Source organism: Cynocephalus volans, chromosome 1 (assembly GCF_027409185.1).
Source record: "Cynocephalus volans isolate mCynVol1 chromosome 1, mCynVol1.pri, whole genome shotgun sequence".
NCBI classification, from domain to species: domain Eukaryota; kingdom Metazoa; phylum Chordata; class Mammalia; order Dermoptera; family Cynocephalidae; genus Cynocephalus; species Cynocephalus volans.
In genome coordinates this window covers 262,556,300-262,671,174 of record NC_084460.1, presented here as the reverse complement: position 1 = coordinate 262,671,174, position 114,875 = coordinate 262,556,300, and the positions used below count along the sequence as shown (strand labels likewise).

The following is a 114,875-nucleotide window of genomic DNA, read 5'->3' as shown; positions in this document are numbered from 1 at the left end:
GCTTGAGGATTGACCTGGAAACACAAACCAACAGAGTTGGAAAGTTCTCTGAAATCTGCTACAAGCCAAGGAACTATCAAAAAGGAGGGGAAAAGCTCCAGCTATAGTTTTACTTTTCTCGCATAACACAGAAATCACAATCATTGGTTAATGATTACAACATGGGAACCAAAAGTATCTATGTGCAACCTGAAGCAGAAGCTTCATGCTTCACTATTCTTAACAACGTTTACATGGCTTATTCAAAACCAGCAGGTTATACATTAATAAATCGGCAGTTCTAACTACATATATTGTTTATCTTAGGAACAAGATGTCAACATCGAATTCATGAAACTTATCCCACGACAGTGAATTTTGAAAAATCTTCCTCATATTAATTATTTCCTTCATCAAAGACCTTTATCATCATGTCTTTCTGAAGAGAGACATATTCCCTAATTTAACTAGTCAATGCCTTGATACAAATTGTGGGGAGCATATAGGGAAACAAGCACTTTTAGTCATCATTGGTGGGATTGTAACTTGGTGCAAACATTTTGGAGGTAATTTGGGGGATATTTGTCAAAATTCTAAATTCACATAACATCTGGCCAAGCGATTCAATTTCCAGAATGCTTGCATAATGCATAGATATGCATGTATAAGGATGTTCATTGTAGCACTATCTCTAATAATCAAAAGTTGGAAGTAATCCAACTGTCCATCAATAGGGGAAAGGAAAAATGAATGATGTTATACCAACACAGTGGAATATGATACAGGACTTGAAAAAAAGGATATAGTTCTTTATTTTCTGACATGCGAAGATATCCAATTTAAATTATTTAGTGGTGAAAGCCAAATTGTGGAACAGTTTATGTCATATGAATCCATATTCTAGAAAGAAGCTGTATATGCATAGGAGAAAGACAAGAAGTATATTGCAAATTTAACAGTGGTTTCCTCTGGGGAGTGGGGATGTGGTAGGAGTAAAAGAGACCTTTACTGTATTTACTTATGTATTTTTTAAAAATTATTTATACCAAATATGTTGTACCATTTAAATAAACATTTTAAAGGTAAAAACAATAATTAATTGCTACTTTTTCAAGTTCTAGGCTGAGAATTTACCTATTCTTGGGTCCTAAAATCTTTAATGATTGTAAATATTTCCTTTAAGGTAATTTAAATGATGGGAGGAACAAAGCTGAACAAAATACTAGATATTTCAAAATTTGAGCCACTTGATGCACATTCTAGTCATAAATACTAGGTCAGGTATTAGAGACAACATAGCCCTATGTTGGATTTTTTTTTACAGTAGAGTAGAAACTTCTGAATGAGACCATTCTTAAAATCTGCAAGATTACAATGGATTCTCATCTGGGCAGCAGGTCAGACTTGATCTTGTTTGGATTTATTTTAATTTATCCTTAGCCTTTTGCTCAGTAACAGCTTCTGATAGGCCTGGTGTCTACTTTTATTAGTTTGTTTTTGTTTTGTTTTATTTGCATTTGGAAGTTGCCACATGTTCCATCTGACAACATGATTTCTGCAATATTCTAGGGTTGAGTCCTTTTCCTGACCACATTTTACACTTTGCTTGGGATCTTCTAGAGATAACCATTTCAATTTCAATAAGAATGAGTTGCCACTTTAACCCAGCTCTCTACAACTTCGAGCCCCTATTACCCATTTCTACCTCCAAATTATTAAAGAAATCTACACTAATATCTGGCCATGTCAAACTATCCTTTTGGCTGGCTGAAGAATGTACAAAGTTCACTGAAGTGCTGCTATGTGCATTATTGTCATAGCTCTCAGCAAAATCTTCAAGTGGTTGCATTTTATATGCCAGACTGCCAGGCAAGCTTTTGAAGTAAGCCACATAATGCCACAGACCATTTCAGCTGGAGTCCAGATACTACTAGTATATACACAACCACCAATACTCAGTAAGTTTTTGCTTTCAATGACATGCCCAGGTGCTTTAGTTTGGTAATTGGAGTTGGGGTAGGAAAAAGGGGTGATGAGGATGGTGAAGATGACAGCATCTTCACTGAGCCCCTTGGATGGATTTTGAGCCCCTAGAACTAGAGAAATTTTTTTTCATGAGGAAGCCTTGCTTTGGGGCCCAGATGTCAATGAGTGGCACAGAGTTGAAGAGGGTGATTTTCCCCACCTCCAAATGGAATCTACCATTGTTCTGGCATGTAAAATTGGAGGCTTTGGGGACATTGAGAGACACTATTCTTGGCACATTCTTGGTCAAGTATTTCACAGTGAACCTCCTCAGCAGAGGCAGTGATAAAAATTTCTTCCAGCAGCTTGCCAACTATGAATGTTGACAAATGAGAACTGGAACAGGCAAGGGAAAATACCATGTATGCCTCCAGAGGGCCAGGACACGGATGTCTGTAGGGCTCAGCTGTGTCCCTTCATGAGGTAGGCAAGCTCAGTACATAGTAATTGAATGGGTGAATGATTCCATATGGTGATGAAAGCTGAGAGATTGGTTTGTGAATATGGGGAAAGCATGTGTTCAGGAACTCCCAGAAATAGCCAGGATTGTTCTGGAGAAACATAGCTGTTTAAGGTTGATAGAATTTGGATCCATTGTCCTTTATGCATACCTATAGTGTGACCATATTTGCTTCTACAGGTAAAGACAGGTGACAATTGGGTTAGAAATATTTTCTAAAGCACAACTGGTAAAATGATTTTATTAGGTAGGTGATCTGTAGACCTGCTTTTTTTTGTTTTTGGCAGGAATAACATCATTTATAAAATTGAGCATATCCATGGTTGTGGTCTTGACTAGATTTTTCTATAGGCAATAGGATCTGTAACTCCAGACTGAAATTATCCTGTTTTTAAAAATGTAGTGAATATGCTTAAGGGACAATGGTTCTGTGGATACAATGTAAATTACTGAACACTTTTTGTCCTCTTCCTGGATTACTTTAAACTGAAATCAAATGTGGGACTACTTATGACTGTGAGTGCTTAGATATATAAACTGAATAGTCATCAGAGTCTGTTCAACTGTAATACGCTCCTGTCTAGTTCTCAGACCCAACTTATCACAGAACTTCATGTTTGCATTTTAAAATTTATTTCTAGACAAGGTCTTGGCTAAGGAGAAGGAAGGAAAGAAAGGTAGATTCTGTTTGGCTTTTAAGGTCAGGCAGTCAATTTGGCAGCTGGGCTTATATAATCTTTAACTTCTCCTAATTAGAAATTTTCAAAGTACCTGGCTCTCTCCAGGATGCCAATTTGCTAGACAATCTCCTTACAGCCTCCATGTGAGAAGTCAATTTGAAGCCTTAACCAACAAAAATAACAAAAGCTTCAGCTCCATGGAAACAAGTTATCCTCCACTGTTTGACTCATTTTGAGATTGGGGCTGTAACCTGACCTTATTGTAATCTCATTCATCTTAGTTTATGTACACTCTATTCAATCACCCTCATTGTCCTGCAAATAGGTCCAACTTTCCTAAGCCTTCAGAGGGAAGCCAGTCTTAGAGGAGATGTTTTTTTCTTTCACTGGTGTCAGAAGATAACTCTGACACCAGAAGATAATTCCATTTCCAGACAAAGGTTTTAAAAATAGTTTAACTTTGTTATCCTTTTAGTATCTGATGACAATTGTATTAAGTTAAAAGTAACATTCCACTGAATAGTGGCTGTGATGAACGAATCAATCTGACAAGAAAATGGAGAACAAAGGGAAAATTCAGTTTGTATAAAACACTTAGAAGTTCAATTTATTTCAATATAGAATTTTAGGATAATACGCTGAAAAGGGAATGTGCTTGTGATTCTATAACTTTATGTGCTTGTCTTCATCTTATGTAATTTTATCTCTTTCCATAGTTTCAATTACTAGTTATAACCTCTCTAAAGCTGAGTTCAGTAGTTCTCCTTCCAAACTTATTTGTCTTTTTTGACTCCCAGTATTGGTAACTGGAAACACCATTCATTCAGTTGCCTAAATGAGATACCTAGGAATCATGCTACAGTAATCTCTTTTTTAAAAAAAGCTTTAATGAAATATACTTCACATACCATACAATTCACCTTTGTTTTTAAGTGTACAATTCTGTGGTTTTTAGCATAATCATAGAATTGTGCAACCATCACCACAATCTAATTTTAGAACATTTTCATTACCCCAGAGGAAACCGCATACCCATCAGCGGTCACTTCCCGTTTTCCCCTCCCTCATGTCAGTCCTGGGCAACCACTAATCTACTTTCTGTCTATAGATTTGCCTATTCCAAACATTTCATATGAATGGAATCATACAATATGTGATCTTTTATGACTGGCTTCTTTCACTTTGGCATAATGTGTTCAAGGTTTAACCATGTTGTAGCATGTATCAGTAGTATTTCATTCCTTTTTATTTCTGAACAATATTCTATTGTATACATATATCACATTTTGTCTATTTAATAGTTGACAGACATTTGGGTTGTTTTTCCTCTTTGTGCGTATATTCTAGAGTCATCTTTGTCTTTTGTCTTCCCTTATTCTTCAACACGTAATTGGTAACCATTCCCACAGCTTCTACCATCGTAACCTCTTTCTCATGTGCACCTCCTCTCCATCATTACTGCTGTAATTAGGTTTCGGGATATCATCATTTCTCACCTGTATTATTGCAAATAGCTTTCTGCATTTTCTCTCCTCTTCCAATTTTGTCTCCTTTCCTAATTCATCCTAAACACTACAGTTACAGTATACTTTGTAGTTACTTAAGACAACCAAATGGATCTCTGTATTCTATAGTTGTTCCAAAATGCAAAGTCCTTGGATTAGGGATGGCGTGTGGTGAGGGTGGGATGTAGGACTTTAAAAAATTTTTTTCTAGGCTTCATACTCTGTAGAACTGTGGTAGAACTGAGAATCTGCATTTTTTGAAAGGTAGATTTACAGGGGAATTCTATCAAGCCATAAAAGAGGAGATAATCACAATGCTATTTAGTCCAGTTGGTAGTATTGGAAAAGTAAGAAAACTTCCAAAATCTGAGGCTGGCTGGTTAGGTCAGTTGGTGAGAGCATGGTGTTATAACATCAAAGCCAAGGGTCAAGATCCCCATACTGTCCAGCTGCCAAAAAAGAAAACTTCCAAAATCTTTTAAGAGGTGAGTATAACATTAATACCAAATCTGACAAAGATCATATAAAAACAAAACAAAACAAAACCACAGACCAATCTCACTTATGAGATATGAAAAATCATAAATATTCACAGAGAAACAATAGTACATTTAAACAGAATATATTATTACAAAGTGTGTTTCAAGAACAGAAGAGTGGTTCCATGATAGGACAACAATTAATATGACTCATTGTATTAGTAAAGCTAAGGAGAAAAATCAGATTATTGCCTCCATAAATGCCAAAAAGGCATTTGGCAAAATTCAACAACCAATCATGTTAAAAATACTCAATTAAATAGAAATTGAGGCATACTTCAGCCCAAAAGCCAGTAATGGGAAAACATTACTAAAAGTAGGAAGAAGACAAAGATGACCACCGTGTTCATTACTATTTCACATAGGGAACAGGGGTATTAGCTAGTGCAATTAGACAAGAAAAAAGATTTAACCAAACAAGAATTGGAAGGAAGACAAAAAATTATCTTTGCAGATAACATTATTATATATCTGGAAACAAAAAATAGTCATAAATGAGAAAAAAATATATAAATAATAAGTTGGATATAAAATTAATATAAATAAGTTAATAGCCTCATATAAACAAATAATAAGCAGATAGAAGAAATAATAGTTGATACCTCTATGAATCTCTGAGATAGTTTTGTGCTGTATTCTATCAATAGAAAAAAAATTCTACAGCTGACTAGGACTAGGTGGTTAGATATGGAGGTGGGGAAAGCAACTTTGCCTTTTCCTCTTCTAACCTCTTGCTTGAATCTTTTCATTTTTGGTGGCTGGCCAGCATAGGGAACCAAACCATCAACCTAGGTTTTAAAAGGCTGTGCTCTACCCAGCTGAGCTAACCAGCCAGCCCTCATTTGAATTATTAACAATAAGTTTATAAAGCTTAAAACAAAACTACTTATGTTACTGAAACCCTAAAGGTCTGTTTGCTCGCTGCTCAGTAGCCAATAATTGAGAGACAAGTGTTGGTGTAAGGAAAGGTAGCCTTTAATTAGGAAGCCGGCAGCCTGGGAAAATGGTGGACTTATATCCCAAAGACCATCTCCACTTTTCCCAGAGTTGCCAAAGGGTTTTATAGGGACAGGTGGTAGGGGGCTGATTGATGGTGATCTAAGAGGGACATGCAGGCATAATTAAAATTGCAGATAAACATCAAAGAACTTCTTGAGTGGGAGCTGATTCATGGTGACCATCCTCCATGAAGTCAAGTCACAGATTCAGTTCCTGTTAACCTCAAAAAGGTCTAGTTTGTAAGCTAGTAAAGAATGGCCACCTGGGTTAATAATTTCTTCTATTATTATTCTGTGTGCAATGTGAGCAAAACTCATTATGTTTAGCAATCATGTGAACAAGAATCATTGTATTCTAACGTACAGCTGCAAGCTACGTGGTTTGGATTACAAGAGTAAGAAAAAAAACTTGTAAATTTAGAAGTTTAACAAAATGGATTCACTTCTGTTTAGGCTGTTACACTTAGTAATAAGAGTAAGAATAACTAATAACATTTTTTGAAAAATGTTTCTAGAGGATGGGCCAAGATGCAAGGTATTAAAATATAAATCCTGGTCCAGACCCTCCAGACTCAGTTCTTGCCACATCCTACCCCACATTCCTTATGCCAACCAAGCCCCATCTAGTTTCAGTTCCCTGGCATGAAAGGTTATTTCATTGCTCTGTGCTCGACATGTTCTTTGTGGGGGTGAACACAGGAAGTAGTTTTTGCTTCTTTTTTATAATTTTTAAAAAAATTTTAACTTACACATCATAATTGTACATACTTATAGGATACAATCTGATATTTTGACACATATATATGTTGTATAATAATTGGGTTAGGATAGTTAATGTATCCATCACCTTATGTATTTATCATTTCTTTGTGGCAAAAACTTCCAAAAGCCTCTTCTCTAGCTATTAGGTAATATACAAAACTTAGCTATTAACTATAGCCACCCCTACTGTGCAATAAAACACCAAAACTTATTCCTTTTATCTAATTGTGATTTTGTACCTGTAGGTTAGCCTCTCTCTGTTTTCCCTCCCCCACCTTTACATCCCCAGTATCTGGTAACCACTGTTCAATTCTCTGCCTCTATAATACCAACTTTTTTTTTTTTTCTTCAATTCCACGTATAAGTGAGGGCACATGGTATTTGTCTTTCCATGCCTGGCTTACTTCACTTAACATGATGTCCTCCAAATCCATCCATGTTGCTGCAAATGACAGGATTTCATTCTTTTTTATGGCTAAATAGTATTTCATTGTCCTTTCAAGTATTGCACTCACTGCAGCCTTTTGTGAGTGTCCTCCTCTCTCCAAACCCCCTCCCCAGCTTCAGATAGAACTTACTACTTCCTTCTTTGTATCAGTCTGTGAACTTGCTAATTTCCATTTCAGCTGCAGTTGTAGTGGATAGTTCCATGCTTGCTGACAAGATCTACTTCTTGTGTCTCTGTATATACAACATGTTTTCTGCCTCTGGGCGCCCAAGTGCAGGTGTAGCTCAGAAGTGTTGGTGAGTTAACACCCCCAGGAGCAACTCTCAACCAGTGGGGGCAAAAGTCAGTAAGTACACAGCCTCCTGTTCTTCAACATGAATTCAGGAGGTATTCTATGTGCTTCTCAGAGGTTCTGGTGGAGTTGAGCCCCAACTGCTTGCAGCAAAGACCTCAATAACACACAGTTTATTAGCTTTTCCTCCTTCCCTGTATCAGTGTCTCTACTTCCGTATCTCACAATCCTTCTTCCTGTGATCAGCATCATATATTATCATTCCATTTTCATTTAGATTTTCTTTAAGAACTTTCAATAAAATTTCTTAATTTTCCCATAAAGAACTTGCACATCCATGGTCAAGATTTATTGCTAATTACTTTGTCTAATCGCTGTTGTAAATAATACTTTTAAAATTATTTTTTCTAACATGTTGTTATTTAGAAAAGCACTTCACTTTTTATATATTGATTTTTGAATCCAGCAACCTTATACAATTCATTAAGTCCAGTATTTTATCTGGAGATCTTTTGAATTTTTCCATATAGGAAATTGTATTGTCTGTAAATGACTATTTTTTTTCCTTTTTGATTCTTATGCCTTTGTTTTTTCTTTTTCTTATCTTACCACACTGGCTAGGATCTCCAGTTCAATGCTGAATAGCCTTGATAGTAAACATCCTTGTCATAAAATAGAGAATATAATAAAATTCAAGATACTGAATAACCTTGTCTTATTTCTAATCTTAAAGGGAATGCTTTCAACATTTTGCCATTATATATACAATCTGCCATAGATTTTTTGTAGAAGCTTTTTATCAGATTAAGCAAGTTTCTTATAGCCACAGTTTGCTAAGAGATTTTGAGTAGGATGCTGAATTTTATAAATAAATTTTCTGCATCTACTGAGATAATCATATAGTTTTCCCCTCTAATCAATTAATGTTGTATTAGTTATTAAATTTTTTTTAACATTTAAATTTTAAACCAGTCTTATATTTCTGAGGGAAAAAACCTAACTAATCATAATGTATCGTTTTATACATTGACAGACTTGTTATTGTTGTTTAGGATTTTTGATCCATATTCATGGATGAGATTAACCTGTAAGTTTTCCTTTTTTGTACTGGATTTTGTAACAAGGTATTTTAACCTCATAAAATGAGCTGAGGAGTCTTTCTATTTTCCAGAAATATTTGTGTAAGGACTGAAATTATGCTATTTAAGCCATCTTTATCCTTATTGATATTTTATCTGCTTTAGCTATCAATTATTGAGATAATTGTGATATTCTTCCACTATGGCTGGATTTTTTTCTCTTAATTGTTGAGTTTGGTGTTTTACATTAATAGTGAGTATGGAACATGTGGCTTTACTCCTAGCTTGTTATATTGTGGGTTTTTAAAATTTATTTCACCTGGATATTAGCAAAAATTTGCCTGAAAAGTTTTCTGGAATAGTGCTTTTCTTTTTGGAATGGTTTTTAAATTCTGCTTTAATTTTTAAAATAGATATAGGACGATTCAGCCTTCTTCTTTCTTCCTGAATGAATTTTGTAAGTTCAATTTTTATAGGAAATCATCTATTTCATATGTTTTAAATTTTATTTTACGAAGTTGTTTATATAAGAAACTAATAAATATTTGAGGATATATTATGCACTGTACATTTGTGTTCTAAATCCTATTTTTTTAAAAGTTTTTTAACAGCTTTATTCTGATATAGCTGACAGACAATAACACTCCACATATTTAGAGTGTACAATTTGGTAAGTTTTGACATATGTATATACCCATGAAACCATCACCAAATCAAGATAGTGAATGCATCTATTACTCCAAAAGTTTTCTCACATTTCTTTGTAATCCTTTCAGAGAACTCCAGCTAATGAGTTATGAGAGTTTTCTAGACTGGCTGGTGGGAACAGGCATTATTCCTGACCCTTTGTGAACTCTGGCACTGTTTCCCTTAACACCTTCAGATGTTTCCAAAAGACCCAATCAAAAGAGGAGCCAATTAGAAAACAAAAACAAATACAAAAACCTCCAGCCCTGAAATCACATAGCTCATTGTATGTCCCTGGATCCTTGGGAGTGCACTTATGTCATGGAACTGTATCAGAGTTTGTCTTCTTAAGAGATTAAGTAACAGGTGTAGTGGGTACAGAGGGCAAAGGTTCATATATCACTAAGAAGTTACAGCATACAGACTAGCCTGGAAGACATGGTCCATAGTGTTCCCTTGCAACATATTAAACAGAAATGAGTAACACAATCATTTCTCAACTGTTATGAGTACATCCTCTAACAGAAGAGAACTGAAATTATCCTTTATATCAGTTTTATTGAAATTAATATTATTCTCCTCCCAAATTAATAATCTTTATCGAGTCTTCAGATAATAAAAAATTGCATTCCATCCTATCAGTTAGTTTCAGCTTTTCATCACAAATTAAAGGACAGAAACCTTTGCTTCCCCTCGCCACACATCTGGTGCAGTGCTATGAATACAAGATACTGAATAATATTGCAATTGCAAACTAATTAATTCACTCAGAACACCATGGGAGCTATCTTTCTCCCTCTCTAGTAATCAGTGGGGGAAATACGCCAAGATTAAACATTTCTATAAAAGCAATGTATATATCCTTATACTTTTGCCTATAAATCACCTGCCACATGATCAAGTGGTTTCCATGGTAAGTTGGGAGGATCAGAGTGGCAGGTTATTATCTTGGCCTTGTTCCTAAGATTCAGATTTCAAAAGACTGTATACAATAGTGGACAGGTAATTGGGGCTGGTACAAAAATAGCAGCGATGGATGATGGAAAAAGAAATGGCTGCTACTCAGTGTCATAGTACTGTGCTAAATCCTTATATAGGTGACAATCATTTGATCTTTCCAGCAACCCCATTGGGTTAGTACTATATTATCCAAATTTTATAGATAAAGAAAATAGGGTATGGAAAAGTTAAGAAACTCACCCAAAGGCATACTGCTAGAAAGTGACATTGTCCTGTTCTGTCTGACTCTAGAGTTCACACCCTTAACCACTGCATTAGGAGAGCAAATACTGAAGAAGGTCTACCTGGATTTAAGTATCTTCAGTACAGTCCCTTACTATGGATCTTGATTTGAGCTTTCCTTTTTAAGCATCTGGAAAAAAAAAACAAAAAACAAAAACCATCACTAAAATCCTATACTTCTTTAATTCTAGAGCCATGGTTCTCATAGTGTCATGCCTAGATGGTAGCATCGGCATTACCAGGAAACTTACTAGAAATGCAAATGTTCAGTCTCCACCCAACACCTCCTGAAGAATCTCTGGGTGTCAGCATAACAATCTCTATTTTAACAGTCCTCCAGGTGATTCTGTTGCATGCAAAAGTTTAAGGAACAGTATTCTAGAGAGAGTATACGGTTGTTGTTTAGGCCTTCTTTCTTCTAGAAAGAGCTATAGCATGTCAGAGGTAGGTGAGGTCCATCCTCAGTTTCTCTTTCTAGTCCTGTTTTGTTCCACAATGTTTTCTCTGTTGAGCTCTTCTGCTCACAGACTATTGGACCTCAAAGTTCCACAGTACTTGGTATGCTCGCTGCTGGGGGCTCACAGACATCTGCAACAGAGAGCTATTACTACATTTCCTTCTTTTGCCTCCAATTTTCCATTGCTTTCTGCTTTTAACTCCTTGTTCTCTCCATTTCCTCCTTTTTTCTCTTTCTGGATTTTTCCTGAGCACACTGTGCTCTGCATGATACACTGTCTTAATCTACTCTCTTCCTCCCCTGCTTTCTCTCATAGAAGATAGATGGTCTATTAATTACACCTCAGGAAATTGTCATTTTGGCAAAAATGTACTGGCTTCTTGGAAGTGCCAAAAGGAAGATACTTACATTTGAAAGCAATTCCTAAAAATTCGTAAAAAGATCTTTTTATATGTTCTCTGCCCTGAGAACAAAAATCATTGGATTTCTTACTAGACTGAAAATGCTTTGAGGAAAGGATTCATGTATAAATCACATCGGTTACCCACTGCTGTAAATAGTGATACTCTTTCAAGGCCATCACCTACTTTAAAAAAAAATTGTTGTAAAATACACATAACATAAAATTTAACAACTGAGCCATGTTTTATTGTACAAGTTCAGTGGCATTAAGCACATTCATACTGTTGTGCAACTGTCACCACCGTCCATCTACATAGTTCTTTCCATCTAGCAAAGCTGACACCGTGACACCCATTGAACAATAGCTACCATTTCCCCCTGCCCCCACCCCTGGCAACCACTATTCTACTTTCTTTCTTAGTAGATATGACTACTCCAGGTACCTCACGTAAGTGAAATCATGCAGTATTTTTCCTTTTGTGACTGGCTTGTTTCACGTAGCGTAATATCTTCAAGGTTCATCCATGTTGTAGCATGTGTCAAAATTTCCTTCCTTTGTAAGGCTGAATAATACTCCATTTTGTGTGTGTGTGTGTGTGTGTGTGTGTGTGTGTGTGTATGTGCTTCCTTTGGAAGGATTCCCTAGCCCGTAAGAAAAAACACACACACGTTTTGTTTATTTATTTATCTGTTAATGGATACTTGGGTTGCTTCTGCCTTTTGGTAGAATAATGGTAGAATTGTGAATAATGGTGCTATGAGCATGGATGTGCAAATATCTGTTTGAGGGACATCACCCACTTTTATATGTCATATTGGCACTAAATAATGAGAGCTCCCTATACTTAAGAGGGGAAGGTAGATATGGATGACAAAGGGTAACAGGCAGGCTCACAGGAGCATCCTATGTTTTTGGATTCTGTTCACTAACTGCTTGAAGGGACCCATCTCAGCATTAGTGTAAGAAGGAAGGAGGATTTGTCACCCTCCATCCAGCTAGGCATCAGGGAAAATCAGAAGCACCAGGGTAGGAACTGATGGGCTAGACTGAGCAGATATTTGTGCCTGCATATACCTGTCTGCCTACAGCTCATGCTATGTGACTCACCCACAAGACAGGGAAAATAAAATAACACATCAAAAATCAGGCTAATTCTTCCCTCATAGACTTTCTGCTGGCTCTATGTCTTCTCAAAGAATCAAATGGTTATCAGTCAGGCAAAACCTTCCAGTGGGGAGTTCTTGGAGCCTATATAATGTGACTCATTGAGGTGAGGGTCTTGAGAACAGCAGAACCAGGGACCATTCTGTGTGCCTACCTCAGCATTGGTCTCTGCAATACCCAGCATTGTGAGCCTGGAATCTTCCCATGTATTTCATTTCTCAGGGGCTTTAAAACAGAGCTTTAGCAGCAGGCAACTGCCCAGCAGAGATGTACAATGGCAGCTTTGAGACATCTCAAAGCTGCCATTGTACATTGATTAATAATGTAAAATAGGTACATTATTAATAAAAATTAGTCATAACATTATATTGAACTGTGTCACAATATTTTACATATGCACAGTGATACTGAGGAGATGGAACTCTGGTTAAATTGACACACAGTTAGCTTAAGTTTGAATTACATTTACATTTAAAGCTTAAGTTTGTCCTGAGGTGTCTGTATGTTCTGCAGCAGGCCTTGCAGTAGCAGGGAGGAAAAAGACTCACAGCTTTAGGATGAGCCACGAAACTGCAATGTGCTGAGCAGCTCTCTTCAGCTGTAGGTGTGACAGGGGTTCAAAATCAACTGCCCACAGAAACTTGGTTCCTTCACTGAAATGTGTTTCCCTTGGATGGGTCCCCTAGCCCCTAAGAAAAAACTTTCATTATCTTTCTGCTGCCTGCAAGTAAAGTGTATTCATCTCTCCTTTTAGACTTCCCCCCTTCTTTCCATAAGTCAATTTCCAAACGTCAATTTTGTGCAATACACCACGCTAGCCTCTTTGACGGATAGAAAAGGTGATGGTCCTTGCGTTCAATAAACTGTTAGTTTTTACTTTTTCTTTCCTTTTTGGTACAAAGAAAGTTTTGTTTTGTTTTGTTTTTTTCACTATACTGGGGTAAGTACTAGCTTTTCTAAATAGGCAAGTGCTGTGAAGCTTATAGTAATAACTACTTTTTTTTGAGTGCCTTTTACATATTAGGCACTTTACGCAGATAAACGTAATCTTTTCAACAATCCCCAGGGTAGAATTATTCTTCCTGTTTTGCAGATAAGGAAACTGAGTCTCAAGAAATTAAATAACTTCCCAAATTATAAAAATAGTTAAGTCAAAGGTAAAAACTGAACAACACTTCCTTACATTATGCTATCAGCTGGGAAAAGTTTATTTTGGAGTTTGAATTCCTTGGAAACACCTTCTACTTCTTACCAGGTTATAAATAATTCAGCATTGAAAAGCCAACTAATCAATGAAAACAAAATACCCACAATAATCCTTTGTAGAAATGTCAATTTGCTTCCATCATTATCCCCTTTTTACCGAGATTGTGCCTTAAGCAGGCATTTGTCCCTCGAGTATGATAGAAACCTTCAGCTAACCCTGTTTTTAGCATAAAACTTTTTAAAAACCATTTTGTTTTTTTTCCTCAGTGGCCTAGCATCAGGACAGGGGAAGGAAAACATTAAGAATTTTGTAGCTGAGACATTCAAATGGCAATAATGTAGAATGGCAAATGTTGAATTTTTGCAGATTTATCTTTCTGATACCATTCTATAAATGTCCTAACATTGGAGTGACTATTGCTTTGGTCCCTAGCCCTCTAAGAGGAAACTTAAGAGTCTTAAAAATTAATAGCATTTATATTACCTGAAAGTTCCGTAGAGGGATTTGCTATATCCATATGAGTACATGTTTGAGTATACTTTATAAAATGTTATTAAGTAGCTATTTAGAATGGATCTATTAACAAAATTAGTCATAATACTATATCAAGAAATGTCACGATATTTTATATATGCACAGTGATACTAGAGAGATGGAACTCTGGTTAAATTGACAAACTTTTAGCTGAAGTTTGAATTACATTTACATTTAAAGCTTGAGTTTGTCTTTTAGTCTCAGCATTACTCACATTTCTTGACCAATAGCTAATGAGTTTGGAAAATCAGAAGATCCTTGTTGGCTAATGTTATACAACATTGAATCTGGAATATTGAATTAGATATATTCTAGTTGAGGGGTCAGCAAAAGATGGCCAACAGACCAAATCTGGCCTGCTGCACGTTTTTGCAAGCAAAATTTTATTAGAGCATGGCCATATTCATTCATTTACCGATTGTTTACAGCTCCTTTCATGCTATAATGGCAGACTTGATTAGCTGCACCAGAAACTTTATGGCCTACGAGTCCAAAAATACCTACAGTGTGGCCCTTTACAGAAAGTTTGGTGACCGCTGACTGAGTCCAACCTCCTCCTACATAGATGAGGACACATTTTCAGATCCTTTGCTAATATTTCCATAGGTCTCATCAAGTTCCATGCTTTGCTTAAAAATATGAACTTTAAAGAGTGTTTTAGCCAAAACCCAATCTTTTCCTATGTGCCTTAACATTCTCAAAACAAGAACATATTTGTTCCACATGTTGTTGATATCATCTTTTAACCACATGTAATTGGTATTCTCTTTTAACATAAAGTCTTTCATGTTAGTGAAGCCAATTTTCCAAATTAATGTTTTGTTCTCCAAGTCTTTTTCAAAAACTTTAAGTATTAAGAGTTGTTTTACAGTAATCTACCATGGCTATTAGTGTTTACAATTAAAATGTATTTGAATATCACAAATTTTGCATTTCATACTAAGAGGCTCAAATGTAGCTAAAACCTTTAATTAAAGTATAGGGTGTTACTTAAACAAATAAAAAACTTAATTCAAAAATAATTATGAAGTACCACCAACTACAAGGTCCTGTACTAGGCTTAGGTATAAAAAGTGACCAAGACCCTCATAAAGCCCACACCTTTGAAAAGCTTGAATTCTCTGAGGGAAATATACATATGAGCAGAAAATAGATAAAAGGAAAACCCCAAATAATGATTACATTAATCTTTCTTTCCCATTAGAGCTATTACCTGAATTTCAGTATTCATTATGTGAGATTATTAATATATCATTTAAAGCTTCTTAAATTGTACTTCCATTAAAGCAAATTTCTGCTGTACACTTCACCCCAAAGAGAATCCTCTGGCTATAATGAAAATTTTCAATAGAGGAAGACTGCCTTTATAAAACACATAGCACTACTAGGTAACATAATAATGCTAAACCAAGTTTTTGTTATCTACAGCTGCTATTTTTCAGGGTCATAATGTCATCCACAGTAGATACAATCCATAGAATGAAGAACAATGTTATAGTGGTATTTTGCTTTTTTGAATGAAAATCCAATATTTCTCCTTGACTCCTATCATTTTTGCATCCTGTCCCCTCTTCTTCTTATTTCTTTAAATAAAACATTTCATTCTAGAAATCTTTACTCTTTTCTTATAAATTCTCATTACTTATATTTTTCCCAAGAAATATAAAATCTGAGATTCAGTAATGCAAACATTTGACAGTTTAGAGGTTAGAACATATTAGGTTATTCAGCGAATGTACATAGTGCTTTATATTCACAAGGTATTCTCCATCCTTGTGAAGGCGTTTAGCTCTCTTTAGAAGCAAAGCAAATTACAACCCAAGAGTTTAATTTTTTGCCTGGTTTTAATAGTGAGAGACAACATAAACAGAATTAAAAACCAGGATTGCAAGGCTGAAGTTATGTTACCTCTCATTTTGTAGGAATGGAGACTGAACTGGTGAGAAAAGGGTAATTGGGTTGAAAATCCTATTTTGTTTTTGATGATCTACTCTCTGTTTCCTTGGAAACAGAGCTGGCAGCCATAGAGTTGCTGGAATTATGTTCTCTTATTTTCTTTTTAAGCTTTGAAGCATCAAAGAAAAGGTAGGATTTTATGATTGTACTCTGCAGAACTCACTTATTTTCAAATAAACTAAAAACAAATATTTATTGAATGCCTGTTACATATAAGGCACTAGGAGGTATAACTAACAAATTCGAGAAAGAACTTTAAACCAATTGAGTGGAATAAATGTTAGTTTTTAAGAGCCAATCTATTACATATTTTGGATTTTTTAAAAAAAAGTAATAAAGCTTATTTAACAAACCTATAGTGTCCAGATAAGGCATTGAGCCCAGTATAGTTTAGTGAGATTAATTTTAGAAAACAACTATATTTCCATACCAGATGGCATGATTCCATCCTTCTGTGTATAAAATCTAGGTAATATGTGGGTAGTTACCATGTGTTCAGAAGACAGCTTTTGCCTCCAGTAAATAAAATAAACAAATAAAAAATAAAGAGACAAACAAACCTAAAAGGTTTTCTGAGAAACTGATATATTAGTGAAGCTATTAAATATTTCAGTTGAGGAGTGATTGTCAAATGATTATAATATGGTCTTTTCCTTTATGAAAATTTACATTAAGTTTAAAAAGCTTCAATTCACTTAAAATAGGAGTCATACAAATGTTTGAGGTGATGGATATACTAAGCACCCTGATGTAATCATTGCACACAGTTCGAATAAACCCAAATATTATATTGCATTCCATAAATATATACAATTATCGTGGGTCAATTAAGAAAAATATATTAAAAAGAGGGGAAAAATGAGAGAAATAGAGAGTAGAATAATGGTTACCAGAGGCAGGGAAAGGGAGGGGGGAGGGAGGCTGGGGAGAGGCTCGTAGACTGGTACAAAGTTACAAAGTTACAGTTAGATAGGAAGAATAAGTTCTGGTGCCCTATGGTAACAAAAGCTAATAATATTGTATCATTTATTTCAAGATAGCCAGAAAAGAGGATCTTGAATGTTATAAACACAAAGAATGGTAAATGTTTACGTGAAAGATACGCTAACTATTCTGATTAAATCATTATATAATATACACATGTGTTAAAATAAGAAACTGTACCCCATAAACATGTACAAATAAAAATTAAAATAAAGAAATGAATAAAATAAGTCGTAAACTTTTAGAAATCATTTGTCAAATACATTCATTTTACATGTGAAAAAGCTGTAGGCCTAGAGAGATTGAGACATTTGCCCCAAATCACGCCTGGGTGGCAGATGTGGAAGTTCTAGAGCTCAGATCTCCTGATACAGTGCTCATTATACCATCATTAAAGTTTCAATTTATAAAAATTTTAATTTCATACAACTCTTAGGAACTCACCTATGGTTTAAAAATTGTAATAATGTGTAAGAAATAAAAACACCATATGAACATATATCTGAATGAAAGAATTTACAAATGTTGCCTTAACAGCCATATTTAAGTTTTAAGTGAACAATGAAGCTGCCTGCTTTTCAGAAAGTGTCAGAAGCAAATATCATCTGAAGAATGACCAAAAAGCCTCTTAGTACCTTGAATTGTGGGAAGTTCATCCTCTCAATTCTTCTAACACAGCCATTTATCTATCCATTCAATCATTCACTCAATACAATAAGCACTACCTGAGTCTCAATTATAACATTGTGTACATGAGTTTTTCTTCTCTGGGATCTCTTTTCCCCTAAACAGTTAAATATTTTCTTTTGTGCGTCAATGCTCCTTGTTAATATCTCTATGCTAACACTTACCATATTGTAGTACAGGTATGTTCTGTACTCACCATCAGACTGTTTGCTCCAGATGTCAATGACTGTGTCTTATCTCTTATCCCAGTCCCTATGGCACAGCTTGGTACATACATAATATTTCAATTCATAAAATTCATAATTCATAACATTTCAATTAAATGTTTTGTGACTACATAATCTCTATTTTTGTTTTTGCCTTGATGAGAGAGATGCAGAAAAGCAAGAGATCTATATTAGCTGAGAAGACCAGGAAAATTGGGGAGGAAGAATGCAGAACACTGCTGACTGGGTCCTCACTATTGATCACCTCTTATTGACTGCAATTACATTTCTTAAGACAGTAATTCCCAAATATTTATATTCTCTTTGAGTATTGATTCTCACTCTAGGCCGTTATTCCACTTGTTGGACTTTACTCTTACACAGAAATCAGGATTCCCCAGTGAGAGTTTCCTTACCTTAATCTCCATCTCAGTATTTCTTCTTTTTCACGCTTCTGAAAACGATATGTTTCTCTTCCTCATCCTCTTTATCTAAGATGATTTCTCACTACCTCCTAACCATCCACTCAAATTACTTTGGTTCCCTTCTAGCTCCCGAAAGGTTTGGTGAACATACTACTTACTTACTTTCATACATATACGAAAATATTTACATGTATATGGAGAGAGAGAGAGAGAAGCGCATATTTACAGCTTTTGTTTTCTATGTATTTCTTAAAACATTTTAATCTGCCTTCTCTCCTCTCATTACTTAATTGAAATAACACTTTCAAAGTGACCTTTCTCTCTCATGATTTAAAAATTGTATGGAGAGTGCTAGTTAATATTGCCAAAGAACTAACTTAAAGGAAACTTGTCCTCCACCCTACCCCTTTACTTACCCTCATTCCAAACCCAGAGAAATTTTAGATTAATTTTTTTCTTTTACTACATTGCGGAACTCTACAGAAAGAGTAAAATCTTTAAGTGCCACAGAACGAAATCCACAACATTGTTAAACCTCTGTAGCCCACAGTGATCATTGAACAAGATCAAACATCAGCATCCCAGACTGCATAATATGTGGGTGTGATTCCAAGCTATACAGAAACTCAGAGTCAAGAAATTAATGTAAATGGGCCCAGCCACAGGGATACCTTAGACACAAATTTACCTCCACACATAAAAGGAGCCTGCTTCTGCCCTTCCTCTTTTCTTTCTTTCTCTGTCAATATTCCACATCCAGTAGCTAGCTGTATTTGTTTAGACTTGCAACTGTTTCTGTGTAGGGTAAAGAATATCTTGACTTTCAGATCACCTGGACTTTCAGGACTCCACCTCTCCTTTGTTGTTTCTTAATCTGAATACCAGGGTGTTGTACGAGATAAACTATAAGCTTCCTATTAGTTTTAAAATTCTTTATGTATCATAGCCAAACTTCCTCTACACAGAAAATACAAGAAAATGAGCCCAAGTGAAATGAAACTCAGTCAGTGCCAAAAACCATTCTAAGGAGAACTGTGCAGCTCAGCTACACACACACATGCTCCACCTGCTATTGGGTCAGCTTTAGAGTGATGCCCGTGTGTTCCTCCTCATAACATTCCAGTGTTGTGAAGCTGCCACACGTGGTTACGAATGGGCTTGAGCTGCTTTTTACCTTCTCCTTTGTGCAAAACCAAACCGAAATTCTTCAAAACGAATTAAGTCACTTGAGAGTCTGAGTGGAAGCTTGAGCGAAATTGCCTCCTCTCGTTAATATGGAACCAGTTCCCAAAGAGGTTCTGGGGAGCAAGGACCGTCAGCGTCAAACTGATCACGCAGATACCTGTTGGAGACGACAGTGCCAAGGGACATTCTGGTAACTTTTTAAAGGACTACCGATGCTGATGCTTTTTGTGATTCAGGCTTTCAACTTATACCGACAGCACGATCTCGTTGGCTTGCTGGTATTTTTTTTTTTTTTTTTTTTTCGTGAGCCGGGTGCTTCTAAGCGCGGTTACCACCTGGGCCAAAGTCAGCGGTCAAAGAGCGGGGGAAAAGCCATTCGTTCCGTCCTCCAACCTGACTGGTCCAGGGAGCTGTAAATGTGCTCTATTACCTTTGGGAGAACCAAAATTATAGAGGCCTGAGACGTTCCAAAATTGACCGGGGCAGGGGGTGGGGGTGGGGTGTGTAACTGCTGCAGGGAGAGGTGTTTGCGATGTGACAGCTGATGCCCACCGGGCTTTGATGTCCTTCCTCCGCTCGCCCGGTCCACCTCTCGGCTCTGGGCTCTCTATCTTGCTCCCCAGGTTAACCCATGGGGCACCCCCGAGCTCTTCCCTCCCCCCCCGCCTCCGGGCTCCCGCGACCCGCTCATCCCCCTCTCGATTCCTCCTCTTCCCTCCCTCCCGCCTGCCTCTCCTCGCCCTCCCCTCCCGGCTTTCCCTCTCCTCATTCTCTCTTCCCTCAGATTCGCGCTCCCACTGCAAACGCCTCCTCTCCGCCCCCCGCCCCCCTCCCCGCCGCTCCGGGAGACAGCAGGACCGAGGCGCCGCGGGCCCCTACGCGCAGGCGCACTGCGCGGCGGGCGAGCGGGCAGGCTCGGCTTTCGCGCAGGCGCGCGCTGCCCGGGCTCTGCTCTGGCGCCGGCTGCAGGGCGTTCTTCAGCTCTCTCTGTCTGGGCTTGGAGCCCCGAGGCAGTGGCGGCGGTGTCGGCGGCGGCACCATGTTTCTTCACTCAGTCAACCTCTGCAACCTGGCGTTTTATGTCTTTATGGTCTTCATAGCGACCCTGGGGTTGTGGGATGTCTTCTTCGGCTTCGAGGAGAACAAGTGCAGCATGAGCTACATGTTTGAGTACCCGGAGTATCAGGTAGGGTTCCGCCCTCTTCTCACCTGGGCGCTCCCCTCGTGCCTGGACCTTCTGTGGGTTCTTCCTGCCATGGCTCTCCGCGCTCTTGGGCCCCCTTATTCCAGCCTCGCCTCTGTTTTCTCCGCCCCGGGAGACCCTGCAGTCCCCCACTGCCCCCTCGCTTGCTCTTTGTGTCCTCTCCTCACGGTGGAGTGTTTGATATTTGATTTCCCAAGCATCCTCTCCGTCCCTTCCCAGTTCCTCCGCTGTCCTTCCGTCCCCTCCCCGGCTCCAAATCCTGGGCACAGGCCTAGCCTCCCTCATCCCCAGAGAGGCAGCCTCAGCCCTTCTTCCTAAACCCAACCCCATTCGCCTCGCGTTCCGGCCTTAACAGGTGCCCCTGGACCCTCCTTTGCTTCCCACGCGCCCGAATTCTTCCACTCACACCCAGTGATTTTCACGTCAGATTCGCTTTTCTGGAAAGGGAACGAGCGTCTGCAGAGTGTGTTTTGGCTGGATAGTTCCCAAGACTGCTTTAGAGCCTCCGAGTGAAAGGGTAACCTGATGAGTAATTAAGCGAAACCTGTTTAGGTTCCTTCCTGTAAAGATTTTGCGGGTCGTCCTGTTTTGTAGGTTATGGGTCCGTGAGTGTGTGTACATGCCCGTGTCTGTGCGTGTCGCCAAGCAGCGGGCCTCTTACCAGGCGCATACAAAATTTATTTCAGGGTCTTATTGTGGTTTTCTCACGGTGTTGGCGATTTAAGAGAGAACTGGCCCTTCTCTCTCCCCGCTCCCACCTCTTCCATTCCATTTTGAATGTTTTCAACCAGTTTCTTCATTAGTTCAGCATAGTAGAATCTAGAATTTCATTCATGACCATCTGTAAAAAGAGATGGTGACAAATTAAACAACTGTCCAAAGAAATTTCTCCTGAATGATTTTTTTTTTTTTGTATTTCTAAATGCGTCTCTTAATTGTGGAATAGCTATTATAATGGTAACTCCCTACCATAAAATGCATGTGTACTGTAATATATATTGGTAAAATTCAATTTTAACATACTTTTAAAACCATAGCAGATTTTTTTCTTTAGGATGAAGGATGTATGTCAGGATTGCTTCTGTATACCGGTCATTATGGAGGGAGCATATTATTTGATTACGTTGCTATTATTTAGATCGTAAAACTACTTAAGGTTTAAATTGCTGAAGAGCATCCTTTCCCATGGGCAAAATTCTAGTAAATTTAGATTTCATTTGTTTTCAGATCCTTATTTTGGCTTTTTATCAATGGTTGTAAGGGAGTGGAAGCATTTGATTTCAGATGCTATTGAAGGAGAAGATTTTAACGTGATGTTGTCTTTGTTAATTTCTATGCAGATATGCTGGAGTATGCTGCTTTATGTTTATCAGAGGCTATATAGTTAAATACACGGGCTTTTAATTTAGTTCTTTTTTTTAACTGAAAATGGAGTTATTATAATCCCCTTTATTTTCTATGATTTAATAATTAGGAAATTCCCAATAGATTGAAGTAGGTCACTTTAGTTTTGTACTGCATTGAAGAGTTTGGTTAAAATAAAGTCATTTTGGAACAATACAATACTAATTCCCATTTATTTTTAGATTGCCCACAGTTATTGAAGCTATTTTAATATTTGCAGTAGTAGAAAATGCTTTCCTTAGTGTTTAGGTACAAAGCACACGGACCTCACAGATGCATTTCCTGCCTCATAAAATCGACTGGAAAGACAGAGAATTAGTGTAGCTAAATGCAGAAGAGCTATTTGGCTTTTTGTTGTTGTTCTTGAGTAGTCAGTATTTAGTTATTTTGGTTCAAGTTGCCTTTTTGGGGTTTACACTTCTATTAATAATTTGTTAGTACAGTAATAATTACAGTGGCAGAAGTTTTTGATCCACACTTTTAGCAGATTTTATTTTTATAATGTAAGAAACTGTGTTAATTCACTACAATATTTATATTTCACTCTTAGCCCCTTTATTTTACACACTAGGTTGTATTCCACAAATTCAGTTAAAACCTGCCTATAGAAATGAGTCAGTTTGAATATAGTTAGAGAGATTTCTGGATAAATGAGATCATTTTGTTAAGGACCAAATGGTTTTCATGAATAAAAATGTTCTAAAGATATTTTATATATTGTATACTCTAAATTACATATTATAGTAGCTCTCAAAGTGTTCACCAGTTGATTTTGAGCATGTGGGATGTCCTAGTCATTGGATTTTCTTCTCTTTCTTGGTGCTTTTCTTTTACTGCTCGTTTGCATCCTTTTTAGCCAGCCAGCCAGCCAGAAGAGAAAATGGAAGGGTAGAGGAAAAACCTTTATCCAACTTTAGTCTCCATTTTTAAGAAAAAGGTAGGGCAGGAATTTGGAACTCTTTGCAAAAATAATGTTTTGAATTTAAAATTGATTATCTCTGTTTTCTCTACCTCTGATTTTCCTAGATTCACTTATTCAGAGTTAACTGAACATCTCATGAACATATTCAAGCCTGCTAGGCAGAATACACACGATTCTTTAAAGCTTCCCTTATTATGACATCAAGGCAAAACTTAGTTGGAAGCAAATGATTTTAGGCAAATTGTAGAATTTGAGAAGAGACGTCTGACTTGTTTTCTCTCATATAGTAATTTGACTATCTTCACCTGTGTTACCTAATGGTTGTTATCTGAAAGGAAAGATTGATGTTGCAAATATGAATCATACATTTTGTTATTAAGTGTGGTATTCATTTAGCAAGTCATTTATTGAATGACAAGTCTATGCCAGGTGTGTGTAGATAGATACTCGGTGTGGGTGAGAGGGAATTAGAAAGATAAGCGTTAGCATTTGGAAGTGTGCTAGAATTTTGGTCTTTTGAAAGGAGTTTAGGTTAGAGATGAGAAGGACCTGTACTAATGCAGAATCAAAGAAGGATGGACAGCAGGGGCAGGATTGTAAAGATAATATTTAAGGGTAAAGGTTATTGATCAATTGATCTTAATTGAAATTCTTTTTTGGGGTGGAAGATTTGCTCACTGAAAATAATCTATGTAAAATAATCAATTTATGTTAGAGTCCTGCTGCTAAAAATGTTTTCTTTTTAAATCCCTTGACCCTCTTCTCTTTCTCATCAGAATCCTTTTTGTATGCCGACACCCTTCCTGTATTCCTTTCACTCACTTCTAACTTAAACTCAGTCTGGAAATGCAGTTTTGCCATTTGCCTACAACTCCCATCATTCTTGCCTCCTCTCTCTCTCTTTTTTGGTTCTTCCTCTTTTTTCCATTTTTATACTTTTTTCTACTGTATACACTCATATTTTAAAAAATGTTCTTTCTCACTACAAAATTGCTTTTGCATGTTATGAAATATATCAAATATATTCTTTTGCTTTTCTCTGTATCCAGAGAATTAAATATTTATTTTTAGATATATTTGATAGTTTACCGTTCTTCTGAGTTAATTTTCAATGAGTTCAAACTTTGTTTAGCTACTATAGTAAAAAGAATAATGATCTAATATGCGTGTACTGTTTGTTACATCAAATGGTGTACTAAATTGGGAGGAGTTAAACTGTCTTTGTTCTTTTATGTTTTCTTTTTGCTTAATTTGTACCTAAAGAAATGAAATATTGTGTCATTTTCATTTTTGATTGTACACTTTGCATATGATCAACATTGGGACTAACTTGAGTTGACATCCATATACACATATAAAGTAAATAGTGAGGTTAATGCTAGTATTTCTGTATTTTGAGTATTTGAGGAGATAATTGAAATTGGTAGTATCTTAAACAATAAGCTCACAGTCTCTACAGATGATTCCATGGTGTTTTTGGCATACACTATTTATGGTAATATCCTGAAAGGGATATTCAGGAATGTGCATGAATGATTAGAATTCTGTTTTTTTAGAACAGTGAGGTTTTCTGTAGTCATTAACAACATTTACAGTTTTTTAATTCATTCAGTGAAGTTTTTTATCAAGCACATACTACATGTACAGTACTACTAGATCATTAATTTATTGATGTCTACTTAAAATCTACTGCCCAATATAATTGCTTTCATTTTTAATAGATTCTGTCCTTTAAAAAAAAAAAAGGAACAAAAGAGCTTATGCTTTGCTACTGCTTTTATAGATGCCTACCTTTTGGGGAAATGTTAAGACCTAATATATATTACTTGGAGAGAAATTTATGCCAACTACTGGCTCATTTGGTATACAATAATAAGAATTGCAGAGTAGTTTAAGGCTTGCTGACAGACCATGCACCTGGTCCATGAAAACTGAAACAGATGCTAATTCACTAGAATGTTTATGGTAAGAAGACTGTACATGCCTTGACCAAGACATGGCTGTAAGGTTCAGATTAATTTGTTAAGCACATTGTAGGTCAAAGCATGTTAAGTTGAGAGGTCAGAAAGCTGCATTATAAAATGAACCTACTATCCTCTGAGGCTGTAACAGCTGAGATATATAGTTGGGCCCGAGTAAAAGGAAAGACATTACAAAACAGTTTAAAATGGCAAAAAGGATTGATTTGAGAATGGAAAGCTTTTATCATTTCTAAGTATAATTGATACTGATACTAAATTAAATGCATTTCCAATTATGTTAACATGTAACTTGCTGACATATACCAATGTTTTTCTGCTTTTGTCAGTGGCTATTTTGAGTAATTTGTATTTGTTAGAATTTCAGGTAGTCCTATTTTATGCTTTCCTGAAGACTACATGGTTCAAAATTCACATAATTCAAGACTAATTCTCTATATGAATAAGTTATGAGTCAAACTTGTTTTGTGAATTAAGTGTGGTTTTATCATTAGTAATATTTTTATATTGCACTATTTCAAATTTATATGATTCAGAGTTGCATACAGTGAGGCTGAATTGTATTAATAAAACTGATTAAAGTGAAATCTCTTTTTTTTCCTGTAGAAAATAGAACTTCCAAAGAAGCTGGCAAAACGCTATCCAGCCTATGAGTTATATCTTTACGGAGAAGGATCCTATGCTGAAGAACACAAAATTCTCCCTTTGACGGGTATTCCAGTTCTCTTTCTTCCTGGTAATGCTGGAAGTTATAAGCAAGGTAAGTCTTAGAAGTAAATTTTGAAAGCTATGAAATTCACTTCAAAAATTTGAATCGTATGCATACTCAGCGAATTAAATGAAGTGAATGAAATGCATACTCTGTGGTCAGTACTGTGTTAGGCTTACTGGGAGACCCGAACGTATGACATTTTCTCTGAGAGAAAGTATATGTGAGAAGTACGTGGAAAAGAAGAGATGATTGCTTTGCAAAGAGTGAGAAGGAGAAAAAGAATAAGATGGAGTGTGCTAAGTAAATGATACAGGAATCAGCAGAGGAAAGAGGTTTATGCTGGAAATAGAGGGTAAAGAGAAAAGAACCTGAAGCATTGATTAGGGTAGTAAATCAGTGGCTTATGTCATGCTGAAGAGAGGAGATTGGTTTCTTTCCTTTGAAGCTATGTAAGTTCGAGATATTTAGAAATACTGAGGGAAACCCAGAAAGGTAAGGGTACAGAAGTTATATATACAGATTCCAAATTGAATGTTGGCTTGGAGATATAGCAGTTATTTCTGGCATAACAGCCAAGTTATCTGGAAGTGATTTAGTTTTCAACTAAAATGTGCTTTTTTGGTTATTAAACGGACTAGAATTGTTATGTAATGAGACTAGAATTGTTTCAATGTGTAGTATAATTACTTACATGTTTGTTTATTCATCTAGTAAATATTTATGAGATAACTACCATGACCCAGGCGATATTCTAGGTGTTAGGGATCCAAAGCAGACCAAGACAAATATAGTGCCTCTCTCATCAAACTCATATTCTTGTTGGAAAGACAGCTGTCAAACAAATATGTCAGTAATGTTAAAAGCTGGAAAGAAAAATAAAACAGAGTAAGAGGATAGAGGATATGCAGGGTCAGAAGGTGGCTAGTGTAGGTGAGATGGTCAGAAAAGACCACGGAGAAGAAGTAACGTTTGAGCAGAGGGGTGATTGTAGCAAGGGATTGCATGTGACACTTTGGGGGAAGGCCCTGGGGCAAGAACATATTTCGTGCCATTCAAGGCCACTGTGACTAGAGAAAGTGAAATGAGATGAGAATAGAAAAATAGCTACAGGATATATCATATAAGCTGTGGAAAAGACTGAATTTTGATCTAAGTGTGATGGGAAACTGTTGGAGGGGTTTGGGTAATAAATGATATAATTTGATTGTTAATTTATATAAAATTATATAGTTTAATTATTGTTGTATTTGAAATATTACACATGTACAGAGAAATACATAGAATATAGATGTTCAGTTAAAAGTTATTATAAAGTGAACACCTATGGAACCAAAAGCCAGGTCAAGAAGAGGAAGATTGCCAGTATTCTGGAAACCTTTTGTATGCCCCTTCATGATTAAAACACCCTTCTCAATCCTGACTTCAAAGTAGTAATTTCCTTAATTTTCGTTATAGTTTTGGTATTGAAGTATGCATCCCCAATACAATCTATTTATTTGGGGCTCTTTTTAAACTTTGTAATGTAAAAAATAATCATTCAGTCTGTATTCTTTTGTATCTGGCTTTTTCTACTCAGTATTGTCTTTGAAATTCATCCAAGTCATGTGAGCTGTTATTTGTTCATTTTCCTTATTCTATCTTATTCTGTTGTATGACTATACCATAGTCTATCCATTCTGTCTTTGGTCATTTGGGTTGTATACATTTATTGACAGTTACAAATAATGAATATTATTCTATATATATCTTGCAGCACCTAAGCCCATTTTTCTTTAAGAAGTATAGCTAAGAGTGTAATTCCATGTTACAAGTTATGGTATTCTTTTATCCTTACTGATTGTGCTGACTTATATTACCACAAGCAGTACATTATACTTCCCTTTGTCATTGTCCTTGACAACATTGAAATTGTCGGATTTAAAAATTTTATCCATTCTGGTAGGTGTGATTTACTCTTAAAAAATGATCAACGTGGCTTTACTGTGAAGAGAATATGCTATAAAAAGGCAAGAGTGGATTCAGTAAAGACACTAAACATCACTTGTCATCAGAGAAATACAAGACAAAATGAGATACCACTTCATACCTACTAGCATAGCTGTAATCAAAAAGACAGATATCACGTTTTGGTGAAGATGTGGAGAAATCGGAACCCTCATACACTGCTGGTGGGAATGTAAAATGGTGCAACTGCTTTGGAATGTAGTTTGGTAGTTCTTCAGAATGTTAGCTCAGAGCTGTCATATGACCCAACAATTTCGTTCCTAGGTATCTACCCAAGAAAAATAAACATACATCCACCCCAAAACTTGTGTACAAATGTTCATTGTAGCACTATTCATAATAGTCAAAAGATGGAAAAAACCCAGTGTCCATCAACTGATGAATGGATGAATAAAATGTGGCATATCCATACAGTGGAATAATATTAAGTGATAAATATTAAGTTGACTGATACATGCTACAACATGGATGAACCTTGGAAACATTATAAGTGAAAAAAGCCAGTCACAAGGGACCACAGATTGTATGATCCCATTTATACAAAATGTCCAGAGTACACAAATCCATAGAGACAGAAAGTAGATTAGTGCTTTCCAGGGGCTGGGAGAAGTATGAGAATGGGGGTGACTCCTGATGGGCACAGGGTTTGTTTTTGAAGTGATTTAAAAATGTCTAATGTTAGATTTCAGAGACGATTGTACAATACATACCAGAGATGGTGCATAAACTATAATTGAATTGTATACTTACCATGGTGAGTTGTATAATATGTGAATTATTGTGTGTGTATAGTATATGTTTAAAAAAATGGAATGGCAAACAGATATTTTGTTTGCTAAACCATATGCTGCAATTTTTATGCCACATAATGTAACCAATCATAATAAGTTTTGTTAAAGGGTTTGCAAAACTACAACAAGAACAAAAAAAGTGGAAGCTGGGAGACCAGTTAGGAATGTGTAAGAGTAGTTCAGGCAAGAGATGATTCTGCTTGGATTAGGAAGGTAGTGCTGGAAATGGTGAGAAGTCTCAACTGGAGATATACTTGGAAAGTAGAGCATGGTAGAACTTACTGATTGATTGGATGTCATATGTAAGAAAAATAGACAAATGAAGCATGAGTATCTAAATCTGCTAAAGTGATAAGCAGACATTTCTTGTAGGAACCTTCTCTTTCTTAAAATCCTTAATAGGTGTGACAAAATTCCTATTTGTTATTCTTCAAAGTATCACTCTCTTCCCTTTTAGCTATTGTTGCCCCTGCTGAAGGGGAAGCAGGTAGAGAATGAGTGGCCTGTTAACTTTTTATTTATTTAATTTAAAAAATATTTAGGGCACAGTGTTCAAGGCATGCATCTGCTAGGTTAGTTTGTTCTTCTAAATTGGTATCACCCTGAAATAGGTTGTTTATATTCATGATGTGGCATGAAGTTATTAAGATACTTCGAAGCAAGAATAGATGAAACTTTAAAAATTTTTATTAAGTGTGCACTTCATTCTTTTCCTCTGTAGTTCGTTCTATTGGCTCTATTGCACTTAGAAAAGCAGAAGACATTGACTTCAAGTACCACTTTGACTTCTTTAGTGTGAACTTTAATGAAGAACTGGTGGCACTGTATGGTGGTAGTCTTCAGAAACAGACCAAGTTTGTACATGAATGCATTAAAACAATTCTCAAACTTTATAAGGTAAGAGAAAAGCATCTAAATCGATAATGATGCAGCCTATCAGCATCTTTTTTTTTTTTAAGGGACTCAATATATTTTAAGTTGTATATTTGTTTACATGGAAGTTAAAGCAAAGATGGTATAAAGTTTTTTCTTGTAAGAGTCTTGTCTGGAACTCAGTGGTAGTTTTGAAGTTTAAATTGAATTTATAAGAAACCTAGCTAGTGGTGAATTCAGGAAAAAATAATTGGCTTTATATATAAATTAGGAGAGCAGTGCATTTTCCAAAAATCACTGGAATAGATTTCTGCTTCTAGCCATGACTAGGTAACTCGTAATAGAGTAGACCTCCTGTGTATGTAAACAACTGTAAAACTGGTAGAGATATTTGAAGCACTTATTTTGAGATGTTGGATAACCAGGCAGCAAAGGATTATGATCACTGAAAGAAGCTAGCTCTATGATTGCCTTAGCTTTCTGACTGGAAGCATTTTCCTGACCGTGAGGCAAGTAGATGGAAATCAAGCAATGCACACACATTGATATCACTGAGCTGAAGGAGGAAGAGAATTGGAATTTGGGGCTGCTCATATGGCTAGTATGGGCAGGGTGTGAGAAAGAAGAGAATAAGGCAGAGAAAGAGCTCTAAAAATTTGCTTTTTTCGATCTTTGAATGCCATGCTGCATATACTCAGGATAGGAAGCTACATAGCAGTGGCATACCAAGGAGGAAATGGTGGGCTGTGTCCATCTCAGCTGTAAGAAATAAGAGAGAATATGTGTCTTTAGAGACCTTTACAAGAGCAGCAAAACAGGCTAAAAATCATTCTGTGCAAGCAAGCAATTTTAAACAATGTCAGGGATAAAATACAATTAGCTACTTGGGTAAACCACTTCCTCCCTTGCATGCCACTCTACAAATCCTGGATAAAACAGCTACTGGGGAACTGCAAACTAAGTTGATATGTCAGAGGTCACATGGTACTGGGAAATAGGGGTTCTGACTAGTAGGACCTATCTGAACACACAGTAACCATTCAATTGAGACCCCAGAAAGGACATAATTTAGGAATAAGACTACTCTAACCCTAAAGTAAGAGCTACTCTTGTATCTACCTTAACAGTACTTAAATATAAAATAAGCCTCAAAAATATCAAAGTTAAGGATTTAAAGTGAAAGATGCACATAGCAAAGAAACAAATGGGATATCTCAGCAGAGACATAGAAACTATAAACAAAGCAAAAAGGAAAATTTAGAATTAAAACAATACATATCAGAAATGAGAAGTTTACTAGATAGGCTTAAACGAGATTAAACACTATAGAAGGAGAGATCACTGGATTTGAAGACAGGACAATAAAAACTATACAAACTGAAGCACACATGATAAAAGGATGAAAAGGACAGAGCCTCGGGGAATCTGTGGGACAGTAATGAAGAGTCTAACAAACAATCAGAACCCCAGAAGAAGAGGAGAGAGAAATAGGGGAGGAAAACATATTCAAAGAATTAATTTCCCCAAATATTCCAATTTTGATTAAAAGATTTCAACCCATGATTCAAGAAGTTCAGTGAATTTGCCCCAAATTTGCACCCAAATTTCAAGTTTGCCCCAATTTTCCAGTTTTCAATTTGCCCAAATTTCAGTTTGCCCCAAATTTTCCAATTTTGATTAAAAAATTTCAATCCATGATTCAAGAAGGTCAGTGAATGTCAAACAGGATAAACACAAGAAAATTACAGTTAAGTATATCATAGTCAGATTGCTGAATACCAAAGTAAAGAGAAAAATCTTAAAAGCAGCTAGAGAAACACCCTTTAGTTATAAGGAAAAGCAAAAATTACCACCATTTGCTCATCTGAAATAATGAAAGCCAAAAACAATAGAATAAAGCTCTGTGAGTGGGGAACTCTCCACCTAAATTTGCATATCCAGCAAAAATGTCTTTCAAAAATGAGGGCAAAATAAAGACATTGTCAGAGTAACATAAACTGGTATTTTTTGCCACCAGTAGAAAGAAGGAAATTGAAAATTACTATTAGAGGTACAGCACAGTAATTGTTGCAGACAATAGATGCTAAAATTAGTGGGTGAAAGTTTGAGGAGATAAAGGATCTTCACATAGTCGCAAAGTATCATTTCCAAAATATTTATTAACTACAATGAGAAAGAATAACTTTACAGTGGAGAAACCTGGCAGATACCATCCTAACCAAGGTTAACATTACCAATAGTATGATATATTGATATCATGAACCACCTTGATATGATACAATGAGAAGGACAAAACATCATTTCAGTGGTATTATTGCCAAAAATGCACAACCTCAGTCTAATCACGCAGAAACTTTAGACACACCCAAATTGAGAGAAATAATACAAAATGACTGACCTGTACTCTCCAAAAGTAACAATGTCATAAAAAATGAGGAAAGTCTTAAAACTGTCACAGATCAGAGGAGACTAAGGAGAAATAACAATAAATGCAAGGTGGGATGCTGGATGGAATACTGAAATAAAAAAGTACTTTAGTGGAAAAATGGGTGAAGTTTAAATTAGTTCTGTTGTTTAGTTAATACAATTATACAATGTTAATTTTCTGATTTTGGTAATTGAGTGTGGTTAGGTAAAATGTTAACATCAGGAGAAGTTAGGTAAGGAATATTTGAGAACTCTTGGCTATTTTTGCAATTTTTCTTAATTGGTTCACAATAAAAAAAGTTAAAAAAATAGTAATTCTTTGCAGCAAATAAATGCATTATGATGCTTATAACTTACTTAGAAGAAAAATATTTGATGATAATGTTGAAAAGGAGAGGAGTAGGAGTAAATAGAATTACTTCACTGCAAGATTCTTCTATGAACTGGTGTAGTACTAATTCATGGTAAACTAATAAGTTAAGGTTACATATTATAATTTCTACAGTAACAAAAAAAAGAGATATAGCTAATGAGAAAATGGAAGAAATGTAATGAAACATAAAAATACTCAATCCAACATCATACTCAGTGGTAAAAAATTGAAAGCTTTTCTGTAAGGTCAGAAACAAGGCAAAAATGGCCACTCTCTTCACTTGTAATCAACATAGTACTAGAAGTCCTAGCCAGAGCAATTAGACAAGAAAAAGAAATGAGAGACAACCAAATTGGAAAAGAACAAGTAAAATTGTCCTTGTTTATAGATTACTTGATCTTATATTTAGAAAACTCTTGTATTAGCCCATTTCTTATTGCTTATAACAAAATGCTTGGAATTGAGTGATTTATAAAGAAAAAATTTACTGCTTACAATTTCAGAGGCTAGGAAGTCCAAAGTCTAGGGAACACATCTGGTGAGTCTTTTTTGGTGGTGGCTTTACAGTGATGCAGGGGTCTCACATGGTAGAAAACAGCAAGAGGAAGAGACCGACCTCCTCATTCACTCTCCTTTTAAAGCCTTCAGAATCATGCCCCTCATCACCATTATTCATCTATTCACTACAGCATGGTCCTACAATCTAATCACCTCTTCAAGGCCCCACCTTTCAATTACTGTAATAGTATTCCCCACCCTGAATAGTTACAGTGGGGATTAAGCCTCACTGAGGTTGGGGAGGCATCCAATCTACAGCAATTCCAAAGGCGCCACAAAAAATACTGTTAGAACTAATAAGCAAAGTCAGTGAATTGCAAGATACAAAATCAACATGCAAAAATCAGTTAAGTTTTTATACACTAACAAAGAACTATCTGGAAAAGAAATTAGGAAAATATTCCCATTTACAATAGATCAAAAAGATTAAAATACTTTGGAATAAACCTAAGAAGGTGGAAGACTCATACACTGAAAACTATAAAACGTTGATGAAAGAAATTAAAGATATGGGGCCGAGCCCGTGGCGCACTCGGGAGAGTGCAGCGCTAGGAGCGCAGTGATGCTCCCGCCACAGGTTCAGATCCTATATAGGAATGGCCGGTGCACTCACTGGCTGAGTACTGGTCACGAAAAAGACAAAAAAAAAAAAAAAAAAAGAAAGAAATTAAAGATATGAACAAAAAGACACCCTGTGTTCACAGATTGGAAGACTTTATCTTGTGAAAATATCCATAATACCCAAAGTGATCTACAGGTTCAATGCAATTCCTATTAAAATTCCAATGGCATTTTTTACAGAAGTTAAAAAAAAAAATTCTAAAATTCACATGGAACTCCAAAGGAGCTCGAATAGCCAAAACAATCTTGCAAAAGAACAAGTCTGGAGGAATCACATTTCCTGATTTCAAAATGTATTATAAAGCTACTATAATTAAGACAGTATGACTGTTTGACATAAAGGCAGACATAGACCCAAGGAACAGATTAGAGAGCCCAGAAATAAATTCACGCATATATGGTCAACTGATCTTCGACAAGGTTGCCAGGAGTAAATGGTAGGGAAAGGATAGTCTCTTCAATAAACAGTGTTGGGAAAACTGGATATTCACATACAAAAGAGTGAAACTGACCCTTATCTCACATAAAAATAAACTCAAAGGGATTAAAAACTTAAACATAAGACCTGAAACTGTACAACTTTTAGAAGAAAACACAGGAGAAAAGCTTCAGGACATTGGTCCTGGCAGTGATTTCATGGATATGACACCAAAAGCACAGGCAACAAAAGCAAAATTAAAGAAGTAAGACTACGTCAAACTAAAAAGCTTCTCTACAGTAAAGGAAACAGTCAACAGAGTGAAAAGGCAGTCTGTGGAATGGGAGATAATATTTGCAAACTGTAAATCTGATAAGGGGTTAATATCCAAAAGATATTTAAGGGACCAAAACAATTCAATAGCAAAAAAAACCCTGTTTACCTGATTTAAAAAATGGGCTAAGGGCGTGAAAAGACATTTCTTCAAAGAAGACATCTAAATAAATGGTCAACAGGTATATGAAAAAAGTCTCAATATCACTAATTATCAGGGAAATGCAAATCAAAAGCACAATGAGGTATCACCTCACACCTGCTAGGATGGCTATTATAAAAAAAAAAAAAGACAAGTGTTGGTGAGGATGTGGAGAAATTGGAACCCTTGTACACTGTTGGAATGCAGAATGGTGCAGCAGCTATGAAAAACAGTATGGAAGTTCCTTAAAAAATTGAAAATAAAACTACCGTATGATCCACCAAGCCCACTTCTGGGTATTTATACAAAAGAATTGACATCAGGATCTTGAAGAGACATTAGCACTCCTATATTTGTTACAGCACTCTTCACAATAGCCAAGATGTAGAAGTTCCCTGAATGTCCATTGATGGATGAATGGATAAAGAAAATGTGATGTATACATATAATGGAGTATTATTCGGCCTTCAAAAAGGAGGAAATTCTGCAATATGTGCTGACATAGATGAACTTTGAGGACATTATGCTGAGTGACATAAGCCAGTCATAGAAAGACAAATGATGCATGATTCTACTTACATGAGATATTTAAAATAGTCTACCTTATAGAAGCAGAGATTGTAATAGTGGTTGCCAGGGGTGGGGGAAATGGGGAGTTGCTAATCAATGGATATAAAGTTTCAGTTATATAATATGAATAAGTTCTAGAGATAGGCTGTAGAACATTATGCCTATAGTTTATAATACTATATCGTGTACTTAAAAATCTGTTAAAAGGGTAGATCTTAAGTGTTCTTACCACAATTTTAAAAAAGCTCAATCCAAAAGGAGGAAAGAACAAAAAAGAGATGAGACAAGTAGAAAACAAATGGTAAGACAGTAGAATTAAACCCAGCTATATCAATAATTACATTAATTGTATTGGATTAAACACTTCAGTTAGAAGGCAGATCTTGTCAGACTGCATAAAAAAAGCAAGACCCGTTCAACTAAATGTTAATCTGTTTTAGAATGAGAAGGTCACTATTTAAACATGGAAGATCCTGACAGATTAAAAGTAAAAGAATGGGGGCTGAGCCCGTGGCGCACTCGGTAGCGTGCTGTGCTAGCAGCGCGGCGACGCTCCCGCCGCGGGTTCGGATCCTATATAGGAATGACCGGTGCACTCCCTGGCTGAGCGCCGGTCACGAAAAAAAAAAAAAAAAAAAAGTAAAAGAATGGGAAAAAATATGCAACTACAGATCATACTAAAGCTGGCATGGTTATATTAATATTGGTTAAATAGATTCCGGGGCAAAGTATATTACCAGTGATAAAGGGGGTCATTTTATAACGATAAAAGGGTCAATTCATAAGAATGCAAAATAATCCTGAATGAATATGCATCTAATGCATGAAGCAAAAATTAACAGAACTAAAGAAAGAAGTAGGTAGATCCACAGTTAGATATGGAGATTTCAACACTCCTCTCTCAGTAATTGATTAAATGAATAAACAGAAAATCAGTGAGGATATAGAAGATTTGAACACTGTTAACCAGCTTAATCTTATTGGTGTTTACAGAACACTATACCCAACAACTGTAGAAACATGTTCTCTTTACATGCACATGGAACATTTACTAAGGTATGCTGTATGTTGGACCACAAAGCAAGTCTCAATAAATTTCAAAGGACTGAAATCATAGGGTATATTTTCTGAACATAGCAGAATTAAATTAGAAATCAACAAAAAGGTATCTGGAAAATCCTCAAATATTTAGAAATTACTTCTAGATAGCCCGGAAATTGAAAACAAAATCACAGGTGAAATTTGAAAATATTTTGAACTGAATTAAAGTGAAAATACAGTGTTAGAATTTGTAAGATTAAAGTAGTGATTAGAAGAAATATAGTCTACATGCTTATTTTAGAAAAGAACTAGGTTTAAAATCAATGATATAAGCTTCCAACTTAAGAAGCTAGAGAAAGAACACAGTAAACTAAGTGGAAGTAAAGAAACAATAAAGATGACAATGGAAATCAGTGAAATAGGAAACACAAACAGCAGAGAAAATAACTTATATCAGTGGCTGATTCTTTGAAAAGATCTATAAAAGTTGATAAGTTTTAGCTAGACTGATTAAGAAAAAAAGGAGGGAAAACACAAATCAGCAATATCAGGAATGAAGGAGGGGACATCACTAGAGAGCCTATGGATATGAAGAAGATGATAAAAGAATATTATGAACAACTTAATGCCAATCAATTTGACAACTCAGATGAAATGCACAAATTCCTGAAACACAAATTATAAAACAGACACAAGAAGAAACAGAAAATCTGAATTGCCCTGTATCTGTTTAAAAATATTTTTTTATTTTTAAAATTTTTATTTATTTATTTTAAATTTTTAAAATTTATTATTAGTATATTCATTCTTGCAAATTGTGATATTTCTTTGTGCCCTTTCCCGACCTATCAATTCCCTAACCTTCTCCCTCCCGCCTCCCCCGTTTAAAAGTTTTTGAACTTATATTTAAAAATCTTATCATCAAGAAAAATCTAGGACTAAGTGACTTCAGTGGTAAAATGTACTAAAGATTTAAGGAAGAATTGATACCCATCTTACACAAACTCTTTCAGAAAATAGAGGAACAGAAAATACAGCTTCATTTTATAAGGCCAGCATAACTCTGATCAAAATCAGAAAAGGACATAAGAAAATAAAACAGAAATGAGGGAAAAATAATACCATCTTACATAAACTCAGAAAAAAAGAGGAAGAGAGAGCACTTAACAGTTCATTTTAAGAAGCCATCAAACCATAATACCAAAATCAAACAATGTCATTGTTTGAAAAGAAAATAGAGATCCAGTATCCCTCATGAACATAAATATAAAATCCTCAACAAAAAATTAGGCTATCAAATCCAGCAATATTTTAAAAGTGTAATAATGTATCATGACCAAATAGGATTTATCCCAAGAATGCAAAATTGGTTTAATATTCAAGTATCAATCAGTGTAATTCATCGTAGGATCATCTTATTAGATGAAAAATCATTTGACTATGTTCAACACCCATTCATGATTTAATGAAATAAAAAGCAAATGCAAAACTCAGTACAGTATGAATAAAAGCAAACTTCCTCAGCCTGAGTAATGATGAGTATTATGCTGAGTTATTATGGGAGAAAACAAGCCGTATTAGGTATAGGACCGTTTACGTATTTGATATTTATAGGGTAAGATAAATAAGATGTGATCACCAAGTGAGATTTATTTCCATAAATGTCACAATTAACAATCAAATGTCTTTGATGTTATATTCTAGGTAGTTTTTTCTTTCTCTGTTTTTTATTTCAGATTTTCTGTTATGCCTATATATTAAATTTAAAATAGAACTAATACATTTTTTTTTAAGTTGAGTCTTTTAGAAAGTAAGATTTCTGTTACAACCAAGTGCAATAGGAGTTAGAGGACAACTGAATTTTGTTGAATTCAAAGGACATTCTGGGTGGAGAAAACCTCATTCATCTCTAAGTCTGTAAGTAAATATAGCAGTGAATACAACAGAAATCCCAGCCCTCATGGAACTTATGTTCTAGTGGGGAGAGGCAGATAATAAACATGATAAATAAGAGAAATATGTACAATCTTACATGGTTATAAGTGCCAGGAAGCACAATAAAATAGGAAAGGGAGATAGGCAGTCAAGGGCAGAAGATTACAATTATAAATAAGGGTACCCAGGGAAGAACTTTTAGGAAGCAGACAATTTAATACACATCAAGTACATGAGAGATTGGCCCATTTTGTTATCTGGGAAAAGAATACTCTAGGCAGAAGAAACAAATGTATGAAGCAGGCACACACATGATGTATTTGAGGAAAAACAAGGAAACTGGTATGGCTGGAGCAGATAGAATGAGTTGGTAAAAGGAGGAGTTGAGGGTGGGAGAGGGCAAGCAGATTGTAGAGCCTTTTAAAGAATTTTTAAGAATTTTGCCTTTTATTTGGAATGATTTGGAAAGCCACTACAGAGTTTTTTGAGTAGAGGAGTGACATGTTCTTATTTAAGTTTTATCATTTTGGCTGCTTTTAAGGATAAACTGAAGGGATGTATGTGTAGAAGCAGAGAGACAAGTTAGGAGGCTATTAGAGCAATTCAGATAAGAAATAATGGTAGTTTATTTTATTTTATTTTATTTTATTTTTGTCTTTTTCATGACCGGCACTCAGCCAGTGAGTGCACCGGCCAGTCCTATATAGGATCCGAACCCGCGGCGGGAGCGTCGCTGCGCTCCCAGCGCCGCACTCTCCCGAGAGCGTCACGGGCTTGGCCCGAAATAATGGTAGTTTAAATCACATTGGTAGCAGTTGAAGTGATGAGAAATGGTCAGATCCGTGTAAATTAATGGTTGAGGCGATGAGATTTGCTGGTAGATCAGGTGTGGAGGGGCAATAAGAGAGGAAAAGAAGAGTTAAGGATAACCCCCAGTTTTTTGGCTGAACACCTGGAAAGATTGAATTGTCATTAAATGTGGTGGGGAAGAATGTGGGAGGAGCAGATTTGGAGGAGATAAGAGTTTAGTTTTAGACAGGTTCAGTTTAAGATGCACATTAGACATCCCAAGTATGGCTATTATGCAATTGGAGCTCAAGGCTAGAGTTCAAGAGAAGAGGTCCAGTCTGGAGATAAGTGCTTGGGGTTGACAATATGTAGATTTATTTAAAGCCTCAAGACTGTTATGAGATCACTGATGGTGTCAACATAGGTATAAAAGGGAAGAGATCTAAGAACTGAGGCTTGGATTACTCCAGTTTTAAGAGATGAGGGAAGATGAGAAGGAACCAGCAACAAAGACTAAAAAGGAGCAGCCAGTGAGGTAAAAAGAGAACTGAGAGAGTAGGTTGTCAAGGAAACCAAGTAAAGTATTTTAAAGAGAAGTGATCAACTATGTCAGATGCTGTTGATAGGTCAAATAAAGTGTGAGGATTAAGAATTGACCATTAGATACGTTGGTGACTTGGCAGGAGGAGTTTTGGTGGCATGTTGGAATGAAAACCTGATTGGAATGGATTTAAGGGTGTATGGAAGTTGAGAAATTAGACAGCAGATAATATATATACAACTCTTTTTGAAGAGTTTTTCTGTGAAGAGTTGTAGAGAAAAGTGTAATCACTAAGGGGAAAGTGAGAGTTAGGAGTGTTTTTATTTTTTAAGGGGAGAATAACAGTGTATTTATATAGTAATGAGGATGGTCTAGTAGAGAGGAGAAAACAATGATGCATGAAGAAAATGAGAAGAATTGCTGGTGTGATGGACTTGAGAAGGCCAAAGGATGTAGGTTTCGGAGCACAGATGTAGATATTGGCTTTTGCTAAGATCAAGTCTGTGTCAGGATCCCCATGACCAGCCCAGGTTTGATGATTCATCGTGAGGATTCACAGGATTCAGCATATCATTGTACTCCTCGTTATGATTTATTACAGTGAAAGGCTGCAAAGCAAAATCAGCAAAGGAAAAAGGTGCATGGGGCAAAATCTGGAGGAAACCAGGTGCATGCTTCAAAAAGTCCTCTCACGGGGGGTCACATAGGGTGCACTTAATTCCTACACCAACAAATCGTGACATGTGTAAGATATTGTCTGCAAGGGAAGCTCATTAGAGACTCAGTATCCATGGTTTTTATTGGTGGCTTATCACGTAGACACCCTCTTCCTAGCACATACCAAACTTGCAGCCTGAGGGACAGCAGGTGTTTATCGTAAACTTTATTGCTTGCACAAGCAGTTTAGGCACAGTGAGCCTTTTTTATCAGTTAGGAAATGGTGGGAACCCCCCAAAATATGAATTCCCAGACTTGAACTAGGAGCCAATGTTGCATGCAGTTCATTCAAAGGATAGTAGTCTGAGGTCTACTGTGTTAACTCTTTTTTGGACAAGGTCCAGTTTATTCATAATAACAAGAGAAAAGGCACATATTAAGGACTGAGGTGGAGGGTGATGAGCAAGAGTTTGGTAGTGGGACTAAGGTTAGTGGTGAAGACAGAAAAGATTATTTAAAAAGCAATGCTTATTTACAAAATAAAATATATAATTGTCAGATAATAATGTTTGAACTACTGGTTTATTTTTAGACCCAAGTGCAATGTAGATAAATAATTTGATGAGACAAGCAATATGATGAGATAGCATATTGCTATAGCAGCTATAATTGTCTTAGCTTTTTTTTGTGGTATTTTCAGTTCCAAACAAATCATCTGATTTCTTATATTTTGTAAAATCTAATATTCTGCTATACAGCAAATGTGATTACACTTCACATTACATGCAATGTAACAAATGGTACAAATATGATTTGCTAGACCGAGTATTTTGATTTTAGTTCAGAAAACCAAGATATAGCTGTTAGAAATGTTTGGTAGAGCATAAAATAGTATGTATACATTCATTAAAATTATATGAAAGTGTATTCCTGTACCTTATGATGGGAGGTTATATAAAGAGTTTAATTTTCCTTTTGTCTTTAAAATTGCTCATATGCAGAGAGAAATATTTAGCATTTTTATTATAATGCTAAGACTTAGTTGTGCCATGGTGATTTTTTTTAATAGGGTCAAGAATTTGCTCCCAAAAGTGTGGCAATAATTGGTCATTCTATGGGTGGCCTTGTTGCAAGAGCATTGCTTACACTGAAAAATTTTAAACAAGATCTGATAAATCTTCTTATTACGCAAGCCACACCTCATGTTGCTCCTGTGATGCCATTAGATCGTTTCATTACAGGTGAGTACTGTTACATAAACACTAACTGACCTCCCCATTGTTGTTCAGGATTAAATAAATAAATCCCTGCAGCTGTTATTCCCTTTAAAATATGTTACAGATTTATCTATGTGTAAAACAGCTTGATTGCAATCAGCACCACCAATTATGAGCATCTCTGTTTATGTCTTTCATCTCAGGCTCATAATTGAAACTACTTTTAGTTTTCTCTGTCTATAGCACCTTAACATTGTTGACATGTATTTTATAATATTTAGGCATTAGGGCTTTAGCTTTAGTTATTCTTGACGAGGATTCCTGTCTCTTAAGATGTGTTTAAACTTTCTGTGTTTTGTTAACTGGTTCAGTACTGTACCCCAAATAAGCTTATATTTAAGTAAAATAGTAGAAATGTCTAGTTTTAAATAAATAGTGAGGTAGAATAGCTCATACTTATTGAGCTCTTATTATATTTCGGGTATTGTATTAAGGACTTCACATGATGTATTACCATACTTAATCCTCATTGCAGTCCTTTGAGATAGGAACCATTATTATCCCCATGCTGATAGATAGTAGAAAGAGGCCAAGGTAAGCTCCTACCCAAAGTAGTGAAGCCAATATTTGACCCTGGCAAACTTGCTTCTGAGCCTGTACTCTTAACCTTTGCATGCTATACTGCCTATTAGTTGAAGTACATTACTATAATGTCTGTAAAAAAGGAGTGGATAATACTATAATCTTGCAGTTCATGATTGATGTCATTTAATAAAATATGATAATGTTACAGGATAAGAATTAAATGCATACTATTTCAACTTTTTGTTAAAGAAAGTTAAGTATTATCTTTGCTGCTTATAGGAATATTGTATGAGGAGAAGAAAATCTTTAGAAATAATTTTTTTTTCCTGGTCACTGAATTTACACAACTTCTTACCTATCAATATTCACATTATCTTAATTTTGATGAAAATTTTGTTTGTACTTAAGTGAAAAATATCTCCCAGTGACTCCAAACCAAAGTAGTTTTCTAAAGTGCCTATCTTAACATAACAACATTGCCAAGGAATAATTTATTTGCTGGAAGTATCTGGTGCGATAGTATTTATTGTGAAGTTTGATTTTTCTGTTATAACATTTAAAACTTTACCTGTAGAAATCTTTTAATAATTTTATTCTTGAATTTGTTTAAATCTCTTGTACTACTAATAATCATAAATTTTAAAAATTTTATTTATTAATATTATTACTTTTTTACATTCTAACATGTTGCAGAGTAGTTGAGGAGGAGGGGGAGATGGGAAGGGAGAAGGAAATAGGATGGGAGGAGTAGGAAGGAGGGAGGGCTTGGTTGAGGCCCATGGCATGCCCCTCATTCCAGCAGAGGAGACCAGGGTGATTCTGGCAGCGGCTGGTTGGTCATCGCTGGACTGGTTGCAGATGTTGGGGGAACATGGCCAAGGCCCTTGGCCACCTGCCACCCTGGCTTGGGAGCCCAGGGTGCTGCTTCCTGTGGTGGCTCAGTGGTCGTTGCTGGGCTGGTTGTGGTTGTTGGTGGGGTGTGGCTGAAGCCCACTGCCCCCCATTGCCCTGGTTTGGGAGCCTGGGGCATTTCCTGCGGTGGCTGAGTGGTTGTCGCTGGGCTGGGTGTGGTCATTGTGGGGGCATGGCTAAGGCCCACAGCCCTCTCCCTTCCCTGGCTTGGGAGCCCAGGGGCCTCTGGTCCTTCTCAGTTTTACTGATGTTTTTGGTGGTGTTAGACCTTTGCTAGTTAATAACAGACTTCATCTCTGGTCTATGGGAATTTTGTTTTTTCTTTCAGTTCTGTGTTGGATTATTTGCTGTTCCCACCACTTAAACTCTGCAGTGGAACTAATACGTTGTCCTTTGCTTACTGCTAAAATGGGGGGAACTTCCTGTGGGGACCAGCATTTGAGCCCTGTAGTTGAGCTAAATTGCTGCTTTGCTGCTGATTCTCTGGGGGAGGCTTTTTGTGCAGCTCAGGTTTTAATTGTTAATTTTGTGTGTACTTCCAGGTCTGGTGAGGTCCAGTATACCTGGGTTGTGTGGAAACTCTGGTCTGGGCCTGAGTCTTTTCAGCAAACTGCACCCTCTGCTGTTCTGTATTCCTGACCAGTGTCCACTGAGTGGTGCTGCGCTGATTGGAGAGCAGATCAGCTGTCCATGCTGTGCCCCAGTGTTCCCCTGGTGGCCTGTCTCCCCCACCACCCACACTCTAAGCACTTCCCATGGGATGGGCTGTGCGCCGGTACCTTGTGATGACTCACCATCTCTGAGGGGCTCCTTTTTTTAGTTATCTGTGGCTCCTCGCTCCTATGTGGGTTCACGGGAACCCTGTTAGTGGTCTTGCTGGTCTGGAGGCCACCAAGGCCCTCTTCTTCCCTGCAGCCTCCAAGCAACTTCATACAAACGGCACAGATGCGGCATTTGCCAGTTCTTGCTCTGTGGAGCCTTGAAGCTTCCAGGGCTTGAAATGGTGGGAGCAATTCTTTCTTTCTCTCATCATGGCTTCTCCTGCTTTCATGTACTCTGTAGGTTTCTCCTTCTCTTCCCCTGAGATCTAGCAGCTCCAGCTTGGCTGTAGTTGCTTTTTAATACTTGTAAATTGGTTGATTTGTGGAAGAGAGTGATGCTAGGGACTGTCTATTCTGCCATCTTGACCAGAAGCCAATGACCATAGGTTTAGAAAAAAAAAAAATCAAAGGCCAAAAGTTATGGTACTTGTCACCACAATTGAGAACTCTTTCTGTCATTGCATTTTGTATGGTATATGTAGATGAACCATGTAAGTTAAATTATAATGACCCAAAATACATTAAAAAAATATTTTTGAGTAATGTACTTTCAATAGAGTCAGGCTTTATTGTTTTGAAGGATGGTGTTGGTCTATCTCTAAAAGTCTCAAACTGAAAGTGATTCTTAGGGTCAAGATGCCCTTCCTATAATGAGTAAGCCTCTTTCTTTTCATTCTGTATTTATTTTTTATTGCATTGTCAGAATTAGAATGAAAAAGAAAAGAACTAGTTCAAGGGGCCATGAATTTTAAGTTTTGAGAGACAGATCCATATGACCTCCAGAAGAACATTCCCTGAGTACTTGGTGATATATTTCCCTTGAATAAGGGGAGGGAGGCCATGCACTGGGCTGTATACTCTAGATGGGCCTGCTCTAGCCCTGCCCTTTCCCACAGGGTGAAAAATGCGCAGGCTAAGCAGTCTCCCTACTTGAAGCCCACATCTTTACTTCTAGATCATAATCCACTTAACCAGGTCTCCAGACTTTTTTTTTTGCTCAGTTCCAGGGCCTGTGTGGGCCTCTTATCTGGCTTTGTTTTCCTGAGGGCAGGTATGTATAATCCTAAATTTGAGTTGTGGCCAAGGGGTAGCTCGGCAGGAAGTATAGACAGAGCTTGGTTGTGTACATGAGGTCCTCGTGATGCAGGGTGGAATTGGGATGGGAAGAAAAGGAGGACAGCATAGCAGTGGGCCAGAGATCCACTTTCCCTGTGTTGCCATAATCCTGTATCCAACTCTGAGGTGTCTGAGAATTTTTAATTTGAATCTGACCTTCCAGGTTATTTCAATGATATATTTGTCAATGTCAGAAAATATATTTGATTTAATAGTTAGTTAACTGGAATTTTGACTTTTAAAAGATTTAGACATATGGCATATGTATCCCCTTGGTACTCTTATCCCAGGCCCTCCAGATGTTAGGATTGGGTTGGCTAGCTAAGTAAATACTGCTGAGATTTTCAAAGGCGGGACTTGCTCTACCAAATGTTTAAAGCCCTGAGTAGGATCAAATGCGAGGATAAAAATGCATTAAGTTTTGATAATCAGAAAAAGAAGTTGAACTCCCTTGCCCTGGCCTCAATTTAATAATCTCTGACACAAATTTTCTCACCTTCCATAGACAAAGTGAAAAGTTGTCTGCAGTTTTTTCCCGTTGAACTGCTTATTACACTAAATGGGTACAACCCTAACCCTGGATTTTTCACAGCAGCATAGTCCTAAGACTAATGTCAGTGGTATTGTACTGATAGATTGTATTGTAAGAACTTAAATAGTACTTTGTGTGGTGGTTGTTGGGCAGAGTACAAAATTGCTAAGCAGGGACACTGCCATGATAGGGAAGGATCTACTGCTCTTTTTTTAAACCAGTTTATTCATTTATTTTTACCATTTATTTTATTTTATTTATTTTTATTGAAACATAGTTGATTGTACATATATGTGGGATACAGAGCTGAATATGAATACCTGTGTGCAATATATGATGTGCAAATCAGGGTAATTAGTATATTCAACATTATACAATGTAATTTTTTTTGTGGCCCTTTACCAATTCCTTGCTTACCCCTCTCTCCCTCCCCCTTTCCCACCTGTTCTCTCCTTTTGAAAGTTCATTGTGTTATTGTGATCATTGCATCTTTCATTCTTTCTTTTTTTTATTTATTTGTTTATTTTTTTTAGCTCCCACCTGTGAGTGAGGACATGGGGTATTTTTCTGTGCCTGGCTTATTTCACTTAACATAATTTTCTTGAAGTTCATCCATGTTGCTGCAAAGGGCAGGATTTCATTCTTCTTTTTATGGCAGAGTAGTATTCCATTGTGTAAATATACCACATTTTTCTTATCTGGTTGTCTGACGATGGGCATTTAGGTTGGTTCCAACTCTTGGCTATTGTAAATAGAGCTGCAGTAAACATGGGAGTGCAGGTATCCCTTCAGCATGATGATTTCCATTCCTTTGGGTATATACCCAGCAGTCAAACTGCTGGGTCATACTGCAGTTCTATCTGTAGTTGTTTGAGGAACCTCCATACCGTTCTCCATAATGGCTGCACCAATTTACAGTCCCACCAGCAGTGTAGGAGGGTTCCCCCTTTCTCTGCATCCTCACCAGCATTTGTTATTCTCTGTTTTTTTCATAGAAGCCAGTCTGACTAGGGTGAGATGATATCTCAGTGTGGTTTTGATTTTCATTTCCCTGATGCTGAGTGATGTTGAGTACTTTTTCATGCCTCAGCCATTTGTATATCTTTCTTTGAGAAGTGCCTGTTCAGCTCCTTTGCCCATTTTTTCATCTGGTTATTTGTGGGCTTTTTTACTGTTGTTTGAGTTCCTTGTGTATTCTGGGTATTAATCCTTTGTCGGTTGCATGGTTTGCAAATATTTTCTGCCACTCTGTAGGTTTTCTTTTCACTTTGTTTATTTCTTTTGCTGTGCAGAAGCTTTTTAGTCTGATATAATCCCATTTGTTTATTTTTTTCTTTTGTCACTTGTGCTTTTGGGGTCATGTTCATCAAGTCTTTGCCTAGTCTTACTTCCCGAAGTGTTTCCCCTATGTTTTCTTTGAGGGGTTTTGTAGTTTCAGGATGTATATTTAAGTCTTTAATCCATTTTGAGTTGATTTTGGTATATAGTGAGAGGTATGGGTCTAGTTTCATTCTTCTATGTATGGATGTCTAGTTTTCCCAGTACCATTTATTGAAGAGGCAGTCTTTTCCCCAAAGTATGTTCTTGGTGCTTTTGTCGAAGATCAGTTGGCTATAAGTATATGGGTTGATTTCTGGGTTCTCTATTCTGTTCCACTGGTCTGACTATCTTTTTATGCCAGTCCCATGCTGTTTTGGTAGTATAATTTGAAGTCAAGTAGTGTTATTCCTCTGGCTTTTTTTTTTCCCCCCTCAGAATTGCTTTGGCTGTTTGGAATCTTTTGTTGTTCCATATGAATGTTAGGATTTTTTTTTCTATTTCTGTGAAGAATATCATTGATATTTGATGGGAATTGCATTGAATCTGTAGATCACTTTGGGAACTATGGACATTTTCCGTGTTAATTCTTCCAATCCAAGAGCATGGAATGTCTTTCCATCTTTTTGTGTCTTCCTTAATTTCCTTCAACAGTGATTTGTAGTTCTCCTTTAGAGATCTTTTACGTCTTTGGTTGAATTTATTCCTAGGTATTTTATTTTTTGGTGACTATTGTAAATGGGCTAGCTTTCTTCATTTCTTTTTCTGCTAGTTCATTGTTGGAGTATAAAAAGGCTACTGATTTTTGTGTGTTGATTTTGTATCCTGCAATTTTACTGAAATTGCGTATCAACTCTAAGAGTCTTTTTGTAGAGTCTTTAGGTTTTTCTATATATAGGATCATATCATCTGCAAACAGGGACAGTTTAACTTGGTCGTTTTCAATCTGGATGCTAAACCACTTTATGAGGGTAATTGGTATACAAAAAACTGCATATATTTAATGTACACAATTTGATGGGTTGGAACATATGTGTACACCATGAAATGAACACCACTAATGTCTATGACTCTTTAACATGATAAATTCTTATTTGAGGGAGAATTTTAGGTTTTTCTCTATGCTGTACTTTGTGGCTCATGAACAGGCATCATCTTTATGGAATATAGAGACATGTTTGCATACGGACATATCAAAACTAATAAAATTTGGGTATCTTTTTCTTTATTGATGCTTTTAATAACTCTTAGTATTTGTACTCTGATTTAATGGGGAAGTAGTGTATGTATAAAGATGCTGATTTTACTCAAAATGGGGAAATGTGAATAACACATTGTTTATAGATCAGATGGCTTAAGTAGAAATTCAGTTAAACATTAGTATTACTGTATAGCAGTCTTATTGTTGCAGGGAATGACTGACTACTAGTTTTTAATGTCTCTCTTCTTTTATTCCCTTCCAGATTTTTATATGACTGTAAATAACTATTGGATTCTAAATGCTCAACACATAAATTTAACCACACTTTCTGTAGCTGGAGGATTCCGGGATTACCAAGTTCGTTCAGGACTGACTTTTCTACCAAAATTAAGCCATCATACGAGTGCCTTATCTGTTGTGGTAATCTTTTTAAAGGTTCTACTGAAATAATAGCATAATGGACTCAATGGAGCTTGCAAGGAAAAATAACATGTAGCTGCTTGGAAATGACTGCTGAATTGGTGGTGTATGCCTGCTGTGTGTGCATGGATGTGAATGTGTATGTGAGAGAAAGAATGAATGAATGAATATGAATGTGTTGGGAGGGAAGTGTCATGGATGCTTATGTCCATGGAAAGTAAAAAGGATCTTAGAACTTTGTGAAAATGACTCTTACTTATGAGTAATAATTTTTGCTTGTTCAACATAAGAGCCTATCCATTGATTAGAGTTGAACTCTAAGAAAGTATGGGCTGAAGTCATAAGAGAATCTAGCTATATCTGAGTATTATACTCTATGCAGTAGAAGTGAAATATCAAACATATCACATACTCTTGAACACTAAACTTGAATGGAGTTTTACCAATTTTGTTTTGCCAATGATGGGCTTTGACATATAATTATAAATACCACCCTGATCAATTAATTTGCTAATTATTCTTCCCTGCCAGGACATCGAGTTCTTGGTCTCTAACTGGGATACATAACTTATATAAAGTGAATTCAAGTTTACTTTGGGACTTCTTTCTTGTATGTTTCACCTTGAAGTCTTCAGTTAAGATCTTAACTTCTTAACTCAATAGACACATCATCTTCAAATATAATTTATTTTCTAACGAGAATCCATAGAGTGTGTTCTGCCTGTTCCTCATGCTTTTTAGGAAATAGTGGTAGAAAATCGTGGTTTCATAGTTGTGCCTCTTCACAGATACTCCTTTGTTGATCACATCTGCTGCTGCCCCACCTTAGGTTACTGTTCATTCATTAAATAGGTATTTACGGAATGTTTGCCACATTTAGAGCAAAAATTATTATGCTCTTTTGCTATTAGCCACCATTTTCTCATAACTAGAGGAATTGGGTTGTTGTCAGAATAGCTATGGAACTAAATTAGGAAATCTCTCAAGCCTCATTATTGGTGGTATGAATCTTGTTATTTGGTGTTGAATATTTTGGCAGATATTTGCTAGAAGTCCTCAAATTAAGTGTCATCTCTTTAGTAAACACAGGTGATTTAGTCATATAGAATTGTAAATAACTTACTTTCTAGACTTGGTCTGGAACATGATGCTGTATTGATACCACATCCTGAACCTTATCTTTTAAAGAATGTTGGTCTTTTTAATTGTGTGTGTGTGCATGCGTGTATGTATTTTCCTGTTTCCTGTTGCCTTCAAGACAGCTTGTATTTCTGATTTCTATATCTCTGATGAAAATATTTTTCTCATAGATGGCTATTGTATAACCTGAGTTTTATTTTTTTAGCCCCTAGATAGTGTACAGGCTTTCATATATCTACCTGTATATTCACTGTTAAAAAACAATTATTAAGAAGTAACAATTTTTTAATGATTATTTCAGAAACATTTAAATGACATTTATATCCATTCGAATTAGAACAGTCATTTAAGTTAGAGACCATGATTGTATTAGTAGGGTAGGCACAACTGCTCTAATATATTCCCACACAGGTAATGGCACTTAAACGTGAAAGAATGTTTTATGTTTTACTCATGTAACTCTCCTAGGTGGGTATTTAGTTTGGTGTGTGGTTTTCCAGGGGGTCCATTTTAGGGACCATAGCTGAAAACAAGCATCCCCATGTTGAATGCTTTACTGCCAATTTTTCTCTAGTCATCACTATTTGAAGCCACAGGAAGGAGGAAAGAGCATGGGGGAGAGCGTCAGGCCTAGAAATGAGCACTCGTCACTCTTGCTGACATATTAAAGAAAACTCAGTCACACCTTAAAGCAAGACAGGCTAAGAGATGTAATCTAGCCAAGTGTGCAAGAAAGGAAGAGTGGATTTTAGTGAGCATTTAGCAAAGTTTTCATCACAACAGTAATGAGCAACTGCCTTTTTTATTTGTGTTGCCTTTCCTTTTCCAACTCTAGCACACACGTATTCATTGAACTGAATGAAAGTAAACCAGTTTTATATTTTTGGTAATGGTAAATGCTGTCTACTAAGAGTCCTTACTCTACTGAGTACCTAATATAATCTAAGAACCACAGTGAGCTCTGGTTGTGCAATTTTTTTGTAAGCTGTCAGCAGGATTTCCTAAATACATCAAATGCTGTAAATTCAACAAGTGAGCTGTAGATTCCTCCCATTTCATAACCCGGAACTCAAAGACATTATTATGTACAAGGGTGACAATGGCTCCTTGGAAGTTACACATACCTTTTTTTTTGTTTCAGTTCATTTATTAAAAAGGCGTTTTAGACCTTTAAATTTTCTTGCATCTGTGCTGTGAGTCTCACATTTCATTTTGACAGTTCGGGTGATGGCAGCTCATTGTGTCTTCAATGGTGCATAAAGAGATGTTGTAAAAAACAAAATCAGATTTACTTATTGAGCCTCTATTGTGTGTAAGACGCAATTCACAGAGAGGTATGAAAAGGAGTCACTTGTTCTTGAAGGGTGCTGTGGCATTAAGAAATCTTCTTTATGTATTTATTTTTTTACCACATCAGTATTTTTAATGTAGGATAGGAAAATATTAAAAACAGTGACTCTCCTACCTAATATTTAATTGTATAAAAAATTATTCACAATATTCCATTCTGTTGTTTTTCTTTTATGTGTTTAAAACACACTCACCTCTTTCCTACTTTAGGGTCTTTTCCTATACATTCTTCTTTACTAGGAACTTTGTTCCTCCTCTTAAAATTTCTAGTTCCTTCCCATTCATCAGGCCTGTACAAGTCATTAGTGCTGCTCATCAATATCCAATTTTCCTTTCTTTTCAGGCACATGGGAAATTGTACAACTCTGCTCCCTTTAAGATGAGGTATAGCCATGTCATGTGACTTTTTATTGCCAATAACATGAGAACAGAAGTGTCACTTCCAGGCAAAAGCTTTTAAGGGCTAGCGTGTAAGTCACCATATCCTCCTCTGCTTCAGCAACCATGGAGACGTGTTGAGATGGAGTCTCCTTCACTCCAAGTCCCTAAATAACTAAGAGAATCAAAGCTCCTCTGCCAACTTACATTGAACACTTGGTTATATATAGTTAACTGAAATTAGCCTTTATTTATTAAGTAAACAAAGCATAGAGATTTTGTGATTGGTTGTTGAAGCAGCATAACCTAGATCAACCTGACTAATACAAGGTCTCAGATTAAATGGCATCTCTTCAGAGTGGAATTTCTTACACAATCATTTAAAATCCCTTTAATCCATTATCTTAGAAACCTCTTTCCTTCAGAGCACTTATCACTACATATGTACTTATAGTTTTTTTTTTGACAGATGAATAACAAAATACTCTGTAGAAAGTAGGGCTTCAAATTTTCACAAAAACTGGAGGTATAAAAAATTAAAATTTACTTATTTCATTTTATAATCTCTACAGTTATTTGGAATAGCTCTCTAAAGCCTTCCAAAAGCATGCAAATATCAAATTAATTTCAACAGAAAAAGATGAATAAACTTCTCAAAGGCAAATTAATTTCTAATCAAATCAACAAGTCCACTTAATAAAAGAAAATCAAGAACAGAAATTAAATATCTAAGTTTAGCAACATAAATTGCATAAAAAGTCAATAAAACATTGTAAACACAAGAGCACTTCAGAAAGTTTGTGCAAAAATAGAATAAAAAGATAATGGAAATCTTTCCATGAACTTTTTGTTTAAGTTCTTACTTTTTTTTTTTTAAAGACTAAGATTATAGAAGATATGTTCTCTGACCATAATAACAGAAAGAAATTTAGAAAACTCACAAATGTGTCAAAATTAAACAACACTTTCTTAAATAAACGATGGGTAAAAAGAAAAATTGCAGAGAAATTAGAGAGTACTTTGAGATAAAGATAAAAACTCCAGCTTATCAGTATCAAAATTTATAGAATGCAGGGCTAATGCAGTGCTTAGAAGAAAATTTACACTTGTAAACAACTATATTAAAAATAAGAAAAATCTCAAATCAGTAATGTAAACTTCTACCTAGAAAATAAGAAAAGTAGAGCAAACTAAACAAAAAGCAAATATAAGTAGGAAATAGAAAAGATTACAACAGAAATATATGAAATAAGGAATTAAAAAACAGTAGAGAAAATGAACAAAACCAAAAGTTGATTCTTTCTTTCTTTTTATTTATTTATTTACTTCGTAAATTTTAACTTCTCTATATACATTGTAGTTGATTTTAGTGACCCTTTACCTGTTCCTCTTCCCCCCCTCTATCCCTTCCCCCACTACGTCATATCTGTTCACTTGTTTTAATAAGATCAAGGAATTGTTGTGATTGTTCTGTCTTCTCCCCCGCCCCTTATTTCTTTGTGTGTTTGTTTGTTTGTTTGTTTGTTTGTTTATTTTTAGCTCCCACAAATAAGTGAGAACGTGGTATTTCTCTTTCTGTGCCTGACTTGTTTCACTTAATATAATTTTCTCTAAGTCCATCCATGTTGTTGTGAATGGTAGTATTTCATTCTTTTTTATAGCAGAATACAATTCCATTGTGTAGATATACCTCACTTTCCTTATCCAGTCATCTGATGATGGACATTTGGGCTGGTTCCAACTCTTGGCTATTGTAAATAGTGCTGCAATTAACATTAGAGTACAGGTATCCCTTCAGCATGATGACTTCCATTTCTCTGGGTATATTCCCAACAGTTGAATAGCTGGGTCATATGGTAGAACTATCTGTAATTGTTTGAAGAACCTCCATACCATTTTCCATAAAGGCTGCACCATTTTGTGGTCCCACCAACCACATATGAGAGTTCCTTTTTCTCCGCAATTTCTCCAGCACTTATCATTCTCAGTCTTTTGGATATTAGCCATCCTGACTGGAGTGAGATGGTATCTCAAAGTGGTTTGATTTGCATTTCCCAGATGCTGAGTGATGTTGAGCATTTTTTCATGTGTCTGTTGGCCATTTGTATATCTTCCTTTGAGAAATGCCTATTCAGCTCCTTTGCCCATTTTTTAATTAGGTTATTTGTTTTTTTGCTATAAAGTTGTTTGAATTCCTTGTGTATTCTGGATATTGATCCTTTGTCAGATGTATATTTTGCAAATATTTTCTTTCACTGTGTTGGTTGTCTTTTCACTCTGCTGATTGTTTCTTTTGCTGTGCAGAAGCTTTTTAGTTTGATATAATCCCATTTGCTTATTTTACCTTTAGTTGCCTATGCTTTTGGGGTCATAGTCATGAAGTCTGTACCCACTCCTACTTCTTGGAGTGTTTCCCCAGTGTTTTCTTTAAGGAGTTTTATTGTTTCAGGATGTATATTTAATTCTTTAATCCATTTTGAGTTGATTTTTACATGGTGAGAGGTACGGGTCCAGTTTCATCTTCCTACATATTAATATCCAGTTTTCCCAACACCATGTGTTGAAGAGGCAGTTTCTTCCCCAGTGTGTAGACTTGCTGCATTTGTCAAAGATTGGATGGCTGTATGTGTATGGGTTCATTTCTGGGTTTTCTGTTCTTTTCCATTGATCTCTGTTTCTGTTTTTATACCAGTACCATGCTGTTTTGGTTATTATAGCTTTGTAATATAGTTTAAAGTCAGGTAGTGTTATGCCTTCAGTTTTATTTTTTTTGTTCAGGATTGCTTGGGCTATGCATGGTCTTTTGTTAGTCCATATATATGTCTGGATAGTTTTTTCCATTTCTGAGAAAACTGTCATTGGAATTTTGATGGGGATTGCATTGAATCTGTAGATCACTTTGGGTAATATGGAGATTTTCACAATGTTAATTCTTCCAATCCAAGAGCATGGGATATCTTTCCAGTTTCTTGTATCCTTTTTAATTTATCTCAACAGTGGTTTGTAGTTCTCTTCATAGAGATTTTTCACATCCTTGGTTAACTTCATTCCTAAGAATTTTATTTTTTTGGTGGCTATTGTAAATGGGCTAGCTTTCTTGATTTCTTTTTCTGCATGTTCACTGTTGGAGTATAGAAATGCTACTGATTTTCGTATGTTGATTTTGTATCCTGCAACTTTGCTGAAATCATTTATCAACTCTAAGAGTTTTTTGTAGAGGCTTTAGGCTGTTCGGTATAGGATCATTTCATCCACAAACAGGGATAGTTTGACTTCGTCTTTTCCAATCTGGATGCCCTTTATTTCCTTCTCTTTTTTGATTTCTCTGGCTAGTACTTCCAACACTATGTTGAATAGGAATGGTGAGAGTAGTCATCCTTGTCTAGTTCCTGTTCTTAAAGAAAAAGCTTTCAGCTTTTCCCCATTCAGGATGATATATAATGATAAGCCCACTGCCAAATATTGTTATATGGCTTTAATTGTGTTGAGGTACTTTCCATCTATACCTACCTTGTAGAGAGTCTTGATCATGAAAGAATGTTGAATTTTGTCAAATGCTTTTTTAGCATCTATAGAGATGATCATATGGTTTTTGTCTTTGGTCTTATTGATGTGGTGTATCACATTTATTGATTTGCTTGTGTTGAACCAACCTTGCATCCCTGGGTTGAATCCCACTTAATCATGGTGTATAATTTTGTGTATGTGTTGCTGTATTCTGTTTCCTAGTATTTTAGTGAGGATTTTTGCATCTATATTCATCAAGGATATTGGCCTTTAGTTTTCTATTTTTGATGTATCTTTGTCTGGTTTTGGTATCAGAGTGATGTTTGCTTCATGGAATGAGTTTGGGAGAAAGGCCTCTATTTCAATGTTTTGTAATAGTTTGTAGAGAATTGGTATCAATTCCTCTTTGAAGGTTTGATAGAATTCTGCAGTGAATCCGTCTTGTCCTGAGCTTCTGTTTGCTGGGAGCCTTCTGATAACACCGTCAATCTCTTTTATTGTTATTGGTCTGTTCAGATTTTCTACATCTTCTTGGCTCAGTTTTAGTAGTTGATATGTGTCCAGAATTTTATCCATATCCTCCAGATTTTCAAATTTGTTGGCATATAGTTGTTTATAGTAGTCTCTAATGATTCCTTGTATTTCTGAGGTATTAGTTGCAATATCCTTTTCATTTCTAATTTTTGTTATTTGGGTCTTCTCTCTTCTTTTCTTAGTTAGCCTTGGTAAAGGTTTTTTAATTTTATTTATCTTTTCAAAAAACCAACTTTTTGTTTTATTGATCTTTTGTATTGTTTTTTGCGTTTCTATTTCATTTAGTTCTGCTCTGATCTTAATTATATCTTTCCATCTACTATCTTTGGTTTTGGATCGTTCTTGTTTTTCCGGATCTTTAAGGTGAAGTGTTAGGTTGTTTATTTGCCATCTTTCCTTTCTTCTGAAGTAAGCATTTAATGTGCTAAATTTCCCCCATAATACTGCTTTTGCAGTATCCCACCAGTTTGGGTATTATATGTCGTTATTTTAATTAGTTTCAAGAAATTTTTTGATTTCCTGTTTAATTTCTTCTTGGACCCATGTGTCATTAATAGAAAGTTGTTTAATTTCCATGTGTTGGTGTAGTTTCCAGAGTTTCATTTGTTATTGATTTCTAATTTTAATCCATTGTGATTGGAAAAAATACATGGAAGAATTCCAGTTTTTTTGAATTTGTTGAGACTTGCTTTGTGACCTAATTTGTGGTCTATCCTGGAGATGTTCCATGTGCTTATGAGAAGAATGAATATTCTGAGGTTGTTGGATGGAATGTACTGTAGATACCTGCCAAGTCCAATTGGTCTAAAGTGTTGTTTAGATCTTGTGTTTCTCTATTGATTTTTTGCCTAGATGATCTGTCCAATGTTGAGAGTGGGGTGTTCAGGTCCCCTGCTATTACGGTGTTATTGTCTATCTCATTCTTGAGATCTAATAGTGTTTGCTTTATAAATCTGGCTGCTCTGACATTGGGTGTGTATATATTTATGATTGTTATATCTTCTTGATGGATAGATCCTTTTATGATTATATAGTGGCCTTCTTTATCTCCTTTTATGGTATTTGCTTTAAAGTCTATTTTATCTGATACAAGAATAGCTATTCCAGCTCATTTTTCATTTCTATTTGTATGGTATATCTTTTTCCATCCTTTCACTCTTAGTCTATGTGTGTCTTTACAGGTGAGGTGAGTCTCTTGAAGGCAGCTTATTGTTGGGTCCATCTTTTTAATCCAGTCAGCCAGTCTGTGTCTTTTGAGTGGGGAATTTAATCTCTTTACATTTAGAGTTATTATTGAAAGGTGTTGATTTACTCCTAGCATTTGATTGATCTTTGTTTAGATGTCTTAAGAACCTTTTGTTCCTTTCTTTCTAATTTTCTGTTTGTCTTCTGTATTTGTTGGTTTCTTGGGGTGGTAGATAAACTATTTTTTTCTTTATTGTTAGCATTTTTATTTTACTGGTAGGTTTTGTTCTTTCTTGAGTATTCATGGCAGTGATGGTTGTTTTTCAGGTATCAAACCCAGTACTTCCTCAAGAATTTCTTGTAAGGCTGGTCATGTGGTAGTGAACTCCCACAGATTTTGTTTGTCTGAGAAATATACTATTTGTCCTTCATTTCTGAAGAATAGCCTTGCCGGGTACAATATTCTTGGCTGTCAATTTTTGTCCTTTAGTATTTTGAATATATCATCCCATTCTTTTCTGGATTTTAGGGTTTCTGATGAAAGTCAGATATTATTCTGACTGGGGCTCCCTTATAGGTGACTTGACACTTCTGTCTTGCAGCTTTTAAGATTCTCTCTTTGTCTTTGAGTTTTGCCAGTTTGACTATAACAAGTCTTGGAGAGGACCTTTTTGGGTTGAATATGTTTGGGGATCTTTGGGCCTCCTGAATCTGAAGCTCTGTGACTTTCCCTATACCTGGGAAGTTTTCTGCTACTATTTTGTTGAATATGTTTTCAGTGCCATTTCCTTTTTCCTTCCATTCTGGAATACCCATGATTCATATATTTGAGCGCTAAAGGTTGCCTGTTATCTCTCTTAGATTTTCTTTAGTTTTTGAAACTCTGTTTTTCTGTTTTCTGGTCTGCCTGTGTTAATTCAGACAGCCTGTCTTCAAGGTCAGAAATTCTCTCTTCTACTTGTTTTAGCCTGCTGGTTGGACTCTCTTTTGTGCTTTTTATTTCATTGAATGAATCCTTCAGCTCCACAAGCTCTGCTACGTTGTTTTTCAGGGCATTGATTTCTTTGTACATTTCTTCTTTCAGTTCCTGTATATTTTTTATCATTTCATTGTGTTGTCTGTGTTTTCTTGTATCTCATTTAGTTTCCTTAGAATTTTTGCTCTATATTTCCTGTCAGTCATTTCAAATACTTCCTGTTCTATAGGATCTAGAGCTTGAGAGTTATTCTTTTCCTTTGGTGGTGATGTACTTTCTTGATTTTTCATATTTTTGGTATCTTTCGTTTGGTGTTAGTCATTGTGGCAGGGGCTATCACAGTCCACTCGTTTCACCCTGATGTCTGGCCTGGATCCTGAAGGGACTGCCAATTCTGGGCAGTGGAACAAGCCTGGGCTAGGGGTCCCACGGTGCCTGGCTTTTCTGGCACAGCTGACTCAGGGCATGTGGGTCCAGTGGCTCTCAGGCCTCTCCAGGCAGCAGGGACTGACCTGGGCTTGGGGTCCTGCAGCACCTGCCTGTTCTGGTGCAGCTGACTCGGTGTGTGTGGGCCTGGCAGCTCGGAGGCCTCTCTGCACAACAGGGACTGGACTTGGCTCTGGGTCCCACGTCACCTGCTTCATCCCACTCTGCTGACTCAGGGCATGTGGACCTGGCAGCTCTTGGGCCTCCCTGTGCATTAGCTACTGGCCTGGACTGGGGGTCCCATAGTGCCTGCCTCTTCTGGTGTGGCTGACTCAGGGCATGTGAGCCTGGTGGCTCTCGGGCTTCTCTAAGTGGCAGGAACCAACCTGGGCTGGAGGTTCTGTGGTGCCTGTCTTTTCTGGCATGGCTGACTTGGGACATGTGGGCCTGGTGGCTCTCAGGCCTCTCTAAGTGGCAAGGACTGACCTGGGCTGGAGGTCCCGCAGCGCCTGCCTTTTCTGGCATGCCTGACTCGGGTGTGTCCAAAAGTTGATTCTTTAAAAAGAGCAACAAAATTTGCAAACCTTTATCTAGACTGACCAAGAAAAAAAAAAGAGAAAACTGAAAGTGCTAAAATCAGAAATAAAGCAGGGGCATTATTATATTGTCACTATGGCTTTTCATGGTAGTAAGATTTAGTTTCTTTCTCTTTCTGGCTCATATTTTTATTCTGCCAGTGGGTTTTGTTCTTTCTTGTGCATTTGTGGTAGTGATTATTATTCTTTGGGTTCCAGATGCAGGACTTCCTTGAGGATTTCTTGTAGGGCTGGTTCTGTAGTGGTGAACTCCCACAGCTTTTGTTTTTCTGGTAAATACACTATTTTTCCTTCATTTCAGAAGGATAGTCTTGCTGAGTACAGTATTCTTGGCTGGCAGGGTTTTTTTCTTTTAGTATTTTGAATATGTCATCCCATCTTCTTCTGGCCTATAAAGTTTCTGTTGAGAAGTCTGCTACTAGTCTGATAGGGGCTCGCTTATAGGTGACTTGATGCTTTTCTCTTGCTTCTTTTAAGATTCTCTCTTTGTTTTGAGCTTTGCCAGTTTGATTATAATGTGTCTTGGAGAAGATCTTTTTGGGTTGAATCTATTTGAGGATCTTTGGACCTCCTGGATCTGAATGTCTGTGTCTTTCCCTATCCCTGGGAAGTTTTATTATTTTGTTGAATAGGCTCTCCATGCCTTTTCCTTTCTCCTCCCCTTCTGGAACACCCATGATTCAAATTTTTGTATGCTTAAAGTTGTCTGCATGCTCTCTTTGATTTTCTTCATTTTTTAAAATTCATTTTTCCCTTTTTTTTTGTCTGGCTGGGTTATTTTGAAAAGACTATCTTCAAGATCAGAAATTATTTCTTCTGCTTGTTCTACATGCTGCTTAAGTGCTTAGTTGTGTTTTTTACTTTGTTGAGTGAGTCACTTCCGTGAGTTCTGCTACATTCTTTTAAATGTAATAATCTGTTTGTAAATTTCCTCCTTCATATCCTGGATATTTTTCCTTGTTTCATAATATTGTTTAACCAAGTATTCTTGTACGTCAGTGGGTTTCCTTAACATTGTTGTTTAGAATTCCTTTTGAGTCATTTTAAGGGTTTCCTTCTCTATAGGGCCTGGTATTTGAGAATTACTATATTCTTTCAGTGGTGGCCTATTTTCTTGGGGTTTTGTATTTCTAGTATCTCTACATTGATGTCTGTTTATCTGGTAGAGCAGTCACTTCTATTACTCTGGAGTGGGCTTTGAGGAGAGAGATGTTGTCTTCTTTTTCTGGTCTCCACTGGTGACTCTCCTTGTGTCAATGCAGTTGAGTGTCTGGTGGGCCACCTATACAGTGGCTGTGGCTGCTTCTGTGGTGTCGAGTCACTTTTTCAGCAGCCGTGTCTGTGGTGGTGGCTGTGGTGGGCCACCTGTGTGGAAGTGGTGTTTTCAGAGTGCTCTCTTGCCTGCTACCTGGCAGAGGGGGCTGGGGCCCTTGGCTCCTTGCCTAGGACCCCAGGCATGCTGTCTTGCCTGCTTCCAGGTAGAGGGGGCTGCAGCCTGTGGCTCCTTGCTTAGGACCCTGGGCATGCAACTCAGGAAGTTGTCTTTAAATAGTTACATTTTTTTGGATCCTTTGCCCTTATGTCTCTAACCAAACGTATGTCCTAATTATCTAGGGATTTGTTTTCAAAATGAATAAGTCTGGACCCTACTCATGAGAGTCTGATTTGGTAGTTTTGGAATTTATTTTAGAAAATCTCCCTAGGCCTCTGTATTTCTCAGACACACCTCTGATTCAGATTTAATGTCCTAAAATCTATTAAGTGGTAGTTTAGACAAAACTAAATATCTATTGTAACTTACACATAAACTACGGTTTATTAAAGAATCTTAAACTCAGCTTCTTACGAGAGTAATTAAAAAGTTAGACACTAAACTTCAGTAAAGAGTCTGTGGATACTTTAATAATTTTTAGAGGGTAATTTAAGCTTGACTAATCAGTAATAGTGACGTTTAGAGAGAGTTAGGTTAATTTGTGCAGGAAATATCTTATTATATTTGGATTACCATTTATAAGAATGTATCTTTTAAAAATATCTTCATGTCATAATATAGTGAAGCTAGTCTTATATGTTTCTAAATATCAGCTTGTAAGAATTTCAAACCCTTGTGGAGAATAACAAATGCACTTTTCTTAAGCTTGATTTTTTTTTTTTCCTTTTCTTTTAGAGTTCAGCAGTGCCTAAGACCTGGGTCTCAACAGACCACCTCTCCATTGTATGGTAAGTTAATACTGTGTAACTTATTCTGGTGATTTGTTGTGGTCCTCTTTTCTCATCAATGCATTAATTGTTTCATTAGCTTTTGTATAATGTTATCAGTAAATAAGGCTATAGGACAAAGATTAACTTAGGGCCTTAGAACTCTAACCTTGGTTCTTGTCTAAGATTCCCTTGACAACCTATACAATAATCTCCCGAAGAACCAGTAGCATCTGTCTCAGATGAAACTAACATCAACTAGCAAAGTTTTAGAGTATGTCATAGTGGGGCACAGTCAAATGCACCTGTGGTAGGACTTTCTGAACTCTTGGCCAGTCACCATACTCAGGGATTTGGTTAATGCAGAAAAACCAAGGAATTAGATTTATCCCTAATATAAATTTTAAGGTAAGATATTAAATATGGGTAAAGAAATAGGCAGACCCTAGTATTTCTCTCTGTATGTTTCAACTTAAAAAGATTTTCTTTTGACTTTTCTCTCACTGTATAAGCAGTAGTATCTACAAGAACCACACAGTACAGGCCTATAGAGGTGGGGTAGAAAGTACATCTATAGCTAAACTGGGTGAGGAGATTTGGGGAAGACAAGGACCCTGACAATCGTACTGTCAAATACTGTCTCCTGCATATTTGATTTATTTTTATAGGTTTCAACTTTAAGATATATGCTTAATAAGAATGATTTGTTAAATATTTTTTTTTAGTTTACAGCATTAGAGGAAACTCAGATATTCTGTTAAATAAGAGAATTGTGCATGTTTGGATCAAAAGTATATGTTTTAAGAAAGTTTAATTTGTAACACTTCACTTTATTGTTTAGGTGTAAACAATTGCAGTTGACTACAATTCGAGCATTCTTTGATCTTATTGATGCTGATACTAAACAAGTATGTATTTTTAAATTAAAAATTATTTCAGTAAAGTAAAAGCTTTTTTTGCAACAATCATTTTACTTTGATGAAAATAGAAGCCTATACCTTATATCAATTTTAATTAGTTCCAAAATGGAAATCTTTTTATTTTTAAAATAATGTCTTCACTACTATTAATAATTCATAGAATGCAATGAAAATGAAAAAGTGAAAAGATACCTTAAATCTTCCCCCATTTCTTTCCCTTCACTGTTTAAAGTTTGATATATATCCTTCTAACTTTTTTAACTTAAGAGAAATACTTAGTACAAGCTATTTTATAATAACTTTTTTCTTAGTAATATATAGTATTGTATATATTAAATATACATATATATATTAAACATCATGATCTATCTTATTAGACATTTTTGAATGATGTTTTTAAAAAAGCATCTTTAGCTTTCTGATAAGATCAAAATATATACATTCATTGAATAACCGACCCAAGCTCACCAGAACTTAAATTATGTGAGTCTTTTCCATAATAAGATTTCCAGTGTAAACTCTTAAAACTAGTGATGTTCCAAGTTAGATTAGTGGAACACATGGAAACCATAGTACCCTTTATAGAACATCACATTACTCTTTCGTCTCTTTCTTGTCTACTAGCAGATAAATGGTAATAAGCACAAAGGATTTTAACAAAATTCAGTGAATTCTATCCATTAAACTTAAATTTCCTTTCTCTGAGTTGGGAACAGATTGCCATTATTAATCTTAAATAGCCTTTCACCTCAGGTCATCTTGCCATATATCACTATTCTATGGAAATGTTTTGAGAACTATGGTTCTGGTTTCTCCTTTTAGAGAAAAAGTTCCTTCTATTTTAGGTTAATTTTTTCATTATGGCAAAGTATTGCAGTTCAGATATTTTTTGAGTCTTCCCCCTGAAGGCTCCAATTCTTTGAGAGACCATTATGTGTAGCCTCTTTCTCAGTAGGTCTCTAGGTAATGCTTTCCTTATCATTGTGTCTCATAACATTTCCCCTGTAGCATACTCTCTTGAGGGGTAGGGAGAAGTGTCTATATTTCTTCCTTAACTCTTCAGAAAGCTGAATAACCACTATTAGAGAGAATCATAGATTCTTAGCTCTCTCCTGAAGATCCAAGTCATTTTGTGTTTTACTACTTTTTAAGGCACAAGATTCCATGTTAAGTTCATATATTTATTAAAGTAAATAAGCTTCACAGAGTTGACACTGTGACTTAGTCATGGAACAAAAATGTATTTTGGTTCACTGACATTGTTTTAACTGTGAAGCTTAACTGTAGCAAAAGACTACTTGAAAGAGTGTAACTAGATATAATAATAGAATCAATTAAAATTGCACGACTGGTTTGTGCTTAAACTGACATTTGGTAGATTTAGGAAAAATCTTATTCCAACCAATGGAGAAGTGGAGTACTTCAGATAGGTATATTCCTTAAAAATTGTATATAAAACTAATTACAATAAATAAAATCACATTGTTCCATTAACTCCTAAGATGAGAAAAGGAACTCTAATACTGGTACGTAATAAGTTATAAATCTGAATGGATAAATATTTCACAGACTCATCTTAAGGAGAAAATGAGAAATTTTTAATAACTGTACTGCTAAGAATCAAAATACAGAACTATTAATAAAACTGAGTTCTGTTTAACAAACTCACTGCATATAATAGACTGAACTAAAAAGTAAAAAGTAAAAAGCTAAGATATGATTTCTAACCCTCAAGAAGCATATAGTCTAGGGAGAGAGCAGAAGATATATATAGGAAAACCATAACTCAAAGCATAATTAATCCCAAACCTGTGGTGCTAAGGCAGAAATCAGAATTAGAGAGTAATTTTTGGTGGATATTAGCATAAAAGTTACAGCTGAATTTTTAACACAGAATAATCTTAATAGTAAATAATATGTGGCTAAAAATACTGGAATAAAATACAACAAAATATGTCTGGCTATTCCAAGATAATGGAATTAAACATGATATTTGTTTTCACATTTTGTACAATAAAATATTACTTTGATAATCATAAATTTGAATATAAGAAAAAAGTAACAGCTGAAAACTTGTGAGTGGATGGATTGCCTAGAGAGTGAGTGAGCATGGTGGAGTCCTAGATTACTTAAAGTTCTGGCAGAATGACTTATGGCTTTTAATTGATTGCAAACAGGTATGGCTGTTTTCCAAAAAATCAGATTCATTTATTATTACTAGATCAAGTTGATTGAAGTTTAGAGTTTGCATCAATGAATATAAAAGTTCCACTGTCCTTTGCTCTAGTTACATGATATCTAAAGAACTATATCCTATTTTGTGTACCGCACTTTAAGGGAGACATCAACAAACTTGAGTTCATCCAGGGAGGCAATCAGGATGGTGAAGAGTTCCATGAAAAATTCAATGTATTTGAAGTTGTTTAATCTATAGAAAAAATGTTTCATTTGGATGAGAGACATAGCAGTCTTCCAGTTTTTGAAGGACTGTACCCCAATCCAAGATATAGTCAGATATTTGATCTCAATAGGGTAAAACATTCTCCTGATAAGAGTTGTTAAAATTGGAATATACTGTCTTACAAAGCAGCAAGTTAGAAATTTTCAAGCAAGTGCTGGGTGATTTCCTAAGGGAATAGACTTGTATTCTCATTGTCATTTCTTTGTCATTGTTTTACTGTGTAATAGCGGAGAAAAATCACTTACCTGTCAGGGCCTCAGTGCTTAAACTACAAAGTTGAGTAGTGGTAGATTCTGAAGGGATTTTATATCCCAGTACATTTTTTTTTTTAAAGGGAGGGGCTGATAAAAAGTTGCCAACATTTTCTTGTGCTGGTATATAAGAAAGTAACTAGAAGGACAGAATAAAAGAGAGTAGTTTCCAGGGAAGGACAGTTAGCAATTTATATTTTCTCTAGTGACCAGTGGATTCTTTGTTGTGGAATTGGCTCTGGTCTGAATTTGGAGACCAGTGTGTTGGAATCACTAGACCAGAGAATCTCTTAAGTTCTTTTCTGATTCTATACATCGTTATAATGTTTTACTCTTAAATGTTATTTGAGAGATACTATTGCACAGTGATTAAAAGCATGGACTCTAGAGCCATAATGCCTGGGTTTGAATTCCAGCCCAGACTTTTAATAACTGTGTGACCTTCACAAGTTCCTTAATTTCTCTGTGCTTTAGTTTCCTCTTATTTAGAATACAGATAAAAAGGTTATTATCTCTTAGAGTTCTCATGATGTTTAATAAGTTAACAATGTGTTAAGTGCTTAGGACAGTGCCTGGCTCAGAGTAAATAATGTTGGCTCTTGTCATTATTCCTTGAAGCAATGTTTCATTGAACTATCACAGTAGATATAAAATGATACAGAATGTATGAATGTTCTTTCTAGATAACTCAAAATTCCAAGAAGAAATTGTCAGTTTTGAATCACCACTTTATAAGACACCCAGCAAAACATTTTGAGGAAAATCCTGCAATAATATCTGATTTAACAGGTTGGTGGTAATAACATATTTTAATTTCAAGTAGGGTTTTTCATTATTATTTTTAGAAAAATTTGTTATTAGCAGACAAAGTCTTTGACACTCTGATACTTCAAGTATTATGATCCTATTATATTTTATTAATTTCCCTATGCTGGTGATGTTCTTGGTTAGGAAGGGAAAAAGTAGAAAAGCAACTTGTAACATATTGCTGATGAAAATTTTGTCCTGAAAATAACAAGACATTTAGAAAATTTTTAGAGTTGAATGTCTATTTTCTCCTAACAGTCACATAAAATAAGTGCTATATTATTCTTGCCTCCTTTCAGTTTCTCAATTATCAATTATTCTTCAATCTTCTGTTGGACTACCAGCATATCTGTGGCTGGTAAATTTTGCTTTTACATATAATAATACCTATTATGCTGTATTTAATTATGTCTTATTTGGGAAATATTTATTTCATTCTATTGATAATTTCTTATAATTAAAAACACCAGATAGATTTATAATACTTTACTTGATGTGAATGCTAGTTGGTGGTGAGCGTATAGAGAATGTGTTACTAGACTTTTTCTTTCAAAATAGCCAGGGTTTAGGAATCCATTTTTTTGTTATGATTGAGAAGTATTTCAGCAGAATTGAAAAAATAAAAATTATTTAATATAACAACAAAACAAGGCAAATAAATATTTTTCTTTACCTTAAGGGACGTCTATGTGGGTTCCAGTAAAAGTATCTAAATGGACCTATGTGGCTTACAATGTAAGTATTTCACAGATGGATTTTTAATCTTTTTTCAAAAATATTTTATTATTTATTTATTTTGGTGGCTGGCCAGAGTGGGGATTCAAACCCTTGACCTCGGTGTTATAACACTATGCTCTAACCAATTGAGCTAACCGGCAAGCCCTTGAACATATTTTAGTATTTATCTTTAAAAGTTAAAGACTCTTTAAAAAATGATAATTACATACCATTTTCCCACATTTTAATAATAATTCCTTAATAATAAATATCTAGTTAGTGTTCAATTTACATTTTTACCATAATTTATCATATAATTTTTGCTTTCTTTGTTTTTTAATTTGTGTAAATCAGGATCCAAACAAGGCCTACACATTGTTGTTAGTTGATGTCTCTTATTCCTCCTTAATTTATAATATTCTCCCCCCCCTTTTTTTTCTTGAAATTTATTTGTTGAAAAAGACAGGTTGTTTATTTTTTCTTATAAGTTAGTAGTTGAATCAAGATGTTCGATCAAATTCAGGTTTTTGTTTTGTTTTTGTTTTTGCTAGACTATCCCTCTTTTTGTGATCTTAGCAGCTGTTGATGAGGAATGCCTAAAGTCATTAATTTATTTAGGAGGATGCAAAAATTATGATACTTTACTGTTATTATTCCTTATTCATTTATTAATTTGAATACTATATAGAAAATCTTCTCATCTACTAAATTTGTCAAAAATAGAACAAATCGTAAAGGAGAATGATAATTGCTTGGATCTTTGGATCTTACCTTATATTTACTGGTTATCAGAGTTGTGAGTTGGTACACACGCATCCTCTATCAGTGATCATCAGAGGTTTTTTTCCCCCAGTATTGTTACGAATTTATGGTTTTAAATATATTTGTGTTTCATTCCATTGATACTAAAATTGTCCTTTGTTTGGTCAGTGAAAGCCATGTCAAATTTGGCTGATGAATCTCATTTATATAGCTCTTTAGTTGTCTTTAATAGTTTCCTCACTTGTCCAATATGACAAGATATTCCATCTCATTTTGTCCATTTACTGCCCCAGACCTTGAATCAGCTATTTTTCTAAGAAACTATTCCTTTTATTTAGAAAATGGTATCTCAAAACCATAATCTGGCACTACAGATGCTTATGAGTACTGAATTGGCATTTCTAGGCCTTTTCAGTGGCTAGAGCTAAGAAAAGTATTTTATCTTAATTAAAAGACCAAAAAACACATTAAACAACAAAAATAACCATGCATTCATACTGATACTTCCAGGACAAATTCATGAATACAGCATTTATACCTAATCTCTCTATCTTACCTGTGTATTTCCTCCCTTCCACTCTTAGAATATTGGTTCTCAGCAACACCAATAATGAAAGATTTAGAATAATTACTAATTTGTTTTATCTGGATATTTAATGAAAATATTCACTCTCATTATAGCTATATTAAGTATTTTCTTATTTTTTTTAGGAATCTGATAAGATATATTTTACATTTCCTCTTGCAAATCATAGAAAAATCTACACTCATGTCTACTGTCAGAGCACCATGCTGGTAAGAAAATTGGTACATTTTATGCAAATTTAAAAGGCTAACTATTGTTCACTTTTCAGTTCAATTAATATCTAGTAGATCAAGCTATGAACTATTATTATTAAATCTAATTAGTTGAAAAATATTTGTCTAGAACAGTGTTTTGATTGAAAAGTATTAATCAAAAATCTTCTATAATTGATAGCATACTACGAAATTCTACCTTTGCTCTTCCACCCTGACTTTCTTAGTTTCATAGGTTCAGGATGAGGGAATTGAATTCAAAGCCATTTTTATTCTAAAATTGTATTAGTATTTTAAAGAATACCTATATTTAAGCAAAGCTATTCCGTAGCAGTTTTATAAAGTGGATCCAGTTTTTCCATTAGTTTCCATACTAAAGTTACAGGTACTTTTTATACCAAATACTCTCTTAAGATAGAAGAGTAACTGTTACAATGTTATCTAGACTTACTATATCAGAGTAATGATTTTGTTCGTGTGTTTCTTTTTAATGAGTACATACTGTGCTAGGCATCATTCAAAAAAATATTAGATGCTATAGCATGCTTTCGTTATGGTATTAGGAATGGATAAGTCATAATTTCATAATTTATTAATGTTTTTATTTTCAGGAATTTTTCCTAATTTTTCTTTTTCCTTTGTTATATATATATGGGGTTTTTTTTGTTTGTTTGTTTTTGTTTTTGGCATGTCTCAAGATTTTTCACTTTATATTTGCATCTTTCATAATTTAAATTTCTTCTTCTTTTGTTAGGTTATTTGTATTTTTTTAGAACCATGATCTAGTATATCACTTTGATGGAAGATGCTTCCATCTGATATATAGTAAAGTCTTTAGAAAAAAATGATAGGCAGGCATTGTGGGCTAGGTGCCAATTTTTTTTTTTAAATTAAAAAAAATTATTTTGGGGCCGAGCCCGTGGCGCACTTGGTAGAGTGCTGCGCTGGGAGCGCGGCGACGCTCCCGCCGCGGGTTCGGATCCTATATAGGACTGACCGGTGCACTCACTGGCTGAGTTCTGGTCACGAAAAAACGACAAAAAAAAAAAAAAAAAAAAAAAAAAAAAAAATTATTTTGAAATAATTATAGATTTATAGGAAGTTGCAAAAGTAGTACAGGGAGTTCCCACACACCCTTTACCCAGTTTTCCGCTAGTGGTTACAATTTATATAGTACAATATCAAAACCAGTAAATTGACATTGAAACAATTGTTTAATTGTATCAGATGTGCAGATTGTGTAACCCCCAGCTAGGTGCTAATTAATACTATATTTTAGTGGTATTATCAGAGTTTTGCATCTCTTTTAGAGACTAGCATTTCTCATCCTACAATCTGGATGGGCAGTTTATTCTGGGAGAATTTGGCCCTGAGAGCAATGGCTTAAAATATCTACACTCAATACTAAATTTCAAATCAGAATGTCAGTATTATATTGAGAAAAATGCCCACCAAGGTGCAAATTATTCATTTGTCTGATTCCTTTTTTGTATTTAAATATATCTGTATTAATCTATCTGTATTAATCATTTGTTAAGTTACAAAATTTTTTCAGTTTTTATTATAGAAGTTTTTAAGCATACGTAAAGGAGAGAAAAAATAAAGTAATAAATTCTTTTGTAACCAACATACAGCTTTTAAAATTACCAACACACTGCCATTCTTATTTCATTTATTCCTTTCCACTTTTTTTGAATGGAGCATTTTAAAAGTAAATTCCAGGCATTTTGTCATCTCATCCATAAATACTCCAGCATGTTTTTCTCTCAGGTAAGAATTTTACACATTACCATAATGCCATTATTTCATCCAACCAAATTAATAGTAATTTTTTTTTTTTTTGATGGCTGGCTGGTACAGCGATAATACTAATTCTTAATATCATTCATGTCGTATCTAGTCCATGTTCAATTTTCCTTAGTTCACTTAAATTTTAAGTTTATTTGAATGAGAACCCAAACAAAATATATACATTGGCTTTGGTTCATGGATCTTACATCACAGCCCACTTCTGCCCACCCTCTGCCATTTATTTCTTCAAAAAAGTAGGTTATATGTTCTACAGAATGTCCCACATTCTGGGTTTAGCTGATTGTGTTCTTGTGGTGCTCTTGATATGTATTTCTGGCCCCTATGTCTTCCATAAACTGGTAATTAGATATAGAATCTTGATGAGATTCAGGCTAATTTTTTATGGTAAGAATGTTTTATAAATAGAGCTGTGTACCTCCTATTTCATCACATCAGGAGGTACATAGTATTTCAGTGACTTAAAGACTCATCAGTGGGCTCAGATGTTAACAGCACAATCCACCCATTATAAAGTTACCAGTCAGTTTTTCAACCTAATGATCTTAACAGCCATTGGAGGCATTACTTTCTGTAGACAGATACCTAAATGTTCATAGATGGACAACTGGATGAGGAAAATGTGGTATATATACACAATGGAACACTACTCTGCCATAAAAAAGAATGAAATTCTGCCATTCACAGCAATATGGGTGAACTTAGAGAAAGTTATGTTAAGTGAAATAACATAGGCAAAGAAAGAGAAACACTGTTATGTCCTCACTCTTAAGTGGGAACTAAATAAGTAAGTAAAAGAAAGAAAGATACAACAATCACGATAATTCCCTGAACTTTCAGAAGGAGAGAATGGAACTGAGGCCACCAGTGGAAGGAAAGAGGGAGGGGAACATGGGGTAGCGGGAAATTGGTAAAGGGCTGCAAAAAATGAATACATTACGTTTAAATGACAAATGATCATATATACTAATTATCCTGATTTGAGTATCACATTTTGCACACAGGTATTGATATTCAATGCTGTACCCCACACCTATGTACAATCAATTATGTTTCAGTTTTTAGAGGAAAACTATTTTTTTGAGAACTCTAAGTTTTTTGATCAGTAGCATTTTCTTTTCTGTGTATTTTAGGAGTTACTTGGTAATTCCTGAGTGACTTCTTCTAAGGCTTTTAATATAATTCTTGTAATTAGTTAGGAGTGTTTTCCAGATAACTTGAAATTGTTCTTTTGACACCTAGGTTATATCAACTTGGTGTTTTAGGGTAGGTTTGAATAATACATTACCTATTCAATCCATTTATGAATGAGATGGAACTACCTATACACTGAAGTAAGTAGTGTGGCATATTGGCAGCTTTCATAATGAGGTCTGCCTTTGAGGAAAGGCTCCCTTAGTAGTTGCAAAAACCCATTACAGAAGTGGGTTGGATCTTTAGAGGCTGTTAGATTTTCTTCGTCTGGGCTATGCAGGCCTGTTCTGTTGCCTCATCACGTTATTGTTCTGGGAAGTACAGGTAACTGATATAGGAGTCACACAATTATTTTGCCTGCAGTGGAGAGCAGAAAATACCACATTGTTTTTTGTTTATTTCCTGCCAGCTTTCTTTTTGGTATTCTTGAAGAATGTCTTAAAATTTTATTGAAGCCCGATGAGGGCAGAGATGATGTCTGCCTTATTCATCATTTTCCTTAATGGTTTAGCATAATTCCTTGGCTCTAGAACACTTATAAATATTATCTGAATGAAAGTATCAATTTCTTCATTGTCCTGTCTGTAGTACTGAGGACAAATTTATGTAGCTATGTGAGCAGTGCTTCTCATCCTCTTATGTCCTGGTAGGATTTCAATAGTCAGATCTTGGAACACTGCTCTTACTTCCTTAAAAGCTGGAGTGAAGATTTTAGGTCCCACTGCTCTTAAATGACTATACAGAATGTTAGTCATTAATGCAGCTGTGCCTGTGAAGTAATAACTAGCTTTAGTCTTGAACCTTTGGAATTGCTCTTCATTCCAAACACATTCTTCATTTGTATAGAAGTTTTTTGCTTGTAACAACCAAATGGGAACTCAAATGATAAAGTAAAAAGCTGTACATATGTTAACTATTATCTTTAATTGCTTGGCTCTGGATGTTTGTTTGTGTATGTCTACCTTTAGTTCATTGTTCTGTTTTTGTTAAAATATAGGTTACTTACTATTTAACTATCTAATGATGGCCATTACTGAATCTTTAAGTTTTGATTCGACTATTGGAAATGTTTAGGCAATATGCTGTAGAGAGATAGCCATTGGGTCACTTTATCATACTGCTGCTCTAGGGTAACTGCTTATCCAGCTATGTTGACATTAGACTCCTTTTCCTATCCTTGACCAGTTTGACTTTTGGGAACATCTTGGGTATATTTCTCAATAAAAGACTGGTACTCCTACTCACCCTGTCATATAATGGTAAAGTACTGAAAATGCATGTTTTATATAATTGTTTTCTACAATATTTAGTGTGTTTTGTGTTATTAATTAACAGGATACAAATAGTTGGATTTTTGGCTGCATAAACAGCACTTCTATGTGGTAAGTCTTTGAACATATAGCCCTCCATCATTCATTTTTTTCAATATAGACAATACTCAGAAATTACATTTTTAGAATACCTTCATATGTTCTTATACTCATTTTGCTGCTGTATTAAATTATAGTATTGATTTTGAAGTAAAAAGTAAAGGAAATGAATATATAGTAGTAATTTTCTCTAACATTGAATGGTGGTTGTTAGGAAAAACAATTTTTTGGTTGCCAGGGGAATTGTGTGGACAGAGAATATTGAATTAGACTTATTGGACTTCAGTTCATTATAACTCTCTCTGCTAGGTCTGTAGATGGTTTCTTTTTCCTCTGAAGCTTATTTATAATTTATAATACTTCAATATATTTGTCCTTTAATTATATTTTTATATTTATTCCAAAGCCGGCAAGGGGTTGATTTATCATGGAAGGCTGAACTGTTGCCAACAATTAAGGTAAATTATGGCTTCAGAATTTTAATGGTGTTTTAGAGTGTGCTTTTTTTATTAATTTATCTAAGTATTAAATAAACTTGAGATTTGCTAACCTACATTTTAGAAATATTTTCTCTAGAAATACATTTGATGAGGAAAAACATGCAATTAGTATTTTTTCTTAACTTCAGAGATTAAAAACTATAAATTAATAGTTCTCTAAATCTGTGTTATCGCATTATACCAAAAGAGCTGGATAGATTTTTAAAATTAAATTTGAGGGTAAGTTTGAATGATCTGTCTTAAAATATAAGCTGAGTAGTATACTCAGAATTCAGGAGGAAGGACCTGGAGTACGGAAGTGGGCATCTCGAAGAGACTTAAGGTAATTCTCCATATCAACTTCAACATCACTTTGTGGTCAAGCACTTAAGAAATTTCTTAATGCAAACATATTATTACAACACATAACTATTTCCACACCTTATGTATGTCCAGAAAAAAGCTGGAATAAAAACTGGGCCAAGCCCGTGGCACACTCGGGAGAGTGCGGGTCTGGGAGCACAGTGACGCTCTTGCTGCGGGTTCGGATCCTATATGGGAATAGCTGGTGCACGCACTGGCTGAGTGCCGGTCATGAAAAAGCCCCCCAAAAAACAAAACAAAAAACAAAAAACTGTATTTGGTGGCTTGGCTTTTCATTAAATAGACCAGTCTTTTACCTGTTCATACCTCAAAATATGGACTGTAGGATTTGCTCTTAATTTGAGAAGAGAATAGTTGTTCATCTGGTGATATGCTTTATTAGCCATATTGTGTTTGTCATTTACTAAATAAATTCCAGGGTTGCTGTTCATATATACTATTAGCCAGCAACTCTTTAGTACTTGAGCTAGATCAGAATCATTTAAGACTAAATTGTAACTTTTCCATCATATTTAGCATTCATTCATTCATCAACTATTGAATGCTCTGTCATATACTACCAAAATAAATATAGCAATAATACTGTAATGCTCTATGAACAGCCAAATTAAGAAGACACCAAATCTAGAAATAGTTCTATAAAATAATTAAATTTAATGTTAAATGTCATTTGTTTTACATGAAGGGACATTTCAAGGAATATTTTTGGCAGTCCATACATAATTTTTAGGAATTTGACTTTCAGCAGGATTACTGACTTAGAAATATAAACATAAGCGTTTTACGAAGTACTGAACATAAATTTGAAATCTGCTTTTTAAAGAGAACTAATTAAGTAAGAAATAAGTGTTGTAATTTATCTTTCTTTTATCATGCTTTAATCTCTATATACCCTAACAAATAAAAACAGCTTTTTTCTTCATTTTTTTTTTTTAGTCTCTGATGTTAAGACTTCAAGACTATCCATCCTTGTCTCATCTTGTTGTTTATGTACCATCTGTTCATGGAAGTAAGGTAACAAGTGGATTAATGTTGTTATCAGAATGCTTTGAGAATGCTCATGCTAAAATTTAAAGTTATTTTTCGATGAATTCTTCTGCATAGGGCTTATCCAGAACAATGGCCAGTTTGGTGATCCACCTAAGACTGTTAAATCATTAGGATCGTCTACTCCAACTTGAACTAAGCAGAATAAACCCATGTCCCTTTGTTCCAAGTGAGAACTGGTTCCAGTTTTTCAGTCTTTCAAAATCTATTAATCATTAGATACCCTTTTATGTATAAGACAACGTATTAGGAATTATAAGAGGCATACAAATGAGGAAGACATGAACCTCTTCTTAGAAAACTACATACTATTGGGTAGGGGGAGAGAAATATATTTGGAAGCAGGGGGAAAAGTGAGAAAAAAGAAGTATCCAAATATATATGTAATACAAATCAGAGTATAGCAAGTACCTGAAAAGTATAAAAGGGTGAAATATCTCTAATTGATGTATCAAAAATGGCTTTATAGTGAGGTAATATCTGAAATGGCCTTAAAGGAAAGTTAGTATTTTTATAGATAGAATGAACATTCCAGACTGTGTTGTCAATACGGGACTCACTAGCCCATGTGGCTATTTCTATTTAAATTAATTAAAATTAAATAAAATTAAAAATTCATTGTCTTAGTTTTACTAGCCTCATTCCACATGCTCAGTGGTGACGTCACTGCAGAAAGTTGTAATGGACAGCACTGTTTAGACAAAGAAACAGTGAGAGCAAACCATAGAGGTATGAAAGCATGGGGTGTGTTTGGAAAATAGTGAATAAGTAAATAATAACTTTGAAAGGATGGCCACCACAGGTAGAATAGTAGTGGGAGAAAAATCGGGGAAAATAGTTCATGACCATATTGTGGAGGCCTTGATTGAAGGATTCAGGACTTTATCGAACTCAGTAGGAAGCCATAAGATTTCTCAACATAGTAGTAATGGGATTAGAGATAATGTATTTTGGAAGATTAATCTATGTATGATGGGTAAGAAAAGAGAATAGGCACCTCATAAGAAGTTATGAGAGCTTGTACTAGGGAAGTGGGAGTAGAAATAAAAGAATGGTGATTTTGAGAGAATTAGTTGGGGAGAAAGAAGATGCAGATAAAAGGCCCTTTCTACTCCCCTTTTCCAATTTCACCCAGCAGATTTATCCTTCGTGATACAACCTAAGTGTCCCTCTTTTCCTTTTCCAGACTCCTTCAGTAGCCTTTTACTTACTCCCGTGATACTTTGTTTATAACTTCTTTGAGAGATTTATTACATCAAGTTATAATTTGTTAATGTCTCTGTTGCCATCAGTCTGAGAGGGTAATGACCAGATAGGTTTTAATATACTTTGTATCCTCAGCCTTTAGTGACTACCAGATAATGCTCAAAAAATGTTTCTTGAATGAGAAAGTTGATGAGATTTGTGGCCACAATAATTAGGAAAATTTAAAAGAAATAGGAAAAGGGGGATGTAGTTGGGAATCATCTCAAATACTAAGCCTCAGGAGTACCTTATAATGGATTCATTGTTTTGTTTTGCTTAGCTCAAGTGAGAGGTAATTCAGCATCTTCAATACTAAAAGCTCTCTTTAAGGGTTTTTATGACAGGTAAGTTGGTTTTGAATGAATCTAACATTTTCCCAAACTTGAAAATGCCCTCTCTGGTCATTCTAAGAAATTAATGAGCCTTTCTGCAGACAGACAGTCTTAGCAGCCTAATAAATACATAATATATCTTAATGCTGTTTAGAAAGTAACACTGCTGACTCTACTGTTGTGCTGCCCTATCTCTGTCTCACCAGAATGATAACTTAGGTCTTTCATAATTTTTGCAAGTCTGTGCTATAGCCCATCATCAGAAGGCTACATATATTCAAACAGACAGTATTTAAAAAATTGAGTTAATTGATATCTTAATATAATTTTGGAAATGCAAATATGGAATTATCTACATTTTTTTTTGATGACAGAAAACAAAATAATTAAACCCATTAGAAATTTATTTACCTTGGATGTTTTAGGGCCAGACCTTTGGATTCTGTCTTTCATTGGTAGGGATTTATTCCATTATGCAAAACTAAAGGCAGAGCCAAATTTTTAAAGCAATAATAAAAATTCTATTATTTTAAGTACCTGTACAAAGTTATTTAAATCACTTTTAAAAGCTGCTTTCCTGTCTCAAGTAATGTCTCACCCAAAAGTACTTTGTAAAAACATGATGAATAATCCTGTTCAGTAAATGATTTCTCTAATCTTTTAACAGCTGTTTTCTATAATGAAAATATCAGTTTTCTTTTCTTTATAAGTAAAAAGGGAGAAATAAAGCAAAATTCCATAGCAAGTTTTTCCTTTTATTTCCCCATGTGTGTACTACAGTCTAATAGCAATTTCCCTCATCTGTTTTCCACTTTCAAAACAATTGAAAATGCACTCAAGAAGCAAACAAAATAACACTGCTTCAAACATATCCAAGATATAGTTGTCAGAAAAGACTAGAATAGACCGCACTGGCTTTCCACTTTCTATAGACAGCAGTCTACTTGCTAGCTACAGTTAGACATAAGATTAATTTTTCTTCAGCTCCTATAGATCAAAATAATTTGACTGTATTATGGAGATTATTTTAATAAAATTGTACCTTTACCAGAAACAGTTCTTACAGATAACTGAGAATAGTTTCTTATGCAGTTGAAGAAATGTTATTAAAAAAGAAATGTGACTACAAAAAACTATAATGGTACAGGTGTCATTTATAGATTTACTTTTTTCTTGACTTTGTACATAGTAAACCTTTTTTTCCATTTACTATAATAACTTTTTAACCTGAAATAATCTTTTACAAATAACTTTAGCCATCTGTATATGAATGGCAGTATGTCTCCAGAAGCCTTTTGTCGTCTAATTAGATTATAGATACTTAACAAATGTAGGATTTTCTAAAAAGATATATAACAAAATCACATTTTCCTTTTGACCCTGAAAAGAATTCAGAGATATATTATCTAGATCTTTAATTAATCTTGAATTAGCCTTGGTTCTTAAAGCTTTGATCCATCTTTTAATGTCCCTCTTCTACAAATGCCTAAAACTATTAAAAAAAACTTTGCTATGAATCTATTATTATAGAAATGACCCTCTAATAATTTAATTAAGCTTGTTTATCAAGTTTTCTCAGCATAGCATCTCTTCTTGAGGAATTCTTGCCATCTAAGTATAGACAGAGTTATAGTGTGATAGATGATACTTTCTCCAGAGCTGAAGTTTATAGACTTATTTTCCTCTGAAACAGCAAGCGAAGATATTTCACTATAAATTGAGTTCTATTTTTTGTTTTATATTTCAGTTTGTTGTAGATTGTGAATTCTTTAAAAAAGAGACAAGATCCTTACAGCTTCCTGTAACTCATCTTTTTTCCTTTGGTAAGTACTTTGTTTTTGGAAATCTTAAAAATCAGTTTTATTTTTATCAGAGTGCTAATTTATTTTACCAGTTAGTTGCAATAAAGGAGAGTCTTGTAACATTAAATATTGTATTTTTCAAGTGTAGTTCTTAGAATAAGTATATGATGTGGTTCAGTGGTTTGATTCTCCTTTAATACTGGGCTGGCAATCATCCTCTGAGAAGTGAACTTTAAAAGAAATTTCTCCATAATCACATACATTTGCGGGTAATTGTGTGTGTGTGTGTGTGTGTGTGTGTTGTGAAACTTATCCTAAAAACTGGCACATCTTATAAAATTTTTATTATAGAATATAAATTCCTATCTGCCTTATGAATGTTACAAAATTTCTCTAAATATTCTTTTAAACTTTATTTTGAAATAATTTTAGACTTACAGAAAAGTTACAAGAGTACAGAGTTCCTATTTCTCCTTCACTCACCTTTCCCTAATGTTGACATCTTACATATACACAGTACAGTTTTAAAAATTAAGAAATTAGCATTGGTACAGTACTACTAACTGAACTTTATTTGGTTTTCACCAGTTTTTCTACTGATGTCCTGCTTCTCCAGGTTCCCAGTACATTTAGTTGTCATGTCTCCCTAGTCTCCCATAATCTGTGACAGTTGCTCAATCTTTCCTTGTCTTTCATAACTTTGAAACCTTTGAAGAGTATTTGTGAGTTATTTTGTGGAATGTCTCTCAGTTTGGATTTGTCTAGTACTTTCTTATGATTAGATTGCGGTTATGCATTTTTGCCAAGAATACCACAGAAGCGATGTGAATTTCTTAGAGGATCAGATCAAAGGATACGTGATGTTGATATATCTAATTACTGTTGATGTTAACCTTGATCTCTTGGTTAAGGTGGTGCCTACCAGGTTTCTCCACTGTAAAGTTACTGCTTTTCCTTATGTAATTCATAACTATTTTGGGTGAGATACTTTGAGAAGGTGTAAATATCCTGTTTCTCTTCAAAATAACCCACTAATTTTAGCATTCATTGGTTCATCTAGCCTTTAGAAAATATTACTCTGGTATTCTACATTTATTGGAATTCTTCCTGAGATAACATTGTTCCTTCTCCCCCATTTATTTATTCAACTTTTATTTATGTCAGTATGGACTCATGGATATTTATTTTATTCATTGGGTTATAATCCAATACTATTATTATTACACACACACACACACACACACACACACACACACACACACACACTCACACACACACACACACACACACACACACACACATATTTTTTTTCTGACCAGTAAGGGGATTGCAACCCTCCGCATGGTGTTGTCTGCGCCACGCTCAGCCAGTGAGTGCACCAGCCATCCCTATATAGGATCTGAACCTGCGGCCTCGGCGCTACCAGCACCGCACTCTCCCGAGTGAGCCACGGGGCTGGCCCTTATTATATATTTTTTGCTTAAGTTGTTCCAGCTTTGGATATTGGGAGCTCCTTTGGGTTGGCTACTCTGCCCTTTTGGCCTACCCTGTCATTTAAATATTTAATATGCCGTTCATGAAAAGAGTCTGTGTTACTTGAGAGAGGAAACTTCCTTTACAGTTTTTATCTCTCCCCTCATCCTTGTTTTTGGTACAAAAATACTCAGAACAATACAGAAAAGGCAACTCAGAATCACCTCTACCATTAAAGATAGTAAGCTTGTAAGATAAAAGATCTGCCAAGAATGCATACTTTTCTGAAATTGGAAACATGTACTTTACTTTTTAAAAACACATAGATGTGACTGGAAGTCATTATAAATGTTGTATTTGGTTCAGATCATATTGCAGGAAGTTTAGATTTTTAGGAGTTCACACCTCCATACCAGAAGCAAAAACCTGTAAACTGTTTTTTAGTATTAAAAATCTGTTAGCATCATTTTAAAAAAAAATTAAATTGAAAAAATCAAATTGAAAAAGTTCTTTGGTATTTGAAATAATATAGTACTTTTAATTCAACAGGATTGTCTTCAAGGAAAGTGGTATTAAATACAAGCGGCCTGTACTACAATATAGAGCTTCTGAACTTTGGACAGGTAGTTGTTCTGACTATAGCAAGAAGGATTTGATTTTACTTTACTGTTTAGTTAAACAAATAAACTTTCGTATTTTTGTTTTGTTTTTGTGGTTGGATTCTATTAGATATACCAAGCTTTTAAAATCAACGTGGTAAGCAAGTGCTCAGGAGTCAAAGGTAACTTTATTTTCTAAGAAACATAAAAGAAATAGTATTGTCATTAGAAGAACCAATAGGTCTTTACTTGGATTTTCTGTAATACTTATTTTTCCATATATTTTTATGTGAAGTAAGATTAAATATGTAATAATAGAAAAGATTTATATTCCAAGGGATTTAACATAGATCCTTCCCTAACAGTAAAGCATTTTCATCTGTTTCATTTTAAATATCCACATTTTAAAAATGCTATATATCTTTGTCTTATAATAGTAATTCAGATTTAGCTGTTTAATATTTTTTCAGTTTCTTAGTACTACTCATATGATCTAATATCTTTTGTAAGTCAAATTAAATCATTATTATTTAGGAATTCTCTCTAATTTCTTATTATGTAATCTAACTCTTACTGATCATTTTTATGAAATGGGCAATTATATAATTAGGTATTATAGTAGCTTATATAACATTTAGGTTAGCATATGGTTGGTAATCTCAATTCCTTTGTGTTTTAACAGAAGAAATAACTAGTATCTATAAACTTCATATTCCCTGGTCTTATGAGGATTCACTAACCATTGCACAGTAAGTATATGAAAGAATATACTTTAAAGTTTGGTGTTTTGAATAATAGATATTTTTTGTTTGTTTGCTTGTTTTGGTGGCTGGCTGGCAAGGGGACCCAAATCCATGACCTTGGCGTTATATTATAAGGCTGTGCTCTAAGCGACTAAGATAACTAGCCAGCCTGGAATAATAGATATTCTGCTTCGTTTATTTACTTAAATCATATGAATTATTAAAATGCCTCTTAGAAAAAAAAGTATCCTTTATGTAGCATTGTGCGCATACTTTAAGATAATATATAGTATTCTTATTTAATAATGTAGAACTTAAACTTTATTTGTTTGAAACATGAACCCCTTTCCACTGTTTCCCTCAATTCTGGTGTCCTAGAGGGAGCATTCAGACAAATGTGATATGACTGAAAAAGTGTCTATCCATAATAATGTGTCTGGCATCTAGCATCCTCTACATTATTTCATTGTATTATGCTGAGAATTGACATAACCATGGCTATTTACGAACATTTTATATTTGAGAATTGATATTTAAGTTATTTCTTCAGGGTTCCATCTTCCACAGAAATTTCTCTGAAACTCCATATTGCTCAACCAGAAAATGACAGCCATGTGGCATTATTAAAAATGTACACGTCATCAGACTGTCAATATGAGGTAAGTTGTATGTTTGCTTAATCTTTTAGTAAGATTTAGTTATAGAATAAGCTAGAAATTTTTTTTGTATTTGCCTCAGATATATGGTGATGTGGAAGCCAATGCATACAAGAAATAGACATTTAAAATACCTTAAATATTCTCTATTTTGCCCATTATCTTCGGTATTTCCTTAGCTGGACCATTTGAAAATATATACATCTTAGTAAGTAACAGAAAATAAAACAAAAATTGAGACTGCAGATTAACCTTCTAAATTTGGAAGCCCAAAGTCCAGAATCTATCATAAATTAAAGAACATTATGAAATCAGCTGACATGGTTTTACTGCAACAATTGACATGATGCTTATTGGTTTATAGCTCTATTGTTTTAGCTTAAAGATCTTCTGTTCTTTACGGTAATTATTTTAAGCTCTCTTAGTAATTAATATGTGCAATCTAGTGCCTATTGTGTTTGTTTTATAATCAACATGTATCTCCGTGTTAAGAGAAAGGAAAATAGACTTGTGAGTAATGTTTTATTTACTTACGGGTTCATGAACTAAAAGAGTCTCTCCCTATATCAGAATATGCTAGCTAGGTTCCAAGAATTCCAGATTTAAGTGGTTAAATTATGCGTTTCAGTGGTAGTGACATCACAACACTCTGCTTTATGTGAAATATCTTATTTCTGCTCAACTGCTTTAAACCAAGCTTAAATATTTGGATTCTTTATTAGACCTAACTTTCTTAGGGTAAACTAAAATTAGTATTGTCAAATTAGTGGAATCTGTTCCTACAACCAGGCTTTGGTTGGAACTATATTATGAATTAATTTAGATTTCATGGAATTTATGCATGCTTTGATATCTTACATTCTGTTTCTAACACTGAAGGGTTATGCAGGGCTTAATGGTTTTTAAATTGCAGGTTTATATTTCTAGTATCAAAATGATAGTAAGAATTGTGTTAACAATTTGGCTCCAAATTCTCATGCTCTCATAATGTCCATGTTTTTACAAATATTGCATAATTTCATGTAGTCCATATTATGTCAAAATACGGTACTGCCCATATACTCTAATATCTTTTGTAAGTCTGATTAAATCATTATTTTTTAGGAATTCTCCATAATTTCTTATTATATGATCTAACCCTTACTGATCATTTTTTATGAAATAGGCAATTGTATAATTAATTAGGTATTATAGTAGCTTAAGTAACATGTAGAGTAACATATGCTTAGTAATTCATATTTCTTTTGTGTTTTAACAGAAGAAATAACTAGTGTCTATAAACTTCATATTCCTTGGTCTTATGAAGATTCACTAACCATTTTATAACTTCTCTAAGAAAGATTTACCTTCTTTTTTTAGACCTTTTAATGTCAAAAATATGTATATTTATGGCATAGAGAATTAAAGGATGAATTTCTTTTTAAATATTATTTTGGTATAAATTCCTTTAGTTGGCATAATCTGGTTATAAGATATTCTGGTTAATTAAATATTCTAGTCAATATATACACCATAGCATTCATTCAGTTGTCAAAGAATTTGAGTACAGGAAAATACACTAAATGATAAAACTACATTTTATGCAATTTAAATGGTGGTTCAGAAGATTCTTTAAGATCTGAGTGTCTTTAGGTTGATTGCTGTAAAAAATTAATTATACTTGGAGATGTAACAGAAGTGCTCAATTTAATAAAATGTGAACTAAAGGAGTTTAGGGAAATAACCTTATTTATTTATTTATCTTTTAATAATTGTTTTAAACTAGGTGACGGTTAAGACTTCCTTTTCACAAATTCTTGGACAGGTAAGAGAAACTTCGGGTTGATTATTTATTACTTGTGAACAGATACTGTAGGGAAGTTGTGACCTTTTTCAGTAAAAGCCAGATAATTACATATAGTCTCTTTTGCTGCTGCCACTGCTGTAGCTGCTGCTTTCTTCTTTCTTCTTTTTTCTTCTTCATTCTTCTTCTACTTTAATAAAATCTAAAGACCATTCTTGGCCCACAAGCCATAGATGGTCAACTTCTGCTTTAAGGTGATATTTTCATGTTTGATACATCCTAGGAATGAGAACTAATACCTGATTCTCAAACAAATTAGTATTTTTGCCTAAGTGAATGTCATATAAAGACTTCATATTGCTCATACCACACTATAGTTCATAGTACTTTAAAATCTGCAGGCTCTGTCATATAAGTGAACGTTTTCAAAGAGCTTTTTATATTGTGCATGTTTGTAAAAGGTAGAAATAAATTCTATTAAAGATAAATGTGTTGAAATTTATTTGCAAAGAATGTTACGAAAATAATTCATCAAGCAGTAGAACAACACATTATTCAACATCATTATAATTTGCACAGTTGTGCAATGTGGACCTAAATAAGATAATATTAGGGAAATTATATAGCTTTAAAATTCAGTAAAATTTTTATTGTAGCTTTTGGTACTTTATTTTTTATATTTTTGCAATACAGGCATAATAGAAAATTTTTTACTTTAAGTCATTAAATACTGTAATTATAATAAAACTAACAAATAAATTAGAAACATTTTTATATGCATTATCTCATTTGATCCTCACTGGTGAAAAGTAGATTGTGATTATTATTAAAACCAAACATTAAAAAATTCCAAGTTAATGTATAAAAATTTCGTGCTGAATTAGGAAGGGAAGGTTAAATGTTAGTATAAGTTGGAAAATAGCAACATGGATAGTTATAATAAGTATTTTTAAATATTAAGGGACCAATTGTTAAATCTCTTGTAATATGGAGGAATAATTCATGCTATTTTATTTTTATTACAGTGTGTCCAAAAAACATGTTACTGTACGTGGTGATTTGGGGTGAGACTATAACATACTCTATTATCCATATCATTCCTGTGACTCATAATTCAGATTAGTGACAAGAAAAGTCAAGTTATCTTGATTCTTTATAGTCAAGCATAATTGTACTCCAAAAGAGGGCAGACTAGTATTGTTTAGGCATGGAAATCTTCCTAAACAGTGAGGATGTATGGGTGTTGCAGGATCAGAGGTGAGTACTTTATAAAGTGTCAGATAAAGAATTTGTGGTAATTGAGTTAAGTCCTTCTCAAATTATTGAAAAGATATGCTCTTTCTTCATGCTTGTTTAAAAATTTAGCTTGTAGGCAGTAGGAGAATGAATTAAAGTCATATATTTTATACATTTAAAAAAAAAAGCAACCGCTTTGGAGAATCCTTAGCTTTTGAGTAGATAATTCCTTGAGTAGATAATTTTTCATAAAATTGATATTTTTTCTAAAAAAGGAAAGAGGAAAATATATTTACATATTCTTTAATGTACCTCTTATGAAAAAGGACAAAAAATAATTGAGGATTAGTTGGTTAGCTCAGTGGCTTGGAGTGTGGTGTTTTAACACCAGGGTCAAGGTTTGGATCCCTGTACTGACCAGCCACCAAAAAAAAAAAAAAAAAGCAGTAATCTGAAAGTTTAAGTGAATTTTATAAACTCTAGTAAATCATTTCTATGTAGGAATGAAGTCCAGTGTTGCCAAATCTTTAGATTTTAAGAGTAACTGGAACTCTGGATTTTTAGGTGCAATCTTTTAATTTTGTAATGTTGGCATCTAATTCAAAATTTAAGGAAATACCATCTCAAATACTAAGCCAAATGAGGGTTGTCTATAAACAGTTTGGCTATGAGCGTGGAGGCCAGTTTATGATTGTTGATTTAGCTGTACTTCGTATACCCAGATGTATCCATAGCCCAATATAACACTTAATACTAATAACAATAACACTCTGTCATTAAAAAAGAAATTTTATGATCGGTATACTCTGTGTAGGACATTTTACAAGATTCTAAAGACAGTGAAGGGCATTAAAAAGAATAATAACAGCTAACATTTTCCATTTACTTACAATGTGCCAGTTACTATTCCAAATGCTTTACAAAAGTGTGAACACATTTAAGCGTCACACACCTGTGAGGTAAGTGCTGTTTATCTCATTTTACTGATGACGGCATAGAGAGCAAGGGGTAAGTAATTTGCCTGTTACATTTTTAATTGTGCAAGTTACTTGGGATCCCCATGTCTGAATTTCTTCACCTATAAATTAGGGATAAAAACTACCTCAAAGGATATTGGGAAGTGGACATGAGATAATGCATATAAAGTGTTTAGTATCATCCCTGGAAGATATTAAATGCTCAATAAACATGCCTTTTATTGGCACGAAAAACAGTTTTGTAGTATATGCTACTCACTTATGTGTTCTGTTATGTGCCTTTGATGAAAAATTCAGATGTGTTTCTAATATGCTATATATTAGAAAACTTTTATTTAAGAGTTTTGACACTCATTACTGGAAATAACTTTGTGGCGTGTGTCAGGAAAGGTTAAAGTGAAAACAACTTTTTTACTTTATGTGAAAGTACATTTATTTCATTAATATGAATATTCAGAAGTTGCCCATGGATTTGCCTGTCTTTCAGGTAGTTAGATTTCATGGTGGAGCTCTTCCTGCTTATGTTATATCTAGTATCCTTCTTGCTTATGGAGGACAATTATACTCTCTTTTTTCAACAGGTAAGAATGCTTATATTTTTAAGTTCCTTTTGCTATGAATAGTAAAGTAGAACAACTTAATTCTCTGTGTGTGTATATTTAATTCTATTATATTGAATTATTGTATTTTTTCTGATTACAACCCAATGGTGGAGTTGAACATGTTGTCTCTATATTCTGTAAGTTGGTAATTAGAACTACAGGCTTGATCAGATTCAGGTTTTCTTCCTACCCACCCCTGCCCCTTTTCTTCTTGCTGCTGCTACTGCGTGTACTTCATAGTGCTGTAGACTTCTGGTAGGAGGCACTCACTCCATAACTTCCTTCCATGTCATCTTTTTTTGTCTCCTTCCGTCCTCCTTTGGCTCCTTCCTTCTTTCCTCCCTTTCATCTCTTCTCTCTCTACTCCCCTTCCTTCGTTTCCTCCTTCCTTCCTCTTTCCTTCTTTCCTCCCTTTCTTCCTCCCTGCTTCCTTCCCTCCTTCCTTCCCTCCTTCTCTCCTTCCCTTTCTCTTTTCCTCCTTTCTTCCTTGGGCCAATGATTCATTATTACTTTTTCCTCCTAAGTGTGGCTAAATAAGACAGGTAATTTCTTGAAAATCCACGGCCCATCTCTCCCAAGTTTGTAGGGATTTGGGATTCTCTAAGTTTTAAGACATCTCCAAGAAAATTCCTTGTTTTCTCCATTTTGTACCCTGGTGCCTAAGTTTCTTCCCTCTAGTCTAAGGACCCCTTAAAAATATATAGCTTCATAGAGGGTGCCTAACATAGTGCCTAGCACACAGTATGCATTCAGTGCAATATTTGGGCTATATCAGCTATGTTAGTTAGGTCCTGGCACACTGAATGGAATGATAGAGATGTTAATGAAGGAGCTGTTTCCAAGGTATGTGCAGCGTTAAGGGAATCCAACAAGAAATGATAAAAGTACCAGACTAGCAACAGAGCCATCTGGTTATTAATTTAGGTACCAAGGCAAGAGAGGGAGCAATACTGGAGGGCTATAAGAATGGGCAACATAACTGGTATTGCAGCCTTGGGTACAGGAACACTGTAGTCATAGGCACTGCTAATCTGTGACTCAGCAGGGAAAAGGGGGGGGAATACATACTCTAATTTTATTTCCTTCTACCCTCCTATTTGCCAATACCCCCCCAACCCCCGCTGTTCACCAAACCTAACTGGAAGCCAATCCATAAAAGTTAGCCTTCCAGAGTTCAGAGCTGAGTGGAAGGTGGAGAATGGATATGGAGAGGCAGACGTGGAATATATAAAACAATGGACAAAACAGTCCCTAGAGCATAGCAATTAGAACAGTTTCCTAGAAGTCTAAACATTGATTTGTTGGGCTTGGATAGTAATCAAGGGAGGCAAGAAATAGGAAAGAAGAGTGGGGCCAGAATATTGTAAAAGCAGTTCATAAATCCTTTCCACTGTGCCAAATCCTTCTGCAGCTACTTAGTGCCTTTCAATGACTTTTGTGTAGTTTCAAGTCTGTCTTTAGTATTCATTCTAACCTGATTTAACCTATGTTCCAGGAAGAGGAAAACACAATTCAGTGTGATCTGTCCCAGACCCAACCTTTTAATTAAGATATTAGTTTGGCAGTATGATATCAATCAGACTTGAATATAGGTGTCTATCTTGCGTAAAAGTCTGAATGAGACACTCCCTTCTTCTTAGTTTCAACTGACTTGATAATTAATTCTCAAAGGTACAGAATTTACATCTACATAATCCACAGAAAACCCAGGGATATTTGATGTTGGTTAATCTAGAGGATTTAAGTGTGGTTATGTCTCAAACCAATTAAAGAGGGTAGTTCTGAACCAAGGATGCAAGTCAAAAATCCCCTGTGGATCATACCCACTAGAATGACTGTAATAAAAAAGACAGATTAAAAAAAGTGTTAACAAGGATATGAGAAATTGGAACTCTCATACTCTGCTGGTAGGAATGTAAAATAGTATAGCTGCTTTGGAAAACAGTCTGACAATTCCTCAAGCAGCTAAACATTAGAGCTATCATATAACTCAGCATCTCCATTCTAAGAGTGTGCCCAAGAGAAATGAAAGCATACACTCACACAAAAATGTGTACACAAATGTTCATAGGCGTATCATTCGTAATAACCAAAAAGTGGAAGCCACCCAAATGTCCATCAATTGATGAATGGATAAATGATCCAGGAATCTATAATTAATAATGATTTAACCATATGTTATCAAACGAGTAGAAGAGAGGGATCAAATGTGCAAATCACAAAGAAATGACTAAGTTTTGCAATAAGGAGAGTCTGCTAATTACCCTGAATAGATCATCACACATCGTATACATGTATCAAAATATTTCTCTGAATCCCATAAATATGTACATTCGATGTTTCAATAATTTTTTTAAAAAGTAGTATATCCATAAACAGAATATTATTCAGCAATAAAAAGAAATGAAGTACCAATACATGTTACAACATGAATGAATCTTAAAAAATGCCAAGTGAAAGGAACCAGTCCTTTCATCTAATCATATAATCACATATCATATGATTCCATTTATATGAAATGTTCAGAATAGGCACATCTGTAGAGACAGAAAGTAGATTAGTGGTTGCCTAGGGATGGGGAATTTAGGGGTGATGGTTAAGGAGAACAAAGTTTCTTCTGGGGGTAGTGAAAATGTTCTAAGACTGTGGTGATGGATGCACAACTCTGTGAGTATATTAAAAACCACTGAATTGTATATATTTTAAATGGATGAATTGTATGGTATGAGAATTATATCTCAATAAAACTGTTTAAAACGTCACCTGTGGATGGCTGGTCAGTTAGCTCACTTGGTTAGAGCACAGTGCTGATAAAAAAAAAATCACTTGTGGAGCTTTGTGAAAATATAGATGGTGACAACCCAGCTTTGACTTCCTGAATTTGTTTTACAAATGATTGAATGTGTACTTTTATATAAGAACCACTGAATTACAGTAATATTTATTTTTATTTATTTATTTATTTATTTGAAGATGACCGGTAAGGGGATCTTAACCCTTGATTTGGTGTTGTCAGCACCATGCTCTCCTAAGTGAGCTAACCAGTCATCCCTGTATAAGGATCCAAACCCGGCCTCGGTGATATCATCACTACACTCTCCCAAGTGAGCCATAGGCTGACCCTAGTAATTTTTAATTTTTCAAAAAGGGTTTCTGTGATAGTAATGAAGACCCTTTCTTTCTCTGACATAAAATGTGTTATTGTTATAGACAATGCAGGGTGTCTATAATACCCTATTATATTGTGAATTCTCTGTTGCATATAACTTTTTTTTTTAAATCACCAGGTTATTGCTTAGAATATGCTACCATGTTGGATAAGGAAGCCAAACCATACAAAGTTGATCCTTTTGTAATTATGATTAAGTTTCTGTTGGGGTAAGTTTATTATCTGTGATAATGATTTTAATTTTGTTTTATATATAAAAACATGTTTAGGTCCATAATGCTATATGAATTTTTATACAGATTTGGCAATTGACTTATTTCATTAAATGGGATTTTTCTGTTAGGCAAAGGCTTAATAAGTATGTCATTTACTTCAATAGTATAATCATTTCAGAAGTAATTATTGAACTTCTATATCAGTCTAAACATAGACTATAAATATACTAGGACTTTAATATTTGCAAAATGGATATGCGTGGTCCATGATCTTTGAGTATCCCAGATTCACAAACACAAATCATAGGGTATTGATGAAACAGTGCCTCTGATCACTTTCTCTTATTTCCCATGCACACTGTATTTTAGACCTCTAACCCTAGTTAATATTCCATTCTTAATTTATTCATATGTTGTGTTTTTTGGTTAAAAATCATTACTTAGATCTCTTTTCTTTCATCATTACAACTACCTACTGACTTTCTAACTAAAAAAAGAAAGAAGAAAACATTACTTTATACAAGGATCGATAGAGAGCAGTAAAGCTGTACTGAGACTCAGGACTCAGATCCTTGGAGATCAGGAGGCTCACTTGGAAGATAAATGACTTGTTTCATACAAAGAATGAATTTTTTTTTTTTTTTTAGTATAATTACAATTTAAATACCATGGAACTTTAGGGACTCTAGTGAATCATCAAACATCTCAAATGTTCAATCCTTGAATGTCATTTGTTGGTTTGTTTTTTTTCTTTTATATTTTCTTTTTTCCACAGGTATAAATGGTTTAAAGAATTATGGGACATATTATTGTTACCAGAATTAGATGCCATCTTTTTAACTAGTCAGAGTATGTGTTTCCCCCTTGTATCCTTGATTCTCTTTCTGTTTGGAACATGTACGGCCTATTGGAGCGGCCTACTCTCTTCTACATCTGTGAGACTCCTTTCTTCTTTGTGGCTAACTTTGAAAAGGTAAAGAATGAATGACTAAAGGCTTTCTTATTGCTCTTAATTAAGAAAAAATTTATATTCTGATAGGGAACCTTCAAATTAATTGTTTTTACTAAACTAGTTTCTAAGGAAATATGTATAACTAGCAAAAGTATGGGTTGGTGTTCAAAGTTATGTATTTGTCAGAGCTAATCATTCATTGCAAGTTAAATGCTACATTTGATTTTGACCTTAGTACTCAAGAGTTAATCACAAATTTTGACAAATTACACAGGTATTTTTTAATTTCATGGTTGTAAATCTATCCCAGGAGAAATTGTTTCTCTGGCAATGCTTTTATATACTGACTTCTATAATCAAACCTAAGGTCAAGAAACTCCAATGAAGATATTTAGCATCAGATTAGATGAGATATATAAAACCTCCAAAAACATTGCTTAGAGTTTTATTATAGGCCCAAAGACACAGTTTGAAGTTACTGGTAGGCTTTCCTGATAAATAATCTAGTTTCCATTGCCACTCCTCTTTACCAGACATGTTATGTAATTTCTTGTCACAGAGGGGATTATGGTATGGTGCTTCCTCCCCCACCCTTTTAAGATGCTTCTGACAGGGGTTTCTGATAGTAACACCATCAAGCAGCTGAGTAATTTCAGTGCTTTAAGAAATAGAAAATTGTCCCTCCTCCTATCAAGATTGGGAATGTATGGCACAGGCGGTAAAGTTAATGGTTATCTTTGGTAACGTTTTTTCTTCCTTAGTACAAGTATCAGCCACAGTGTATCTAAATGGAAGAGGAACTATCACAGTGTATTACAGAACTTAAAATCAAATGTATGTTATCACTTGCCTTTATTAAAAAAAATCTTACTGTTTACCTTATGATACTTGACATATTAATAAACAGGAGAGACTGGCAGAGTACTATATTGTTTTCTTCCTATATGTGACTGCATAAATATCTGTGAATATATTTTTTAAAACTTTATTCTTGTTATTTCAGACCCTCTGAACTTCCTAAAGACATCAAGACGATATCACCTGACTTGCTCATTTTGACAGTTGTTTTGACCATACTTAGTTGGACAGCTTGTGGAGCACTAGCCATTCTTCTTTCTTATCTTTATTATGTGTGTAAGGTATGTCAGATCCATAAAGCCAGAATGACTGGGCTTTGTATTGGGCAGGTAGGTAGAGAATGCCTTGTAGGCATTGTTAACAAAAATGTTAATTACCACTGTAGTGACCTTCTGTTATATAATAGGTTTAAATGAAAAAAAGATTTTTTAAACATCCTAATTATGTAAATTGTATACAGTTAACTGTAGAATTAAAATTATTGATCTGAATTAGGTTTTTTGTTTAAAAAAAAGGGAGAAGATATCTGTTTCAGGTTGCTTCATTGCTCTTGAAAATTAATTTTTTTTAACATTTTATTAGAGTGATTTTCATTCAAATCTCTCTATGGGTGAGAGACAAAGAGTTATGTCAATCAGATTAAGCTATCAATCATGCTGAGATAATGTAAAATGTTACAAATGTTGCTGAAGAATCATAAGACAATAATAAAAATAATTAGGCTAATAATTTTACCGAGGAAGCAACAAACACTTCCAAGAAGCCTGATGGCTTTGCAGGAAAATCCCGGAGGTTATAAAACTGCATACTCTCCACATTAATCTTATGGACCAACAGTTAATATCACTCTGGATAATAATTTTTTTCTTTTTTAAACAAAGATATATTTGCCTCTGCTTTTAACACAAATACATGCACGTTTCAGATTATTTTCAGTTTTCCAAAGGAAATTTATGTGCATTTTAAAAAACTACTTAGAGCTACTTTAATTTATGAATGTATTTTTAGTATTTTTATTAGAACTTTCAAACAGCTGACCCATAAGCAAAACTTTCTCAAAATGATTTAAGGAAGCCTAATAAATTAAGTTTATAAATTTTCTCAGGTTTTTATAAGTATTTCACCACCATATATAATTGAGTTTAGATTTTCAAATATTTAGAATATGTAAAATATGTTAAGTTCTTTTACTATACTGAATATAATCAAATCTTTGACTCACTAGACATATTAAGTTGCTATACCAAAGCATCATTCAAATATAAGTTTTTATAGTAATGTAAAAGGTATAGCAATATATCCTGGCCCCAACATACTCTGGAAGTTTGTATTGTTTTGTTTCCATTTCTGTTTTTTTAAATCCATGGTAGCAAGCATGTGTAGTTATTGTTTTATCTTTTCTAAAAGCTGTTTTTAAATGTTTAAATGAAATTTTAGTTGTTTAGAATTTTTAAATCTCGAATTACAGTGCTTCTCAGTTTTAATAAAAGGCTTATACTTATTTTTTCAAAATAAAAGTAAAATTAATCATTTGTTTTTCCTAGGTTGTTCATCTGCAAGCTAGCCTAACAACTTTTAAAAATAGCCAGCCTGTGGTAAGTTTTATTTCCAAAACTCTACATAACTTTAATATGAAAGAACATAGGAAAATATGAGTTTGTTTTAAAAAAAAAAAAAAAAAGGTTAGGATTTTACAATGTGTAAAAGGTATTATGAATTCAAGTAACTTTGAGAAAAATGAACATAATGAATATCAAAATACTTAAATCATTCTAAATTGAACTTGATTTTTGTCAGTACCTATGTTTTTTGTCATTGTTACAAATTATTATCTTTTAAATTTTACTTTGAGTAATTACATAGAGGATATATTCTCAGCAATAGACATAGTAAGTCAAAGGCATAAAAGTTTTAAAACTAACCATTTTTAAATACTTTTAAACAAGGTGATTTCAGTATTTTATATCAGTGTGGTAATGGAAAGATCTACTTATTTAGCCAAGTAATTGAGTATGATTCTTAATAAAATATCTTAAATAATTTTTGTTTACTTAATATCTTGGTATTTTTACTTTTTGCTTTATAGAATCCCAAGCACTCTAGAAGAAGTGAAAAAAAATCCAATCACCATAAAGACTCCACAGTACACCATCTTCGTTTAACTGCAAATGATGCTGAAGATAGTCTTCGCATGCACAGTACTGTGATTAACTTGTTGACATGGATTGTATTACTCAGCATGCCATCTTTAATATATTGGTTAAAGAATCTTAGGTGCGTTTTATAAATATTATTATTTACATGGTTCAAACAAAACAATAAACATCCTTAGAGACTTTCTAGATTCCTAATGGTCCATGAGATTTCCTCAAGAACAGGAAGCTATATACTACCTGAAATTTATTTTTAATACATTCACATTTTCTCCCTTACCGTGAGAATTGGGGAATATGAATTTCCCCAGAAATTGGCTGAAAAGCGAATTGTACCAGCCAGTCTCCATCAAAAAAAGTGAATTGTAGTTTTATTTATTAGTAAATTGCTAAATAAAAGAACACCTCATCCAAGTAGTAGTTGAGCTTCTACTCAATGTAATTGTCAAAAGTGATATAATACTTTCAGAGTATCTAAATACTAGAAGTATTTTTTTATGTTGGCAGAACCAAAATAAGTTCAGTAAATTAAATCAAAGGTTGCCAAGTGTTAATATCCTTCCTTTGTTCCTCATTTTAGTCAAGATTGAGATTTGCAGTCAGAATTATTTGAGGAGCACAAATTTATGATTCTTAAAGGCTATAGATGTTTTACTGTCGAAAAATGTAAGAGAATTTAGATTTTAAAAAGATAAGGTATAGTTACTTTACATAAATCTTCATTTTATTTGTTTTGTTATAGAGCAGCCTTAATATATTTTAAATAATTTGTTTTAAAAAATGCCATATATGACATTTTAGGCATATACTTACTATAAAAAGGAAGTACTTCCATACCAGATATTTTAATTTCCTTTAGTAGTTTCTGAACATAATTCCTCATATAAAACCTTGGATGTAAACATAATCTGGAGCAAAGATTACTAATCAGAAATGTCATGAGCTGTTTAGATTTCTCTTACATCCATATTGCTATTGGAATGTTTTGAAAATTATTTAATTCGATTGATTCTAATAATTTTAAATGATCAGGTCTGCTTTGTTGATTTATGGGTTTTTTTTTTCTTTTTATTATAGGTATTATTTTAAACTTAATCCCGATCCATGTAAACCTTTGGCATTTATCCTTATTCCAACTATGGCAATTCTTGGAAATACTTACACTGTTTCAATAAAATCAAGGTATACTAGTTTAATCTTTCTTTTTCTTACATCTGTCCTTTGTCACCCTTTATGTCTGGAACATACTCTTTATTCCTAATTAATCTGACTATTCCTAAAAGTAAAGCCATAGTAATGTTATGGTTTAAACTGTGCAAACATAGTGTATATGCAAGTATATTATACTTGTGTTCTTAATTATAGGTTTTACTTGTTAGGATATAATAATATGGTTTTTTTCCTTTAAAAAATTAATCCTTAAGAGATATGATATCTAAGATTTGCTTTCAGAAAGTACATGAGGAGTAGAAGTGGATGGGGATATAGGTGAAATAAGATTGGCCATAATTTGAAAATTTTTGATTTGATAATTTTTGAAGCTGAGTAATGGGTACATGAAGGTCCATTATATTGTTAGTCTACTTTTGTGTATGTTTGAAATTATCCATAATAAGACTTGACTTTTCATTCACTTGTTGTTTGCTCTGGGACTCTTTTCGGTCAATTCTGGAAGATATTTGCAGAGATTCTAGAATCAGACAAACCTGGGGTCTAAATCATGGCTCTCTCTAAAATTTCTTTATTGCTCTTATCTTCAGTTTCTCTATTTTCAGAGTAAAAAGGTGATAATCTTTCCTGATAGTATTTTTCTTTAAAAAATATTTAGTGTCTTGTCTTATATGTTCCTTTTGTTGGGAATTAAAGATGGTTCCTTTTTTGGGTTTTTTTTTTTTTTTTTTTTTTGCTATTATAAATAGGATTAAAATAAACATTGCTGTAGCTGTGTCTTAATGATTTTTTAAAATTTTTTGATTTTTTTTAAAAAAAATTATGTCAGGATAATTTTCTAGAGGTAAAATTGCTGAATGAAAGTCCAACTAGTATTTTTCTGTTAAAATTTGAAAGACTAAACAAAACTGGCTATTTTTTAATAGAAATATTTTTCTCTTTTCTAATCAAAATATGGCTTGTATTGATCTTTTAAAAAAATTATGGACAGGTAAATTTATTAGGTAAAGAATTACCTCATTTAAAATAACTTAGAACACTTATCTTTCCTGAAACCGTATAAAAGACTGACATATTCCATTTTAGCTCAATGTAGTTTACATGATAATGTGTATTCCTCTGTCTCTTTACAGCAAATTGTTGAAGACTGCTTCACAATTTCCACTTCCTCTGGCTGTTGGTGTGATTGCTTTTGGGTCAGCGCACTTATATAGGGTTCCATGCTTTGTCTTCATTCCTCTTTTACTCCATGCGTTATGCAACTTTATGTAAGATTGGACTTAAGGAATGATAAAAAATGATTTATGCCTTTAGGGCCAGTAGTAAGAGGGAACACACAGATCCATCATCATGGACAGCAAGGTCCTTTGGAGAAGACAGGTCTATTTTTACAGTATTGAAAATAGGAAATTAGTTTTATAATGCTTGAGGAAAGTAGTTGAAGCATGGTTTTGTTTTGTGATGTGGCATCCGTGTACTAGTCATTTTTGAAAAATTAATGAAGGGATATGATGGCCACTGTCTTTGAGGACTCCTGTCCGTATCAACTAGTCTGCTTCATGAACCATCTCAGAGATCATCTCCTAGAGATTTAGTAGATGCAGCATTGTAATCTCACCACAAGTATTCTCCTTGTTTCATCAGACTTCTGAAAAGTGTGTTATTTTGTATTTGTTATGGTTTACATATTGAGAAATGAGTCTTAAAAGATTGGTGAAATTCACAACTGTTTGTTTTCTCAAAAGTGAAATAGCCATGAAGAGTCTTTAGTCAGTTTTTGGCAGCCATCGTGAACAAAGTAGATCTTTTGCCTTCTTACATCTCTGAAAATGGAGCTTTGAATTGTAAGGAGACTTATTTTCTTGGTAACCAATGCAAGATTGATGGCTGGAAACATGATTTGAATTCAAAACTTAATGAAATGTTCTTGTTACTTTTCAAATATGAATCTTATTATGTATTCTTGGTGAATATCAAGATACTATTGAAGACATCTAAATTTAAAGAAAGTTCTCATAGATATTTACTGACTGGCAGTAGAGCAGTTCAGTTGTTCAGTCTATCTCATTTAGTTTAATTTATTGCCCCCATGGTTGCCAAAAGTGCCTCAGGTTGTGATGGATTGTTAAAATAACTAAATTCCAGTGATTGGAAACTACTCTAAGTTTATAACATTTTTGTCTGCTGTGGAAAAAAAAAAACCATGATCAAGTATAGTACCATATTTGATGTTTAAAATTATACTATTAATGGAATAATGGTAGACAACTGTTACCCCATTAATAGCATAAGTATAAACAGTACATCTGAATAAATTGGAGACTTTAGTCACTGGGTTTAAGAGTGGAATCTTGATTTGCCAAGGTGACTTCTAGGATTACTGTTTGACAAATGAGAGAGTAACATTTTTGTTTCATTTCGGGTTTCTGTTTACTGTAAATTATAAGAGGTAAGAAGAAGGTAGTGGAGCAAGGTAGAAGAGTGTACTCTTTGCCTTAGGATAGAATAAACTCAGGCTAAGATATACCTAGCTCACAGAGCCCTTCTTTTAGATGTATATACTGTTTACACCCAAAACCTCTCAAGTAAAGTCCTTAAGTCCCAGTGATTCCACAGTTGCACCTATGAACTTGTGTCCTTGTTAATAATACCCATTTTATGTGCTGTTGCACGTGGATTCCATTACCCTTTTCAGCTGTTACTGCCTATGGAGGATTACTCCCACTTTACTGCCTGTACAGGGTTACTTCACTTCTCTTCTCAGTTCTTCCCAGGTCCTTGCTGTTTTAGCATCAGTTGAAAGGGTCTTGATATCTATCACCTCTGAGGGTTGTAAGTTTGATTCCACTGTTGTATTTTCCAGCTTTGTGCCTATGGTTCGCATTCATATTTTCACTTCCTGAGACTATTAAAGGAAAGTGATGATCTCACAGTAAACATGGCAGACAGTCTAGGCTCTTGTTTTTTGGAGAATAGTAGCAAAAGAGGTAAAATACAAAATGCATGTGTGTTTAGTACCTGAGAAGAAAGAGAATTTATTAGATTATACACTTGTCCCATGGTATACCACATATGTATTTAAATAGTAAAACATCTGCCTATGTTTGGCTATACATGTACTCAAAAACAAATTTTATACATGTGGTATCTTTTGTTTTGCCATAGATATTGTAGCTGTATCTCAAATTACAGGTTATATGTGTCATTCAACTTTCTGAATTTGAACTTAGGTCCATATACCAAAAGAACTTTAGAAAATTCATTAATTTGGATCTTCTGTTGACAGCCATAATCATTATGTTTAAGTGATCTAAAGTCTTCTTATTCAGTCAGTACTGCTTATGAATAAAATGTAACAAGCTTAAATCATTTGTGAATAGGACATTTGCTTTTTAAAGCAGCAGACTAGGTACACTAATTCTCACTAAAATATTTTCACTGAGTGTAGTTATCACCAAGTCCTAAAGTCTTATTTATGGCAACAAAATATTTCATTTTAAGGACTATGAAAAGGATTCTAATTCAACATTTCATAAACAGTAGTGGGTGGTTGGGTCATTAGCCATTAAAATATATATATATATATTTTTTTTTTAATTTAAGTACATATATATATATATACTTAACATTTTGACAGGGTATTCATCAAGTCCTGATGCACTTTAAATCCAAATAGCTACCAGAGATGAGAAGGTAGGTTCTATCTGAAGATTAGTAAAATAATGTTTTTATCACTTGAGAAAAAAGTTCTTTGCCTTTAAATTATACACTGTTTCTATCATGCTTGCAACCTATATTATTAGCTGGTAAAACAGCATAGTCCTATTAGCAATGTCACTAAAAATAAAATTGTTTATTAGCAGTTAGAGATTATCTAATTCAGCAAATTTCTGAGCTCCGCTGTCACAGCATTTTTTGAGTTTTGAGTAAGTTTTGTGCTTATAAAATAACTCCTAGCCCCTATTGTTGATAATTAGATCAAATATACACTGGGCAGGGAAAAACAGTAGGTACTTTCAGTGTTTCTAAAGCCTTCTCTGGAGTTACTGCTTTTATAATTTGGAACTGATAAAATGACAGGAATGCTAGCACTCTTATTTCTGGAACTTTTTCATGCCAGAGTTAAACAGGCCCTGCTAACTCTCTTTTTGTGGTTATCACCAGAATGAAAATATTTAAAGCGGTGGTTCTAAAAAAGTCATTTGTGCCTGATTAACATTGATTTTGAGTCCTTCAACATATATTGATCATGTATTGGTCAGATAAATTCAGATATGTGTATAATGGAATACCTTTTCTCAAGTGAACTATACTGACATCTACATGATTATATAGTAAGGGAAAAGAAATAAAGAACTATAATAGGCCTAGTAAGTGTTTTTTGTTAGTTATCACTCATGTAGACACTACACATTTACACACACACACACACACACACACACACACACATTTATATGAGATAATTTGTTTTATTCATTATCTGGTTTCTATACTTAAATCTTCAAACTTCTCACTTATAGGACCTCGCTGCTCATTAGCACCTCTCTTTGAAGGTGGTCAAGAGAAATAAAAGGAGGTAAAACTCAGTTTTCAACTTAGTTCTTGAAAGCTCTGGGAAAAATGGGGGAAACACCAAGATTATGAGATACAAACTAGAGCTATTGATTCCTGAATTCCCAGATAAATCAGTTGGCCTGTGCTGACATCTTAGACATTAGTTCCAAATTATTGTAATGTCTCATGTTATTATTAGGGTTGGTATAAAACTTTATAGTGCTGCATTTGAAATTTTAGTTACTGGTTATTAAAATCATTTGGGAAAAATAAAAAATTGTATTGGAACTGTCCACTCCTAGGCATTTGTTGATTATTTTTGACCATTACTTTTTTTCTCTTTGGGTAGAATTTGTGAACTTGTATATCATAGAAAACAAGATACTTTGTGAAATTTATTAGGGAAAATCAATTTGGAGAGAATGACACTCACCAAGATAAAGGAAGTGATAAAAGTATCTTTCTGTTATGAAATCAGACCCTGCCAGAAAACTTCCTTACCAAATAAGATAAATGTAGAAGACACTTTTACAAAATAGTAAGATGATTAGGGGCTGAAATTTTATTCCAGACTTTTTGAACAAAGAATGTTTCAAATTATATAATAAACTTTTATTTCTTTACATTACTCATGCATTCTATCACAATAAGTTTTAATAGCCTGAAGAAATAGGAGAGCTGTGAGGCTACTCACATTCTTTACTTTCAGTAAGGATAATAGAAAAGTCAGGTCAGTAATTCAAATTCAAATGTGTGTACTATAAATGTTCAAGAATTCACTCTTGATAAATTATACTATGAATACAGAAGAGAGAATTTTTTGTGTTGATAACTAGGTTCTGAGAACAGAATAAAACTTGGAAATTGTGAGAACAGACAAGCTGTTATTCTACTAATAGTATAAATGTAACAGTACACCTAAATTGATAACTTATGTCCTTCAAAGTTAGATGATAGTCTAAACTATATCTCGATTAAATTGTGTATGGCTGATAATTTTTAAATAAAGTACAGTACTTTCTGAAAGTGGCCTGTCATGCTGCCAAAAACATCTGTGTTTTGAAATACCAAGTAACTAGTTAATTTCTGATGACTTTGTATAGGATTTGATATACGTGAGTCAGAATCAATCTGTACTCATTCTGTACATTATAACTTTGAACACCTATGAAAAACTATCTGTTGGTGTATTTTGATTAGTTAGTGTAAGTTTGTTTGCATATTTGAATTCTAATCTTAGTTTAGGAAATCTAAAAGTAGCCATTTTTGTAAACTTCATGTGCTATTTTTTTTTAATGTTATTTTGGTGTTTAGTATTTATACAGTAGTAATGTTACTAGTAAAAAAACGTTTATAGACAAAGCATAGAGCTATTAACTGTTCAAAAGCCTAAATGTTAGGCATATTTTGTATTTCACGTTATACTTGTTCTGTTTCATATTGAACTTTTTACATCCCTTTTTTTAGGAAAAAAAGACACATTCGAATTCTTTTTAGCATAAAGCTGTGCGTTGGAAACTACATAACTATTAATATGGTTAGCAAAACACTTTGCCACCAAAGCTTAATGAAACTGTAAAATACCTCTGGATATTTGTGCCAATGAACTTTTCTTAGGATATTGGGATTAAAACAAAAATAATCTTTCCTGTATTTTTCATCTAGGACTTATAATAAATGTGTAAATCATGAAAATTTTTATTCTGCACCCTAATTTTTCTTTGAAAAAATTCAAGGTGTATTGCATATTGTGTTCCATTTTGTCTGATTTCTTGAATGTTTGCTGATTTTATTGTGCGAAAGTTAGTTTACCCAAGAATGATCTTTGAGCAATTAATTGAAGTAATCATTTGAAGTAATCTTGCTTCAGATTCATTTTGTGATGTAAAACATTAGTTTTTGTTTTATAAGTCATTTTTAGTACAGGTGTCTCAGTTATGTCATTGAAAGTTTACTGTGGAATTTCTTATGTTTTCTATGTATTTCCATTCAGTCCTTTTATACAGTCACATATTTCACAGGGGAAAATTATCCACTAGAACCCAACATAGTACAATGAAGTAAACCTTTTAAAATGCACATTTAAAGGATAATACTATAAAATAATCAAAATGTTAATGCGAAAGTGTTAACATTAATATGGTTTTGTACTCATGAGAACAGTAGAAATATGATAGGCTCAGAAACTGCTATGTTTATCTCCTTGAAATTCTTTAATTTCTTCCTGTAGAAATTCTAAGGAAATTTTAGTCCTTCATATTACAGTTTTTCTCATCATTTAGTATCATTTACTGTTTCTCTGACCAGTAATGTTGATGTTGTTTGCATAAATAGCCTTGAAAGAAAAGAGGCAGCACAAAAGTCAAATATTGAAATGCTTGGCCTTGATTTAGTGACAATTTATCCAGTTATCTAGTGGGGACTATGGGTAATATTAGTAAAAAGATGATGTACAGGACCTAAATTCAGTGTACGTTATTCTTTGGAATGAGTTTGTCCTCTGTGTTGAATAATTTTATACTGAGTAGGAGATGCCTGTATTTAACATAATCATGCTTTCTACATAATCAAATATGTATCTGTTGGAAAACTGGTAGAAATAACCTTTCCCTCCTCCACTGTGGAGGGGAAAAAGCTCCAATTTTTAGTGTATATAAATTAGAAAATTGTATTACATATTAACGTTTTTTAAAAATATAAAATGACTTAAATATATTATTTTGAAGTGATTGTATTACACTTTCTTAAATTTATGACTAACAATAAATGTAGCAACATACCCTTGAGAAACCAGACCAAAATTGAATATTTATCATCACTGTGACCTTGAACTTAAAGTCATTTGGGATAAAACAGATGGTGCCTTAAAATGATAAAGAAATGCCCTGCAGTTTTATAACTGTATATTTTATTATGGGTGGTCTTCTCAAATTGGCCCCCAATCTTTTACTTTGAAGTTGGTGAAATAAAATATTAAAATAGAAGTTGATCAGTATTTCCCTTAGTATTTGCTGAACTATTGCTCTAGAGGCTTCCCTTAATTTCCAGAGTTCTCATTTCAAATTAAAATTGACTTATGCTACACAGACGTAGAAAATTAAGTTTGGCTAAAGTTTCTGGGAAAAAAATTATTTGGGGAGAAGGTAGTGGCACTTCTGAATTTAGTATACATGGAAAAACTGATCTTCAAATATAATTTTTTGTCTTTTTTTTTTAAAGATGACCGGTAAGGGGATCTTAACCCTTGACTTGGTGCTGTTAGCACCATGTTCACCCAGTGAGCGAACCGGCCATCCCTATATGGGATCTGAACCTGTGGCCTTGGTGTTATCAGCACCACACTCTCCCAAGTGAGCCACAGGCTGGCCCCTAATTCTTTTTCTTATTAATGAATAATGAAAGACATGAATTTTTCCCTAGACCTATGTTCATTTTTTTTTTTTTAGATTATTGAGGTTTGTATTTGTATATATCAAATAAATTTACCCAATAATAATTTTTCGGTAATTAAAATAAACCCAGATTCATGTAGTATATTTTTTTCCATTATTTTCCCCTGTTTCTCTCTCTGTCTCTCTTTTTTCCTTCCTAATTATTTTTAAGTTATCAAGAGAGAAGTGGCTCTGTTTTTTTTAAAAAATGTAAAGGCTTGCATTTTTACTGTGCTTATTTAAAATGATGGATATAATTTCTATTAAAATACGAATATTTCCATTCACAAGAAAATCATGGTCTCTTCTTAAAGATGCCCCAATTTCTGTGTACTCAGAGTTTGTTGTATATTGTATTTTTCTATTTTAATTTTGAACATAAATTCAACATGCTCCTTTCCTCCTATTTAACCTCCACTACCTTCCCCCAAAGACAAATTCTCTTAATTATTTAGAAAGAAAACATGTCTTTCCTGAAAGCCTGGTCAAATTAACATGGAAGTAGTTTGGGCAAGTGTATGTAATAAAGTAAAATAAATGGCTCTCAACCTGCATCAATTTTTATAGGTTAAAAATTTATAGAGGACAAACTATATGTTATGCTGAGATAGACTCAGTAAGTAATCATTTATTTGCAAATTGATAATTTTGTTCTCATCCAGAAAGTGCAGTGCATAATAACAATATTTAACAATGTAAAGGAACTTGTCCTGTAGTATATACTGAAAAAATGATTGTCACTTTGCAGATCTTTCCATTTAGACATGCATGATCTTCTCCAGTACTTTGTACAAATGTGTGATGTACTAAATACATTTATGTGTAATTTTGTGTGTATTTTTTGTAAATTAACGTTTAACTGGTTGTAATCCACAAAATGTGCTACTTATTGTACTCTGCAGAGTGTGTTGTGAATGTTTTTACCTGTGTTTCAACATTATGATATAGGTTTAATAGATGAATATTTGCCTTCGGTCTCTGCTCAGGTATTAATGTGTAGCAATTTTTGGTGCTTTCTTTTTAATCTGTCATAATCTGGTGTTCTGAATGTTCAATAATAAATTTGGTGGTACAAAGCACATGTGGTACAAAGATTGTTTGCCATTTCACGTACTCTCCACAGTAGCATCTTGGAAAAAAAGCTTTTAAAATGATTTCTTTACAATACGTCTGGCATTTCAGAAATTAGAATGCCTAAGCATGGGACATGATATGTCACAGGTAAACAGTGGAAGCAATATAAATTCTAGTATTTTCCAGCTTTGTATTTTGTAGCTTCCTTTGTGCATTTGTTTGCATATCGACATTGTTTTTAAGAATTGTACAGTTCTCCAGAGACCATGCTTTCCACCTTCCTTATGCTAACCTGATATATTCCTGGGTGCCCAGTTTTCCAGCCTACTTAGTAAGAACAAAAATGATCTAGATATTGTTTGTAAACAGAGTTCAAGGTCATCCCAGTACTACTAAATTTGATTTTTAGGGGGGAGGCCTGGGATTCTGTTTTAACAAAGGCCCCACCCAAAAGCACTTCTCAAACAAGTTTGATGACAATTACCTTAGTCAATAAAATTAATTTGCTAGTGCTCCTAGAAGCAACTAGAAAGACTGTCTTTAGGATTACAAGGTGCCAAAAGAAACATTAAAAAATCTGAGAGTTTAGTACAGATTCAGACTTTATTATAGAATGGATGAAAGGCGTAAAATGAGGTAGGATATATTATGAGGGACAAGTACCTAGAGGATTATCTTGAAACCATGCCAATGTGGAATCCACCAAATATACAACACAACAACCTTGTGGGCCTGTCCCACTAGTTTAACTCCTTTTTTTCAATTTATTTATTTATTTTTTTTATCTTATTTTAACATTTCAGTATACGTTGTAGTTGATTTTTGTGACCCTTTACCAGTTCCTCTTCCCCCTCTCCTTCCCCCCTATCATATCTGTTCACTTGTCTTAACAAGTTCAAGGAATTGTTGTGATTGTTATGTCTTCTTCCCCCCCCTTATTTGTTTGTGTGTTTGTTTCCTTATTTTTAGCTCCCACAAATAAGTGAGAACATGTGGTATTTCTCTTTCTGTGCCTGACTTATTTCACTTAATATGATTTTCTCTAAGTCCATCTATGTTGTTGCAAATGGTAGTATTTCATTCTTTTTTATAGCAGAGTAGAATTCCATTGTGTAGATATCCCACAGTTTCCTTATCCACTAATCTGATGATGGATATTTGGGCTGGTTCCAACTGTTGGCTTTTTTTCAATTTTTTCTTCATTTTCACTCCATTTTCTTTACATATATAGATTCTCCTATATATATATATATATATATATATATATATGTATATATATATATATACATATATGTATATATATATATATATATACATATATATGTATATAAATATATGTATATATAGCTTATATAGCTGCATAGCAAATCAAAACAAATTTAACAACTTAAAACAACACCCATTTATTTGCCCACATCTGTAGGTCAGAAGTCCAGGCATAGCCCAACTGTTTCTCTGCTCAGAGTCTCACACTTCTGGAATCAGTTAATTGGACAGGGTTGCTATACCACCATCTGAGGCTCATTCAGATTGTTGGCAGAATTTACTTCCTTGTGGTCATAGGGCTGAGGACCCTGTTTTCTTGCTGGCTGTTGATCAGGGACAGCTGTGCCCTGCTACATAACTCTTCACAACATGGTGGTTGGTTCCTTCAAGACAAGCAGGAGGATTCCACGTTTTGAATCTAACTTCCTCTATCTCTGACTTTTAGACCCAGATTTAGGGGGTTCAAGTGACTAGCTCAGATCCAATGAGATAATTATCCTTTCAATTAACTCAAAGTTAACCTTAATTGTACCTGCAAAATCCTTTTTGTTATGTAAGGTAACATTACATTCCCATCATATTCACAGATTCCACCCACAGTTAAGGGGTGAGGGGATTACACGAGGTATGTACACCATGGGATGAGAATCTTGGCTAGCAGTACCAAAGTCTGCATACCACACATAACATGGAACTAAAGTCTGTTTTTTTGTAATTGCTGTATTTAGTATATTTTATTCCATAGTTTTAATTCAAAGAGCAGATGAATTAAATATAAAATGTTTCAGTAAAATAGAAGCTCCTCAATTCATTGATAGAATTTTAAACAACCCTTAAAAAGAGGAGAGGAAAATAAGTCTCCCACCCTTCAGTTGTTTTGCATACAAGGTCCATGGAGAAATAGAATTGAAAGATAATACAAATCTTTTCAAGGTACCTTTTTGTGTGTGGGTGTGTGTGATTTTGATTAGAGATGGATTTGTTCTGTCTTGTTTGTCTTGAGCAGTCAGAATTTGGATAGTGCCCAAAATTAAGGAAGAAGAGACCAGCTTGCTTTATCAAGTGAGCTGAAGAATTTTACTGTGCTTAGTAGATGTAATTTTATATTAGGTGTGAGTCAACAGTAATGACTAACTCAAGCAAAAGTATTTAAAATCAAATTGAGCTTTTAAAAATGCGTCTAGTAATTTCCTCCTGAATATGTTTGGAGAAAGAATTCAGTTCCATAGACTTTCTAGGTGTGCTTAATGGTTTATATATATCAATATTCAAATGAGCATTTAGCTTTACAGAACCTGAAACCTTAATTTACACAGTATATTGTAATGTGATTAAATTACAGTATACTGTGTAAAATAAGGTTTCAGGTTTTGCAAAGCTAGTGCTCATTTGAATATTGATAAATGTAAACCATTTTGTCCCTAAGTATGGAATAGTTCTGTAAGGTATGTTCATATTAACACATACTCAACAAAAAAGAAGCAATCACCATGCTTGCTACATTTAATATTTTGTGCCATTCTGATCGAGGACTATAGAAGGTTAAGAGAAAAACAGCGCAAATGACCTAGGGATTAGACTATAAGATTCAATTAAAAAAGGCCTCTTCAGTCTGGAACTACAAAGCTTTAGTGAGAAGGTGCTTGAAGAGGAAACTTTATGATTCAGTCTCTCCTTTCTTTCCCTGGCTTGCAGGAAATAACAGCATTGTACATGGTGGGCATTATAGAGATTGTTGCCCTTAAGGTGATACAGGATTGGGGTGGAGGGGAGAAGAGAGAGTTGCTTTTCTATGAAAGATTTTTGGCCTACTGGAGAAAAAGGAATTCAAAAAAGGAACTGGTTTACACTTTTTAGAAAAGTTTGCAATCTAGTTGCATTTAAATTAGGAATGTGTAACACTTACTACATTTAAAAATCTTTTTCTAGCTAGCTTTTTCCCCCAACTTTTTATTGTGGTAAAATCACATAACGTAAAACTTACCATCTTGACCTAGAAAGGGCTGGCCGGTTAGCTCAACTGGTTAGAGTGCAGCCTGATAACACCAAGGTCACAGGTTTGGATCCCCATACCACCCAGCTGCCAAAAATAAATTTAATCATTTTTAAGTATATAGTTCAGTGTTATTAAATATACTCACAATGTTGTGCAACCATCACCACCTTTGATCTGCATAACTCTTCATCTTTGAAATTGAAACTATACTCAAATAATAACTCCCGACTCCTTCCTCTTCCCAGCCCCTGGCAACCACCAATCTCCTTCCTGTGATACTAATTTTAAAAAATTTAAATTATAAATTACACACCCACAGAGTACCATAAAGGGAAATGTGGTTGTTTTGGACAACAATCTCCGAACTTTTTTGATTCACACTCTTATTGTTAAAAAAAATTTGAATTCCCCCCCCCCGTAAACATTCTCCTACTATACTAATATATGAATAGAATGTTTAGAAGGACATGATAAATATATTTTTAAATATTTTGCTAACTATAATAGCTTCATACTCTCAATAGCTAATATCTCAAGACATATTTAGGGCAATAATGGATATAAATTGGTTTTTCAAATAATCTTGGTAATTTTCAATGGGGTTGGGTAACATTAAATTATCAGATCTGATCAAATTATTGTTTTTAATTCCTAATGAAGCCGATGAAGGAATATAGAAGTGTTGGTGCTGATATTTTCTGTTGGTTTGTGCTTACACTGTTGGTATTTCAATCTGTGGTTTCTTGGAAGGAGTGTTTTTAAGGTGCTTATTCATTTTATGATAGGCATGTTAAAATTAGATAATATAATAAATATTTAATAATATCCATTGATCCTTTAGCTTGCTCACATATACTGCAATGTCACATATGCTTAAAGTAAACAAGCAAATGAACAAGCTAATAAGGGTGTCCTGTCTTCCTCCTACATGCTGTACGATTCCCACTCTCACACTGCTTTTATGCAGCCATCTGTGATAAAGACAGAATGTGTGAGGGCATTAGTGTCAATTCATGGATAAAATATTAGCAACTTAATTTGTTAGATTAAAAACATGAAAATGAATTGTTTTCCTCCCATATCCCAATATGTTGTCTTGCACACCACTTAGAATGTATATACCTTCCTTTGGAGAAACTTAGTTTAGGATACAGTATATTCCGTAACTCTTTGAGGTTGTCTTTTTTTCCAGCTTCATTGATGTGTAGTTGACAATAAAAAAATTGTACAATTTTAAGGTGTACAACATAATGTGTTGATACATGTGTACATTGTGAAATGATTACCACAGTCAAGCTAATGAACATATCTATCACCTCACATAATTACCTTTTGTGTGTGTATGTGGTGAGAACAATTAAGATCTACTCTCTTAGCAAATTTCAAGTATATAATACAGTATTAGTGACTACACTCACCATGCTGTACATTATATCTCCAGAACTTATTCATCCTGCACAACTGAAATTTTATATCCTTTGACCAACGTTTTCCCATTTCCCCCACCCCTCAGCCCCTGTTAACCATGACTCAACTCTCTGCTTCTATGAGTTCAACTATTTTAGATTCCACATATAAGTGAGATCATGTAGTATGTGCCTTTCTGGGTCTGGCTTATTTAACTTATATAATGTCCTCCAAGTTTATCCATGTTGTCACAAATGGCAGGATTTCCTTCCTTTTTAAGGTGGTATAATATTCCATTATAATATGTGTATATACATATGTGTGTGTGTGTGTGTGTGTGTATACACATTTTTTTTATCAATTCATGCATCAATAGACACTTAGGTTGATTCAGTATCTTGGTTATTGTGAATAGTGCCGCAGTGAACATGGAAAGGCAGATATCTCTTTGAGATACTAATTTTATGTACTCAGAAGTGGGACTGCTAGATCATATGGTAATTCTATTTTTAATTTTTTGAGGAACCTGTATACTATTTTCCATAATGGCTGTAGCAATTTACATTCCCACCAACAGTGCACAGACTTCCCTTTTCTCCACATCTTCACCAACGTATTTTTTTATGTCTTTTTGATAATAGCCATTCTAAAAGATGTGAGTGATGTCTCATTGTGGTTTGGATTTTCATTTCCCTGATGATTAGTGATGTGGAACTCCCATGATGTGGGGGATATCATGAACACAATTAAAATCTCTTAAGATGCTGCCAGCCAATGACATTTCTTAATGTTCATTATCCCCAAGATCTTAGCTACCATAACTACAAGGGAGAGAATGGAGAATGGGTTTTATGAATCTCCATTTTGTTCTCTCTTCATCTTATTTCCATACCTTACAGTTTTAAATTTTTAAAAAGAAATTTATTATTCCAGTGAGATTATATAATTCAGTAAGATCTTAAGGTACCAAATGCAACTAACTGAAATCCTTAATCAGAAATATATTCTGTAATTCAAGTTTGAAGAAAAAGATATCATAAGAAAACTAAAAGGTGTAAGCAAATTTTTAAAACAAAAACCTAGACCATATTGTGGGGTATGCACAGACTTCCTTTTCACCTAATACTTTGTCCTTTCAACAGACATTTATTGAGTACCTGTTGTACCAGAATCTGTGCCAGACACATTCGCATTCAGCTTCTCATTTCATTCTCAAAAATAGATAGATCGATAGATAGATAGATAGATAGATAGATAGATAGATAGATAGATAGATAGATAGATAGATAAATAGATAAAACCAAACAGCAATTCTGAGAGGGATGATTATTATTCTCACATAACAAGAAAGGAAGTAGGCTCAGAGAAATTAAGCGATTTACCTGTAGTAGAATTTAAACCAGATTATCTATCCAAGAAAGAGTTTTTCCACTGAAGACCTGCAATATGTAATAATATTAGTTCACTTCCTACTCTCTGCCAAAATCTTTTCTCACCATACTAGGTATTTTTCTTGCCTTGAAAAAAAAAATTGTTTCTTATGATCTGTGCACAGCTTTCCTTGTTTCTCTTTCTATGCTTTTCTTTAGAGATTTCATACAACTCTGTGACTTCAATGTTATATTCTTAGTGGATGATTCACCAAGTCAGACAGACTTACTACCTCAGTTTCTTGTCTAAGTGTCTCTGAGTCAATGGCAGTACATTTACCCTTTCTGAGTCTGTATCCTCATGGAAGATTACGGCTAGTAGTATCTATCTTATGAACCTTGGATGAGGATTAAGTGAGGTAATGTACCACATGCACCTGACACATAGTAGGTGCTCGATAAATGAAAGGTGCTTTCTTTCCAGCTCTCCAATCTCTAGTCTTCTTTAAACTAGACAAATTAAATTTCAGCTTATTGTTGAAATTTAACCTTACAACTTCTCCCCTTTCCTCCAATTAGCAAATCTTTGGTTTCCAAATTTCTATCAACCCTTCCCAATTTTAATATCTATTCATTTTGACAACTTCTTCCTTGCTTCCTACATCCAAGTGGTTGCTAAGCTCTAAAGAATCTAGCACTTTTGGTCAGTGTGAGAAGATAGCAAGGACTGAGTTGGGTTTTTTTGTTTGTTTGTTTTGCCTAAAAGGCCTGTTTGTAGGCATTTTAAATATGCTTATTTTAAGTTTCTCTCACTGCCTATAACACAACATTGCTTTGTGAGTTTGTTTTTGTGTGTGTGTTGTTCAGTAGTTAAATATACATACAAAAATTAAATGTCCTGAATTCTCATATAGGTATTCTTTATTGATTAATGTATATCATGCACACAATTTATTTAGAAATGCAGATGATCTTACTGAATGTATGTGCATGTCTTTAGGATTGTACTAAGGTTTCTTTTATTAGAAGCAGATTGTGTTGACATAACTTAAACTTAGGAATGAGTGTTAACTAAAATGACACAGATTTATTTTTTTCACTATTAAAAAAACAGTTTAGCATTTTAGGGCCAGCCTTTATGGCTGCACCCTAGTTTAGATTATTACTACTGATGTTCCAGATTTTACAACAGCTTCATAGATGATCTCCCTCTTCTTGTCTCATTCACTTCCCTTCTGTTCTGCATATTATATTCCCATTAAGTCTTTTTTAAAACAGCGATTTATTACTACTGTTCTTTTTTCTGAAACTTTTAAATCTTTACCCATGTTCTGTAGGATATAGTCTGAGTTCCTTGACAGTTTGACCAATTTACTTCTAGCCTTTTCTCCTACCATTTTCCAAAGCCATCAGTCTCCTCATACAAGCTGTTTCAGTTAGGATTAATTTGCAAGAGACAGACAACTTGGCATACACTTGCTTAAGCAGTCAAGTCTTCAGGTAGAAAGTCCAAGACCGGTAAGAGTCCCTAAAGTAATTGAGAACAAAAGCTCCTTCTATCCCATTGGCTCTCCATCCTTAATATGTGGCTTCCATGACAAAGCAGTGGCTGCATGATGTTTGCATTCCAGGAGGAAGGAGGGAAAAGGAACAAAGAGCTCTGCCTTTTTATTTGGAAAGGATTTTCCCTCTTTTCTCCCTTTCTCACTCTCAGGGACTTCTACTTACGGCTCCATGGCCAGAAAAATGTCACATGACCACTAAGAAATTTGAGGCCGTGGAAGAAAGTTTTTAAGCTGGGTATGTTGCTGTCCAAACAACATTATAATTAACATTAAATATTATAATCTCTAAAGCAACCTTTAAAATAATAATACAATGAGGCATAACTAAAATGCTAAAAGAGAAATTTTAAAATGTTAAATTAGCCCTAAAGCCCAAACCATGAAAGAAAAAGATGATAAATTGGACTTAAAAATAAAAACTTTTTCAAAAGACAGGGTTAAGAACATGGAATGATAATTTACAGGCACATTTGATAAAACGAGCTTGTACCCAAAATATACTTAAAAACTCTCAAAACTCAACAATAAGAAAACAAACAACCCAATTTAAAGAATGGGCAAAACACCTAAACAAACGCTTAACCAGAGAAGATATATGATGGCAAAAATAAACACATGAAAAGATGCTCAACATGGTCCTTAGAAAAATGCAAATTTAAACCACAATTCTAAAGTAAAAGTTGTCAAAAACTGGCCATACCAGATTTGAGGCAACTAGAATTCTCATACATTGCTGGTGGTAATGCAAAATGGAGGTTACTTTGGAAAACAGATTGGCGGGTTCTTATAAGGTTAAACATACACTTACCATATGAACCAGCAATAACACTCCTACATATTTCTTTACTCAGGAAAAAGGAAAACAGATGTCCACACAGAGACCCATATGCAGATATTTATAGCAGCTTTATTAATTTCCACACACTGAAAGCATCCCAAGTGTCTGTCAACTGGTGTGTGGGCAGAAAAATGTGGCACATCCATAAAATGGAATATTACTTGGCAAAAAAAGGCGTGAACAGCTGATACAAGAAATAATGATGAATCACAAATGCATGATGCTAAAAGAAAGATGCCATACTGTATGATTTTTTTTATATGATGGTCAGGAAAAGGAAAAACATGTAGAGACAAAATAGATGAGTGGTTACAGGGTGATTCATTCCAAAGGGGCTTCAGAGAATTATATGGGGTGATGGAAATGTTCTAAACCTTGATTGTGATGGTGGTTACACAGCTATATACATTGTTAAAATTCATAGAACTGTTCATTAAAGAGTATATAAGTTTATACATCAATAAACCTGACTTAAAAAGTAAAAACCTCCCACAAAAAAAACTCCAGGCCCAGATGATTTCAATGGTTAATTCTTTGAACTTTTAATTCCGTTGAACATTGGGTAACACCAGTGTTGTACAAGTCTTTCAGAGAATAAAAGAGGAGGGGCCACTCCCCAAACCATTTTATGAGGCAAGCATAGTGTGATACCAAAGCATAACAAAGAAATTACAAAAACAGAAAGTTACTGACAAATACACCTTGTTAACATAGATGTAATAGTTCTTAGCAAGATACTAGCAAATCAAATCCAGCCATATATAAAAAAGATACTAAATCATGATCCAGTGAAGTTTTTTCAAGGAATGCAACATTAGCTTAGTATTTTAAAAAATTAATCACTGTAATTTATCTATTAACAGAATAAAAAGAAAAAAAAAATATGAGCACCTTGACAGATGTGGAAAAAGCATTTGACAAAATGTAACATCTGTTCATGATTTTAAAAACTCAACAAATTAAGAATAAAGGGGAATTGCACCTAAGAATAAAAGGGAATTGCACCTAACAAAAAATTTACAGTTTACATCATATTTAATGGTGAAATACTTACTGAATGCTTTTCTCCTAAAATCAAGACCAATTGCTTGGTTTTGCAGTCTCATAACATCAGTGAAACATTGTAGTAGAGATCCTAGCCAGTGCAATAAAGGGAGGGAAAGGGACGGAAAGGGACACGAAGATCAGAAAAGATGAAGTAAACTTTTTCTATTTGCAAATGACATATTGTTTGTCGAATATACTACAAAGCATATGTACTTCATAGGGCTTGGTTTTCCAAAGTCTTGCAGTTTCAAATATTGACCTTGCGGAGGACTGGAAATTTTCCTCAGGCTATAAGTCTCTGGTGTAAGATAAAGATTTGTGGCAGAGCAAGGTTGCTGGCTCAAGGACAGACTAGTTACTGATTGTTTTGTAAAGATACTGAGAAATTGCTGTAAGGAGGAATGTTTGCTAAGATCAAACTTTTGTTGATAGCCTTACTGGAATGTCATCTGGCTTGTTTCACTGAATTTTACCAGCCTATATTGTTAAACTATAACCCCACTTGTGTCTCTTCCAGTAACTTCCTGGTCTGGAAAATAAATGCAGAAAGAGAACCCCAATTTGGGGTTAATTTCCCAAGGAAGGGCTGGCTCTCGCTGGAGCATTCCCAGGGAAGTTAACCACTTCGGGGCCTCTCACTGCTCAGAAGAGATGGGCTTTGAGTAATCCTTTGCATCTCCGTCACCCAGGGGAAGTGGGGTGACAAATCCGTGGGGGGCAAAGTAACACAAAGCAACAATTCTTCATTTTGAAAGTCCTCAGAACTATGAAAATCAACTACTAGAACTAATAATTGAATATAGCAAGATCAAAGTATACAAGGTCAATATGCAAAAAACATTCTACTTCTATATACAAGCATCAAACAATTATAAAATAAATTTTATAAAATACTATTTATATTATCACAAAAACAAGATACTTAGGAATAAATTAAAATATGTCAAAATATCTACATCAAAACCTACAAAATGTTGCTAAGAGAAATTTTAAAAGCCCTAAGATAAAGAGAGATGCAATATTTATTGTTTGGAACAATCACTGTTGTTAGGATATCAATTTTCTTCAAAATGATTTGTAGATGAAATGCAATCTTAAGCAAAATCCCAGCAGGCTATATATATTTTTTTAATTTACAAGCTGATTCTAAAATTTGTATGGAAAGGCAAACAATTTTGAATAGTCACAAAAATTTTGAGAAGAATCACACTACTTGATTTCAAGACTTACTTTAAAGCTACAGTAATCAAGACAGTGTGGTATTGACAAAAGGATAGATAGGTACATCAATAGAACAAAAGAGTTAAGAAATAGACGCCCATGCTTCTGGTCAATTGATTTTCAGCAAAGATTCCAAAAGACTCCAATGGGGAAAGAAAAGTCTTTTCAACACATACTGCTGGAATAACTGAGTACCTTGGCCATTCCTCACATCAGGCACAAAAATTAATCTGAGGTGAGTCATAGATCTAAATGTAAAAACTAAACTTTAAAACTATATAAAAAATATAGGAGAATATCTTTGAACATAATGGTAGGCAAAGGTACTTAGCATAAAGAAAGCAACAATGATAAAAAGATTGTAAATTATGTTTCATCAAAATTAAGGACTTTTCTTCATCAAAACACAGCATTAACAAGCAAACCACAGAAACATATTTCTGACAAAGGTCTTGTATTTAGAATATAAAAAGAACTTCTACTCAATCATAAAACATCAACCCTGTTTTAAAAAGTGGAATTCTTTTTTCATTTAATTTTTCCAATTTTTTATTTTTTTATATTTATTTTTTATTTTAATTTATTGGTATACAATGTAGTTGATTTTTGTGTACCCAAAGGAGGAACTGTTAAAAAGTGGAATTTTTAAAAGCATAAGTAAGCAGGTATCATTTTTAGCAGAAACCTGGAATTCCCCACTGGCACTTGGAAGCATATTGTTATTGGAGAATTAGGATGAAATCATCTCTGCTACTGTGATTTCTCATGGATTTTCCCAAGGCCAGATTTACAAAATGCATTTTTGAAGGGGCAGCATAAAGGTTTGCTATTCTATTTTATTTAAAATAATTGGATAACATTTTATGTACCTAAAGCCCTCCCAGAATGATAGGAACTAACCATCATTTTGGGAGGTGCTATTTCTGGTTTTGTTTTTTGTTGATTTTTTTTCTCCTTGTGATAAAAGTTCACTGGTTTTATTTCAGAGCTCACAATTGATGAATACCACTAAGAAAGAGAATCATTTGCCCAATTATGCCCAAAATATCCAAATAAATACCCATCTGAATTGTTTTCACTTTTTCCCTTCTCTGAAACTACCCCCTTTTATCATACAAAATATGTACCTGGAAATTTAGGTCATATTTTAAGAATCGTGTTTCTTTCAAAAACCTAAATAACTTTATTAATGGGTTAAAATATGTGGTCCATTACAAAATTGTGTGACTCATGGATGGGATCTTATCTAATTTAATAGTCTGACATGTACCCTTTTCTCATACCTTTTGTATTAAAAAGACACAGAAGAGTATAGTTTTACTCGCATAAAGTCCCAGGTTAATAAGAGACATTTTAAACCAGATCCATTTTGTATTGTGAGTTGGATGACAGAAGCTTAGCCTTTCTCGAAAGGGAATAAAGAATTTGGATACAGCTTTCAAGTCTCTGTCTACAGCACAGTATGTTCAGTAAAACCTAAAACAGTGTGGTTAGTCATGGGCCTTCCTCTTTCGTGACTGGCCTGACTTTTC

The 114,875-nt window shown here is 34.5% G+C and overlaps 1 protein-coding gene across 1 annotated transcript; it reads left to right on the top strand.

Moving 5' to 3' along the window:
- The first annotated feature begins 20,943 nt into the window (after window positions 1–20,943).
- Window positions 20,944–94,944, top strand: PGAP1 (post-GPI attachment to proteins inositol deacylase 1). Its single transcript, XM_063106468.1, has 27 exons — window positions 20,944–21,090; window positions 26,020–26,173; window positions 29,642–29,817; window positions 41,268–41,439; window positions 48,162–48,319; window positions 60,579–60,631; window positions 61,452–61,518; window positions 64,926–65,031; window positions 65,729–65,784; window positions 67,240–67,323; window positions 71,665–71,711; window positions 72,106–72,157; window positions 73,499–73,576; window positions 76,934–77,009; window positions 79,011–79,084; window positions 79,191–79,242; window positions 79,743–79,809; window positions 80,354–80,462; window positions 82,225–82,263; window positions 84,943–85,036; window positions 88,345–88,435; window positions 89,217–89,414; window positions 90,397–90,532; window positions 91,796–91,846; window positions 92,338–92,525; window positions 93,482–93,586; window positions 94,708–94,944. The coding sequence occupies exons 1-27, from the start codon at window positions 20,944–20,946 to the stop codon at window positions 94,844–94,846; spliced, it is 2,769 nt and encodes a 922-aa protein (XP_062962538.1). The 3' UTR covers window positions 94,847–94,944.
- The last annotated feature ends 19,931 nt before the right edge of the window (window positions 94,945–114,875 follow it).

Bases quoted from the DNA above. Each gene is read 5' to 3' on its own strand.
- PGAP1 (XM_063106468.1), top strand. From the start codon at position 20,944: ATGTTTCTTCACTCAGTCAACCTCTGCAACCTGGCGTTTTATGTCTTT. The intron at 41,440-48,161 runs GTGAGTACTGTT...ATTCCCTTCCAG, and splicing joins ATTAGATCGTTTCATTACAG to ATTTTTATATGACTGTAAAT. The intron at 71,712-72,105 runs GTAAGTCTTTGA...TTTATTCCAAAG, and splicing joins ATAAACAGCACTTCTATGTG to CCGGCAAGGGGTTGATTTAT.